Source organism: Gymnoscopelus braueri, assembly GCF_963280865.1.
Source record: "Gymnoscopelus braueri genome assembly, chromosome: 12".
In the NCBI taxonomy this organism is placed as follows: domain Eukaryota; kingdom Metazoa; phylum Chordata; class Actinopteri; order Myctophiformes; family Myctophidae; genus Gymnoscopelus; species Gymnoscopelus braueri.
Window position 1 is genome coordinate 31386638 of NC_137614.1, and position 144179 is coordinate 31530816.

General features: G+C 41.7%; 9 protein-coding genes across 20 annotated transcripts in view; 3 read left to right on the forward strand and 6 right to left on the reverse strand.

The window, feature by feature from the left end:
* Window positions 1–16586: 16586 nt before the first annotated feature.
* gpr173 (G protein-coupled receptor 173) lies at window positions 16587–17750 on the forward strand (the record flags this gene model as incomplete). Its single annotated transcript, XM_080444237.1, has 1 exon — window positions 16587–17750. One exon carries the CDS (start codon window positions 16587–16589, stop codon window positions 17748–17750), a length of 1164 nt encoding a protein of 387 aa, XP_080300363.1.
* Window positions 17751–25495: 7745 nt separating this feature from the next.
* Window positions 25496–32582, reverse strand: LOC308096918 (histone-lysine N-methyltransferase SUV39H1-like). 2 transcript variants are annotated; one of them, XM_080444437.1, is made up of 6 exons: window positions 32535–32582; window positions 30784–30929; window positions 29404–30069; window positions 28163–28309; window positions 27920–28049; window positions 25496–26904 (listed from the first exon to the last, which is right to left on the reverse strand). In XM_080444437.1, exons 1-6 carry the CDS (start codon window positions 32551–32553, stop codon window positions 26771–26773), a joined length of 1242 nt encoding a protein of 413 aa, XP_080300563.1. In that variant the 5' UTR covers window positions 32554–32582; the 3' UTR covers window positions 25496–26770. The 2 variants fall into 2 exon arrangements, with proteins under 2 accessions (XP_080300563.1, XP_080300562.1); XM_080444436.1 differs by having other exon boundaries at window positions 30784–30944; window positions 32535–32577.
* Window positions 32583–39950: 7368 nt separating this feature from the next.
* Window positions 39951–42989, reverse strand: LOC308096484 (DIS3-like exonuclease 2; the record flags this gene model as incomplete). The annotated part of the gene is made up of 1 exon (XM_080443904.1): window positions 39951–42989. The coding sequence occupies one exon, from the start codon at window positions 42987–42989 to the stop codon at window positions 39951–39953; it is 3039 nt and encodes a 1012-aa protein (XP_080300030.1).
* A 9867-nt stretch (window positions 42990–52856) lies between these two features.
* Window positions 52857–77816, reverse strand: LOC308097238 (uncharacterized protein). 2 transcript variants are annotated; one of them, XM_080444909.1, is made up of 9 exons: window positions 77703–77816; window positions 77333–77394; window positions 68234–68501; window positions 67303–67335; window positions 64669–64728; window positions 60604–60669; window positions 58366–58434; window positions 58013–58072; window positions 52857–54439 (listed from the first exon to the last, which is right to left on the reverse strand). In XM_080444909.1, the coding sequence occupies exons 3-9, from the start codon at window positions 68490–68492 to the stop codon at window positions 53898–53900; spliced, it is 1089 nt and encodes a 362-aa protein (XP_080301035.1). In that variant the 5' UTR covers window positions 68493–68501; window positions 77333–77394; window positions 77703–77816; the 3' UTR covers window positions 52857–53897. The 2 variants fall into 2 exon arrangements, with proteins under 2 accessions (XP_080301035.1, XP_080301036.1); XM_080444910.1 differs by lacking the exon at window positions 77703–77816 and having other exon boundaries at window positions 68234–68504; window positions 77333–77457.
* Window positions 77817–83726: 5910 nt separating this feature from the next.
* Window positions 83727–89515, reverse strand: LOC308096485 (organic solute transporter subunit alpha; the record flags this gene model as incomplete). Its single annotated transcript, XM_080443905.1, has 7 exons — window positions 83727–84178; window positions 85918–86170; window positions 87232–87343; window positions 87552–87707; window positions 87835–87908; window positions 88071–88222; window positions 89449–89515. 7 exons carry the CDS (start codon window positions 89513–89515, stop codon window positions 83727–83729), a joined length of 1266 nt encoding a protein of 421 aa, XP_080300031.1.
* Window positions 89516–90766: 1251 nt separating this feature from the next.
* LOC308096990 (protein-serine O-palmitoleoyltransferase porcupine-like) lies at window positions 90767–100916 on the reverse strand. Of its 3 annotated transcripts, none has more exons than XM_080444526.1 (13): window positions 100812–100916; window positions 99355–99541; window positions 97774–97966; window positions 96843–96886; window positions 96523–96704; window positions 96036–96166; window positions 95327–95452; window positions 94922–95022; window positions 94028–94104; window positions 93705–93768; window positions 93330–93415; window positions 92101–92208; window positions 90767–91854 (listed from the first exon to the last, which is right to left on the reverse strand). In XM_080444526.1, the coding sequence occupies exons 2-13, from the start codon at window positions 99488–99490 to the stop codon at window positions 91753–91755; spliced, it is 1350 nt and encodes a 449-aa protein (XP_080300652.1). In that variant the 5' UTR covers window positions 99491–99541; window positions 100812–100916; the 3' UTR covers window positions 90767–91752. The 3 variants fall into 3 exon arrangements, with proteins under 3 accessions (XP_080300652.1, XP_080300653.1, XP_080300654.1); XM_080444527.1 differs by having other exon boundaries at window positions 99355–99536; window positions 100808–100902; XM_080444528.1 differs by lacking the exons at window positions 90767–91854; window positions 92101–92208 and adding an exon at window positions 92210–92343.
* Window positions 100917–110701: 9785 nt separating this feature from the next.
* myt1a (myelin transcription factor 1a) lies at window positions 110702–127523 on the forward strand (the record flags this gene model as incomplete). Its single annotated transcript, XM_080443906.1, has 24 exons — window positions 110702–110726; window positions 114406–114494; window positions 115071–115125; window positions 115668–115707; window positions 115840–115908; window positions 116470–116609; window positions 117219–117613; window positions 117662–118499; window positions 119003–119122; window positions 119233–119323; window positions 119653–119766; window positions 120560–120777; window positions 121101–121312; window positions 121483–121698; window positions 121814–121974; window positions 122550–122612; window positions 122979–123047; window positions 123663–123725; window positions 125156–125239; window positions 125652–125873; window positions 126268–126359; window positions 126630–126733; window positions 127028–127171; window positions 127380–127523. 24 exons carry the CDS (start codon window positions 110702–110704, stop codon window positions 127521–127523), a joined length of 3768 nt encoding a protein of 1255 aa, XP_080300032.1.
* A 3419-nt stretch (window positions 127524–130942) lies between these two features.
* pcmtd2a (protein-L-isoaspartate (D-aspartate) O-methyltransferase domain containing 2a) lies at window positions 130943–143126 on the forward strand. Of its 4 annotated transcripts, none has more exons than XM_080445768.1 (7): window positions 130943–131120; window positions 131456–131527; window positions 132540–132854; window positions 132968–133070; window positions 135489–135660; window positions 136824–136947; window positions 138338–143126. In XM_080445768.1, exons 3-7 carry the CDS (start codon window positions 132548–132550, stop codon window positions 138769–138771), a joined length of 1140 nt encoding a protein of 379 aa, XP_080301894.1. In that variant the 5' UTR covers window positions 130943–131120; window positions 131456–131527; window positions 132540–132547; the 3' UTR covers window positions 138772–143126. The 4 variants fall into 4 exon arrangements, with proteins under 4 accessions (XP_080301894.1, XP_080301895.1, XP_080301893.1 ...); XM_080445769.1 differs by having other exon boundaries at window positions 131461–131527; XM_080445767.1 differs by lacking the exon at window positions 131456–131527.
* Window positions 143127–143545: 419 nt separating this feature from the next.
* The window catches only part of asxl1 (ASXL transcriptional regulator 1), a 26609-nt gene continuing 25975 nt past the window's right edge, over window positions 143546–144179 (reverse strand). For 3 of the 5 annotated variants that reach the window (XM_080445765.1, XM_080445762.1, XM_080445766.1), the window contains one exon: window positions 143546–144179. This exon is cut by the window's right edge and continues 2528 nt beyond it. In XM_080445765.1, the coding sequence (XP_080301891.1) occupies window positions 144059–144179 (121 nt within the window). In that variant the 3' untranslated portion in view covers window positions 143546–144058. The other 2 variants (XM_080445764.1, XM_080445763.1) reach the window with 2 other exon arrangements.

The following is a 144179-nucleotide window of genomic DNA, read 5'->3' on the forward strand; positions in this document are numbered from 1 at the left end:
AGAGGTTTATCATACCTGCTGTTCTACCTGTACTTTAACTTTATTTGTATCTTATCTATAATTTATTTTAGATCTTTACTTCATTACATCCAGTATTTACTTTTTTCATGCTACAAGCATCAATATTTGCTGACACGAGCCTCGGCAGTACTGTATGTCGTGACAAGTACAGTAACCTGCATATCATCAAAGTTATTACCACTCGGAAAATGTGATTCATTAATATTGTGGCAGTGATTCACTCTTCCCAAACAAATGTGTTAGAATGCATGTTGTTTAAGTGAGTGAGTGTGTGTGTGTGTGTGTGTGTGTGTGTGTGTGTGTGTGTGTGTGTGTGTGTGTGTGTGTGTGTGTGTGTGTGTGTGTGTGTGTGTGTGCGTGTGTGCGCGTGTGTGCGTGTGGGTGTGTGTGTGTGTGTGTGTGTGTGTGTGTGTGTGTGTGTGTGTGTATGTGTGTGTGTGTGTGTATTATGAAGTAAATATTATTGTAAGTATTATTGTTTTTGCATTGTTTCTTAAAAGTTTTGTTTTCCTGTTTAATATGTTGCTTTTCCCTCGTGTATGTGCTCATTGATTTGATTTGTGCCTGAACATTATTCATTATTTCCACATAAGCCACATGATATGTATGTATGATAGGTATGATACTTACAGTAGCACTTAACAGCATAGTTCGTTTCAGTATTTAAAAATATTTGTAAATGTTTCTTATACTGTCATTATTCAGTGTAATGCACCAACCTCACCTAGACAAATTTATAGTAGGCTATCTGCAAACATAAAGAAATATTGAGTTAATTTCATGATTAAAAGAAACTGGATTTCAAGTATAACAATAATAATAATTGTAATAATAATAATAATAATTGGAATTATTCTTGCATGCCAAATGTCCTCTCCCATTACCATTACCTTGATCAATACATATAGGCCTACAGCTGGTGGTGATATTAAATATTTCACTATTAATGATTCACAAACTAATTTTTTAAGAGGAAGTATATTAACATAACAATCTGCCCGCAATCTACTGTGCAGGGGAATGCCCATGTGAGGTAAAACGTATGACATTCTAACAGGTGTAAACACAGCATGTTATTTTTCACTTTGGCAAAGGTCATCTATACACGCAACTGAACGGAAGCTGGGCCCTTTCGAACCTCAATTTCCTTCCGAGAACCTTTTGTGATGAATTCTCAGGTAATTAGTGTTTTCACAGGACTTCACAAAATGTACTTTTTTCCCCCTGTTAAACTCTGTTTCCTTTTGCGCAAGACTTTTTCTCTAAATGTTACATTCTTCAGTAAGGGCACGGTCACACCGCACTTTTATTTTACCTATGAGGCGGAATCTGCCAATGCTTTGTCAATGCAAATGCGTGGATTCATGGTCTTGCGCATCTTTCACTTGAATCCAAAAATAATTGCATTGACAAAGCATTGGTAGATTCCGCCCCATAGGTAAAATAAAAGTGCGGTGTGACCGTGCCATAACGCTTTATTTGTTGGTGTCCCATAAGGTATTTTTACATATCAGAATGCTCTTAAGAATAAGTGCAAAGTGAAAAACAAAATACTGTATTTAAAACCCAAGGATTGTTCACACAATCCCTGTTTATGTTAGTATACAGTATTTTGAGAGGATGGCTTATAAACTAGTCTTAGACCCTTTCTCTCATTAACACACCCAATTTAAAAAGAATCCAGTAACATACATCCTTAAAGTTTGAAGACAGTGCATGAACACCATCAAGGATCAAATAGCGTTTTTAACAAAATTCCTTGTATTAATTACTAACATGTCCTACAGTGTATAGACAAGATTTAAAGGAGCAGTTCACCCAAAAAATGACTTATTTTCTATCAATTGCACACCCCATGAAGCCTTGAGTCCATGGATTTTTTTTTTTTTGTGGCATTCCTAAGGAAATAATTTGATTCCTGTCTCTTACCGACTAATGTATCCGGTAGGAGACACAAAGTAGATTATTTGTGTCTCCTACCGGAAATACACCCGGTCATCAAATTATTAGCTTAGGAATGCCACAAAAACTAAAATAAATCCATGAATTCAAGTCTTCATGGGGTGTGCAATTGATAGAAAATAAGTAATTTTTTGGGTGAACTCCTCCTTTAAAAACACAAATGAATCTTTTTAAAGCCAATAAGGTATTTAAGATACTATTGGTTGATGTAACAAAATACATTTTCTGGGTCTAAATGAATCAGACACAGGTTGCATGGACTTTCATGCAGTATGCTACAGTCCAGAAATTCTGCCTCCCATAGAATGTTAGTGGAGTAGCTTCACAAAGTGTACTTTTGGTAATGGTTAGTTAACATTAACCCACAGATCCATTAACAGAGGTACTGTACTATAAACCCATTTAAGATTTAGATGAGTTACAGGAGCTCACCAAGACAGTGTGAGCCATAACAGACATATAGTAAAAGATATTAGAGGTTGTCACCCACCAAAAGATTTGGGTTGATTTTGCAGTTGCATGTTACTTGATGGTTACTGGATGGACACTGAATGCTAAAGATTACAAGAAATGCTTTAATTTTCAATTGCTGGGCAGATTTCATATATTTCCCTGATCACCTATTTTTTTTTCTATTTCATTGAGTTAATTTATCCAATTATAGTGTTAGTTCCTGAATGTGTCTTGATGTAGACTAGATTAATGAGTTTTTGAGTGAACCAAAAGTGATTTGTAGGCTACTTTTGGTTCACTCAGTTCAAAATACAAAATAAACTACAATTCAGATAGCCTAGCATTCTCATGAGTCATTTTATTTTATAAAATCAACCTAAAATGGCTTCACTGTTATCCATATTTACACATTTACAGTATATACAATTACTGCACATGTTCCACATGCATTGAGTATACATTTTAATCCCTGTCCCCTGGTTATTTTATTCTAGGCCAACCTAATTGTAGATGTAGACCTACTTAAAGGTAGGGTAAGTGATTTGCAATTATTCAAATAATTGCAAAATGGGTCTATGTTCTGATAGTGCTCGTTACTATAGAGTGTCCTGTCCATATAAAAAGTCTCCATGTCTCTCCAGCTCTTTATAAAACAGAAAATGTATTTTGTAGTTTTTTTGTTTTTTTTTGTAGTTTCATTTCCAATTTTATCCAACCAGGACAGAGAACTCAATCAGGATATAGATTAAACAAGTGAAATTGGAAGTGATGACACTAAGAAATGAGCAGACAAAATTTTAACTGGAACACTTTACAAATTAAGCTTAAAAATGGGTACTTTCTCCTGATTGGCTGAGATTTTGACACCTACTGAAAAATTTATTTTCTGTTTATTAAAGAGCTGGAGAGACAGGGAGACATCTGTTACTGAACAAACACTCTATAGCAATGATTACTATCAGAATATAGTATTTTAACCTTTTAACAAAATACTTTTTGTTTTAACCAAAAAATATCACTAAGGGCGCGCTCCCACCAAGAGTTGGCTGGCCGCTGTTTGCAGAATCTGCCAATGCATTGTCAATGCAAATGCGTTGATTCACGCAAGAGCAGATTTTTCCGCCTCTCGCGCAGACCTTGCGTTTATCTGCTCTCCGCGACTAAGCATAAAACTGCTGGAGGCAGGCGCTGATTTTCTCCCTCTGTCCAATCGGGTGAGTCGAAGGCGGACCGTCTCAAGACTCAGGAAGCAACATGGTGCTCAAGGCAGCAGGCAGTGGGCAGTGCGGGCTACGGGGAGGGTCCTGAAAGTGAGTGACAGGCGCGACACTCCCGTTTTTTAGAATCCGCTGGCTGCAAAAAACTGTGGCCGCGCACAACCTGCGTTTAACAGCGGCCAGCCAACTCTTGGTGGGAGCGCGCCCTTACCCTACCTTTAAGTGACATAATTCACCAGGGCCCAAATGTGAGATTTTGTCTTTTCTGTTTTAGATTTGTTGAGACTTATGTGTAATTATATTTTGTGTTATTTTGTACTTTCCCCCTCTACTGTAACTTTATTTATCCTCTTATTGCACAAGAAAATCCTCAGTGTTAATTTATCCATTTGTACACTGGGGAACACTGGGGACTTTGAGTTGTAATAATCTAACTTGTACTTGTACTTTTACTGTACTATAATTTGTGTAGACTAGAGTTTGAGGGCATGAGTTATACTTCTGTCAGAAGAGGGCAGCATTGTTCTTTGGGAACGAAGTACATTGGAATTCAGCTCTCTCACAGTAGGATAAATGTCACTACTACAAAACCAAAAGTAATGGGACCTGCTACACCTGCATAAGAACGACTGTAGTCCTAATCTTGTAGCTAATCTACTTGTAGCCTACATTTTCATTATTTATTTGTCTAGTAATCTCCACATATATAGCCCTAATTATAATGCTCAGGTCATTTTGTCACACAGAACCACAGACTAAAATATATTTTACAAAGAATTTGGTTAATAATTTGGACAGAATCAGGGGCATCAATTGAATAATTGGAAGTCAAAATATCATACAGTCCTAGCAGCTGGCTTATTAGTATTAGCCCTAAAATGTAGACTACAAGTTAATATTTCCCAGAAATAGGCCAACAATCCCACATGATCCACTCTATCTATTCGTCTTGGTCTTGATAACTTGTCTAGCATTTTTAACCATGTTTGGAAATTGTAGGCCTACCACAAACACATATTGTTAAAAGAAAATACAGTGATAATATAAACAAGAAAACAAATAAAAAAGGTAGGTGAGTAAAGTCGGCTGGAGAGGCTATAGCACATTCACCATTTAATAGATTATAGCCTATAGGTTGCATTACATTAAAGAACACCATTGACGTATATTTTTAAATTAATGTAATTGCATAGCATGTTCAAATGTGCTGTTACATTAAGCTGTCCTCCATAGCCTAATAATGCAAGTAGGCTATACGGGACTGAAATTATTGGTAACCTCAGCAATTATTGCAAATTAATGGACGTAGTCAGCAGTGGTGTAAAGTAACGAAGTACATTTGCTCAAGTACTGTAGGCTACTGAAGTACAATTTTGAGGTATTTTTACTTTACTGGAGTATTTCCAATTGTCATTACTTTTACTTCTACTCCACTAGTCCACTACATCTCAGAGGCAAATATTATGCTTTTACTCCACTACAATTATTTAAAACTTTAGTTACTATTTACTTTGTAGATTTTGATTATTATTACAAAACATGCATTATCCACTTCAGCCCTATATACATTTTGGACATTTGAAGACAAATATGTAGCCTATATTTTTATACATTTCATACATTTCAAAACTTGTGAAATGGGACATTCTGCATAATGAGTAGGCTACTTTCTACTTTTGGTAGCCTACTTTAAGTGCATTTTGAAACCAATACTTTTGTACTTTACCCAAGTACATTTTGAATTCCGGACTTTTACTTGTCGGAGTATTTCTACATCATTGCAGTATTGATACTTTTACTTAAGTAAAAAATGTGAGTAGGCTACCTTTTCCACCACTGGAGTTTATGACACACTCAATCAGGTTGCATTTCCAGTCGGTAGCCGTGTCTTTCCCGGACGATTCCGAACGTTGCCTTCAGGATTCCGAAAACACCCGAGTGATAACAGCTGCTAGGCGCATAGCCTCCTATAGCCTACTCCTCGCTCCCAATTGCTAGGGATCGCCATCGGAAACCGTTATCTTCGTTTTGGATATTGCATTGTTGTTTTTACATGTTGTTTTTCTGTTTTTTTAAATAACCTGAAATTATTAACCCCAAGCAATGACGGGTAGCAAGACATAATATGGATTGGCCTGCAGGCAGCGACGCAAGACATTTGATTTTCAGTCTCATCACCAAGAAGCCTGAACCTGGATGGATGGTGCTTTTTTTAATAGTCTATAGTGCGCCTATTCAGCCTACATATTTGTGGATATGACAGTGTCCTGCAGCCCTGCTAGCTCGCACATTCCTGGGCATGGAAAAGGATTTCAAAAACAAAGATGCTGTTTTCCTCCCGTTGACTGGAAGACTGGAAGACTGGAGCATCCTCAGCCTTTGCAGTCAACCAAGATCAGAGGATCGCAATAAAAAGCCTCTTGTGATTTGGACATCATCCTTATTTTTATTTTTTAAATGAAATGACTTTATGAGCTTAACAGTGGGCTATGATCAATTTGATATCACCAGGAAGAAAATAAGAGACTCCATAAGAAATCGCATGACTTGGAATTAACTCATGCTCCACATTGTCACTGAAATTGGGATTTATTGCTGCCAACAGTAGGAGCTTCTATGGAAAGCCCGGAGACATGATGACATGCTCACGCAAAAAGAGGAAACGGTCCTTTTTCTTCTTTAAAATCTTGTTTTTTAAGAGCCTGCAACAGGCTTAATGGCGTGGTCGGGTTGAGGAAATATTGGCTGAGAAAGATTGTATACAGGCTACCATTTAACATAAACGACAATCCATTCGCACTCTGTTATTTATTCATTTATCCTATTGTTTTCATCTATTTATATATAGGCTATAGTACATTATGGTAACCTATATTATTCACGTCCCACTGTGGTGGTCCATACGTTTCCCGATGCCACTGTCATTTTAATCACCATTCAGGTTGGTTGGCTATAGTTTGAACATGACTCCTGAATAATTCCTACAGCCATATCCATTTAATGTGCACTGCAACCATATATTATAACTCTATGACTGCAACAGCCTTCTCAAACGGCCTACAACCAATTCTAAAGCCTTTGTCTGGGGGACAAGCCTCTAAAACATAAGGTAAGAGATTCCTGCCGCCCTTCTCCATGAATAATAATATGCATCCATCAAACCATTTTGTATCTAGTTGAACTCATGCACAGCCATATGTGTCTTCATGGGGTTATGAGACCCTTTAAAGGGGTCTCATATCCCCATGAAGAAACATATGGGCTGTTGTGATTTTTCTCTACTGTTGTGATTCTAGCCAGAAGATGCATGATGATGCCACAGACACGCAGGGTCGCAGGCCTGTAATAATCTGAGCTACTTGTTATTATAGCAGCGCGCACAAACACGCGCACGCACACACCTTATGTTCGAGGCTATTTTACTTAGACCCACGTAAGGAGAACAATGCGGGCTTGAATAGTGACAGTTTGTGAGCGTTGTGTCATATTTGATGCATAGCCTATACATCAGCAGGTGAAGGTCAGTCGACCAAATAAAACACCACCACCACCACCGATGCATTCATCTTGCAGGCCCACAAAAAGCAATAAAAAAAAACCTGCATGATATGGGGCGTTTTAACGACTCTGTTTTGGCCTGGATGAATGTGTTCATAAAGCAGTATAGGCTAATAGCCTAGTTTCTAAACGCTGTGGGTGCATTCAGTCAGTATAGCCTATGTGGCTATTGATTAATATCAGAGTGATTGTGTCTCAGCTGCTGCTGTGAGAGAAGGGGAGAGTCGTCTGTTATGACGTATACCTGTGCTGCTGACATGTAGAACACTGGTTCTCAACCTTTTCAGGCCGCGACCCCCCCCCCCCCCCCCCCCAAAATAATCATATTTGAACTGGGGAGTTAGGGGGCCCCCCCAAATAATCATACTTGAACTGGGGACCCCCCACCCTGACAAGCACTTGGAATGTAGGAGTTGAGGCATTACATTTTGTTTGACTCGGTTCCACAGATAAATATTGTGAAAATAGCAGATCTACAAGCACACATCGCCTCCCGTTGCAAAGCGATGTGAGCTTGTAGATCGCTATTTTCACAATTTCTGCCTTTTTCTTATGTAATTTGACCGATGTTTGACCAGTTTTTATAGTTTAGTTTGTTGATTACTTTTGATGCAGTAATAGTATTTTTTATTTTCTTTCTTTCTTTTTTTTGTATTATAAATGTCTTAAAGGTCCCTAAATGACATCTTCACTGTCATCTGGGGACCCCCCCTCAAAAAACAAAAACAAAAAAAAAACATGTGGGGACCCCCCTGGGGATCCCGACCCACAGGTTGAGAACCACTGATGTAGAATGCCATGTCTGAGACAACTGACTTCAATGATTCTCTCCAATGTACTTAGGTGAATTGGAGAGCATATAGCGCCATCTACTGGAATAAATTACCCCGATCGGTCTGGTTTTTCAACCGGCGAGTTATTGTAGGTAATGCACCAATGGTCGTTCTGCAACCGCAATTAAATCTCCAAAATAGAGGGAGAAAGGCAAGGGAGAAAACTGACTCCCCCTACCAACAAACGGGGTTCTATATAGGCCTATTATATGCTGAGATGGACTAATCTCTAGACTTTTAGGCTATACTCTGGTTGGTCGGTGAATTCCACGTCGCCTCCAGTGTTGCCAAGTGTTGCGAGAGAAACAAGCAACCAGGGCTATGAAAACAAGCCCAAAAGAAGCGAGCTATATTAATGTACATTGTTGGCTATTTGAAAATAGCCGATCTACAAGCTTACATCGCATAGCATCGTTTGAAGATCTGCTATTTTCAAAAAGAACCTTGGGAAAAAAGTGCAAAATGTGGAATATTTTTGAAACATCTAACAACACTATCCACAAATCTGGTATGGGTGTCCCTAGAACAAAATATTTCCAGATGGGGAGTCCGCAGACAAATACATATTAATTTGGGGCCCTTCGTATAATGTTTGAGAACCACTGGTTTCAACCATAATACAAATAAAATAAACATTGGAAACCAGTCCAAATAAGCAACAACACTTAAGGAACAAGCCCAAACAAACGCAACCCTCAACTACCAATATTTACAAGTAACTTTACAGAAAAAGAAGCCCAAAGTCGCTTATAATAAGCGGACATGGCAACTCTGGTCGCCTCCTCCCACTGAGACCCAAGACAGCGGTTGCTGGATGCTGTTGCTACCCAGTTCCTGACAATGACTACCTTACACCACCAACCAACTCTCATTGCCCAAGCCCCTCCCTTAATGGTCCATCCATCGCCAACTCGGTATTCTCATCTCGAGTCGTGGAACTGTGTGTGTGGTGTGTGTGTGTGTGTGTGTGTGTGTGTGTGTGTGTGTGTGTGTGTGTGTGTGTGTGTGTGTGTGTGTGTGTGTGTGTGTGTGTGTGTGTGTGTGTGTGTGTGTGTGTGTGTGTGTGTGTGTGTGTGTGTGTGTGTTAACATCATATCAAAATAGCCAGCCTAATCTTTCAAAAAGGTGTGGTTATGCTTTTGGATCTAATGGAAACCACTCAACATCCTGTTCAAAAGTATATTTTCTTTCTTTATTATTATATAAATGATTCCCCAATATATTAAACACTAGCCTATGTATTTGTATTCCATACAAATGTGTACACAACCAGAATGCCATTACAGAAACTATGCAAAAGTGACATGATTAGAAAAATAAGTCTGGTGCTTTTGAAAGTTCAGTCTATATAATGCTCTATCCTTGGATTTTTGTGCCTTTTATTGAAAACCAATAGTATGACCACATTTTAAACTAGAAAGGTACGCTCCTCAGAGCACTGGTCTCCGCCAGGTCGGGTTGCCTAGCAAACTTTGGAAGGCAGTCTGATAGCCGATAGACCTTTCACTAAGCTCCGCCCCTCCCCCAGGTTCAGACACACAGACACTCATTGATTTGAATGGGAATATCATGTATTTTCCACATAAAATGTTCTATCATTTTTGGAACCAGAGCTTCTCTTCCAAATCCTATCAGCACTGGAAGAATATGTGCATTCTTGACACACTATTTCAACAAACAAAATACAGATAAATGTTTGTCACAAGGAAGAAATATGGATCACTGTTGCAGATCCCCCAGCAGTGATGTTTCACCATAATGTTATTATAGTATTAATTTTCTTGATATTAATGTTTCTATTTATCTTCTGAAAGAAGGCTAGATTACTTGGAATTCAATGCTATGTGCTGACGGCTTGTCCTAGTCAATGGCTGTGTAGCAAATGTTGCTAAGCTGGCATTGGACCATTGCATATTGGGGCGAGTTTGGGAAGGGTCTATTGGAATGGAAATCTGACCGATACCCCTTGATCACATGACTCCAGAGATAAGGTGTAAGGATTTGTGAAAGTCAAAGTTTGTAGGAGTAATAGCAAAACGTGTTTTGATTAAAACGCTAAATGGCGGAAAATGTAGAACACAAACAAAGCTGTATCTGACAATATATATCATCACAAAACCCAGTAAGGCATTTGTTTTCAATAAAATATTGCTGTACTACAATGGAAGTCAATGAGGAGCACATTTTTGATTATTAATTTCTAATCAACTGCGCTATGGAGCACTCCCAGTTGGACTATAGCTACATTCCTGACAAGGTACTGCACAACCCAAACCTCTACCAGTTGCAAGTGTCTTATTGCTTGTTTTATTTGAGAACATTCAACTTATAAACAAATAGGCCTAAATAAATTAAACACAAATCTTAAGTATATACTTCAATATTTTTATGCAACGTTATCATAACATGTTGTTTCCTCGATTTGCAGAAAAGTAAAACTTGCTTGAGATAGGCAGTGCAACACAGTGAAAAGTCTATTACCATTATGTATTTTGCGTTCTTACAAGTCTAGTCAAAATTTTTCAATTTAGGTATCTAGCACAGCAGAGACACTTTCATCCACGGCAATGCTCCCCCCTACCTCAAAAACTTCTCAAACCACAATTCTCCACTCGAAACCTTTGCTCTTCCAATACCAACCTTCTCCTTGCCCCCATGACCAAGCCCGGGCACCATGGGTGACCGGGCATTCTGCTCTACTGCCCCACGCCTGTGGAATGCCCTCCCCAACCATTTAAGAGCCCCACAGTCTACCAATGCTTTTAAAAATTGACTAAAAACATACATTTTTTCCCTAGGTCTTTTACTCTATTATGCCTTAATTCGTTTTTATTCTACTTTTTACCCTAAGAAGGGTCTTATGTTATTGCTGTTTTTTGTTTTGCCTTTGCTATTTTTATGCCGTTGTTTTTAAACCCTGCAGCACTTTGTGATTTGCAAAAATGTAAAGTGCGTTATAAATAGAATGTGTTATTATTATTTTAATCAGAACTTACAAAATACAATTGGAGTAAGCTGCATGAATACTTGCCAACCAACAGTGTAAGACAAGCGGTCAAATAAATAGAGTGCAGTAAGGGCTAGAAAGTAACTATTATCTATCCAATTAACATAATGACCGGTGGATTGCACAACATCCAAAGGAGAAGTGCATGATTCTGACCAAACGGACAGAAACTCCATGAGGGTGGCATTAGTTGCCTCTAGTGGGACCTGTACTCACAGCCCAGCACTATGCTCTTTGCATTCACCAGAGAACACCAGAATTGACAGGTCTACCATTGGCACCCTGTTCTTTTCACAGATGAGAGCAGGTTCACACTGAGCACATGTGACAGCCATGAAAGAGTCTTTTGATGCAGTGGTGAACATTATTCCGCCTGTAACATCATCCAGTATGACCAGTTTTGGTAGTGAGTCAGTGGTGGTCTGGGGAGACATATCCTTGGGGGGTTGTACAGACCTCCATGACATAGCCAACAGTACCCTGACTGCTGTTAGGTACAGGGAAGACATCCTCAGAGCGATTGTCAAACCTTACATTGCAGTGGGCCCTGGGTTCCTCCTGGTGCAGGACAACACTTCTCATGTGCCTCATGTGTGAGTGTGTAGACAGTTCCTGGATGACGAAGACATTGAAGCTCTTGACTGGCCCTCTCTTTCCCCTGATTTCCCCCCTGAAGTCCAATTGAGCACCTATAGGACATCGGTGCATCTGACGCTGCCATGTGGGGGCCATACACAGTACACTGAGTCACATTCTGAGTTGCCATGATCAAATTCACGCAAGTTGGATTAGCCTGTGATTTCACGTGATTTAAGTGTTCCCTTTTCTTTTTTTCGGCAATATATATAGGTACGCCCGAGGCATGCTGGAAGACTCTCCTCAGCCAGTGTACACTGGGCCAGTGTATCGGTGGCCGTTCCGACTGCCAACGTGACCTGATTAGATGTCTGGTCATGATAACGTTATAGGGCTATTGCCTCTGTGCTTATGTAAAAGCACTCTAGAAATGTCCAACTCAGCTCCACATCACTCTAGCAGATCCCAATGATGCACTCGTCCTCAATGTTGGAGCAGTTCTTGGTCTTTCATCATCTGTGCTCAGTCCCCGCTGTGCCAGTGCGTCGTGAGCAAAGGGAAGCACTTGTGTCAATAAGGGCCTGGCACTTAATGTTATTCAACTCACATTCCAGATATAGTCAATCAGCTTGGCGTAGCTGATGAGTCAGAGTTCCAAGAGAGGGGAGAAAGGTAACTGGGCAGTGATGCACCGCATGTCCCGGTTCCCCTCATCGATATCAGCCATACTGAGCCCTCTGCCTGGTTGGCTTCTCTTGTGACTGCTGCAGGAAGATTGGGAATACCTGCTGCACTGTCTCCTCACAGCTCGTTGCATCTTACAGTCTTTATGCTTGTGTCAGCCCCACATGGGTACTCAGACGTGGTTGGTGGTACATAGTATGGGCTTGGCTCATTCTTCTTCTCATAGGGCATTGCCGAGTACGTGGGCTAGACAGACAAACATGCTCTCGAAGGCAGTTGGGCTTGTGCCCCTGCATAAAGGTGTGCAGGGCAATTCTTCATGGACAGGACACGAGAATGCAGGATTACTGCTCTGTCAGCAAACGCAGGTCAGCGGTCTCCTCTTCCTGGCAGACAGTTGTTCCCTGGCCTCATCCTGGAATGTTGGTTGCCTGAAATGCTGCTTCAAAGTAGAGGTGAAAGCGGTGCAGCTCATCCATTCATTTGGCCGGAGGTCCATCAATATTTGCAGTGCTTGTCACTCCAACACCAGGCCTACAGGTATATGACCAGCCATTAAGTTAAACCGACAAGGTATTCTGGAGGTCCATCTCCATTGAAGCAGGGTAGCTTGGCGCCTTCTCTGGATGGCATGACACCGTCAAAGCATGGTGTCGTGGAAGAGTGGCTGCTTGAGACCTGTGGAGTTGTCGATGGAGGTGGCGTACTGCTGATCATGCTTGATGGTGGCTGTCAGTGGCCCCAGGGATAGTCAGCAGCAATGGCATACTGCCAGTAATGCTGGGCAGCATGAAGCAGTGGTTGCCTGTAGGCCCAATTCAACTTCTTTATGTAAATTATTTACAATGGGAGAATAATCTCATCATGACATACTCATCTCATTGCCCAAAAATGAAAACAAAAGTCAATCAAACAACGCTAACACAAACCTTTAGGGGTTATCAAAGAGCTAGATGAGCTGCATCATGCTGGTAATCCTTGTATTAAAAGCTCAGTGAAAACATGTTTTTATTTTCAGTGGGCCTGGGCTTGCCCTTCTGTTCATGTTTGGGATTAAGGACTTGGCACAGAAATGTACTTACAACATCAATACATTGACACCTGTGGTTACTACCCCCTTTATGCTTAGTATGCTTTATATTCCTAGTTATTTAATACAAAAGTTAGCTCTGACTTAATAATAGTTATTAGACCTATTTCAGTGGGTTAAGTGTCTTGCTCAGGGACACCTTGACACATTGCCAGGGCCGGGAATCAAACATGGGATCTTTTGCTTCCCAAGAGGGCTCTCTAAATATTCAGCTATGGACACTGTCCCATCTTGTAAATGACCAAGAGGCTTTATGAGATAGCAGTGTCATCATTTCACATAGTACGCCCTATATACTTTAACCTACTAGTGTGCCATCCAGGACACAATTGAGCAACAATGACTCAAACACTTTCACTGAACATACAGTAAATGACTTGAATATGTGATTTGCTTACCATTTTCATTGTCGAGATCTTGATAAAAATCGAAATGGAAAATCTAGTAATGAATTTGTAAGAGCTGTAAGAACAATAATCCTTAAAACAAACCTTTTTATATTAGTTTCATTCTGTTCGGCAATTGGCACAAAGTCAATGTTGCTTACGTCATTAGTCATGTATGATGAGATCTTGCATGGTAAACAAAGGCATGTTCAGTAGGGTATCAGTTCATCATTTCACTTATGAAAGGCTGTTGTAATATGTAAAAATATTTAACGACCTTGTGATGCGTACCTCTCTAAATTGTAGGTATCAGAATTTGTTGGAAACTTTAGCCTGATTTCGTATTAGAACCCACATTTGCCTGCCTTTAACTAGTGTTGCTTTCTTTGAATGGAATTACTGGATAGCTTATTTATTTATGCCTTCCACCAGGTTTCATTACATTTTGTAAGTAAGCTGCTGCAAGTAAACACTAACTAGGGATTAAAGATATACAGTCACTTGTCAAGACGATTCTATATCTGAAATGTAATAATAATAATTCAAATAATGAATGGTAATAATTATGGTAAAGGCATAATACATATAAATGAATCATTATGGTAAAGGCATAATGATGGTGAATATTAAATAATATACCTAATAATTATAATGTATTTCATTTTAATGTATTATTATATATTTGTATTATTATAACATTAATTAAGGCATACCTATACAAATTCAGACAATGGGATTTGTTGTCTGACATGCACATGCCCACACATACACATAGACAAGCAAAACACAAGGCAGAGTGGTGCTGTAGCTTAGCAACAAGTTGTAATTACTGTGAATTACTGTGATAGAAATACATTAGTATGCCTGCAGTGAGACTATGGGCCTGAGCTGGTTTCTCTGGCCTGTTGCACTGTTACAAAACATAATCATCATCCATGCATTCCTGCCACCATTCCAGAAGCTCCCATCAATATAAATGAGGTCGGTGCTAAAGTCAGTACAAAAACACACACCACATGCACACACACTCTCTCTCTCTCTCTCTCTCTCTCTCTTTCTCTCTCTCTCTCTCTCTCTCTCTCTCTCTCTCTCTCTCTCTCTCTTTCTCTCGCACGCACGCACGCACACACACACACACACACACACACACACACACACACACACACACACACACACACACACACACACACACACACACACACACACACACACACACACACACACACACACACACGTAAATCTAACCTCTAAATGCCTAATCCTAATCCCAAACTTAATATGTTCCTAATTGTAAGCCTAACTCCCATAAAACAACAATTTATCTTGTGAGGACCACACACACACACACACACTTAAGGGAGCGGACCCACAGACACAAGTACATTGATGGAGTTTAAACCACTTAAACCATATATACTGTACTTAGTTGGCAGGGCTCAAACTACGTCTGCTCCTTCTTTCCCTCAACAACAATTCTTTATGTTGAAAATAGTCGATCTACAAGCTTAAAACACGCCACGTTGCAATGCATTGTGAGCTTGTAAATATGCTATTCTTCTTCAGAATGTTTGCTATTATATGACCCGCCCAGAATATGGATGCTATAGCGACCATGTGGTTAATGTTAATGATGATATCTACAGGTATGTATCACTGAATATAGATGATGTAAATCCTTTGTTTTTCCTGTGGAGTAGTGATTCCTTTTTATTTTTATGAAATGGGTTAGAATCTATACTCTCCTCACTTTCACCACACACAAACGAGAAGCTTTTCCACACCCTGACATGCACCCTCACTGTCTCTCAGACACACAGACACAGAGAGAGAGAGAAAGGAGGCAAGGTGGTGTAGCCTAGCAACAAGCGAGGTAATTATGGTGACAGACTAGCTGCTGGCATGCCATATAGCGTGTGGAGAAAACAGCTGATCCGATTGGTGCTTGGGGGGAGAGATGTTTCCGCAGCATGCTACAGCAGATGCCCGTGTGAACCCCTGTTTTGCCTGTTGGAGTGAGCCATTGATTGATTTTGTGTGGGATATTTAATATTCTCAGGCTGAATAATTCAAAGAAACATCAAAGTCTCATGCTCCCTCTCAGTCCCCCGGTCGCTGTAAAGGGAATGGGAATGCAGACTTTAACTCTCCCAGCCTAAAGTATGTGGTGTTACAATTTGATGCAACTTCTGTGCATTTACGGGGGGAAAAAATAAGCTTTTAAGTTCAACCTGGAAACATGGATATAAACTGCGATTGAACTGAGCATGAATTACTTTGGTGGTAGTTTAAAGCACAAGATCAATCAAGATATAGAATATGCACTTCACTTATGTGGCATAGTTACTAAGTAGCACACTTCTACTCTGGTGACGTCATGTTATCAGTTGTAACCTGACTCAGTGTTGAGTCAGCGGACAGACTTCATTTTACCTCCATATATAGCATTTGTGAGTTAGAGTGTGTATGTCATATCTTGAACAAAGTCTTGTCAATATTCAGATGCTTAATGAAATGCCTAATCGCAACTCTTCTGTTTGTTGGTTTTGTAAGGCACTTGGAGAAGACGTGGAAGTGAGGCGTCAGGAAAAAAAAGGACCGCCGAAAGAGGGACCCTTCTCAAAATGGGGCGATGCAGATTGAACTGTCCTGGTTCTATGTGAACTCTAACTGCAAGGCAACCACGAAGACGAAGGCAAGGGCAGCTGGAGGTGGAGGAGGAGGAGGAGGTGGTGGTGGAGGTGGAGGAGGGGTGGCTTTGGCGATAAAAGAAAGAGGAGCGCGGGAGGGGGCTCACACAAGATGGCAAACGGAAACGAGAGCAGCGAGGGGCCGGCGGGACCCATGGGTGTGGCAGTGGCCACCACAGGGGGCATGGTGGCCGGCGGCTCGTCCTCAGCCGTCTCTACCTACATCAAACTGGTACTGCTGGGCTTGATCATCTGTGTTAGCCTGATGGGCAACCTGGTGGTGTCCGTGCTGGTGCTGAGGGACCGGGCCCTTCACAAGGCACCGTACTACTTCCTGTTGGACTTGTGCCTGGCTGACACAATCCGCTCGGCCGTCTGCTTCCCCTTCGTGCTGGTGTCCATCAAGAACGGCTCTGCCTGGACCTACAGCGTGCTCAGCTGCAAGGTGGTGGCATTCATGGCCGTGCTCTTCTGCTTCCACGCCGCCTTCATGCTGTTCTGCATCAGTGTCACACGCTACATGGCCATCGCCCACCACCGATTCTATTCGAAGCGCATGACCTTCTGGACATGCGTGGCCGTGGTGTGCATGGTGTGGACGTTGTCTGTGGCGATGGCCTTCCCGCCCGTCTTCGATGTTGGCACCTACAAGTTCATCCGCGAAGAGGACCAGTGCATCTTCGAGCACCGCTACTTCAAGGCCAACGACACGCTAGGCTTCATGCTGATGCTGGCCGTGCTCATTCTGGCCACACACGTGGTCTACATGAAGCTACTTCTGTTCGAGTACAAACACCGCAAGATGAAGCCAGTCCAGATGGTGCCAGCCATCAGCCAAAACTGGACCTTCCATGGGCCTGGGGCCACAGGCCAAGCGGCGGCCAACTGGATTGCAGGCTTTGGCCGAGGCCCGATGCCGCCCACCCTGCTGGGAATCCGGCAGAACTTGCACAACCAGAACCGGCGCCTGCTGGGCATGGAGGAGTTCAAGGCTGAGAAGCAGCTCGGCCGGATGTTCTACGTGATCACCTTGCTTTTCCTGGTGCTTTGGTCTCCATACATAGTGGCTTGCTATTGGCGGGTGTTCGTCAAGGCCTGCACAATACCACACCGATACCTCTCCACCACTGTGTGGATGAGTTTTGCCCAAGCCGGAGTCAATCCCATTGTTTGCTTCTTCCTCAACAAAGACCTGAAGAAAGGGCTCCTGGCCCACCTACCAGCCTGCTGCAGGACTAAACCTCATCTGCCACGAGAGCCTTACTGTGTCATGTAAGCGGAGATGCTAGTCTGTACACTGAAAATAGTATGGGAGAATAATTAGTGGAGGGCAAGATATTTGGATGAAGGATTATTTCAGTTATTGTGGCCTTTGATTCAATGCAAGACTCATAATGAGTGTGAGTGTAAAGGTGGTAACACAAAAAAAGTAAACAGGTCATTCTCTCCATTTAGACTGTTGAAAAAATATTCTAAAAGGGAAAGAAAACATTTTGCTACTAAAAAAGGAAAACTAATGCATTTATGAGATGTTGCCATTCCCTAGCTCTTGTTAGAGGCAAAATCCATTCAGATTTACACAAACGGTCAAGCAGTAAAATAATAGTAACTATTTCTCTTCATGCAGATACAATTCTAAGGATTGGTTAATTAAAATCAGCGTGATGTCAATACAGTTGCTGCATGTTTACATACAACCAATGTCTTCAACAAGAGAGAGTTGCTGTTTATTAGTTTTGTCTGCAACACAGTGAATATTCAAATTGCCGTTCCAAAACATTTCGTTAATAAATATTAACTTATAATTTTCCAGACTGTTTTCACGGCATGCCACCTCAATTATAATATACAAACAATCTATACTTTGACAATCATACTGTATTAATAAAGAAAGAGATATTTTCAAACAGATTAGTCAATAAATCCAGTCTCTTCAAAACTGCGTGCCAGGGTCCTTAGGCAAATGGGTGGAGATTACGTTACAGTTTGTATTGCTCAACTTGTGCACTCACTTTTCCAGCTACAAACCAATAGGCAGGATGGTGCACTAGGTTAAGAGCCCCCCCCAACTGAATGAAATTCAGTTACTGTCCTATCGAAGTGTCCTTGAGCAAGCATTGAAACCCCACCACCTTCCAGAGTAAGGTGTGCTATTCTGTGCCTGTCCCTGCATTTGAACATTCACATGGAGGTGGCCAGTGAAGGTATTCCTGCAGAATACTGCAGCTTTTGACAAAACAGACTGATTCTCTGAAGGAATGGTAACACCACTACTTCCTCTGTCTGCTTGAATCAAAGGCACCAGTAATAGTGCGATTTCTTTTTCATTTCTTTATATATATATATAACATAATTCACACACATCTGGTTTCCATGAGTTGCTTGTTTTATTTACTTGTTCTGCTATTTAGTCACTTTTGTTTGTCTAATCCATATCAATATAAATATTACTCCTCGTGTTGATGGGAAAAGAAACAATGACAGTTTTTGAGATGACAGCAAAAATCACAAACTGGAAATATGAATATGTCTATGTTCCTTCTCGAATTTGGTCAAATAAGGCAACATATAAGAAGCTATAGGCCTACATGTAAACTTGATTCGTATCAATGAGAATGAGTTGGACAGAATAGAGAATGACATCAGTCAATCATCTGGACAAATATGGGTTGATACATTTACGTTTTTATGTTTTAAATATAAATTATGGAAATGTATGGTGAATTTTCATTCTACAGAAAATGGCACAACAGAGGTTCCTCAATAATTGACACTATGACACACCAAACCAAATCAGTACAATTAACCGAAAAGGCTTTACTCACAGAGGATACTTACTGTTGACTGCAACTTTACTCCCATTACGTGGGAAGATTACAAATATCAGACATTCTTAAAGCCCCACTTGATATGTATAAAAAATTGCGTAGAACAGGAGTCATCTTAAAACACACTTCCAAACCACACTAACACCCTTGTCCCATCTGGAATTTGGACTGTGCAAGAGGGGTCACAACAGGAAATAAAGAGTAGAACAGGGAAGCGTTTCTCAACAACTGGGCCAAAGACCAAACACTAGACTAGACCATGAGATGCAGACATGCAGCGTTCATGCAAAAAATGTATCCAAGTAGGATCACCAGCCAATTGATTAAAAGAAAGATCCCTATTAGGATAGAGATGATCACAACATGTGGGCTGAGTCCCTGTAACCAGCTTGGGTGCCAGATTTTGTCAAAAGTAGAGGTGGTACATAGAGAAACTGCTCCCTAACTAGAGGACATGGGTTCAAGTGTGGCCAACTGAAGTGCCCTTGGACAAGCATTACATTCCTAACGAGCTCCATTCAGTGGCTCATCATACACTCAGACAGTCATATAAAAGGTGCCAGGTGAAAAGATCATTCCTTCATGGCAACCAATACAGTATCAAAAAATCTTTTGGGGAAAATTTGGAAGAGCAAAATGTAGACAATTAGGGCAAAGACAAAGTGTATGTACCATTGGCTTGTAATTTCCATTTATTTACTGCTTTGTAAATAAATCATCAAATTATTTTAAATGGCCATACAATTGGTAAAGCTCCATACAATAGTAATTAAATAGGTATTACATATCACATCACTGTACAGTTCATTCATTCACCCAAAGTTGCATTTGGAGGAATTTTGGAATTTAGCAATCACTATTATCCAGATTGACTCACAAAGTGCAAGGTTGGAGTAAGTGGCAATGAACATTTGTCTACCAACAACAGCGTGAGTGAGTGAGTAGCAGTGAGTGACTAGCATCCGTATTTCGGGCATGTCAGTATAGGTAAAAATGTCCTAAATGTTTTTTGAAAGATTTTGAAAGTATAGGGCATAAATGGTTAAGAGTGAAAAGAAAACAAGTATGCGCTACAAAGTAACTAGGATGAGAATAACTAGGACGTGCACCATCAATACTGTTCATTATGTGGCCCTATTGTCATCCCCTGCCTTCTGTCTGACTCTCAGATTAGTTACTTAACTTTGTTGTGATCTTAACTGGTGATTGGCAGGCGATACAGTTGTAGGACACGCCATCCTGCTTTCTGAGAGCAGCCCTGACTAGATTGAAAGCAATGAAATATCTAATTTTGGGTCAATTACAGTACATAGCATTGAGATTCACGTTGAGAGCAATTTATGAAACTCTTTCACAAGGTCTGTTCATTTACAGTATTGGTCATGGACAGAAAGGTTTACGCCCGACTAAAAATGTGGGTGCCATGTTCCAGACCCTTTCCGGGATCAAATAAGTGCTTGGTGCAAATGTTTATTGAAAGCCTCCACTACATGCTGATAAGAGGCCTACAGCTCTAGATATTGACTGGCATATAATCTACAGTTATTTAGCAGAGTTATGAAGCTAAAATGGCTGCCACTGCAAACTTGCAGTGAAACCATATAGCTTATCTAAAACGTCTTACTGCACCTAATGACCTCTTTCAGCCAGTGAGTTGAGATTCAGAAATGAATCAAGTAAAGTCCATATCAACTCTTTTGAGAATGTGAGATATTCTAGTAGAATACTGCTTATTTCTAAAGAAGAACATTTGAGTATCACTTCACACAAGTCTTAGGCTATGGGGGCACAATTGGCCTCTTACTCTTTTTGCACGTCTTGATAAAAACTGACCTGTGTTTCTTCCTTCTTTCTCTCTGAAAATGAGGTTTGACTTGAAGTTGAATTCAGACTATAGGAAAAGGACAGGACATAGAGATTGTAAAACCTAAGTGAATGTCTGCAAAAATGACATAGCCCTTAAATGTTGAGGGTAAACTTTGTGGGTTTCTATGTTTCTGATTGACCCCATTCTTAAGCTGAGACAGACAGCATCCAACAACAATGGAAAACCACAGAGAATTATCTTTATTTTCAGCAATATGGCCTTAAACTCCTTAAAAGAAAAAGATAAACAAATGCAAGAGCTGAGGATTATGTCTCTTCTGTATCCATTTCAAGGTGTAAAAAAAATGGGAATGATTCCAAGTGAGGGGGGAAACACAACACTGTGTATACTACTGTACTTAAATTTGGAGGACATATCACTCTTCCCATCACAACCTTAAGAACTTTGTGTCGCGGACTGAAGCAATGATGGTTAATGGATATAAATGAAACATGCTTAAAATTGTCACACAGGAGGGTCAATGTTGCCACAGAGTACCAAGGAAACTTATCAAAAACATCTGAAGGATTTAAAAAAAGCCCTTCTTGGAATAGAGTGGACTTATTTTTTCTCATTTTATTCCCTTCCTCATATCAACTTGGAGAAGGAAAGAGAACAATGCTTGAAAAAAGAAGAAGAAAAGGTGTGGGTTTGAGGTTGATGTTGGAGAGGATGGGGGGAGACCAGGACTCATTTTTGATAAGCAGACCAGCCTGAATGCCTTTTAGTTGCTTCAGGCAGACTATCTTTTGTAAATTAAACGTGACAACTGTAACATTTAGTGTGTATTATATGGACATCAACCTAACTTTGAAATGCAATGAGACGGAGGCGGTTCCTGATCATCGTATTTTTACTATGCGTGTGTGTTTCTCTACGTAAGTATGAATGTGCGTTTGTGTAGATGATGGCTGGAGGGGTGAAACAGGGGGAAATGAGAGGGGGAAATATGGCCAGATCTACATGCATTTTGAAGCTTTCACTCCTGCAAATGCTTCCTCAGTATTTCTCATTCTACCCCTATTCCTGACCAAGAGAATTGAATGTGCTCTAAACCAATGAAGTTTACTCAACACCCCTTTATTTAAGATTGTTAACACGTTATAAATTGGGCTTGATCTGAAATTAGACTTTGCTTGTCCATATAAAAAAAAAAAAGGTATCTGAGATGTGGGTGGTGGACAAGTCAAACATGCATATTGGTTTCATTCTGAATGTATCAGTAAAGAATAAAGAAATAACAGTTTTGGTTTATGAAATTGAGATTTTGCGGATCAACTGAAAAACATTTGAATTGTATTTGACATTTTGAATACCTTGGCATTTCATTTTTACATGAAATCAGTATTCTAAATGCCTTTATTTTTAACCTCTGCCTTTTGTTTAATAATGGCTCTGACAGCCCAGAGTTAACCAAATACTAGTTTCATACATGAATGTCTAACTGACCTGTCTTACCAAATTTGATAAATACACACAAAAGTGGAAATTTACAGTCGCTATTTGTTTTCAATCTCAAAATGCAGCTTTTATGTTTCAAATTGAATTCCGTTTACTTTTAATCGTACTTAAATGTCAAAAATAAAAAAATAAATCAAAACTCAACCTGCAGTTAAATATCAAACAGTACGAAACTAGAGGCTTGAATTTACCAAAGCTTATATCTTCTGAACACTGAAAATCATGGAGGCAAGTTAGAAGGCGTGGTTTCCTTTTTTTCTGTATTATAAAACAAAAAACAAAAAAAACTGGTTGAGCTGTTACGCATGTCTCTGGCCATTTATGATTTTGTTGTTGATTTTGTTAAGAAAAATAAATCTTCTTTGAAAATATCTGGAGATTATTATGATTTACCTTGGCAGTTGTCTGATCTGCAAGCCTTGTGTAATAAAACTGAGACATTATCATATGAAAAGAAAAACTATAGTATGATTTACATATTTACTGAACAAAAACAGTACTGTAATGCATTATCATGTATCATTTGCAGGTTTATTTTCAAGAAAGGCCAATTTTCCATAAATCAAAACATAATGAAATGAGCCTTTTATTCAGCGTGAAAGGCAGTGCTTGATGGGTATTATCAGTGTGGATGGAACATACGTATATTAGACCAATGAAGATTGCTTGATTGATACTTCAATTTGTCAGATAAAATTTACAATCACAAGGACATATAGCGATGATAAATTCCTGTTGTAAACATTCTTCATTCTTTGATACATTTGAATTGTATTTTTTTGTATGGATTCCCCTATATTCATAATCTTGATGCAATGAAAGTGTTCCGTTCAGTGGAGGAACTGTTTGGTCATTCCATTTTCAGAGTGGCAAACATCTTTCAGGATAAAATGGTAATCAGAGATGACAATATATATCCTTGGCTTAAATAGGACTTGTTTAGTTAAAGGTAGGGTAAGTGATTTTCTTTGGTTAAAATAAGTGTTAAATAGCTCTATATTCTGATAGTACTCATTGCTATAGTGTTTGTTAAGTAAAAGGAGTCTCCTTGTCTCTCCAGCTCTTTATAAAACAGAAAATGCATTTTCGTTTCAGTTTCATTTCCAATTTTATCCAATCAGGATAGAGAACTCAATCAGGATATAGATTAAACAAGTTAAATTGGAAGTGATGACACTAAGAAATGAGCAGACAAAATTGGAACTGGAACACTATAAAAATGAAGCTTAAAAATGTGTACTTTCTCCTGATTGGCTGAGATTTTGACACCTACCGGAAAATGTATTTTCTGTTTATTAAAGAGCTGGAGAGACGGGGAGACTCCTGTTACTGAACAAACACTCTATAGCAATGATTACTATCAGAATATAGTGCTTTAACCTTTTAACAAAATACTTTTTGTTTTAACCCAAAAATTTCACTTACCCTACCTTTAAGTTAGTAGATTGCATAAACCTACAGATCATACATACAAGTTTGTTAAAAAATAATCAAAGACACAGGACTTATTCCCATTGTGGTCCTCTCTCAAACAAGGTAGGTGGCAACCCACATACAGTATATGCGGCCGTCATAGCTGTAATAAATAATGAAAACCAATTTTCATCTCAAAGGAATACACAAATACATTGTACAAGAAAGAATTGCCTGTGCTATTGTCCTTGGAAAGAGCTGATGATATGACATACATGCTGTACGTCTGACTGCGGTGTTGAAAAAAGAAAAGAAAGTAACGAACGTATCTTTCTGTCGGCTTGTTGGGAGAAACTATAACTGAAGGATGTCACACTGCAATACCCAGTATGGTCAAATGAGCCAGACACTGGCCTGTATTCCATTCATCCAAGTGTGTGTTTTCCTGGTACGTAGGCTTACTTAAGGAAACCCCTGATCCTCTCAATCCAATCAGAGTCCATGCAACAGCTGTCTGTATCAGCAGAGAAACTGCTAGCCTGGCATGGCCAGACTAATATATATATTTTTTGCTGTGGCAGATTTGTCAGGTTTACAGGCTAGGAAACTTCTAACCAGGCTTCCCCTAAAGTCACTTGCTAATGTACAGATGGACTAGATTCCGCATGTGGGGAATGGGACTCTGTGAACTAGAGCAGACAGTCTGGGGATTCACAGCACTGTGACCCAGAGATGACAGCACAAAAGCAGTTAACCACTTAAAAGCCTTGTTTTATAATTTGTCGTACAACAGTGTCATGTTGTAATAGTGGGGAAAAAAAGATATACTAGCTCACGTGCTGTGAACTTGTAGATATTTTATGAAAGTATTTGAAAAATAGGGATACCAGGTTGAAAGTGGTTAAGGCCTGCTTACAAGAACTTCTAATGTGAGACATATCGGTATAGAGGTTCTTATGTGGCAACAAATAAAGAGCTATACTTGATTTCCTGAGCCAATAAGCACCATCCTTGTGGTTTTATCCGTTTTAGTAAGAGACCAAAAAGTATTATAACAGAGGAATGCTAGTGCCATAGCTGCCCCCAATGGAATTATCTTAGATGATATTAACTGCTGTTTCATTAACTTTAAGTGTTCTTTAAAGCAGTTTACGAACATATGTTTTCCCCACATGATAAGAGGATTTTTCTGTAATTATTGCAATGTATGGGCGTAAATAAGTTTTCAATGATGCGGTGGATGTCATATCTATTCAACAGCTCCATCTAGTGGTACGGTGCGCTAAAAACCAAGTGTGTGCAGGATTTCTTTTTGGACACTATAAACCTATGGCATTGCCATTTCACTATATACACTGTATAAACCTTTACGTTACAGTCATGCCAGTCATTAGACTAACATAATTCTAACTTATTTGAGGGGATAATGTTGCTTAAAGAAATTACAGTTAATCTCTTGATAGCCATTTATTTACAATGTTTGCAAGGCCATAGTAATTCATAAAAATAAAAAAAACCTAGAACGCTAAGATATCATGGTCAAGCATACAGTGATATTGTACAGAGACTGTGGTATGTTAATGAGAGAAAGGAAGATTAATACCATTATTCCTTCCTTAATGATAGAAGAGGATAGAACATATCCCATCGTTTCAACAATGGGATTGTTTAATGTAGTCCCTCCCCTAATCCCCTCAATTTTTTATTGAGTGCAAACTAATGAAAAAAAAACTATGTGTTCCTATAAAACTGGTTTCAATTTCAAAGAGATAGCATGGATTTTGCACACTTTCAAAGGCATAAAACAAACCAAGTAGTATTAAAAAGAAGCATTGACAAAAAAAGGTACATTGATATTTTTCACCTATGACACATTTATAATGCAGGGTGAGCTCTCTACATACAAAGGAACCCCATTAATCTGAACATCACCGACATTCAAGCTTTTAAGTAGCAGTGGGCATTTCAGAAGTTTTTTTCTGCAATTTCAGAACATTAAAAAAAAAGGAAAACAGGACGGATGATTTAATTAAGAAGGACAAATCACTGACATCTGATGATAAACTTGTTTAAATTACAAGCCAAAACAAATGTTAGCACAAAAATTCAAATGTTGAATGTTTAGAAAATGGGTTTCCAACCCCAACAATCTTAAAATAATAGCTGGCCAACAATGGAATAAGAGTCATGATTAAAAAAATAAAAAATGCCAAAGTTGCTTATAAAAAACAAGGTGACAATTGGCGCTACCATCAAATAAACAAAAATGGACTTCCATCCAATTCCCATTTCAGGCGGTGTCTCCCCAAAAGTAAAAGAAGAGAGTCAAATCTCCCTTAATTCATCTCAACCAAATCCTAGAATGAATGAGCTGCTCAACTGACACAGTGGATGACAATGTTAACAGGCATACGTTTGGCTCAGAACAATTCAATATAATAATTGTTATGCAAATTCTCACATAAACAACCTGTGGGTGCAAACAGTTCATTTCTTGCACATTGTACAAAGAGCAACCCCCAGGTTTTGCTTGATGACATGACAGATTCATGTCTTGGTTGCTGTGGGTTTTAGTTATGAGAATGTTCACACATGTTCAACCAATACATCTAGAGTGGATTTCTGCATTCAATATTAAAAATAAAATATTTATACAAAAATGTGTAAAACTATCAACATTTACAGACAGCTAATGCTGTTCTTTTCCAGTTTTGGAGGAGTTTCTCTTTAGAACAGGTACTTCCTGCAGGTGTCCGATCCACACCTGCACTCCACTCGAATGCGCTTTTTAGGAGAGCTCGGGAGTCCCGCTAAACTGAAACTGGAGTCCATTCTGGTGCTCTCTGTGTCAACTGGATCCACTGGAAACACATCAAAATCATACTGCTCAATTTCTAGCATGTATTGTTACTATTGTGAAATCAACAAATTGTCTGAAACTGTCACCAAATTAGGACCGTTAATGACTTGTGATTTAATTACAACAAATAATTGATTGATCATTATTAACAGTCGTGTTTGGAATATCAACCAACTAAAAAATAAGGACTATGGCAGTCATTTTTGCACATCTGTGTGAATATAGTTAATAATGCAGGTTTACATGGATTTATTAACTGAATGTGACTAACTAGTCATTGATTAACTACTAGGATGTAATCTCTCAAGAACAGATTCAGCGCTGCGCTTGAATCTGTCAGTAGCCGTGTTGACAACCCGTGCACATTGGCTACAAGTGGGCGTGCCATCAGATCAGGAAGCAGAACGCGCTTTACCCAATCAAATGTAGTGGGCGGGATTTACATGTGTGCGGCTCGTTGCCCACTGGAAACAAACCGAAACTCATTTAACAATAGCGTCCTCGGAGCCGACAAAACCACGGAAAGTTAGTAACATTTTAACTTGCTCTTTCATCATAGAAACAAGTGGGCTTATAACCAAAACGATCCATGTTCTTTGGGAGAAATGGTGTTAGTGTTCCGTAGAGAAATATTGTTAGTGGGAATGAAAACATAAGTCGCACCACCGGAAGTGGAAGGCTGAAGGCAGACCAAAACCCCGGTTTCCCTGAGCACGGGTCCTCCGTACAGCTCCGCCCAGAGTCAAATGAACACGGTTACATACATGTAAATACCTGTATGTACTCTTTGCTTGCTTTGGAAAAGACTTGCCACCCAGTCACAGACCGTCGTTTAAATTAGGGATGGGTTAAAATATTTTGACTACTCCGCCAACAGCTGACACAAACACCACATTATGGCTTCAAAGAACAATTTGTGAACCTTCACCGTGTGTAGTGTGCACACCCCTTCATCAACGAGAAGTCAAGCTACAAGATATATAAGACAAATTATATTATCTTAAAAACACACTTACTTTGCATCTTGTAGTCAAAGGTGAGCTCCTCTCCTGCCCGAATTGGCCGGGTTGAAAACAACGCTATTCTTGGGATCCTCTCATCAATGTTGTCTATAAAAACATTGTATACCTGCAAGTTGGGGTTGCACTGCAAAAGAGAGAACGGAACCAGTCAATGACTTGTACATCAAAACTTTCCATCTCAAGATGGGCAAAGAAACTGCGGTAGCGCCCATTGAACATGAACTGCAGGAGACTCACACTATGGTTGACAAAATGTGAGATGTTGCCTTGATGAGCAGCGTCCACTGTGTAGACGTCTTCCACGTAGTCCAGGTCAAACAAGTACGTAGAGCCCTGGCGATCATACAGATGACCTCTCTTCTCAGCTTCATCTGTTGTGATGATCTGTCAGTGGCATGACAAGGTACAGGACTTCTTTACAGTTAACAATTTAAGGAGGGGGGGGGGCAGTTCTGCAGGATAATTTCAGGAAAGAAATGTAGCGAATTTCAAAATGGGCTTATACTCTTACGCTGTGTAATGAAAAATAAAATAAAAGATAAATTACCCCACACCAAGTTTCGAGTTAATCTATGGCTGAATGCAACAATACTCATTACTCACTGCTGCTGGAATTATTAAAAAAGGATCATACCGGTGTCACTACATGTCATATATATTTTACATACTGTACAAGTAACATTGTGAACCAAAGGTTCCCGAGCCATGTGGCTCCTTCCTAGTCCATTCATGTTGAAAAGGTGGTAGGTTAGGCATTGGTAATACTTGCTCCCTTGTGAAAATACACTGTTTATTTTCACTAAAATCCCTGTATTACTCTAGTCATTAAATTTCACTTAAATATCAAATATCTTCCGCTTTCCATGCTAGAAGCAGTTTCTGAAAGTCCCCGCTTGATGCAACTGGACCTAGACAAGTCTTCTAGCTTGCCAAAAGAAATGACTCCCCACTGTTTTTCTGTACATTTTATTTTACTGCCCCTAGTATTGATGATCTCATGTATAGTATGGTATGTCTTTATATGTCTTGATGAATTGAATACAGAGGACCACAATGGAAACAAGCCCTTCAAGACTTTCTGTGTTATCCTTTTAGCATTATTGTATAACTGTACCTCTGTACTTTTTGCAAACCGTTAATAAAGTAATCAATCAATCAATCAAGATGGAGCTAGCTGCAAAACATCTTTTTAAGAGACTCTCTGTGTATCTGTACTCAAGACTCAATAACGTATGTGCAGTGAACTGCAGTTCAAGCTGCAAACTTGAAAAATCTAAAATAGAATTTAGGAACAAAAATCAACAAATGGTCAAGATTTGTGCACAACATATGGCTGAAACCTCAAACAAACATCGACAAATACTGACACCGGAATGGTCGTTAATATTTCAAACATACCCAGGCCAAGACCCCGTCTATGAGGTACTGGTTCAATCAGAACCCCGTTTTCAAGCAGAACTTAACTGAGTAAAACTTACCTCTCCCACATACTCCATGACAAAGGCGTTCTTCCTAATATGCTGCAGGGTGCGCACGCCCCAGCCCCGTCCATTCTCAGTCTTAAAGATGCAAAGGTCGTACTGGATGCCATGCTGCACAACTCGGTTGGGACAGTCAGGGCCGCAGCAGCAACAGGAGTTACACTCGTAGATGGGCTCACCCGGCCGAATCCGCACCTGCCCCCGGTCACTGTAGGCCATGCGGTGCAGGGCGGCACCTGGGCAGCAGCCGTTAACAGGCTCCTCCAAGCAGTTCTTACATTCACAGCCTACCGCCATCTCGTTCAGCACGATGCCTGGGCCTACCTTGCAGTTGTTGATGTAGGTGAAGTCCTTGGGTGGGCCCTCAAGGTCCACCTCGTTCAGGACAAAGATCCGGCCTGGATGGTTGCGGGTCTTATTCATGTGGTCCTCCCAACGCTGGAGACTCAAGCGATGTTTGGCTTTTTGGGTGAGGACCAAAGAAATGTCCTTGCCCAGTCTTTTAGGGATGACACGTTTCTTTTGGCGTCTCAGCTCCTGCTCCAGGTCCTGGTGAAACTCCTTGATCAACTTGCCACATTTGAGGTTCCTCTTGGGTTCCCAGGAGTTATCGGATTCTGGGTAGCCCCTCCATTTTACCAGGTACAGTTCCTCATCCTGGACCTATAGCCATCAAAACGCATTGTTCAGAGCAAACATAGAAAAAGAAAAGGGACCAGTCAAACATTATTTCCACAATATAAATACTGAGTTTATTAATATTATTAAACAGTTAAGTAATTATATTAAGACAGGGTAACTTTAGAATTAAACGAATTGGTACTACTCTATTAACAAGGGCTATTTTGTGTTTTAGTTTTAATTTGTTTTTAAGTTTTTTGATTCGGTTTCATTTGAGTTCTCTTGTTAAATCTTTCAACATCGTTTTTGTTTTTTGGATAGTTTTTTTTGGATAGTGGATAGTAGGAAAAACAGCCATAAAGTGATTTGCATGAATCAAATGGTAATGTTAGAAAAGTGTACCACTTGTATGGAGAAATCTGTAGGCCAGTCTGTCCATAAATACAGTATTTCTCCATGAAGGCTTTAACAACAACAACAACAAAAAACACTCAATCAACACTTATGACCCACTACAAGTGTCTTTATCGGCAGAGACCCTTCCTTCCTCCCGCGTTCTTATTTTACTTTGTTTGGGACGTTTCTGGGCAACAAACTATGGATGGTAGGTATGCGTTTAGCCGGCGAAGAGAGACAACTGGGAATGTTGAATTTACAAACGGCAACAGACAAATCCCACTCAGTATACCTTTAAAAAAGAAAAATCACTGGTGTAAATGTATCATGTTAATGTCATTAATACACTTGACAACTCACCTTGTCCTTCTTGTAATCGCAGAGGAATTGAACTTCATAGTCGTTAAAGTTGTTCTTGTTCACCCTTAATTGTTTGCAGTTTACCCTCCGACGGCGACAGACATCCTCAAGGTCGTCCCAGGAAAGCTTGCATGGCACGACACAACCTGGCAAACTACTACCTGCAATAACACATGTGTTTAGATACAATTAATGCAAGGAACACTACTACCTGCAATAACACATGTGTTTAGATACAATTAATGCAAGGAACACTACTACCTGCAATAACACATGTATTTAGATGTTAAAACTAATGCATGGCACACTACAACCTTCAATAATAAATCAGCTTATATAATCTAAAGCACGGAACACATAAATTACAAAAAACAAGTGTGTTTAGATCATCTCTAATGCATGGAACACTACAACCTGCATAAACGTGTCTGTTTACTAGAGTGGTTCTCAAAGTGGGGTTCAGGGACCCTCAGCGTTCCTTGGGGGGGGTTCTAAATGAACCCTTAGGGTTTCTGTTAACTCTGAGTGTACACATGGGCTCTCAGGGTTATTGGGGTCCTTGAAATTCACAGGCTTGAGAACCAATGCATTAGATCACAACTACAAACCTAAAATGTTAAAATAAGCTAATGTACGGAGCACTACAACCTGCGATACCACGTTTGTTTAGAGATCAAACAATTCATGGAACAGGTCCAGAAGCAGGAACAAGACAGTTAGATCAACTGTTAAGATCAGCAACTAAAGAGCTGGGAGGTTACACCGACAGTGGTGGCCTATCAAATTCCGCGACTACACAATTTTCGTCACGAGTCCTCACCGTCAAATGAATAAACAAGTTACAAATAAAGTTTCAATCCACACCTCGTCATCTCTCAAAGCCGCGAACGCCGAGCTAAGTGCAGTAACAACGTTTTTGGACACACCGAATGTATCCCAAATGTCAAATTAGCCTTCGTGATTTTGGGGATAAACAATTACCTCAAGAACAGATATACAATTCGTGTAATATCACTTATATGCCAATATTTCATTTGGCTGACCAGTGAAACGCTTTTAAACCAATTTATCGGCTTTTTCCCCGTAGTTAATTACTGCACTTAGGCTCTGCAACAAGCTAGCGTGAATTTGAGACCCACGGGGTCACACAATTCGATGGGTAACAAAACGTAATGTAACGTCAGTTTTCACATTTGCGCTCGAATAAGAATCGCTCATAAAGAACTGGCAGGTAGTGGATATGTTAAACGACGTCTTGTATCGAGGCTAATATATGAATAGACCTGACGTTACACAAGGAAGCGCCATGTTTGCTCTGTATGGACCTGTTACAACTTGGCGCCTGAACTTAGCGGCGCAGCATTTAGCCGCAAGAACAATCCCACGACCACATATTCTAGATTAAACTAAGAACTCACACACACTAATGCAAAGGTCACCTCTTTTAAGACACGGTACCGCTATTACGGTGTAAAGGCTCACAGAACGAGTCTGAACGACTCAAACCATCAACAACAACGATCGAGTGTCTTTCTTTCTGCGCGCACTCTTGTTGTTGCTTCTTCTTCCTCCTCCATAAAGTCACCATGTTGACCCAGCCCGCCATAATGCTCCACAACTATACTACGATCACTCCAACAGAGCCGATCACCACTCCGTGTGTGATCGCGGCCTTTGCGAGGCCAAAGACAAACACACGATACGACGTTCAACCGAGTACGAATTCGATTATTGTCGCCCGAAAACTTTACCTTTCAAATTTTCCGCCATCTTCGCGCACAGCCGCCAAAACACTACGAGTTACATCGGGGCAAAGAAGGTCTTCGCAGTGTTGCCAGATTTTGGGAGACAAATAAGCAACCGGGTCTATGAAAACGAGCCCAAAAGAAGCGACTACTAGGCAACGGCTATTCTCTAGCCGATCTCTAAGCTCAAAACGCGCTGTGAGCTTGTGGATCTGCTATTTTCAACAACAGAAAAGAAAAGGAAAAAAATCTTGAAAAAGAAAATGGTAATCTTGGGATTTAAAAAAAAATAACATTTTAACAACACAAATGTTGTATGGTATTTGGGGGGGGGGGTCCTGGCACAAGCTATTTTCAGATGGGGGTCCGTGGACAAATACGAGAACCACTGGTTTAAACAACATTAGGAAATGAGCCCAAATAAGCAAATACACTTTAGAAACAAGCCCCAAAAACCGCAAGCCGCAACTTTACAGAACAACAAACCCAAAGTCGCTTATAATAAGCAGACATGGCAACACTGGGTCCTTGCAGACGCAGTGGTTCCAGGCGGCTGGTTGGATGAACGTATAGACTTACATGCCTTCCCTATTGGTGGATACGTATGCACGTCAAGAAATTAGAGACACGGCTTCCTGGTGAAAGGGACGAACAACACGTTGCTCTCTTAATCATCGTCAATGATGTGACAACCATGTCTAGACTACTAGTTGTTTCCATGTGAATACATTAACCTGGTGTGAAAGTCTAGTTTCGATTTACTGTAGTTTCTGCTGCGCGGTGACCGTATCCGGTCTACAGCCCGCCTACCTACTGTATCCTCTTCTATGCACTCCTCGTGCCTGCGCACAGTCCACAAACCATTTCCGTATCCGCCATTATAGACAAGTGACCCCCCCCCCGCCCTTTTCAAAGCAGTCTCTCGTGCCAGATGTTGGTTCACGCAATTTTCAAATGCTTCTGCCAATGTAGCATTCAGGAGCTGTTGAATAGTTGTCTGGCTTGAGGGACTAACTGCAAAGTGACAGGAAAACTGTCACTTTGGGGGCTCAAATGTAAAACCGGGGGCTCAAATGTAATGACTTTTCCCTTTGAGAGGGGGGGGGGGTCCTTTTTGTTCGACCAAAAGTCCTTCAGGATTTAACTTCCGATTTAGAACAAAGTGTGTTTTTTTTACCAGGTTGCTTGCTCAACACTGTCTCTACACTTTTTCATCATTGGCCTTCAATCCTTTAAGCCAATGGGGATACTTCCCCATACTCTGAATGACGGGCGTCCTCCCATGCTATGGGATCATAGCCCAGAACAAAGAGTGTGGTCGTCGCCACCCAATCTGGGAACCCATCGCCAAATAAAAAGGAAAAACTGCGTCCTCTGCTGTTTTTTACTTATACATTTGGCTCTGGGCGGAGCTGAACGGACGACCCGTGGTCAGGGAAACCGGGATTTTGGTCTGTTTGTTTTCATTCATTCCCACTAACAATATTTCTCCACGGAACACTAACACCATTTCTCCCAAAGAACATGGATCGTTTTGGTTATAAGCCCACTTGTTTCTATGATGAAAGAGCAATTTAAAATGTTACTAACTTTCTGTGGTTTTGTCGGCTTCGAGGACGCTATTGTTAAATGAGTTTCGGTTTGTTTCCAGTGGGGAACGAACGGCACACACGTAAATCCCGCCCACTACATTTGAGTGGGTAAAGCGCGGCCTGCTTACTGATCTGATGGCACGCCCACTTGTAGCCAATGTGCACGGGTTGTCAACACGGCTAACGACAGATTCAAACGCAGAGCAGAATCTGTTTTTGAGAGATCAGTCGCCACCAAACAAACTATTAAAAAAAAAAAGTGTGGTCGTCGCCACCAAGCAAACTATGGAAAGGCAATCTTGATTGATTGAATACTTTATTAACAGTTTGCAAAGACAAGGAAGTACAGTTCAATACAAGGTCTGTTTCCATTTTCCTTTGTACTCAATTCATCGAAACATTTAATGACGGACAAATATACACTACTATGTAAAAACATCATATAAACGGGTAGAAAAATGTATAGTAAACATTTGGGGGGGGGGGGGCTTAGGAGTAGAACAAATGTAATCCCTTGTTAGAGCCAAATCTGGGTTGAACGTGATTTGTGGAGCTCCCTCTGGTGTTATGATTGTGGACAATGGACATCATTGACGTTTTTGAAGTAGTTCGACAGGTACAGGGGTGTCTTTGTGGTGTAGTGTATCTTGCAGACCAGGCCCATTGCTAGTTGCTGTGCTCTGTCCTCTACCTTGAGCCATTCCACTCTAACAAAGTTAAATGAGTTGATGTAAGGCCAAGCAGTAGCCTTACCAGTTAGTTTTGGGATGTTTGGAGCCTTGTTTTTAAGGCCTTGGGTGCTCCTGCTAGAGTCCTTAATGTATTCTTACTGACTAGAGAGGAGATCCTGTACAAAAATCTTGTTCTTTGGTTGACTTTTTTGATTACCTTTGTTGCTATTTTTTCACTGGAAAGATTTGCCTCTAAAATGTAACCTAGGTAGGTAATTTCCTTTTTTCTTGTGATCACATTGTCACCCACTTTTACTGTGAAGCCGTTGGCCTTGCAGAGGTTTATTTTGGACCCAAAGAGAATGGATTCAGTTTTACCCAGGTGTAATGATAGTTTGTTATCAGCGAGCCAGGTGCAGATTTTACTGAGTTCAGAGCTAAGGGCTTTTCCAACCTGCAATTTGTCCTTGTCCGAGACCAGCAGAGACGAGTCATCCACGGACAAGAACAAATTGTAGTCACAAGCTGATGTCATGTCGTTTACATATATTAGGAACAGTAAAGGCCCTAGTATGCTTCCTTGTGGAACGCCACAGCTCACTGGGAGGAGGGGGACAGGGTTCCCGTTCATCCCCACCACCTGTTCTCTCTCCTCCAGATAGGATTTCATCCAATTCACTGATGTGCTATCAAAACCGATTGCTTTTAGCTTATCAATCAATATAGAGTGATTTACCTTGTCAAATGCCTTTTGGAGGTCCAGCATAACCATGCCGCAGTATTTGCGCCCACCTCATGTTTGATGTGGTCGTTCAAATAGAAAAGGCATGTGTCAGTGGAATTTGGGAACCTGTTTATTAAAAAAAAAAAATGTTTTGGGAGAAAGGTGACAAAAAGCCCATAATTTCAGAAGGCTTCCTCTCTTCATCATCAGCTGAGGTATGAACCAGGTGTCTGCCCTACATCACCAAATAGTCAGAATGTAATTCACCTAAAGACATACTGAAATGTAGTCCTGAAACAAGACAGGCAGGCGCAGTGTGCACCTTTAAAACCTTTTTATAAAATGGCTTTTAACTAGGGTTAGGAATTGTCCCTTTTTTTCTCCTCTCTTTTTAACAAAAAAATAAATAAAGAGTTTAGCGTTTAGCCAATTATCTTTTACCCCCTTTTTCTCCCCAATTTAGTCGTTATACCAATTGATTCCTCCTGTGTTGTCACTGCTCTTGTATCCTACTGACTCACCTGCCAGTGAGGAGTCCCCACCGGGAGGACGTAGAGCCCTTGTCCTACTCCTCCCGCCCAACACTCGCTGACAGCCCCAGGTTCCGCCCCCAGCCCGTAGTACGCGCAATGATCAATATCACCCTCCCCGCTCGGCTTACCTTCCCCGAACACGGGCCAATTGTGTTCGCATAGACGCCTGACATAGCCCGATGCACCACGGTGGATTTGAACTCACAACCTCTGTGTTGGTGGGCAGGGAATTGTCCCTTCTATGTTTCATTTTTCTTTCACTTTGCTTGTTTGCTGTTCTTGTATGTGAAGCACTTTGTAAACTTGTTTTTGAAAGTTGTTTTTTTACAAATAAAAGGGGTCCAAACACCAATCCCAGGGTGCTCAAGGCATGTGCCAGGCAGTTGGCAGCAGCATTCCAGCACCTATCCAACCTCTTCCTGGACCCTGACGCTGAAGAAGTTGCCCCAATTCTGACCTCCTTGCAGTGTCCTGGTGTTCAAGAGAGGACACCCGAGCGCTTTTAATGACTATATAGTGAGTGAGTCACACCGAGTGGTAATCAAACCCCAGTCTCCCACTCGGCAAACCGACGCACAACCTACCGTGCCAATAGAGCTAAGCTCGATTGGCAGAGATGTTGCAGCCGGGTTTTGTCCAGGGCACTACATCTACCCCCTCAGTTTTTGGGACTACGTCCCTGTGCTTCACACTTCAAGCATGCATCGCGACCTTCACACTGCACAACATCCTTCATGTCCCTCTCGTGAGAACCTCCTCCATGTCCTGCCGACTACACCAGATGCAGTGATTCGCACTGAGCGGGACATAAACCCCAGTCTCCCACTCGGCAAACCGACGCACAACCTACTGTGCCAATAGAGCTAAGCTCAATTGGCAGAGCTGTTGTGGCCGCGTCTTGTCTGGGGCACTACATATAGGCTGTCAAGATCTTTGAGATTCTGGTCCTGCAGCACCCGAAGCCCCTGGTGAGTGACTCCCTGGACCCCCTGCAGTTTTCATAATGAGAAAACATTGATGTGAATGATGCCATCATCTAGCTACACGCACCTGGAGAGGCAGCGTAGCACTGTCAGTCATGTTCCTCGACATAACCAGGACTTTCAACACTATCCAACCAAGTGGAATACTGCTTGGTTGCCTGGATTACGGACAACCTCACCAGCAGACCTTAAAGCAGGACAGTATCTTTATCTGCCTACCTCAACTGCCAGTGTTAAGGTACCAGTTCCTAACTGAGCACATAGGGTCCTCTGCACACATCTCTACCTTTCTATAAAGCCCTCAATGGCATCTGTGAACAATCTGGTGTTGAGGGAGAAACACACAGAGAGCAAGGTTTTTGAGTGGAATTGAATAAGGTGCTCTATCGAAATTGCCTTTAGAGGTCAACATGGATTCCATACCCCCAAAAAAACATATTTATTTTAGGCAGGGTTAGACAATGCATGGAATGCATGGAATGACAATGCATGCAATGCAGGAATTTGACATCAAAACCTTTACTTTTTGGTAAATATAAAAAAGTAAAGTGTTATTTTTTTATGGAAACTAATTCCTATAAGTATGCCTATTGTATCACTGTGTTTAGAGCCTTACAGTGCAAAAGAGAAAACAATGAACACACCTTTTGTTGGTATGTGCACTAGCTGTCTGACAACCCATATAGCTAAATCAGAGCTTGCTTGAAAAGCTAGACAGCATTATGTGGCCCTTGCACCCTCCAGCAGGACCTCTCTGCTCTTTCTGAATGTATTGGGTGCATCAATTTATCCATTGATTTAATCACTTTTGCCTTAAAATAAAGTTCCACAACAATACATTTCATGAATGGGAGACCCTGAAGATTAGGGGGAAAAAAGTTCTGTTTCGTTGTAACTCGGGTACAACAACCCGGGATAGGGGTACCTGAAAATCTGAGAGTCCCTCCTGCTAATACACACAAACTCACCCTACTGAATTACTGAATAGGTTTCACTTCTCCCCTCTCTCTTCACCACCTACAGTAGAAGTCTGTACTAACCATAATCTAACAAAAAAAAATATTTTTTCAGACAAAATCTGAAATGAGGGTCAGCTGCCTATCAATTTGGGGGCCGTGACATGACAATGTTCGAGGACCACTGCACTATACAAATCAGAACAGCCATGGAACAAAAACAGCGTATTAGCCTGCGATTGGCAATCACAAAATCCAATCATTCAAAATGTTCTTACCCACACATATTCTTAAGACAGGAATAAACATGGCCATTGCGAGATATAAATCATATATTTGACAAATTGGCAACCGTATCAAATCTGACTACCTACATCTGAAAACAAAAAGACAAATAATGAAAAAAAAATGCTTGATTCCGATTTCTGAATGTATGACCTACGGAAAGCACTGAGGACGCTTTCAAAGCAAAAACACAGATAACCAGGAGGTACCACTGGAAAATCAAAATAATAATACCACCACACCACCAGATCAACTCACTGTAATTGAGGAATCTATTGATTCAAGTAACAGGAGTCTCCCCGTCTCTGAAATACATTTTCAGGTCGGGACACTATTTTAATTTGATCCACACAGGAGAGAGAACTCATACAGGATATGCAAGTGACATTGCAAGTGATTAAACAAAAAACATGAGCATCTCCTGATTGGATATAATTGATATCCTGACCTGAAATTGTATTTTCGGTTTACTAAAGAGCTGGAGAGACGGTAGAGGACAAATACTCTCTAGTCTGTATATATATGATTATTGATTACTAATTAGAATATAGAGATTTTTAACCAAAAAAACGTATATATATTATTTACACCCCCTTTAAGCTTCTGCTCTACACAGAGGAACGTTTTAGCCAGTCCCTTTTCTCCAAGCAGTTCCTTGCTCTCCTCATACCCGCTGTGCTCCAACCAAGCTTCTACTATGCAGAGGAACCGTTCCTCAGCCCTCCAGAACCACTAGAGGGTGTAAGGCAAGGCAAGGCAAGTTTATTTGTATAGCATGTTTAAACAACAAGGCAATTCAAAGTGTTTTACATACATTAAGCATTGATACATTAAGACATAGGGCATTAAGATAGACAGTGTAAAAGAAACATTATAAAGGGACATTTGAATACATTAAAAAATAAGTTAAAATAAAATAAGATTACAGTGCAGAAATGATTTCAGAAGCCCTGATAGGAAACACCTATCTCCCTAGAATAGATAGATCAGGTGTAAGATCATTATATGGTTGTTGCTTTGGGAATTGATTGATGTTCTTCCTGCAGCTTGTTGATGGAGTGTGTGTGGTCTCCTGATGTGTTCATCTTTGACACACCTCCTCTGAAGTCTAGCCTCAAGTTTCCAGGAGAGCATCTCCTGCATAGCATTCTGGGGGCGGGCTTCTGAGGGTGGTCTGTATAGGGGGCAGGTGCTAATTGTTTGGCATTCTGGTCAGGCTTGCCACACACTCGCTGTTTGCAAAGCCCCGCTTCTTCATGGATGATTTGAAGCGGTCGACCCCAGTGCGTACGTAGATGGTTCAGCAGTGCCCATTGCCGATAGGTAGGTCTTCCTTCACCTTTGACGCCATCCATGGGTCCCAGATGTAGTGATGGACACATGTGGGCCCAGTTGTCTCCCACTCCTGCTTTCCTCCTGTAAAGCTGACTAGAGAGCAGATACATAAGCAGGCATCCCACTTCAACGACAAGAGGGCGGCATCTAAGAGAGCCCAGGACCTTGCACATCAAAGTGTACAAATTAATCTGCCCACAATCTCTCTGACAAGCGGGTATAACCATGCATTCCTAACCTGCATCGTTTCCGACTTGCATCGTTCCCGAGTAGGCCAGTGCCAAAGTTCAAATGCATCATAGGGACAAACATGGATTTGAATTATGTACCTTTGAACATTGTTCTATGATGCGTTCTCATCTGGCCTTTTAAGCACAGCACTGCATTTCATGGTAACATGGTCTGCTATGAGCTGAACCTCAACTACGGTGAAGAGTGAAATGACCTGACAAACTGAGGGTTTCTGTGGGTCCTCTTCTGATGCCCAGACCAGTGTCAGCTCTGATTTCTTTCCCACCTTGTGATGCTGGAACATCTCCAGGCCCGGCAGATTCTTGAGGTAGATCCGTTTCTGCACACCATAGCGGAGAACCATTATGTCAAAGGAATGGTCCAGTACTCCCATCACCATGGCCTCAGAGTCCAGAGGACCACACTCCTTGACTAACACACCAAAGAATAGTTCTGTGCTGAGGTCTTGGGCTCTCTTAGAGGCCGCCCTCTTGTCGTTGCAATGGGATGCCTGCTTATGTATCTGCTCTCTAGTTAGCTTTACAGGAGGGCCACAACCCAGGGATGCAGCCAGCAGCCTGTGTACAATGACATCAGCGTATCGGCGGATGGGTGAGGTGAAGTGAGTGTAGAACGGAACATTTAGGGCATAGTGCTTAAAACGAGACTCCTCCTGCTGAACACCAGTGCAGAAGTACTCTGCCATTTGCATTGGTCTGGAACACATGTTGGTGAGAACCTCTTTCCTGGCGCTGGAATACTCATCATCACTGAAGATGGCAAGGAGGCTACTATGCAGAGCTCCAGCAGAGGAGAAGTCAATGTCAAGGCCCATTTGGTCACAAAACTCCTGCAACTCTGCAACCATCTTGGCCTGGGGTGGAGGGTGGCATCTGAGCAGGGCCAGCTCTCGGAAGGAGCGGTAGATCTGGTGGGCTGTGGCTATATTGGCCAGTAACATGAACTCCTCCACCAGCTCATTGCTGTCTCTGTACTGGTAAACATGGCAGCTCTGTGGCATCATGGTGTCTTCGTCCAGGGTGAATGAGAGCTTCAGGCGGTCCAATCGGAGAGCTCCTTCTTGGAAGCGCTGAGCTCTGAGGTTCTTGGCTATGGCGTGCAAGTTGAGCACAGCATTTTGGATCTCATCAATGGTGTGCTCAGGGGCCACGGGTGGCAGCTCCTCAGGGGAGAACAGTTTGTCCGGTGCCTCGATCATGCACTGCGCGTGGTCGTAGCTCAGCTTCACGCAGGAGCGGATCACAGAGCGGTCAAAACGCTCATTCAGTATCTTCCCCTGTGGTGTGATGGTCCAGATGACTGAGAATGTAAGTCTATCGGTGAGTGGGTTCAGACTGCACAGCTCCTCACACAGCAGCCTGGGTAACATAGGAATCACCTTTTGGACCATGTATACACTGGTGGCTCTCTGGCTAGCCATGGAGTCCAGAGCATTGCTCTCTTCCACAAAATAACTCACGTCAGCAATGTGGACTCCAACCTCAAAATTACCATCTGAGAGTGGTTTACAAGACAAGGCATCATCCAGGTCTCTAGCTGTATCGGGGTCAATGGTGAATATGCACTCATTCCTCAGGTCTCTCCTCTTGCTAAACTCCTCAGATGGGATGGTCCAGGGTAGATTCTTGGGGAGGCAGTCCAGCACGTCTTCTGAGAACTCTGAGAAATCCACATCATACTCTGTCAGGATGCCCTCTGTCTCTGGTTCGATATCTCCGGCCTGCCCCAATGTATTTGCGAGACGGCCTTCAGCAAGGAAATTGTCAGCCGGCCAGTTGGTGATACGACAGATGAACAAGGTGTTGGCGTAGTCACCCGGGCGGCAGCTGAAGTCGGCGGGGCAGTCAGCAAGGGGAACATTTATCCGTGGCAACCGGTGGTCCACAGGGCGGAACATAGTGAAGACCTTGTTATTGTTGTTGTGGTTGAATTTGAGGAAACCTGTGGCGGCTCTGGAGTGTTTCTGCTCAACAATGTACACCACATTGGCGGTCCTTTGGAGTATTTCTCTATTGGGCCGTGGGGCAGAAGGGTCAAGGGTTTCGAATTCAATGTCATTATCTGACCTCACTACCTTCCACTTCTCCTGTGGAAGCACCTGCACCACTACTATGTCCCCGTTGAGTGCTCTGTTTCGAGCTAAGATTCCATCCAGGAATATATCGCGTGTGCCGTCCGGAGATGGAATGAAAGCCTCCTGGTACTTCCTGGGGTTGATCCTTAATGGTCCCTGAATTAGTTGTCCACTCTTTAGGCCCTGGTTAACTTCTTCAGAGATCATGTAAGATTCAAAGATTTGCTTTCTTGGCCATTGCCCCCCTATGCCATTATTACTATAGTCAGCATGGAAATAAGAGGCGTGGTGGGCTGCTTGCTGCTGCTGCAAGTTGTTGGCATTGACTGCAGCTCTCATCACCCCGTCCCTTCTGTTCTCCTCGTGATGCTTTTGCACGTTCTTCTTCTTCGGCTTTTTCTTCTCTTGTTCCTGGCCGCTGGAGCTGACTTTCTTGGCCCATGTGCTGCCTTGGTGACACAGGGTACCATCCCTCGTATAGTCTCTGTGGAGGTCTTTGTTCCTCCTCTGCTGCTGCCTCTGGTGCTGCTGGGAGTCTCTTGTTTTTGGAGGGCGGGATTCCCCCACATACTCCACGTCACCATATTGACGACCAGTGATGGCGGATCTCCTCTCTCCACGTCGCTGCTTGTTGCCAGACATGCCCTGATGCTTCCTGTCACAGTCTTGCAAGGCATTTCGGTCATTATTAATCTTCTCCATGCACAAAGTCAGTGAGCTGTTCTCCCCTCCTTTGCTGCAGTTCATGGAGGAGAAATCATTTGAGTCGGAGAAGTCGATGAAAGCCTGGTCGCCCTTTCGTTGAGGTATGTCGAGTTTGTCAGCGTAGGTCTCGAGTGCTGTGCTTGGTCTGTTTTCCTCCCCCTGTAATGACAACCCTTGTGCATACTGATCCACGTAGGTCTTGAACTTGATGCCGTGGTGCTTGCTTAAGAGCCTGGCATATTGGTCTTTCTGAGTGGTGGAATTATATTGGTCCTTCTGAGTAGTGGCGGAGTTATTCTGGCCACGGTTAGCCTCCCGATTACGGTTACCCCACTTAAATTTCTTAGCCATGAAGATATTCTCATTCAGTAGTGATGGTAAAACGTCCACACCACTATGGTGTGTACACGCTGTTAGTTAATCTCTCCTGGTTTTCTCTTTAGTCTGAAATCTGTCTATAATATCTATATATTCTATGCTTCTATGTACTATCCCCTACCTTTACTTTATATCTCATCATCTCACCATGTCTCTACATATATCTCTGCTTATATAGGCTGAGTTTTTGATCTGACGTCTCGTTTGTGATTTGTGGTCTGACATCACACACACGACACACAACACAAACAGAACTCAAAACTGTTGCCTATATGTATGCCAAACAATGGGGATTCTTTTTGCCTAACAATGAGTTTCCTGAATTAGGCCGATGCCCATTGCGAACGATGCCTGTTGGGAACGAATGCCCCTCTGGTTATAGAATACCTGTTGTACCCCTAATCAGAGACCCGTTGTACCCGTCTGTCTGTGTCCCTTTGATGTCAATATATGGAGCTTTTTAAATCTGTCTGTCCGTCTGTCTGTTCCCCTTTTATGCCCATATATGGAGACCTCTGCAACTCTGTATTTGTACCTTTCATGCCCATATATGGAGATCACTGTCATCAATGTGACGTCATGGTGCTGACATCGTTCGGACGGTTCACAGATTCCAACTGACTTCACTCCAGCACCTTAGCGAGATGGTGACCACACTCCCTCGGATCCTTGGCGATGTGCAGGCCGAGTTTGAAGTCGATTGGTCCGACCGTTCTCGAGATATGCAGGGGAGATACAGTACACACATGCACATACACACACAGATATTTGCGTAATTTAGCTATAGGAGGATTGTGTCCACAGCTTGCTGGCCCCAGCACCGCGGGGAAAATAAATTGAGTTTTACGTAGGCTAAATAATGTTCCCTCCTGTCAGTCTGTCATTCAAGCTGGCGTTTAAAACTTGTACGTTCATATCTGCAGACATTATTTCTCTCTTAAATGGCACTGGATCCACAGAATTTCAATGCCGCTTTCCAGACAACGGTTCTAATACTAACGGCAAGCTAGCGCAATCAAGTGGTTCTGTGTCGGGAGGATTTCTCTGTCGTTCTCTCTTCCACCGAAATAAAAAGATAATACAACCTTAAGTGAACCAGAGAAATGCATAGGTCTGTGCACATTGTAAGATATGTGCATTCTTCTGCAATAGACCAGGCCTATTATGTAATAGGCCAGACATAATAGGTCTGGTCATTTGTCAGTTACATTTTGTGATAAATTATCAGTGAACCCCCTCACATTTTCACCTTGTCAGAAACAAAACAAAAACAGCCTGCACAGTGCCTTATGCATGAGAATTGAATAAGGAAATATCTCAAAAGTTAAATATGAAGTGTTCTTTCATATATTGACAACTGGCTGACTGTATTGGCTATACTGCCCTGCCAAGGTAAAGTGCAGTAACTACGAAAAAGAAAATCACTGAAAAATGGGTTTAAAAGTGATTCAACTGGTCAACCAAATGAGATATCGGCATATAAGTGATATTACACTAATTGTACATTTGTTCTTGAGGTAATTGTTTATCCCCCAAAATCACAAAGGCTAATTTGACCTTTGGGATACACAAATAAGTCGGTGTGTCCAAAAACGTAGTTACTGCACTTTACCTTGGCAGGGCAGTATAGAAGTCCCTGGGTTAGCGCTACACCAGAATGCTACGTGCTACATGCAGTACTCAATCAAGGATGAATCTATGTAAAGCGATTTGGATAAAAGCGCTATATAAATGCACCATTTACCATTTACAAGGATGAACACATTACCAACTAGAAAAAGTGCTCCTCGGAGCAAAGGTCTCCGCCAGGTCAGGTAGGTTATTGTGGCCTCCTGGTGGCGCTATAATAGGCCAATGTGAAAAGGGTGCCATTTATTCTTAGGCCTTGCACGGCAATCGGACACTGCATTCATGATTTGAGGCATTTGATCAAAAAAAATGTTTTGCTAAATTAGACCTGCTGGTGGCGCTATAACAGGCCAATGTTTAAAGGGTGGCATTTGCTCCTCAACATAGTGTGAATGTGCGTGAAAAGAATGATTTGCAGCATTTTGTTCAAAACAAGCCACTACTGCAAACTTTAGATGTCAATCTTAGCCAATCGGGATGGAATATGAAAAATAAAACACATCCGTCTTGATCACATGACTATAGAGATCATGTGTACCGATTTGCGTGAAATTTGGATAAAATCGGAAGGAGTAATGTAAAGAAATATGTTTAACATAAGTCGGCCCCCTGGGGGCGCTATAAAAGGCAGATGTGAAAAATGCAGGGCAAAGATTTTTCCTTGACCTCTAGGGAGTGCGCTTACAAAGTTTTACACAGATCGGTGCAGTTATAGGTAAAAACACAATCGGCCTGTTATAGCGCCACCATGCGGCTGATTTGAAAATGTTCAAGTGGCATTTTTTCCTCGGCATAGGGGAAATATGCATGCAATATTTCAAGGAAATTGCATGCTGTGTTCATGATTTGAGGCATTTTGTTCAAAACGGAGCACTCCTGCAAACTTTGGAAGCCATTTTTTGCTAATCAGGATGGAATATGAAAAATCCGAAAGACCTGTTTTGTTTAATGACTATAGAGATACTGTGTACTGATTTGCGGGATTTTTTTGACAAAATCTGTAGGAGTACTGTCAAAAAATATGTTTTGCACAAATCAGCCACCTGGTGGCGCTATAAAAGGGCCATGTGAAAAATTTGGGGCAGAGGTTCTGCTGTGGCATCAAGGGAGTGTGTGTGCACAGTTTCACTGCGAGCAAGCCAACGGTGCCGGAGATTAGCTGTCCACAGACAGAATGACGGACGGACGGACGGACGGACGGACGGACGGACGGACGGACGGACGGACGGACGGACGGACGGACGGACGGACGGACGGACGGACGGACGGACGGACGGACGGACGGACGGACAGGGGGCAAAACATACTCTCTCGCAATGCCTTTCGGCCTGGAGGAGACAATAATAATCAACTTATATGATGGGAGCCTTTCTAACACAAACATATAACAGCTGATCTACAAGCCCACAACGCGTTGCTGCCTCGACACGTTGTGGGCTTGTAGATCTTCTATGTTCAGTGCGAGACACCATTGTGTGACGAAACATAAATAAAGGCATGCGTCTGGCAGCACACTTAGCAGAGAGAGAGAGAGAGAGAGAGAGAGAGAGAGAGAAGCTAATCTGATGGGACCAGGGCTGGATAAGCCATTGGGCCGTGGCTCTCAGGGGCCTTTCGGGGGAACTGGGCCGCGCGGTTAGTGACAATTACTAGAATGAAATGTATAGGTTAATCAGATATGAAATGTGTGTGGCCCCTCCTCTGTATTTACAGTAGTGGTTCTCGCTGGGTCTGAGACTCAAACCCAGGCTCCTGGGGCCCCCTCCAGGGCCCCAGGAGCTCTTGTCAGGGCCTCAAACTTTGAGGCCCCTCCAGGGCCCCACCAGGCTGGGGACCCCTCAAAGGGGGCCCTTTAAGACCCACTGCTCCACAGTACAAACAGGCTTTGTACTGTGAAGCAGTGGCCCTTTAAGGGCCCCCTTTGAGGAGGGTCCTTGAAGGCTGTAAAGTTAACAGGACCTCCATAGGGTCCTCTGACCACCAGGAGTTACAGGTATATGTCCTTGAATAGAGACACCGAACTATTAATAACACAGTTCAAGCTGCTTCCTGAAGCTAGAGACTAGAATAATGATTATGTTGATATCATTGATTATACTTTTATATTATACGTTTCAGGCAGCATTGCAATTATGTTTTTACCTCAAATATATGATGAATATTGTTATTATATGATGAAGATTGCTATTATATGATGAATATTATTATATCATGAATATTATTATTATATGATTAATTTTGCTTGTGTCACATGCAGTCTATGTTTTGTCGAATCAGATTATTGGGACTGATGGTGGCGGCCATTTTCCAAATTGTATTTTACACACAAAAATATATACAATTATACATACAAGCTTAAAGGCAGACTAGGTAACTTTGAGCCTAAATTAAAACATATATATATATATTTATTTTGCATCTTTTCCACTGTATAATTATGCTGGTGTGTTTTCCTGCAGAAAGACACATCCCTCTGGCTGTATTTTGGTTTTGTTCCACATAAATATAAATTCCACTCAAATAGTTATATTCTTGTCATCTGGACTTTACCAACCAAGTGTTGCCTAGTTATTAACAACAGCTTGAACAAAATATCTATAAGCCTGTGAGGGTCGCTTGTAAAAGCTTTGGCTTTGACGCCATCATAGACGTAGACCTATTTAACAGTGAAAACATAATTGCCTTCCTTGATGCATTAACGAGCGTCAACGAGCATCAGCTGGACACAGACACACACTCTGCAGTGCTCAACTGAAAGTGACTGGAGTCTCATTTCTCTCCAAAAGCCCAAACATGATGGAATATGATTAAGAATGACTGTGATTATGGTAAGCTCACATTTCATATCATACCTGTAACTTTCACGCCCAAACACAATGGTGGAGAGCATGACAGAGGACTGTATGTCTTCCTGGTTTCTATCACAACATGGTTTATAAAGTTTTCTTGCTATTTGAAGAACATTAAACAGCAAACTGCATGCTGTGTTGCAAGTCATTATATCTAGATATCTAAGTATGGCAAACAATAACAATCCTATATTATCCTAATTGATTTGATTAGATGCTTTTATTAACCACTTTAGCCCTAACTATCTACAAGCTCACAAGTCAGTGTCATTGTGATGTTGTGTGTCCTTGTAGATCTGCTATTTTTGCAATTAATGAACATTTCTGCCAATAATTACATGGCAAGTGTCATGCATAGTTCCTGTGTGTGTGTGTGTGTGTGTGTGTGTGTGTGTGTGTGTGTGTGTGTGTGTGTGTGTGTGTGTGTGTGTGTGTGTGTGTGTGTGTGGAGGATTGTTTTTTACTGACCTTTCAAAGTGTTCACAGTGTCATACATACAGTTGCTGTTATTAAAACACTGAATTATTCTGCTGTTACAATAACAACTTATTTGCATACAACTGCTATGTATACTGTAAGTTAGGCATATCTTGTTATGCCATCCTCATACAGCCTATAGATCCAGCCTATAACAGATGCATTCTCTAATAGCCTACCCTTGTTTTCTTTACTTTAGTAAACTAGAGTTCTGATTGCATGCACAGTAATTGTTGCATGTAATCATGTTCATACTTCACTCATTCATAATAGTCCTCTACTGCTCATGTCCAGGTTTGTAATCGGTCCAATACATCATCTCCAGACAGGGACGCGGGAAGTGGGGTGCTTTTTTTTTTTGGTATGATAACCCTTCCTGAGTCTATAGATATGTTGGTATGATAACCCTTCCTGAGTCTGTAGATATGTTGGTTTGATAACCCTTCCTGAGTCTGTAGATATGTTGGTTTGATAACCCTTCCTGAGTCTGTAGATATGTTGGTTTGATAACCCTTCCTGAGTCTGTAGATATGTTGGTTTGATAACCCTTCCTGAGTCTGTAGATATGTTGGTTTGATAACCCTTCCTGAGTCTATAGATATGTTGGTACGATAACCCTTCCTGAGTCTGTAGATATGTTGGTTTGATAACCCTTCCTGAGTCTGTAGATATGTTGGTTTGATAACCCTTCCTGAGTCTGTAGATATGTTGGTTTGATAACCCTTCCTGAGTCTGTAGATATGTTGGTTTGACAACCCTTCCTGAGTCTGTAGATATGTTGGTACGATAACCCTTCCTGAGTCTGTAGATATGTTGGTTTGATAACCCTTCCTGAGTCTGTAGATATGTTGGTTTGATAACCCTTCCTGAGTCTGTAGATATGTTGGTACGATAACCCTTCCTGAGTCTGTAGATATGTTGGTTTGATAACCCTTCCTGAGTCTGTAGATATGTTGGTTTGATAACCCTTCCTGAGTCTGTAGATATGTTGGTACGATAACCCTTCCTGAGTCTGTAGATATGTTGGTACGATAACCCTTCCTGAGTCTGTAGATGATATGTTGGTATGATAACCCTTCCTGAGTCTGTAGATGATATTTTGGTATGATAACCCTTACAGGTCTGTAACTCTGAGAGTGGGCCTCATTCATTAAGCTCAGGTCCGCTCATATTTAGTATTATCGGCATTTATGCAACTTCCCACGTTAAGGGTTTTCACGTTAAGTGTTTTTGATCAATCAGAGTCTGATTCATCAAAAAACAATATGTCCATGTATTGAGTCCTTTCTCCATATATCTATATGAATTCTATATATATCATATTCTCTGTATATTATGCACCCTTTCTCACGTCTGCTGAGGCAGACTTACATGAGACCAAAGCTTACATATATATAATATATATAACTTACTATATATATAATATATATATATGTAACACATGTCATTAGAATGACTCTTCATTGTTGTAACCAATCTGATGTGTTTTACTACAGTATGTGTACGTGAAGGTGCTGTGAAATGACTGACTGACCTGGGGATAGGCGGGATTCAGACAATTGAGGGTACAGCCTATTGGGGGGGGGGGGGGTATTTTCTTATCACAGTTAGTTGTTTAATTATCCATTAAACACGCAGCTTTGTTTATGATGTCATCATCCTGCTTCTAAATAAACATTCTAAATGCACTGAAGAGAAAAACCTGATTTACTGTCAACACCACGCTTTGGAAAAGCTTCACATCATATCCCTCACTGGCAAGTATTTGTGGTTCGGTTGCCTTTACACGTCATGATAAATCAATTACAATATTGCCAAACCTTAAATAAAATATTTATGTGCCCAACATTAGTCAACACACAGAAAAAAAGATTTCAAACCAACCTTTTAATTGTTTTATTATTTGTATAATTTTTTAATCTGGTCCCTGACCACCAATACATTACAATAAAAAACTGAAACTAATACAAACTAAATCAGAATTAAACTTTTTCACTAAATTAAAACTAAACGAGCAAAACCCGCTATAAAAATGAATGAATAACTCAAATGAAAACATGAGGTGAAAACAAAATAAAAACAATGAATGAAAGATTCTAAACTATAATAGCGGTTTGTACCGATTCTTGATTCATAAAGTATAGAACATAATACAATCTATTGTCAGTTATTTATTCTAAAACAGACGCAAACAATCCTTGATTCATAAGACATAGTGTTTAATCCAAGGACCCCTTATAGCTGAGAGAGAGATGAAGCAGGGACCCCCACTATATTATATATTGCATAACATTATGTTGCAGATTAAAAGTTCTCATAGATTTCATAGATATCTCCATAGACTAGTTTGACAGACTCTGTCATCAGTGTTGTGTAAATCAATGTTTTTTGTTTACACATATTTTTTTCTATTAATCTGATGGATTCATACAGTTTACAATGTAGGCATTTATCAGACTCTTAATCCAGTGTGATTTACAGTAAGCAGGTAAACACAAGGTAATATCAATCTATGCATCATCAAATGCATAGAAATAGTAATCTAGGATCATAGGTAAACCAAGAACCTATCATCAGTCTGACAGTAGAATCTCAAAAAGTAATCAATAACAAACTGAAACTAAACACTCTATAGGATGGCAGATCTACAATGACCTGACATCTGTCTACATAACATGATATCTATAACTATAAACTATAACTATAACTATATAAACTAAACACTCTATAGGATGGCAGATCTACAATGACCTGACATCTGTCTACATAACATGATAACTATAACTATAACTATAACTACTAGACCATACCCGGTGAAGGTTATTGCACGTCCTGTAGCGCGGTCCCCCCGCGGGTCCCCCCGCGGCACCCCCCGCGGTCACCCCTCCCCACGGGCAACCCCCCACACACCCCCCCGTCACGCACACACCCTCATGCGGCCAGAGCTGTCCCCCGTCGCGAACACACATACGCGGCCGTCGCGCGAACACAAATAATGTCCATTTTGACACGTGCCTCCCCAACGTGCATACACGGCCGCGGAGGCGAGTGTTCTGTGTGTGCAACAGTGCAACGCTGTGGGGCTGTAGATGCGACGCATGCGCACACACAGAGCCAGCGTGTGTGTCGCGACGCATGCGCAGTTTGATCGGGCACAGACGAAGACACCACAGACGAAGACCGACAGAGGTTACGCAAATTATAGGATGATAACTATAACTATATAAACTAAACACTCTATAGGATGGCAGATCTACAATGACCTGACATCTGTCGGTGGTTCTCAAACCTTTTTGTGCCAAGGACCCCCAAATTTATAAAAAAATAAATGTTCACGATTTTTCAAAAAGCTCATAGCGCAGCACTCGGTGCCGCGCTATGAGCTTGTAGATCTGCTATTTTTGAATAGCCAAAGTATAAAAGGTTAAAGTGGTTAAATTTATTGTGATGCTATATTAACACATTTTGCTGGGGACCCCCTGGAACCCCCCCAAGGACCCCTGGGGGTCCCCGGACCCCACTTTGAGAACCAATGGTCTACATAACATGACATCTACATTATATTTAACCCTTTGTATGATAAGCCTGCCTGGTGGTCAAAGCTCTAGGTCTAGTGCTACGGGCTGAAGGTGGAATCTGAAGAGCTTCAGTCTGCAGATTACGGCTGATGATTGGGAGTGAGTTATTCGATGAATTGAGTACAAAGGACCCCAATGGAAACAAGCCATAGGCTTTCTTGGGTTTTAAATCCTCTTAGCAAACCTTGTATTGAACTGTACTTTCCTGTGCTTTTTTTTTGCAAACAATCAATCAATCAATCAATCAATCAATCAATCAATCAATCAATCAATCAGTCTAGGTTGTAATTGTAATGTTTGGGAGCCAGAAGGGAGAAAAGTGTCAACATGTTGGATTCATATGAATGTGTTTTTTATCACATTTAAACCCCCCAAAACTTAGTAAACTTGACCTGTGGCTCTGTACTTGGTCTGCTCTTTTTCTCACTCTACACCAAACCTCTTTGCTGAAAATAAAATAACTGGTGAATGTTCCTCCCCAGGATAGATAGATAGATAGATATAACCCTTAGGACCCCCTAGGGGGTCCCACCCCCTGTTGAAGACCCGTGGCATAGAGCATATCATTCCTCCTATCTACATTATGTATTATTATTAACTTAATGCCCTAGTTTTACTCCAATGTCACACAAAAGTAGCACAAATAGTCGATCTACAAGCTCACAGCACGTCACAATGAGACACTCTGTGAGCTTGTAGATCGGCTATGTGCTCATTGGAACACAGGTTAATCATATTTGAACTGTCGACCCCCCAAAATAATCATATTTGAACTGTCGACCCCCCAAAATAATCATATTTGAACTGAGGACCCCCCAAAATAATCATATTTGAACTGTCGACCCCCCAAAATAATCATATTTGAACTGTGGACCCCCCAAAATAATCATATTTGAACTGTCGACCCCCCAAAATAATCATATTTGAACTGTGGACCCCCCAAAATAATCATATTTGAACTGAGGACCCCCCAAAATAATCATATTTGAACTGAGGACCCCCAAAAATAATCATATTTGAACTGAGGACCCCCCAAAATAATCATATTTGAACTGAGGACCCCCCAAAATAATCATATTTGAACTGTCGACCCCCCAAAATAATCATATTTGAACTGTCGACCCCCCAAAATAATCATATTTGAACTGTCGACCCCCCAAAATAATCATATTTGAACTGAGGACCCCCCAAAATAATCATATTTGAACTGTCGACCCCCCAAAATAATCATATTTGAACTATGGACCCCCCAAAGTAATCATATTTGAACTGTCGACCCCCCAAAATAATCATATTTGAACTGTGGACCCCCCAAAATAATCATATTTGAACTGAGGACCCCCCAAAATAATCATATTTGAACTGAGGACCCCCCAAAATAATCATATTTGAACTGAGGACCCCCCAAAATAATCATATTTGAACTGAGGACCCCCCAAAAGGGATAGTTCACCCCAAAATGACTTTTTTCCTATGGATTAGTCACCACATGGAGACTTGAATTCATGGATATTCTTTTGTTTTTTTCTCATTCCTAAGACAATAATTTGATGGTTAATTAACAATGTACTTTTTCCCTAACTAGAAATGTAGTGGAGTATCCAAAAGTACAAATACTCAAAAATATAACTAAGTAAAATACTCTGGTAAATGTACTTTGTTACTGTCCACTGTGTAGTACATGATTATTTTTTACTTTATTTCATTTTCAACTTTTTAAATTAAATGAGTTTTTGAATATCATACAGAGCTCTGCTCTATAAAGATCTATTATTTATATCCATTCATATGAGCGTAAGACGATGCAACGCATTGTGAGCTTGATCTACTATATTCCCCATTTTTTTTAAAATGTCATTTATTTATTTTTGTTTGTTTTTTATTCACTTACAGTGGTGGAAAAAGTACTCACATGTTGTACTTAAGTAAAAGTATCAATACTGAAATGTAGAAATACTCTGTTACAAGTAAAAGTCCGGAATTCAAAATTGACTTGAGTAAAAGTACAAAAGTATTGGTATCAAAATATACTTAAAGTACCAATAGTAAAATGTTTGAAAACAGATTATGTATAAAATAGGGCTAAAGTGGTTAATATATGTTTCATAATATCATAATTTATATCTGAAAAGTAACTAGTAACTAAAGTTTTCTAATAATTGTAGTGGAGTAAAAGTGCAATATTTGCCTCTGAGATGTAGGGGAGTAAAAGTAAAAGTACTGAAAATTGGAAATACTCAAGTAAAGTATATATACCTCAAAATTGTACTGTATTTCATAAGTACAGTACTTAATTAAATGTACTTAGTTACTTTCCACCACTGGAGGGTTTAAGAGTTTAAACATGTTTACCAGATCTCACACACCTCTGCTGTAGCTCTAACAGCCCATAACCCTGCATAGAGAGGTCTTCTAGTGAAGGAGGTTCTTTCTGTATGAAGAAGCTTCATTCTGTCTCCATGAATCTCATAGAAACGCAGAATACCTTTTCTCTGACTTACAAACACCCCGACCCTGCCCCTTCCTATTCCTGTGTAGCGAGCAGGTGCTGACATATCAGTATCAATGCCGTTGTGACAGAACACGTAGCGTAGCATGTAGCATAACGCCCAGGACATGTCATTCTGTCCAAAGCCTGATAGCCTCTCCTCCTCTTTGTTGATGTCTTTATAACTGACTGCTATCATAACCTTCTCTCCACTCCATTCAACTTCAAAGTAACAAGGATCAGACAGACTCTCTCTACTCAACACATTACAGTAACGGGTAAATCTCTGTGGATGATCAGCATACGGTTGGTCTTGTGGTGTATAAGTCACCTTCCTGTTGTTCTCTGACAGGATGAGTCTCTCATTCAGTGTGTTTGGGTCCAATGACAGAGGAGAGGAATCTGTGAGAAAAACACATGATAAAATATCACAACTAATGAAACACTTTCTACCTGATGACTGTATGCTGGACATGTTATTATTATATTATACACCAACATGTTTAAACACATTAAAATAATAAATCATTTAAAACATTTTCACACAAGTCCTCATGTGTGTTTTCCAGTGGTGGAAAAAGTACTCAAATGTTTTACTTAAGTAAAAGTATCAATAGTCTACTGCAGTGTAGAAGTAGGCCTACTCTGTTACAAGTAAAAGTCCGGAATAAAAATGTTACTTGAGTAAAAGTACAAAAGTGTTGGTATCAAAATGTACTTAAAGTACCAAAAGTAAAAATACTAAAATGGTTGAAAATCGCAGATCTACTGTATAAGCTCACAACTCGTTGTGATGTGACACGTTGTGAGCTTGTAGATCTGCTATTTTCAAATAGCCTAGGTATGAAATAGAGCTAAAGTGGTTAATGTATGTTTTATAATATAATAATCTAAATCTACAAAGTAACTAAAGTTTTCAAATAATTGTAGTGGAGTAAAAGTACAATATTTGTCTCTGAGATGTAGTGGAGTAGAAGTAAAAGTATAGACAATTGCAAATACTCCAGTAAAGTAAAAAAATATACCTCAAAACTGTACTCAAGTACAGTACTTGAGTAAATGTACTTAGTTACTTTCCACCACTGTTCACTTATAACGACACGTATAAACTAGGAACACCAGAGTGAACGTTTTAACCACATGAACCCTATAGCGTCTCTGTGCAAATACAGTACTTGAGTAAATGTACTTCGTTACTTTACACCACTGGTGTTTTCAGTGGTTTTACTATAGAGGGCACTGTTCTACAGTCTGAATGATCATGATGATCATCCCAGAGATCACGTGATCACAACAACATGAAGCTGCTTTAGTTTTTGTTTTATAGGATTTATTATAAAAGTTACATTTTCTCTGATTTCTGTCAAAAACATGAAATGGTAAATAAATACTATGGACTGGATTATCCCCCGATTCTCCAAGACCCCCTACACATGTTTTGCAGTGATGTAAAGTAATTAAGTACATTTAGTCAAGTACTGTACTTAAGTAAAATGTTTAGGTATTTTTACTTTACTGGAGTATTTGCATTTTGCAGTACTTTTACTTCTACTCCACTACATCTCAGAGACAAATATTATACTTTTACTCCACTACAATTATTGGATTAGAATTTTATTAGAATTAGACGCACTTTGCATGCTCCTCACCCTAAAACCGAAATAAAGAAACTAAAAACAGGAGAAAAAAAAGTAACAAAATCCGTAAAAAAAATCTGAACAATTTTCGCGTGCACGGGCTGTGCATGCGAGGGGGGCTGTGCATGCGTGGGGGGGCTGTGCATGCGAGGGGGGGCTGTGCATGCGAGGGGGGCTGTGCATGCGTGGGGGGGCTGTGCATGCGAGGGGGGGGGGCTGTGCATGCGTGGGGGGGCTGTGCATGCGAGGGGGGGGGCTGTGCATGCGTGGGGGGGCTGTGCATGCGTGCGCAGGGGGGGGGGGCTGTGCATGCGAGGGGGGGCTGTGCATGCGTGTGCAGGGGGGGGGCCCTGATCACTGTGCTGTGCCTACCGGCCCGGCTTTGAGTTGTTCCGCCACTGGCCATGCGCCAGGTACCCCTCCAGGTACCCCTCCAGGTACCCCTCCCTGCCCTATAGACACAGACCTTGACTGTTGAGGTATTATATAATGTTCTGTATTTTGAGTTGAATGTATTTTGATGTATAATTATAATGCCTTATGGAGGCTAACTGTTGTTTTATTTTATAGGCGCTCCTTTGCCCCTTTAGTTACTGTTAGACCCTTATTTCCTTTGTATTGTGTTTTTATTTCATTAACAACACAACTGCCACTTATTGTCATTTATATTGCTAATTGTTATTTCTTGTTACCCAGATAGTTGGAGGCGACCGCAGTCACACTGTGGGGGAGAACTGTCTTCTATCCACTGTGTGTGTGTGTGTGTGTGTGTGTGTGTGTGTGTGTGTGTGTGTGTGTGTGTGTGTGTGTGTGTGTGGTTTGTAGTGTGTGTGTGTGTGTGTGTGTGTGTGTGTGTGTGTGTGTGTGTGGTTTGTAGTGTGCACCTAACCCACCTATAGTGTTGTGTTTTGAAGTGTTTGAATCCTCACTCTACTAACCCCCCTCTCTCTCCTCCCCCTACAGTCTGACTGTCACTTGTGTATTTTATAATAGTGCTTTTCTACTCTTTTAACATTACATTGTGATTAACTTGTTTAATTAAATTGTAATATCAGTATGATATCATCAAGTGGCATTTAAAATAAATGTACTTGATTATCTTGAAGCACGTCTCTGCTCCATTCATTTACAGAACAAACCTGTGTTACACTTCAGCGTGGTTACTTTAGCACTTTAATTGATTCCTTGGGTGAAACTCCCAAGGTGGCGTAGTCAAGTTACTGATCTGTTATATTTCTGCCAGGGTTACATATAGCAATATAGAGCTTTAACCTTTTACAAAAAACTTTGTTTTAACCAGAAAATATCACATTCCCTACTTTTTACTATAAAATCATCTGCGTAATACATCGCTGTTGGGCAGAAACCTTGCATGTCCACAACATTGAATGAATGTAGTTATTATTTAGACCCCAAGGTCAGGTAGGTTATTGTGGCCTCCTGGTGGCGCTATAATAGGCCAATGTGAAAAGGGGCACCATTTCTTCTTAGGCCTTTCACGGCAATCAGACACTGCATTCATGATTTGAGGTATTTTGTTCCAAAAATGTGTTTTGCTAAATTGGACCTGCTGGTGGCGCTATAACAGGCCAATGGGGAAAAGAGTGGCATTTCTTCCTCAGCCTAGTGGGAATGTGCGTGCAAAATTTCATGGAAATCGCACGCTGTGTTCATGGTTTGAGGCATTTTGTTAAAAAGAAAATCGTGCAAACTTTGGAAGCGAATCTTAGAATATGGAAAATGGGACAGATCCGTGTTGATCACATGACTATAGAGATACTGTGTACTGCCCTAACCCTAACTCTGCCCCAGCGTCCCGGCGGGAATCAAACCCAAGACCTTCTAGCTGTGAGGCGACAGCGCTACCGACTGTGCCACCGTGCCCCCGTGGTTAAGTTAATATTGATGTGTTTAACCTAGACAACTGGATCGAGTGCTGCCAAAGCAAACCATTAATGAGCAACCAATGTCCACTATTCAATCACTTAGATCTAACAACTTATTTTTTTCAGTTTACAAGCTCACGACGCGTCGCATCACGTTGTGAGCTTGGAGATCAGCTGTTTTCACTGCTTTGCCGCAACACTCTTGTATGATGAATTAGGGCAGGGGTCCCCTGTTGAAGACCCTGAAGTAGGATTTTTTTAATTTTAATTTTTAGGATTTTAATTTAATTGATGTAAAGAAAAAATAAACTATATGCGCACACACACACACACACACACACACACACACACACACACACACACACACACACACACACACACACACACACACACACACACACACACACACACACACACACACACACACACACTCTAAACCACCATGTACTAACGCTTTAAAAAGTCCTGTCTGTTTGTGCTTCCAGGAGACACTGCTGGACGTGAAGCATCGACTGGAGACAAAGTAGACACAAGAAATCATTAACATGAAATTACATTTTAATCCACAGTATATCATGATATAATTGTGCCTATTGTAGTTGTGTTTCATCTCATTTTAAATATTCAGTCATTTATGATGATTGGCTCATTTTGGTTCCCCTTTAGGAACATGGTGCCTTACCCACAGTGTGTGATATGCATGTGCTTAGCGGTGGCCCTGAGTATATCTACTCTCTAAAAGACAACTATTCATCAGATTACTAATATCTAACACATGGATAAAGAAAGATTTCATCTTACTCACCTGTCTGTTGGTTTGATGATGCAATCTTTAGTTTCTCTACTTCAGCCTTCAGATCACGTATCTGCTGAGCTGCCATGACAGATATTTGTATATTTTGATGAACCATCAACAGAACAAGTAAACCATAAACAAGGATTGTATTAATCCATTTCTCACCAAGAAAGAAGTGTGTTTATATGAACCAAGAATAATATCTAATATAATATAGTCCACACTCCTTTTTGGTATTTGCCAATGAATATTTGCATATACAGTGAAATGAGGTTTAACCATCCTAACTATCAGGAGCAGTGATATTAATACATTTAACCATCCTAACTATCAGGAGCAGTGATATTAATACATTTAACCATCCGAACTATCAGGAGCAGTGATATTAATACATTTAAAGTAATACTAGGTAACGTTTTCAACAAAACTAAAGTTAAATTGTATATCTTTTGTGAGTGGCAAAAGTTTCACAACACCCACTCCATGAATTTCACCCCCGGAAGCCTTTTATTTATATATTTTCTATTGAACGTGGACGGGGGGGACTTTCCTGGGAAAATGACGTTCCTGGCCAACGTCATGACGTCGTGGCCGACGTCCTGGCCGACGTCATGACGTCGGCCAGGAACTACCGCAACGGTTTCCTGTTTGGCCAGGAACTACCGCGCTAATAACAAAAAGGAACCTCACGCTGATTTTAAGAGAATGTAGGATTGGAAGATCGAAAAAGAACAGAAAAAGAAAGCACAGCTCATGGTAACTAATGCTCCACTGGCTAAGAGAAACGATCCGTAGATAGTATAAAACAATTAAAAGATCGCTTTTTGAAACGCTTCCGGCTTCCGGTGAAAACGAATGGAACTCTGGGTAATCGAGGACTACGGAAATTGTATGCAGTGACGGTAGTGACCAGCAGAGGTTGCTAAAAATCGTTATTTGTGATTCTGCATTGTACAACTTTAACCATCCTGATTATCAGGAGCAGTGATATTAATACATTTAACCATCCTGATTATCAGGAGCAGAGGGTGCTATTAATACATTTAACCATCCTAACTATCGGGAGCAGTGGGTGATATTAATACATTTAACCGTCTGTCTACCAGAATGGAGGAGGACACCCATGGAGTGCGGAGAGTCAGTGTTCGCTAGGGTCTCACAGCAAATGCATGCTCCAAATAACTCCACAATTTGCACAAATATTACTCAGTATTCTGGCTATAACAAGCTTTCCACACTGTTACTGTACTTGCACGATGTACAGTTTGTATAAAACTCTGTTATTGCTTAAGCGTTTTGTGGTCTGGCACAATTTACGTCACCATTTTGGAGAACAGATCTACAAGCTAACAACACGTTGCGACTCGACATGTTGTTAGCTTGATCTGTTCTTTTCCCTCAAGCTTCCAATGGCCCCTCCCCTTCTTAGCAGTTTTGCAACTACTATTTGCGGTAACTAATAACGTAACTAGTTACCCTTTCCCATTCAGTAACGCCGTCATAGTTACTGTGATTTAAATGGGTGCGTTACCTGCATTACATTATGTCATTGAACTGAACTGTTTACCCCTGCAGAGCTGCCTGTCATCTAACTTACAGGCCGTGTGTTCTCACAGTAACATGGGAAAGTGAAAGTGATGATTGGTTAACATAGGGTAAAATGTCAGGGTAAGCCAATCAGAGTCAGGGTCTTGCCTTATGGGGGAAATAAACACACACACACACACACACACACACACACACACACACACACACACACACACACACACACACACACACACACACACACACACACACACACACAGGCAAATGCAAGCCTCATCAACAGCGCAGCTTTAGTTTGCAGCTTGGAAATAATAGAACCATTATTTTTTTATTTGTGGAGATAAAGGACGTTAAAAATATTGTGGTCAAATGTAAACCGTGTGCAGGACAGAAAACATTGTCCACATCGAGTAACAGCAATGCTAATCTCCTGAAGCACCAAGAAAAGTACATGGGGCTATACAACTAGTCGCCAAAGACCCCATCGTCTCTACCACCGGCAGTGACCCAGATGGAGCTACTCCATCTAAACAGCCAAAAAACGTGTTTTTTAATCGCCACAGCATGTCATCCAGACTCAACTAAACAGATTGATTGCCAGGTATGTTGTTGAAGACATGCTTCCCATCACAACGGTTGAGTCTGTTGCCTTCAGAGAACTAGTGTGTAACACATGGATTAAAAACATTTCATATCACTCACCTGTCTGTTGGTTTGGTGCAATCTTTAGTTGCTCTAATTCAGCCTTCAAATCACGTATCTGCTGAGCTGCAATGACAGATATATGTGGTATTTGCCAATTAATATTTGCATACACAGTGAAATGAGGTTTAAACATCCTAAGTAACAGGAGCAGTGATATTAACACATGCCATGCCATCCACGGTTATACTCGTGAATCAAAATCTACCCCTTTACCTGCCACCCACGGTTATAACCATGGATGGGTCTTTTCATTGATTTACTGTATATTACACTGTTGCGCAGCTTGTGCGTTAATATCATTCATCTAGATGACGGAGAAGTTGAAAAATCACGTGTTTCGGTCACATGATCACACAAAACACGCTATTACAAAACACTAAAGTCGAGATAACGTCAGAGATAACGCCAGACCGCCACTCCGCTCGGATCAAACTTGGAGAATTTGATCCGAGGCGAGCACGCTCTGACTCTCTAGACTAGGCTGTGAGCAGAGCATGAAGGGGCAAGTGCGTGCTCGCGAAATTCTCGCGCTCGTACGTGCACACATGCGCCCGGGGATGAACTGTTCCTGACCCTATACACCCAAGCCGAAAGTTTACGCATCTTGGCTCTTATGTACCCGTGATTGAGAGACGACGTAAGCGTGTTCACGTGACATTCTCACGCTCGTGCTCGTATGTGCACACACGCCGACCAGGTAGTTACACAGGCAGGACAGACGGTAAGCCGTCCACGTGCATGTTACCGCTCGGGTCTGCTCTGATCGCTCCGCCATCATTGTTGTTTGAAAACAAATAAAGAACTCACCAAGAAGAGCGCGCCTCAACGTCGCTGTGACTCCACGGATGAAGGTTTATTTATTTTGGATAGATCCGTGCTATTGGAGAGGACTACGGTACTACTACGCTCGCGCGCGCGTGTGTGTGTGTGTGTGTGTGTGTGTGTGTGTGTGTGTGCGCGCGCGCGCGACACGCACACACACACACACAGAGTGTTTGCCGTGAAAATAGCCGATCTACAAGCTCGCTTACAACCTCTGAGCTTGTAGATCATCTATTTTCCTAATATTATGTTTTATAATATTATATAATAAACTGCTGTGTGGACTATTAGTCAATTTCAGATTGACGCACACACACACACAGAGTGTTTGGAGAGGACTACGGTACTACGCTTGCGTGTGTCTGTCTGTGTGTGCGTGTGTGTGCGTGTGTGTACACACACACGCACACACACACACACACACACACATAATAGTGTGTGTGTGTGTTTGCCGTGAAAATAGACGAGTGTTTGCCGTGAAAATAGACGATCTACAAGCTCGCTCACAACCTCTGAGCTTGTAGATCGGCTATTTTCCTAATATGTTTTATAATATCATATAATAAACTGCTGTGTGGACTATTAGTCAATTTCAGATCGACATAGTCGTAGTACACAACACATATCTTACTTTGTTTTCATAGACCTGGTTGCTTGTTTCTCAAGCAAAGTACCTAGCACCCTTTCGAGGGTTCTGGCGTCACTCTGTGTTTCTCAACCTGTTGATCGGGACCGTTGTGGTCCCGATCCACAGGTTGAGAACCACTGAAGAGCTCACTTTCAACTTTGAATTATTATTATTATTTATTATTTGATGTATATAACTTGAGTTGATTTTTTGTGTTTGAAATGAGCTAAAATAAGCTTGCACTTTTGAGTGAAACAGAGCTATTAATGTACACTCAAAAGCAGTTTATTTTTGGGCGGTGAAACCGCCCCTATAAGTGAGATTTGGAAAAATTTACAAATATCTTGGGCAGTGAAACCGCCCCTAAAAGTGAGGTTTGGAAATTTGTACAATTATCCTGCGCTGTGATTGGCCAATCACAATCTATTCAGGACTGTGATTGGCCAGTGTCACATGACACATGTGCATAGCCCTATATAAGCAACCATAACTTGAAAAAAACCATAAATTGGTTTTTTTCAAGTTATGGTTTCGTCCATCATAAAGAGTGTTTCAATAAATGTATTTATCTTTTGTACATGATTGATCGACTCCATTCAGAATTGTGATTAGCTAGCAAGACACCGCCCACTTCACACAGGGTGTGATTTTTTTATAAACAAGTATTGTTTACATGACTGATGTCAATGAAGGCGCAAAATAAATGTCAAACACTTTTGAAATCATTTTTATGTCTCTAAACGTGTTTCTTTCACTAAAATGCTCATAACTCTGAATCTGAAAGAAAAAGGGCCGTTTTTGGTAAAAAAAAAACAAGCTGTATTCAACTACCTCTAGCTAAAAAACAGAACATGCTATCAACTCACTTTCTTTTCCAGATGAAAGAAGAGATTCTAATCTTTGTTTTGCGATATGTGTGTTCATAGTCATAGCACAAAATATTCTGTGGGTCCTCAAAGATGAGTCAGAATGGTCAAAATGGCTGGCACAGGCAACAGCCTTTTCTAGAAACACCTCTGGCGGTGAATGTGTTAATACTTTTAACCATCCTTAGTAACAGGAGCAGTGGGTGATATCAATACATTTAACCATCCTAAGTATTAGTAGCAGTGATATTAATACATTTAACACATCCTAAGTAACAGGAGCAGTGGGCGCTATGGGGGCAACACTAATTGTGCCTATTGTAGTTGTTCTTCATCTCATTTTAAATATTCAATTTATAATTAAGATGATTGGATCATTTTGGTTCCCCGTTGGGAACATGGGGCCCTATCTTGGGTGAAGCCTTACCCGGTAGCCCGCTACCTGTGAATTACGCACAAGGCAGCTGGCACTGTCCCTAAACGGTATCTTACGGCCACACTATCTGTATCCGCTCTACATTATGCCGACTCCGTTATTTGTGCCTGGAGGTGTGATTCTAAAACCACCCGCTATGCCAAATTTGTTATGTAGAGCGTGACTGCAATGGACATGTTGGGAGACGGCCAGGGCACACAACGGCACAACATTCAGAGTCTCCCTCTCCTAATTGTCAACGAATCTTTGTGATACTAAGTTTCCTATAATCAGCAGAAGTGAAAGTGTCAATTGTGTTTATATAAGATGATAGTCTATTCAAAGAAGACAATGATTTGTGGCGTGATGCCATTCGCTCCGTTCCATTAATCTATTGCTCAGGACATAATGAACGGATTACAATAATATAACATTCTCTACAATCAGCAACATGTGGGTGATAATTATGTCTATCAAATATGATTTGATTCAAAGACATTCAAAGGCTAGAGCATATCGGGTATAGTCGGGTATAGTGTATAAGGTATCGGGTATAGTGTCCAACGTTATAAGTGCCTTAGTGTGGCCGCAGAGTTCACTTCTGAATTAAGTGATTGTGAATGTGATTGTCATTACAATTTTACTGTAATCCACAAAAGTGTGATTGTTAAATTATTGTGTCAATAAATTGTGTTTTTATCAGCATTTGCCAGTTAAGCTTATCAAAGACAAATACAATGTTGTTTGATCTGCGTTCACTATAACCACACCAGAACACAATCGATTGCAGTAATTTAAAGTTCTCTATAACCAGCAATGTGTGAGTAATAATTCTGTGTATCAAATATAAATGTATTCAAGGCAACGTCACTCTTCCATGGGCAGAGAGAGAGGGAGAGAGCATAAGATTGCATGGGGATACTGGCTTGCGCAGTCTTCTCTTAAAGGCAATGGCATCTGGCACGGTGATTGGTTTTATGAATGTAAAGCCCAAACCACACCTACGCATAATGTAACGGGTAGCGCAGGTGTTTTAGGGATAAGGCTGGTGTCCGAAGATAGCAACTTTTGCACGGGAACGCCCCTTGCGCCATGCTAAATCCCAAAATAGTGGGTTTAGCCACTCTTGGCCAAGTTAGGGCCCATGGGCCCATGGTGCCTTACCCACAGTGTGTGATGTGCATGTGCTTAGCGGTGGCCCTGGGTATATCTGCTCTCTAAAAGACAACTATTCATCAGATTACTAATATCTGACTCATGGATTAAAAAACTACTATTAATCAGATTACGAATGTCTGACACATGCATTTAAAACATTTCATCTTACTCACCTGTCTCTTGGTTCGATGCAGTTTTTAGTTTCTCTAATTCAGCCTTCAGATCACGCATCTCTGCAATGACATATATTTATACATTTTGATGAACCATCGACAAAACAAGCAAACTATAGACTTATGGGTCGCAGCACAATTTACGGTACACTAATTTGACATAATAAGCCGTTATTACAAATAATGTGTTTCTTATTAGCAATAATGTTTTGTTATTAGAAAGAAACAAACGTTGTTATACCCTTATTTTCCACTATTATCCCTTAATTATGTTCTAATTAGAAATTGAATGAAACGTAACAAAAGGCGTTATTTGAAATGGTGTTCTCCGCTATTCGACAGATTCCTATAGGAGGCTAACAAAGCCTAATAAGACCTAACAAAGCCCAATAAGACCTAACAAAGCCTAATAAGAAATACAAGTTCTTTATAATGCCTAATGTTAATGTTATTTCCACTTACTTGACCGTCACATTACAACCCCGCAACTACTAACTACACGATGTGACGTTAGGCTACCATTAGTCTACTGTAAGGGTTTCGTTAGAACAAATGGGTTCTTTATTAGGCCTTTATTTAATGTTATTTCCACTTACTTCAAGTTACTTTACATATAATTACAACAGAACTGTACCGTAAATTGTACATCAGCCATTCCGGGCTAACTTCATGACACATTATATTCTTCCTACCTTTTTGCTTAATAAAAAATATTTTGTTGTTATTAGGAACAAATTACCTCTCATTAATACAGAACTGTACCGTAAATTGTACATCAGTATTCTGTGCCAACATCAGGACACATACCTTATTGCTTCTTAACACATAATATGTACTTATTAGAAACAAATTACCTGTCATTACTACAGAACTGTACCGTAAATTGTACATCAGCTATTCTGTGCCAACATCAGGACACATACCTTATTGCTTCTTAACAAATAATATGTACTTATTAGAAACAAATTAACTCTCATTACTACAGAACTGTACCGTAAATTGTACATCAGCCATTTCGGGCTAACTTCATGACACATTATACTTCTGCCTACCTTTTTGCTTAATACAAATTATTATGTTGTTATTAGGAACAAATTACTTCTCATTACTACTACAGAACTGTACCGTAAATTGCACACCAGCCAGTCCATGCTAACGTCATGAAAGGAGAATGCATGCTCGTTATATATCAATATTAGCTGATTATTAGTCTAATTTCTGACAAACTGTAGGCCTACTTCCAAATGACTTACCTGCTCCAGAAATGTTATGGAAGCCCATTGCACATGACTGCTATACTGCTCACTATTACATATTATAAAACATGAGGCACATTAGCTTAGGCTACTTTCTCAATACATTTGGCTAGGTGAAGACAAAATAGCCTAAACACACCCTAGTGGCTGGTTGCTGTATAGGTCATAACATCAACTCGGAAAGCTTAATAAATTGAAACAATTGCTGCAGCTTATTTTATTTTCACTCACTGCAAAATAAGCCATTTTGACAATGAAATCCAGTATTATGGACACATTTCTTTTAAGCTTTGCCACTCCAAGCACTTTATGAAAAACGTTGAATAAAATATATAAAACAAGTGTCCGAAAGTCTTTATATTCCAAAACGATCCCGGTGTTGCTTCTCACACTGGACGTTAGCTCAGCTAGCATGAGAGGCTAACAACAGTGTAACTCGAGACGCCTGCTTACTACAGTAACGTTAAACCAGGACTCGTCTTGACTCCAAACAGGATAAATATTAAACACTATCAATACAGATGAGTAAACTCATTCATCACTTATGCACTAAGTGTTACGATTGTCACGTAATGATCCCGTTTAAATACACTATGTGAGTCCTTCAGACACACTAAAAACTCTCCGTCTAAAATTGGCTAAGCACACACACATCCCAGCTCGTCCCGCCCCCCAACCAATGATATGCTTGGAAAAGTGATGGACCGTCATAAAGACCAATCAGTCAACAAGTTAGATAGCCCCTACAGGAGCTACAAGTTAGACTGATCTCTTAAAGTGATACTAGCTTCTAAAGACCTGTTGACTTATTAAATTGCCTGCCTACTACTAAGGTTTTGAAATAGGCACATATTAACGCTGGGGAAATTACCCAGGGGTTACAAACATAATCATTTTTATTAAGCAAAAAAGGTAGGAAGAATTTAATGTGTCATGAAGTTAGCCCGGAATGGCTGATGTACAATTTACGGTACAGTTCTGTTGTAATTATATGTAAAGTAACTTGAAGTAAGTGGAAATAACATTAAATAAAGGCCTAATAAAGAACACATTTGTTCTAACGAAACCCTTACAGTAGACTAATAGTAGCCTAACGTCACATCGTGTAGTTAGTAGTTGCGGGGTTCTTATTAGGCTTTGTTAGGTCTTATTAGGCTTTGTTAGGTCTTTGTTACGTTTCATTCAATTTCTAATTAGAACATAATTAAGGGATAATAGTGGAAAATAAGGGTATAACAACGTTTGTTTCTTTCTAATAAAAAACATTATTGCTAATAAGAAACACATTATTTGTAATAACGGATTATTATGTCAAATTAGTGTACCGTAAATTGTGCTGCGACCGACTTGTGTAGGTCTTTAATAATCAATTACTTACCAAGAAGTGTGTTTTCAGTGATGGCACCTTTTTCTGGTCAGAACATACAGATAGAACATAATGTAAGTTTAGATGAACCACAGACAGTCAAAGACTCATATCATCTCTATATCTTTATCTTGTATTCATTGTAATATTGTTGTGTTGAAGTAACTATACATATTTACATCTACACATAAACTCTCTACACATATATATATTACTAATAATATATTAGTATTATTAGGCACAGGCAGACATTTTGATAACACATCCTATGCATCCCATGTTAGTTCTCATGGTTGTAAAACAGAATCATTTCATAGGGTTAAGCCATGTATACATAACTGAATGTCACAATACAGGTAATCACAGGATTACACACAGGAACTATTCATTACTCTGGTAAAGACCATTTATGTTTCATTTCCGCTATTCAGTTGAGGATTCTATATTTGGCACTATAATTGCAGGATCTGATATGATGCTGTTGTGAAAGAAAATATGATGTAGTCTGATCCCAGTTTAAAACATCACTGTTGAATTTCTTTTTTCTGTAATATTTTTCAGGTTTTTGTAACCATTAAAACAATACAGAATAAACACATCAAATAAATCAAACCTCTTTATATAATAATCTATTATTTGGCACTGATGATGGTCGCATGACTGAAACGATTGCTGCACTTTACACTTGGAGCACTTTATTGAGCATGGAAAATAAACATACATACAGTATGTTTTATTAGTCGCTAAGGAGACCTTAAACTTTTGGTGGAGTGCAAGACTTTTTTCCACCCTTTTTCCTTTATGTTTTTGACACTATACCACACCTGCAATCAACCCTGAACTAAGGACAGAGAAGGGCGACTAAAATGTATTATAGACATGGGATGCATAGCAAGTGTTACCACATTAACTTATAAACATTATCTAACCTCTCTTCACCTACCTGTTGGTGTGTTTCCAAACATCCCCACTAGATCAAACCTGTTGACCTTCTCCAGGAGATTCGTCATAAGCTCTGCTTCTTTTCCGGGATAGTTCTGCACGATCTGGTCGACGACGGCCGTGTTCTGAGCATTCTCCAGAGCTCTCTTTGTCAGCGGCTGGAGACCTTCGACATTGCCAGGCTTCAGAAGATACCACTTGAACCTGATGAGCTCCTCGTCATTCAGCATGTCCAGAGCCTTCAGGATACGTGTCTCCATGGTGGATTCCTACTAACACATGATGTCAACATGTCAGCTATATATATATATATATATATATATATATATATATATATATATATATATATATATATATATATATATACCAGTGTACCACACCTGATTGGCTGTGTGAAACTGACTGAGAATGAATTGGTGAATGACCATGAGGTTCAAATGTTTGTTCTGATTTGATTGTTATTTTGGTTGGAATGTAGATTTATTTTCGATGTAATGCTTGTAGATCAGCCATTTGTAAGTTAATTATCGGTGATCTTGTAGATCAGCTGTTTTTGTTTTAATGTATTAATTTGGCTTTTTTTACATCCAGGCCAGGTTCTTCTCATGCCATGAAAGAAGATGAGCATGATGGCGAGCTAACCACGACCCAGAGATACTTGAATGGTCTACAACACTTTTGTCCTGCCAGGGCGGGTAGGCTTGCGCCCGTAACCGGGACGGTGACGAGCACAGGTGTGCCCCCTGCAGCAGCTTCTCTGAGGCCCAGCTGGAGCGACGCCTGGCCAGGGCCACATCGCTAGCTGCCTCAGCTAACGGCTATGCTAGCCCCGAGGCGCCGCCCGCCAAAGCACCAAGGGCGCCAGCGGCTAGCACTAGCCTGGGGGCCATGGGGCCTCCTCTCCACTCGGCCCCACGTTCCAGTGGAGCCATCAGCAAGGTCCGGAGTGAGGAGGCCTTAAGGGCTAACTCCTCATCTCCGGACCCCGACGCTGCTGTCGAGGCCATCGGGCCGTCCCAGGACAGCGACAACGTCGTCTTCTCCCCCACCACCTCCATCGCCGCCTGGGGAGACACTGCTATTCCGGACTGCAGTGACTTCGAAGGCGACGACGACGAGGACGACAGCCCTCTCATCGTGGTGGCGGACGAGGAGGAGGATGTGGGCCTCAAATCCTACCAAGAGACACAGGAGGTAACGATGACCAGCCCGGGTCCTCCTGTGCTCTCACAAGAGGCGGCGGTAACCCCGGAGATTCCTAGCCAGGCGAGGATACCCGAGGAGGCCGTCTCCGTTGTGCTCAAGAGGGCTATCGCCAGATGCGGCCTGGCGCAGCCCATGGAGCCAGCAAAGCTGTACGTCGGGGTCCCCATACCGGGGTTCCAGGGTCTGGCACCCCTCACCCCTCGAGTAATCGAGTCCAAGTTGCTTCCAGAAGCCTGCGGCGTCAGGGACGCGGTGCAGTTCTCCTGGAAGGAAAGGAAGGAGCCAAACAGCCTAGGCTTCGTCTCCAACATCCTAACGGGGGCCGACCTGGGGGTCGCGGGCCTCCCGCCGATGGACAGAGACCTCGCCACTGCCATCGAGAGGGCCATATCGGGGTCGGTGAGACTGAGCCACGGGAGTGGCCCTGTCTTCGTCAACCACGGTAAGAGGTCCACCACCGCCACACACGCTGCTCTCTACAAGGCCTCTGCATCGGCTGTCAAGGCCTTGAACGTGGGGTCGCTGCTCCAGGGCTCGTCCGCGGCGAAGCTTAAAGAGCTGATAGCTGGACACAGACACAGCGGCGGATGTGCACTCCGCCTCATTCGACGATGCAGTGGAGCTCGCGAGGCTGGTCCAGCTCGCGATTCTCACCTCCTGCAACGCGCTGATGTGGACGGGCCGAGCCATGGCTCTCACAGCGGACCTGGAGAGACTCCAGTGGCTCGACCTAGCCGCTGGGTGCAAGGCCATCTTGACTACGGGTCTCAAAAGCCTTCCACTCAAAGCCGGTAACCTGTTTGACACCGCAGCCGACCTGATCACCAGGACCAAGGCAGCGGAGAAACAGCTTGAGGAGACAGCCGCAGGCCTCCTCTCACCAACCACCGCTCCCACTGTGGCTAGGCCGCAACAGCAGGGAGCTGTGGGTGGCAGACGCACCTCTGGGCGCAAACGTGGCGCGTCCAAGGCATCCAGCACCAGAGCCAGCTCCTGGGAGCGTCCTCACGGCTCCTACGGTGCTCAGGATGTCAGGCGCAAGGATGAGAAACGCGCCCCACCTCCTCCCCCCTCGCCTAAGCCCCAACGTAAGGACAGTGGGCCTAGTCGCAAGGGGAGGCAGACGAAGTGACACTCATCGCCCGGTTCTATCGGGCCCCCAGCTGATTACCCCGATTACCACGATTACCACGGCCACGGCTTCTTGCCCAACCGGACGGAGTCAAGGACCAGTCCACCGGTGCAAAGAGACTAAAAGACACGCTAAAGACAATGAATACGGTTCAAAGTCATGTGTGTCCTTTCTGAAGTGATGACAATGAGTGTACAAAATGTGCTTCCTGTGTGTGGAATAAATCTATTGCCAAAAACACAAATGCCCATTTTTTCCCATGCCATGAGAAGTCAAGACAGCATGTTTCCCGGTGGGAAACACTGTCCTCTGCAAACTTTCATGAGCCCTCAGTGTTCGCTATGTCATCTGGCGACATCCCAAACACTGTAGGGACAGATACTGTGCATGCTGTAAACATGATGTCTCAAACGCAGGTAGAGAAACCTATGCTAATGAATCAAATGTCTCAAATGCTTTGTGTAAAAAGGGTGTTCTCTGCAGACAAAACTTTAATTCCATCTGCGTCACTGCAGTACCTTCTTCCGTCCGGCAGAGTGCGACAAAAAGCCTCTGGGGCTCGAAAGAAGCACAAAATGGCCGCCTCTCTCAGCTGCCCCAAAATGGCGGAGGAGAGGCGGAAGTTTACGTCTCAGAGAACCCCGGTGTTACACCAGCGAAGCTCCCCAGGGGGAACAATAGTTTCGCTCCGGGTAGAAACACTACACAAAAGGTCCGTTCCCCTCGACCTCTCCAACATGGCGGACGAGGCGCGACGGAACTCACATCAGCGAACCCCGGTGTTACTCCATCAACACTCCCCGAGGGGAGTTACGATCCGGGTAGGTACAACACCGCGACATGGTTCCGATGTTACGTCACGCAGAGCGACAGCGTCTCACGTTCCCAGGGAAATGGACGCTCGCTCTGTGACGAGACCGACATTAGCCCTGCTAGCGCTAACGAGTAATGCTACAGGGCGGATGTCGACGGTGTGTGGGATTCCCCATCTACGTCACAGGCTTTCCCCACTGTCGAACGGTCAGAACCCGAGGGGCAAGTGACGTCAGCAGCCCCCACCTTCCCCTTGAATCCTCTCGCTCGATGTTTTTCCAAATGGAGAGCTTGCAGACCAAATCCTTGGGTACTGCGTACCGTGCTAAAAGGATACAGGTTGCAATTCTCGAGCATACCTCCACTAACAACCAAAGTAGTGTTCTCCCGAGCGTCAGGCCAAGCGGCCATGACGCTGGGGGACGAGGTTCTGGCTCTCCTGAGCAAGGGTGCAATCAGAGAATTATCTCCGGATCAGAACCGACTGGGTTTTTATTTGGAGTACTTTCTGGTGAAAAAGAAAGGGGGGGGGGCGTAAGACCTATTCTGAACCTCAAGGGTTTGAACAGATTTCTGAAGGTCTTCAACTTTCGAATGCTCACAACGGCGACGTTGTTGCAAACGATACGTCATGGAGATTGGTGGACGAGTATAGACCTCAAGGATGCCTATTTTCACGTCCCAATCTACCCACCGCACCGCAAGTTCCTGCGCTTCGGCTACGAAGGCAAAGTGTACGAGTACACGGTGCTCCCCTTTGGCATGTCACTGAGCCCCCGGGTGTTCGTGAAATGCACAGAGGCGATAGCTCCGCTGCGACAGCAGGGTCTGTGTCTGGCGAGGTACATAGACGATTGGCTGCTGGCAGCGGAGTCGAGGGAAGAGGTAGCGCGGCACACAGAGGTGGCCATTGCGCACCTGCAGTCCCTGGGGTTCACAATCAACGCTCAGAAGAGCGTTTTGATTCCATCCCAACAAACCACCTTCGTGGGGATATCCTTGGATTCCACCACGATGGTGGCGCGCCTGTCCCAGAACAGGATAACGAGCTTCTTGGCATGTGTGCGCTCCATGCGCCTAGGGCGCAAAGTCACGTACAGGACATGCATGCATGCTGCGGGTCTCATGGCCTCGGCCATACACCTGATCCAGCTGGGCAGATTCTACATGAGACCTTTCCAGAGATGGATGCGGTCTCTGAGGATACCGCACTCCATGGGCTCTCGGAAAGTGGTAGTGTCACCACGCTGTAGTGTCACTCCAACCGTGGACACAGGAAGGGGTCAAGATAGGCGTTGTAGTGTCCTGGAAGGTGATCACCACGGACGCCAGCCTCTCAGGTTGGGGGGCTGTCCACGAAGGCTACTCAGCCCGGGGGTTGTGGGACTCCTCCCAGAGGAGAGCCCACATCAACTACCTGGAGCTGCTGGGGGTCTTCCTCGCTCTCAAACATTTCGAGAGCCGCATCGTGGGGTGTCATGTCCTGGTCAGAACGGACAATACCACAACGATGTGTTATGTCAACTAACAAGGAGGCTTGGGTTCCCTTGTGTTGGACAGGCTAGCACGCGAGCTGACGCTCTGGAGCGTGCAACGCTTGGCGCGGCTGCGTGCCACTCATATGCCGGGCCACCTGAACAGCGGGGCGGACCTGCTGTCCAGAGGGGGGCTCCGGTACGAGGACTGGTCGCTGTGCCAGAGGGCCGTGGATCTGATCTGAGCCCGGTTCGGCCGGGCTCAGGTCGATCTGTTTGCGTCCAGAGAGAACGCGAAGTGCTCGCGGTTCTTCTCGATCAGGGCCAAGGACCAGTCCTTGGGAGTAGACGCTCTAGCGCACGAGTGGCCGAGTGGTCTACTTTTTGCCTTTCCACCCCTGGGTCTGATCCGTCCGACGCTGGAGAGGATCAGGACCCGGGGTGGGATGGTTCTGCTGGTAGCACCAGCATGGGGCACGTGGAGGACAGAGATCTCTCCCCTCCTCTACGACGAGCCGTGGCCTCTCCCCCTGCTCAGAGACCTTCTGAGGCAAGGCGGGGACGAGGTTTGGCACGAGAACCCCCAGGCTCTGGATCTGTGGGTTTACCCCGTGAGAGGTGGAGTCTAAACTCGCAAGGCCTGCCCCCTGCAGTGGTGGCCACTATACAGGGGGCTAGGGCAGATTCTACCAGACGTCAGTACGACGTTAGGTGGAATATGTTTGAGACCTGGTGCCTGGAGCAATCACCTCCGGTGGTGGCTTTTCAGGCCCCTGTGAGAAGCATTCTGATCTACCTGCAGGACAGGTTGGATCATGATTTGGCCTTCTCCACCATCAAGGTGTACCTGGCAGCCATCACCGCCTGCCACGATGGGTTCGATGGCCAGTCGGTGGGCCAGCACTCGCTGGTGCGACGGTTTATGGCCGGCGCCAAGCGTGCTAGGCCAGTGAACAGACCTTTGTTCCCTAAGTGGGACCTGACTGTGGTGCTGGACGCACTGTGTCTGCCCCCCTTTGAGCCTCTTGAAACATTGGATCTGAAGATCGTGAGTTTCAAGACAGTGCTCCTGGTGGCCCTTTGCACGGCGAAACGCGTCAGTGACATGCAAGCGCTCTCTGTGAGCGAGGACTGCATGTGGTTTTCAGACGACGGCAAGAGGGTTTTGTTGAAACCCAACTCGACGTTTGTGTCTAAGACCGGCGTGGTTGCCCAGGCCCCAGTGGAACTGGGGGCCTTCCATCCTCCACCGTTCACTTCGGCGGAGGACAGATGGTTGCACTGTCTCTGTCCAGTGAGGGCCTTGAGGCTCTACTGTCAGAGGACGGCGGCCGATCGTGAGTCATCTCAGCTTTTCGTCTCCTTTGGCCGGGGTCAGAGGAAGGCGGTGGCTAGACCGACTCTGTCCAGATGGATCGTGGAGGCAATTCGGTTGGCATATGTGAGTAGTGGTTCCGCTGTCCCGCTGGGACTGAGGGCCCAATCTACTCGGAGTGTAGCTGCATCTTGGGCCCTTTACAAAGGGGTGTCAATGCAGGAGATATGCTCTGCCGCTGACTGGTCGTCTCCTTTGACCTTTGCATCTTTCTACAGCCTGGACGTGGCGGCATCTGAGATGGCACGCACGATCTTGGGTGTAGGAGCTGGCTCAAGCTAGGTGAACACTGTCATGCCTAAGGGCATGTGGTTTCTTCCTACTTGTGGGCAGCAGCCGGATCAGGTCAGGGAATGCGAGGCATGCCTGGGGGCATGTTCTCTCTCCCTGCCTGGCTGGCCCTTCAAGCCCTCTCTGGACCTGCTAGGCATGGTCTGGGAGGACGAGGCCTTGGTTTCTCTGTCACGGGCCGGTCAGACCAGGGTCTGTCTGGGCTGGTGACTAGGGACAGGACTTATGTCTGTCAAGGTCTTACCATACATCCTTTTGCTTCCTGACCCACAGGGTCTGGGTTGCCTGGGGGCCATGGTCCTGCCGAGGGCAGGACCTGCGGCCTTGGGCAAGCATTTGGGTAGGGTTGGTTAAACTTGGGCTCCCCCGGGGGACATTTATGTGTCCCATAGTAAGTACCGTACGAAGCTATGCTATAATAACCTTAGGTTACGTATGTAACCCAGGTTTTATTAATAGCGTAAGTAAGGTACTTACGTTTTAACCCCCTCTGTGCGCAGTGTGGCGTGCAGAGTGGAAGGTTTCAGAGGGCGAGTCCATATGACGCAATGGTATTTATACCACCACCGGTCGCCAGTGTTTTGCTTCACACGACCCTATCCAATAGGAATTGGAATTCGGGAGTCCAGTGTGTGCTCTGTGTGATCGCCAGGGGGCGATGATATCCCATAGTAAGTACCTTACTTACGCTATTAATAAAACCTGGGTTACATACAATATAATTTGCCTCCCTTTCCACCCCTACTTCTGAATACAGTACTAGTCCAATACTAGAAATTATACTTTTATACTGACTAAGCATTATGCAACACTTTACATTAATGGTTCTATGTCTATACATACAGTAATGTATAGACATAGAACATAATGTAGGCCTATCTATACCTTGTTATAGTAAATGCTCCACAACACAACAAGGGTTCCACTGCTCCAGTGAACGTGGTTTGTATGAGCAGATAGATGCTCTTATATCATTATTATTGGTGGTGGTGGCAATACTAATAGTTTGAGCCTGGAATGATGAGGGTCTCACAAGAATAACATGCACTTATTAAAGAAAATAAGACCAGAACCAGACAATTAATTAAAAGGTTAGATTAGTCTGCAGTAATGCAGCTTTAAACATAAAGCAGTCAGTGGTACAAATAAACAGTAGACCTCTTCCCATGTTCCATATCACTGGTTGCACGCACGCATGCACGCTCTCCCTGTCTCTGTCTCTCTCACACATACACACACACACACACACACACACACACACACACTCACGCAGTCACCAACGTGAATGAAGCAAGTGAAAACAAACAAACGCGTCACACAAGCACTCACGCTCACACACCGACACGAATTAAACACACACGCAAGCAAGCAGCACTGACACAAATGAAATAAACACGCAAGCACACACACACACACACACACACACACACACACACACACACACACACACACACACACACACACACACACACACACACACACACACACGGCACACACGGCACAACACAAATCAAAACACACACGCAGGCCAGGGCCTTGCTTTGCTGTAGGCAAGGTTCGGTGGCCGCCTGGGGCCCCATACAGTCAGGGGGCCTCATGAGAGGTTTTCTGTTTTTAAATAAATATAAATAAACAGCTTTCCAATCATTCAAGGCCCTTTAAAAAATCCCACATAGGGCCTCAAACAGTCAGGGGGCCTCATGAGATCTCCTCAAAGTTTTAAAATGCCACAACAAGACGCTTCACTTGAGGCTCATGTATGAAACAGGCTGGAGGGTTGACATGATGCAAACTGTTCTGGAACGCTGCCAGCCTCTGTCCCTGCCGTAGCTCCACGTCATTCACAGTGGTGTAAAGTAACTAAGTACATTTACTTAAGTACTGTACTTAAGTACAATTTTTTTGGTACTTTTACTTTACTGGAGTATTTCCAATTGTCTATACTTTTACTTCTACTCCACTACATCTCTGAGGCAAATATTGTACTTTTAATCCACTACTATTATTTGAAAACTTTAGTTACTAGTTACTTTGTAGATATAAATTATGACATTATAAAAAATACATTAACCACTTTAGCCTTATTTTAGGCTATTTGAAAATAGCAGATCTACAAGCTCACAACGCGTCGCATCGCGACACGTTGTGAGCTTGTAGATCTGCTATTTTCAAACATTTTACTACTTTTACTTTTGGTACTTTAAGTACATTTTGATACCAATACTTTTGTACTTTTACTCAAGTAAATGTAGAATTCTGGACTTTTACTTGTAACAGAGTACTTCTACATTGCAGTATTGATACTTTTACTTAAGTAAAAGTATCTTTTTCCACCTCCGCACAATGGTGTAAAGTAACTAAGTATACATTTACTCTGTACTGTAGCCTACTTGACGCACTTTTACTCGAGTATTTCATTTTATTTATTTTCTTGATAACTTTGTACTTACTTCTACTTCACTACATCTCAGATGCAAATAGTTTAACTTTTTACAATATTATTAAAAAAGTTAATACAATGTATTTTACAATATAACACCATCACGTGTTGGAGGAAAAAAAAGAAAGAAAAAGGAGCGTCTTTTTGGCAAAGAGTAAAATTCCAAACCAAGGTGTTCTTTGGTACAATTGGGTGATAAAGTTACACAGCAAAAATAAAAAGCCTTTATTGTATTGGCTAATGCATACGTTTAGTCGGTGCAAGGCGTTCTTGCCTCTGCATTAGCCAATACAATAAAGACCTTTTAATTGGTCTTTCCCCTCTTTTTTTACCATCACATGTGTTTGGTTTGTGGCTTCAGCCCTTACCGGTCCCACGTCCTGATGAGTCCACCGTCCTCGTCTGTAGAAGTGTTAATGTTGAACCTCGTCTGTAGAAGTGTTAATGTTGAATGTGTTGCACAACGTCAGGTATGAACTAGGCTGCCCTAGCGCGTCTGATATCTGGTCTAGAGGGGCGGGTTCAAAATCTCGGGAGAGAGAATCCGTGGGCCGTGAGCCCTGACGTCACAACATTTGGAGTGACGCCCACTGCACTCTGGTTGGTTGGGGAAATTAAAGGTTGACTCCCACTTCCTATGCCAGGAACGTCAACACCCTGGTCCAGGCTCGTATTTTTTTGCAAAACGCAAAGGAAAATAAAAGCCTGGAGATCGAGGCTAGGTATGAACCAGCAGACACACAGAGTCAGGTATGAACCAGCAGACACACAGAGTCAGGTATGAACCAGCAGACACACAGAGTCAGGTATGAACCAGCAGACACACAGAGTCAGGTATGAACCAGCAGACACAAAGCGTCAGGTATGAACCGATACCAGATAATAATCAGGTTTCTATAAGGTGATGATCTGGGAAGAGAGACAGAGAGACATGTTGTTATACTGGATTCCTAAACACATCAACCTGATGCTTCATCAGTAGAAAAGAATGTAGAAGATTAAGAGCCTAACTCACCTCACCTCACCTGACTATAGGATCCTATTTAAGGATGCACCCAAAACTCAGCCAACGAAAATATTCGTCCGAAAAGGCAAAATAAATCATTTTGGGTCAAAAGAATATCACAGAAGGAGGATGTTGTGATGATGTCATCAAAACGCAGTGACAAGCATAGCGTGTGCACATGTCTGTCTGACTGGCTGGCTCACCGCCAACATGTCTGCTGTGTGGAGATATTTACACATACCAGAGGAAGACAGACAGACAGACAGACAGACAGACAGACAGACAGACAGACAGACAGGCAGGCAGGCAGGCAGGCAGTCAGTCAGTCAGTCAGTCAGTCAGTCAGTCAGTAAGTCAGTCAGTCAGCTGTGTGAGGATATTTCCAGATATCAGAGGAACACTAGCCATGCATCCCATGTCTATGATGCATTATGAACATACTTATGATGTATTATAATCTGCTTACAACACTGTATAACTAGACCTGGCGGAGACCTGTGCTCCTCAGAGCACAGGTCTCCGCCAGGTCACTTGACTATAGAGATAATGTGTACCACGATTTGCGTGATGAAATAAAAGAATAGTTTTGAGCGAAAAAAAACGGCGGCCTGGTGGCGCCATAATAGGGCAATGCTAAAAAGGTGGCATTTGCTCCTCAACGTAGTGCGAATGTGCGTGCAAAGAGATCATGTCTACCGATTTGCGTGAAATTTGGATAAGATCTGAAGGAGTAATATCCAAAAATGTGTTTGACATAAGTCGGCCTACTGGTGGCGCTATAAAAGGCAGATGTGAAAAATGCAGGACAAAAGTTTTTCTTTGGCCTCTAGGGAGTGCACATACAAAGTTTTACACAGATCAGTGCAGCTATAGGTAAAAACACGAATCGGCCTGTTATAGCGCCACCATGAGGCTGTATTTCGGGCACCATTTTAGAGAAGGCAAGCATCCGCGTGCGTGACAGAAGGGGACGTTCGGTAGGCCAATCAGAGGCAGGTGGGGGCGGGCCTTAACCCTTTAAGAGGCAGCCGTGCAGCAACTAGTCAGTTAGACGTGCTGTGATTGGCCAGTAGTCAACACGCTGTGATTGGCCAGTCACTTTGAGTGGCATGCAGCTTGCCTTCTATGGCGGCCGCCAGAGCCTTGTATTGTGATACAGGTCACTCCAATGCCCTGCAGAGGACAATGAGGGAGCTAGGTTTCTATATCTATGTTCTCAACTGGGTGGTTCAGGAGGTGAAGCTCCTCCCACTGGGTGGTTCTCGAGGTGCAGCTCCTGCCACTGGGTGGTTCAAGAGGTGGAGCTCCTCCCACTGGGTGGTTCAGGAGATGGAGCTCCTCCCACTTGGGGAAACGATGGAAGGTTTCTGGTTGGATCCCCGCCTCCTTACTAACCCAGTTTAGTGTGGAAGTGTCCTTGAGCAAGACACTGAACCCCCAACCGCTCCTGATGAGCTGTGTGTGTGTGTGTGTGTGTGTGTGTGTGTGTGTGTGTGTGTGTGTGTGTGTGTGTGTGTGTGTGTGTGTGTGTGTGTGTGTGTGTGTGTGTGTGTGTGTGTGTGTGTGTGTGTGTGTGTGTATTGTTTGTTTATAAATAAATCAGTGAACAGCCACATCTCTGACCTTCTGACCCCAGATATCCCTCCCTCAGTCTCAGATGGACAGATCAGCTGTCACTCTTTGAAGAATATTTAGAGGTCAATACTGTTGATAATGTGTTCATGTTTGATAAGGGACTTTTACTTGTAACAGAGTATTTCTATCTAGTGATATTGTAAATAAATTAATAAATAAATGGACTACTTTGTGCTTTGTCCACCACATTCAGAGATATAAATAAAACTAAAGGATGGAGGTGTTACAGTTGTGAACCCTTCACCTCCACCTTCCACGTCTGGAGTTCCTGTACACAATCCAGAGCCGTTCTCACTCTGTCACCTACAGACAAATCCACAGACGCGCTTGCCTGTAGCTGCCTGTAGGCAGCCATTGCTGCGGTGTCGCGGTGCGGAGCGTTGACACCGCAGCAATGGCTGCCTACAGGCAGCGCGTCTGTGGATTCGTCTATAGACACTCAGGCTCACCTCTTCATTCTCCTCCCGGTGGCAAGCTGACTGGGTGTGGCACTGCACACCTATTTCCATTTTCCCATCAACACCAGAGTCTTCAAGAACCCTGTACACTACTGGGTACTTTTCTCAATACTGCTTCCTCTTGCATTGCATCATCTGGGAGCTTCCTCTTGCTAGGCACTACATGTGCTGTTTGTTTAGGCACAATGCTTGATGGGGGTCCACTGGTGGCAGTGGGTCCTCTCAGAGGAGGGTCTCGACTGATGCAGACCTCACCCTCAGCCAGACAATTTTGAATATCGTATTTTTACTTCAGAGTAAAATTAACAATGTAGGCATTTAACAGACACTCTTTAACCAGAGTGACTGACAGTAAACAAGGTGTAGTAACTGGTACTACATTTCCTGATACTATCCTGTTAAAACGCACCGTTAGAGTATTCACAATGTGTAACGTGACCCACACTATTTCTCCCCTGAACAGGAACAATGTACAAGAGACATTCTCGTGCAAAAATAGGACATACTTTATTATTTCAGATCAAAAGTAGAGCTACAGCATACATTCATTTCAATAGATAAAATGGCTATAAAGTAAGGTAGATTACTTTAGGGTTACAATAAAGTGTAAATGTGTACATTTTAATAAAGTGTACATTTTACCTATTGTGGCTAGTGGATATGGTAATAACTTTCCCTGATTAACACTGCCAGTTGGATACAGACTGAACGCAACTATACTGTGGATGCTGTGACAGAATTCTGTGAAGACACACCAGGGGTGTGGTAATGTGATGTATGTGGTAGTGTATGTGTGGTGTGTATGTGTTGTGTAGTGTAGGTGTGGTAGTGTGTAGTGTGGTAGTGTGTAGTGTGGTAGTGTGGTAGTGGTAGTGTGCCCAAAATTAGAAAACATACATCGTCATTGCAAGTCAGCTGGATGGAGAAAGAAAGATATAGATATATTAATTTCCAGTAAACATCACTCCCATAAGGGGACGGAGTAATATCAAGATAGGTTATAGAGCATAGTGGGATTGATTGATTGATTGATTGAAAATGTTATTAGGCAAAAGAATGTAAAACAACACAGTTACATTTATAATGCTTTTGTCTAAAAGGTCCGGACAAAAAAGTCCTTGCGGACTTGTTTCCGTTGGGGTCCTTGAATTAATTTCCTAGACATATATAGTAGCAACCAAACAGTTCAAAAATCAACATGAAAATACAGATAATACAGAAAAAAATACCACTATGTACAAAAAAAAAGCATGAAAAAATAAAACAAATATGTACAAAAAAGGGGGGGGGGGGGAGCATGGAAAAATAAAAATTATATACAAAAAAAGCATGAGGAAAAATAAAAAATATGTACAAAAAAGAAAAAGTGCTCCTCGGAGCACAAGTCTCCGCCATGTCAGGTAGGTTATTATGGCCTCCTGGTGGCGCTATAATAGGCCAATGTGAAAAGGGTGCCATTTATTCCTAGGCTGTGCACGGCAATCGGACACTGCATGCATGATTTGAGGCATTTTGTTCTAAAAATGTGTTTTGCTAATTTTGACCTGCTGGTGGCGCTATAACATGCCAATGTTAAAAGGTTCCTAAACGTATTGCAAATGTGCATTCAAAGTTTCACCACAATCGGACGCTGCGTTCATGATTTGCGGCATTTTGTTCAAAACGGGCCACTCCTGCAAACATTACATGTCAATGTTAGCCAATCAGGATGGAATATGAAAAATCAAACAGATCCGTCTTGATCACATGACTTTAGAGATCATGTGTACCTATTTGCGTGAAATTTGGATGAAATCTGAAGGCTTAATATCAAAAAATGTGTTTTACATAAGTCTGCCTCCTGGTGGCGCTATAAAAGGCAAATGTGAAAAATGCAGGGCAAAGGTTTTTCCTTGGCCTCTAGAGAGTGTGCATACAAAGTTTTACACTGATCAGTGTAGTTATAGGTAAAAACACGAATCGGCCTGTTACAGCGCCACCATGAGGCTGATTTGAACATTTTCAAATGGCATTTCTTCCTCGGCCTAATGGGAATGTGTGAGCAACATTTCACGGAAATTGCATGCTGTGTTCATGATTTGAGGCATTTTGTTCGAAACGGAGTACTCCTGCAAACTTTGAAAGCCAATTTTTGCCAATCAGGATGGAATATGAAAAATCTGAAATTAGCCGTTTCTTTTAATGACTATAGAGATACTGTGTACCGATTTGGGGGATTTTTGGCCAAAATCTGTAGGAGTAGTGTCCAAAAATGTGTTTTGCAAAAAGCGGCCTCCTGGTGGCGCTATAACAGGCCCATGTGAAAAATTTGGGGCAGAGGTTCTGCTCTGGCATCCAGGGAGTGTGTGTGCACAGTTTCTCTGCGATCAAGCCAACGGTGCCAGAGATTAGCTGTACACAAAATGACAGAATGACGGACACACGGACACACACACGGACGGATGGACGGACGGACGGACAGGGGCGAAAACATACTCTCGCCATGCCTTTCGGCCTGGCGGAGACAACAAGTATCGGGGGTCTACAGAAGGCAAGTGAGAAGATAGCTAGCAGCCAGGAGAATGAGGCTGGCCGGTCATTACCTTCTACACTAGGAGGCGGGAGATCCCAGACAGCAAATTGTGGTATGGGAACCACAAGGGCATCATCCCACACCTTGGATAGCATTTTGCTTGTACAGATGGTTTGATGTTTGGTAGTTTCTTTGAAGCACTACATTATTCTCTTTGTACTCTATTTATGTGACAATTGACCCTGTCGTTCGTGAACTAAGGCTCATGCTTACTCTGATTCACACTTGTAAGTCGCTCTGGATAAAAGCATCTGCTAAATGCCTAAGTTGTAAATATTATACAATTAGCCTGGAAAAACAAATGTTTGTCTGTTAGTAATACTAAGGATACTAAGGTAATAATAAGGTTTTTGAGTGGTTCCAGCCACTCCTACACTTGACCGTGTGTGTATGTCTGTCTGTCCGTCCGTCCGTATGTTTGAGCACGGCCTCAACAGCTGCAGCTGATTACAACACAAAGATGTAACCAGTTACACTAATTAACTCATCACAGGCAGGGCACCACTCTCTTCACACTGGTGTGATTTTTTAAATGTGTATGACTAAAGACTATTGCATTGTTCTGATAGTTAGACACATTCTGTGTGTGTGTGTGTGTGTGTGTGTGTGTGTGTGTGTGTGTGTGTGTGTGTGTGTGTGTGTGTGTGTGTGTGCGTGCGTGCGTGCGTGCGTGCGTGCGTGCGTGCGTGCGTGCGTGCGTGCGTGCGTGCGTGTTTACCGTCACGATTGATTTCAATAAATCAGTGCACAGGTGATTAGTGTGTTTTCTTTAGAAATTGGATCTTTGGGGGAGTTGATTCCCTGCACCCCAGAAAAGACAAAACAAGTGGTGTGTGTTGCCTTCTACTAATCCTAGCAGACAAATGTATTCATGTTTTATTACACTTGTTACTTTTTCACAGACATTGTTGAAGTTTCTCTTCCTTTCCTCTACTTGTTTACAAGCAAGTCAGTCATTTTAACAACTCCTAAATGGCACTATGGTGAGGCTAGCACGGCGAGTTCAGTACCCAAAGAAAGGAGAAACTCCATATTACAACCAAACATGTAGAACATGACATTGTCTTTTGACAAATGCCACCCAAAAGAGGTCAAACAACTGTGACATCATTAGGGTCCACATAGTTAATATCAGCTACGACAGTCACCTTGGCCAGATCCAGGCGATTATTTTCCTCTGAAAGATTGTGAAGCACCGCCGATGTCCCGGGCTTGCGTCGGTCGCGGTGTGTGGGCTGCAGAGGGAATGGGAAGCGATCAAGAGGGGCATGCTCAATTTTGCACAGGCTATCTTCACTGTCACTGTTGTAACCTGGATTGTTGTGACCAGGCCAGGGCTCTTCTGGTGGTGGGGTAGGGCTGTGGCATGGTCCCACGGTTAAAACAAAGTCTGTTTGAACTGCCTTCTCCAACAAATGGGTTTTGATCTTCCTCTCCTCCAGGGCCAAGCCGTCCTCCATGCTCGGCTCCACCTGACGGAACGTATGGCGGGCGTAGAGGCCGATGCAGAACATCTCCACAATAACACAGTAGTGATAGATTACTGAAGTAGGACAGAGGAAATCATTAATTTAAAATGCTGAGAATTCTAATGATGTGAAAATGAAAATAATAATAAAAACGTTAAAATGTTATAATTTGACATTCTCAACGATAAATATGTTATATACAGTTTGGAAATCTGTGTTTGAACAGCTAAATGCACCCCAACATTTCCCATATTCATTCAAGGTTGTTTTGTCGGGAGTGAAATACGTGTACCTCCAACCTGGCAAACTCACCCAAGCTCCATATAGTCAAATACAAGGATACTTACTGTACATCATCAATTTACCTTTAATGTGATATTGAACAGTAGAAATGGTTCCAGATCATTGCCATTAGAGCTAGTTTTGCTAGACATATACAATGTACATTTATAGGCCTACCACATTTCTCCACTTGTGATGTCCTGATCTTTTCCATTCTGCTACCAGTACAGCCGCATTTTCAGAACTTTATTTTGGATGGACAATTTATATTATGCTGCTAGTAGCAACTAAAGAGCTAGTGTCTTTATTGGCTTCACTAATCTACTGTAATTAAGCATAAATGCCATCAACAACGTTTTCTTTAAAAACTGGGCTGCAATTGTTAAGATTGGGCTTATCTATAAAATGAACAAAACTCTTGTCAGTCAGTCCGTCTGATCAGCATTTCTTTCCCTTAATGGGTTGAGCAATTCATCTGAACTTCCACTCGGGCATTGACCATTAGCGTATAAAGACAGTGAGGAAGCCCGTTTTTCACTTTCCCCAAATTTAAGCTGTTTATTAGCGTTTTTGTGTACACAAGTCCCTGTGCATGCACGGCCACAGGCAGTGTTGCATTGCTGATTTGGTTTGCACTCTACACTACAGGTCACACAATGGACAATTGATATGCATCTAGGCCCAATCCTATGTTAATCCTATGTTAATTCATGCTGGTGTGACAACCGGCGGTCGGCAGCCTTTGTTAACTTTGTTGAGGTGTGAATTTAAAGTTGTTTTAAATCTATGCATGTGCGTGCGCATGCTCCTGTTCAAATAGGTTCCTTCACGGCATGCAGGGCCGTCCCATGAGCAATGCAACCCTGGCCACAGGCTATGGGCTCTGTTGTCATGGTTACGCAGGATATGGGATCAGTAGGCGCTGGCTGCACTTAGCTTCAGGGCTAACAGCATACACACACAACGGCAACAGACAGCGCTACAAAGTTATAAAGGACTTTGATTTAGCGGTCGTGTCCACAGACATCATTTTATGACCTGAGGGCTGCTTTGGATATCATGTTCAGAACACACGCACACAGATTGACACGATTCGACACCGGGTCGTAAATGACCGGGTTGTCACACTGTCACACCATACACCAAGCAGCGCTCCTCTAGCCTGGCTCCAGCCCCTGAAATCGCTAGCCTCGCATTCAGGGTCTGGTGACGCTGTAGAAGGCGGGGTTTTCTCGGTTGAAAATCTAACCGGCGGCCCGGCCCAATCGGGATCGGTTTAATCCAGTATAAATCAATCGCTAAAGAGTCCCACTTTGGCCACGCCCCCATCTCAGAAATCGTCTCCACTGAGAGGGCTTCAGACTGAATAATGGAGTGAAACAAAATGAAAGTTCAGGCTGCGTGTCAGGCTAGCGCTCCTCTCCAAAAGTGTAACTATGCATACTGAGCGTATAACCCAAAGGTTTTGGGTGTGCACAATCCCCGGGTATGGACTAGTTATCTGTATTCTCTTTTCTGTTTGGGTACTTACACTGGGACCTGGCGATAACAGAGAAAGGGGGGGCGCAGGGTATGACTTCCAGAGACCCCATAGTCTCCAGGATGCCACTCTGTAGGCCACACAGCACTAATACTGCAATGGTGCAGACAAATTTGGCCCTTAGTCCATAGCCGTGCAATGCCCTCCTGGTGGCCTTGTAGAACAGCAGGTGGCCATAGAACGACAGGATGGTTGATACGCCAATGATTCCATTCACATACAAATTGGGATTAACCGAATCCACCTGCAGAAATATATAAGAATGCCATCAATGACTAGGGGAGATGATTGGAAATCTGGGACACATGACAACACATCACAACGGACCTTCAATATAATAGTAACTACTTCCAGGTGGGTTACCAATGTATCAGCTTCAATTCTATAGTGATTTAATTCCAATTGCATCTGCTCATTGTTTATCCTGTATCCTGTATGTGTCTCCTGATTGGATGGACATTTTATCCAGAACTGAAAATGTATTTATTGTTTAGTAAGGTGTTGGACAGACGGGGAGATCCCTGTTACTAAAGAAATACTATATAGCAGGGGTCTTCAACAGGGGGTCCTCAAGAGTTACTGCAGGAGGGCCACCAAATGTTTGTGTGATAGAACTTTTTTTTTTTTACATTAACCGCTTGAACCCTAGAATTCCTTTTCTGAGGGGAACATTAGCAGATCATTAGCAGATCTACAAGCTCACAACGCTGTGGGCTGCGAGGCGTTGTGAGCTTGTAGATAGGCTATTTTCGGCAAAGGGGTTTGGTGTAGGGGGGAAATGAGCAGGTCAAGTACAAGTTTTAGTAAAGTATTGAGGGTTTAAGTGGTTAACTGTCTGAAAATACACATTAACATGAATCCAACACTGATGATAGTTCTGTCAAACAAGTCTATGAAGCCATCTATGAAATCTATGAAAAGGTTTAATCTGTAACATAATTTTATACAATATGTAGTGGGGGGTTCCTGCTTCATCTCTCTCTCAGCAAAGGGGTCCTTGGCCTGAAAAACATTGAAAACCCCTGCTCTAGTAATGATTACCCTTTAAGCCCTTAACGACAAAGTGTTAAATAGATCTACATTCCCATAGTAATCATTGCTATGTAGTATTTGTTAGTAACAGGGATCTCCCCATCTCTCCAGCTCTTTGAGAATCCCTCTTTCCAGGGTGTTTCCACAATGAACATAGTTACACGTGGCAAATGCATTTTATTTTGTCACAAAATATTATGATTTGTTTTGTAATAATTTCATTAATGATTAGGAAATAGAGACAGCGTAGCTGGAACTGAGGTGTGCACATACATCTCCATAGTCGTACTGCTCGTCTGTCCAGAGGACCAGAGTGATGAAAAACAGGATGCTTCGAACCACAGAGAGCTGGAGAACAGCAGCCATCATCCACCCCCGACTGCTCCTGAGTAGTGAGTAGAAGAGGATAGACATGGTCTACTCCAGAACATAATTCTTGTTAATAGTTCGATTACTTTGACTTTGGCGGCGCCAAGTGGCAGTGAGAGGTAACTGTTATGCCACTGACCACACCAGACCACTGAAGCTCATTCTGGTAAATAAATGCAAATCCCTGAAGACTTCCCAGAATAACAGAAAGAGGTCGTCTGTACCTGTTGATGGCTATCATGGGGAGACAGCAACAGCAGCAACAAGGGAAAGGGTCTGGACTAAATTGTTCCCCTGCCAAGATGTCCAGCATGCGTGCCTTCCCGCCAAAGAAGTCCGTGATGAGCCCCATAAACTTCAGCAGTGAGATGGAATGGTATCTGCACAGAAATATACATACTTCCATGTTTTTGGCCCGTAATGTCACCATGACCAATGTACAGTTGCTGCCTTTCATATAAAGTATGTGTGGTGAGGAAGATTTGAGAATCTCCAATGTGAACTCACAATGAAGCAATGAAATTACACACCGACGATGAGCGGGGAATATACAGTGCTATGAGGGAGGTCAATGCAAAGACCTAAGAAAAAATAAATCCAAGATAAAGTTATTTTAAGTATAATGCAACCCACGCTTTAGAACAAAAAATATGTTACAAAGGTATGAAAGCTTTAGATTGAAAATGTCATTCATTTTGATCAGTGGTGTTTGCATGAAGGGAGGAGGGTAGAGGTCACGTTACCGGGTACATCCCTAGTATCCACAAGTACAGCCACTTCCGTCTGGAGGAAGTGACGTGGCGTAGGAGGAATCCCACCTCCTCCAAGAACACAGCCAGCAAAATGACAGCCAAGCCAGCGGGGATTAGGAAGAGCCACAGTTCATCCTTGATGGCTGACACAAACCAATAAAGAACACACACACACACACACACACACACACACACACACACACACACACACACACACACACACACACACACACACACACACACACACACACACACACACACACACACACACACACACACACACACACAGTTTTCTCAAAGTACGCTCCAAGCTCCTCCAATGCTTGTTGATCTAATCTGCAGTGTCTGTGTCCTAGAACAAATTCTGATGCTATTATTGTCCCATGTCAAATGGGATACAGTACTTTGTATAGCTTCACCTAGGGGAGTGGTAGGCAACAGGTTTGGCATATTAGTTTGTAAATAATGTATTTAATGTCCAAATAGAAAATGCAGTCCACCCACACCTGAAGAAGGCTTATTATACTTTTATCCACGTTGAGAGTAAATGACAAGCACATGAATTTGGCAGTGGGGTGCACTATGGTGCTTAACCACTCATAGCGGAATCAGCAGACCGGGTAGGATGAATGCATAGTTATTTTTCGCCTTTTAATTCTGTTTCTCTGTGAAATTTTGGATGAAAATTCTCTCTTCCATAAAAACAATACCTTGGCTTAAACAAGACTGTTTCTCTCTGAAGAGACCTTAAACAATGGAACAGCTCCTGTGTATCTCTGTTCGAAAAGGAGTATGACTGTCTGTGACCAGATAAAACTTTTACGTTTCAATTAACTTAAGGTCCTCACATTCAAGGATTAAAATGATTACACTTGTCTTTCTATCTGAACCAGTAACATTTGATTACACACACGCAGTTCTATCAGCATGCAGTTATACCAATATGCAGACACACATCTTTATTTATTAACTTTTATAACACACTGTATGCTATCCACATTTCCAAGCAGTACACAAATGTAACCAAATGAACCCGTAAGGGTCCTTTAGGTTACATTTCTACACACTGAGTTACAAATACTGTAGAATGTATAGATGAATGAACACTGAGGCCCCTATTTTTGCCGGTGCCGTACCCATTATCCCTAAACTTCTTTGCTATTTTTTTTACTATTTTTAAAAACATTTTCAAATAGTTCAACTAGCCAATCTACATCAACACGTTGTGAACTTGTAGATTGGCTATTTGAATTATTTAAAAATGTTTTTAAAAATAGTAAGAAATGGCAAAGAAGTTTAGGAATTATGGGTAAGGCACTGGCGAAAATAGGGCCCTGAGGATTTGACTGTATAGTGTAGTCAAAATTACCACTGAAGATCTCTGATGAGAGTGGGAGCTCACGCCCCATCCAACTGCAGTTGCCCCCTCTAGCCATCTTTTCAGCTCACTCTCACCACTATCAGTACGGTGATCACAGCAAGGCCGCACAGTAACCGCTGTGGTCTTCAGAAGAGAAAGCAAAGATATCAGGAAAACATCTCTTGGCAACAAAAAGACGACAGCTTCATTCAAGGGCTAATCAAATGAAGTGAACAAAATAACCTTTTAAATTCATGTTATCAAAGAGGCACCATATTGTTTTTAAAGAAGCGTCTTGTCCTGTCAGTTCCGTATTGACATGGTTTTTCCCTTGCATGACCAATACCCTTCTCATAGAGGGCATTAATGATTGACTAGACAGGTAAGTACACAGGTGGGGATCCAAGTCCATTCTGAAAGAGTGATTATGATTGCCTTTATCAATCTTGTAATCAAGTCTGGTAAAAATGCATTTCGATAACATTCACACCATTATGATATTAGAGGAATGAGGCATTTAATACATTGTGGATTATTTCACTGTTCCATTTCCTCTACATAAAGTTAAATTGAGTCTCTCCGCTTACACTCTAATTACTCTAGAAATTGCGATATTTTTTTTTTCTGTTCTCCTAATAGTTGGGATGAGTAAATGCAGGACAAATTTCATGTATGCGCAAATGTACAGTGACAAATGCTCCTAAACCTAAATTATTGTGTAATATTTTGTAGATATTTTTTTGTCCTTCAACCCCCTCAATTTATTTGTTATGCCAATTCCCCATTTCCCCCCTTGTAGCCCCGTCACTGCTAACCCCTGCAGTTGGTCATGTGGGAGGATGATGACAACCATTTATTTGTCTCCTCTGATACACATGAAGTCGCTGGCTGTTTCTTTTCACCTGACAGTGAAGAGGGAGTGCATAACACTGGGAAAGCGTAACGCATGGTGAGGAACACGTTATCTCTCCTGGCACTCCACACCCCGCTGGACAGGCACTCTGATCAACCTGTAGGAGTCACTAGTCTAGCGACAGAGACTGGCCTTTGCCGCCGGCATGATCATTTTAAAGCAGCTTAATCCAGAATACCAAGCAAGAAGGTTCATGTGTGCGGTCTAGTTCTACACTGTGTATATTGTTTAAAGATAAATGCAGGGTACAAGGTGGGTTTGTAGGCTGTGTGAGACACACAAGCAAAATATTCTAGTCATCCGTTTTTACCTGGCTAGCTAGTGATTTTTGTAGATGTGAATATCTGGTGTGCAATTGACACTAAACTATATTAACTGTTAACAGCATGATAGACACTTTTTTTTTTAATATAGAAAAATATATTTAATATAAAAAAACATTGAAAATGAAAACAAGTACACTACCATGAATCACAAAAATCAAACACTGAACATCATATGCAAGGCTTGAACATTTGCAGTCATGCTTTTATAAAGGTGCAAACTGTTTAAATATTTTTGGACATGGACAATGATCTATGCAAGCCAAATATCAGTGGAGTATCATTTCACCTGACTGGCAAGCTTCAGTATTTGTGACACATTACAATATTATACTAAATGTAGATACTGATGACTACTAAATACTGGGTATGTGCAACCCTTTCCACCAACAAGCAATCCACAGGTTAAAATCATCAAATGCTTCCATTTAGTCTTGAACAAAAGAGGTAACTGTTGCGAGGTCCTTTGAGCTAAAGAAGACATTTCAAAACGTTCTTCTTAGGTGTATCTCAGGTTTCCAAATATACTTATTCAGAAAATGTGTCCATGAGCATCAGAGCCGATGTATACACAAGCCAAATAGGAATGAAGATGACAATGGCTGACATCCCTATTATGGGCATGTCATTATAGTTGAAAAGTTTCAAAAATGTATAAAAATGGCAAGAAAAGCCTATCTACAGGCTCACAACGTGTCACAATGCAACGTGTTGTGAGATTGTAGATCGACTACTTTCGCTGTGCAACACCGTCATGGGGGTTAAGCAGTTAAATTATATCAGTTGAAGCAGCACTTTCCTCTGTATGGAAACATGTCTAGATGTGGGGTCATGATAACAGCATGCCCATTAGTTCTGGGCTTACTTCTGTTCCAGTTTAACACACCCCCCATTTCTTTAACCGAGGTTTCTGGTGACAATTCCCTGACTGCAAAAAAAGGAAGTCCCAGTTCCCATTAGGGGCAGGAAACAAGGTCACCCGAATACAGAACAGCCCCCCTTTCTCCGCTATGTAACAAATACCAGTCAGGTCGATTTGCCTCTGCGTCTGCCAGTCTGATCTCTAAGTCGATGAGGTCACTGGATGAGGCGGTAGAAGATCCAGCAGGCAAAGGCCACCCAATGGCTGGCCCAGTTCAGTTCAGACCACTTCTGGATAGTGTGGCTGGCTACATAACCCTGCAAAGGATAACAAAATAAAAAGGAAAACGCTGTCAAAAACATAATTGACATTTTAACCATGGAAAAACAGACTCATGAGTCTATTCTTTGCTCATTCAGAGTCTACCACTTTTAACCTGGTGTCTCTATTTTGGGCATGTCATCATTATAGGTGATCTTGTAGATAAGCTATTTTTGCAATGAGGCTTAAATGGTTGAATTAACACTGCAGATTTGACTGTGCAGATGGCCTGTGGGTCTCACCTCCTCTGCCTGGTCGTCCACATCTGAGTCAAACATGGAGCCCAGGTAGGCAAGGTGGAAGACCGCTAGGAAGCTGAACATCAGGTTGAGCCCCGTCACCCAGTACACCTAAACCCCAGACAGACTGCCATGAGAAGTTGATAGTGATGTTTTTTTTGGTAGAACCTTGGGTTGTATGGCATTGGCTACTTGGACATGATATTAGTCCAAATGTCAATCATCCTTATCAGTTGCTTCTGTGCTCTGTGAGTGAGGAAACGGAAGTAGTTATTCCGCTGGGTGTCATTGTAAGGAGAAACGGGTCTCAAAGTCAAACTTTTATCACACCAACAAACGCAAAAATATAATAATATAATCTAAAACTAATTATAGTACTTGTTTTTCGCCTATTTAGATCCATTTCCATTTTTGCTGACCTAGAGAACTTCTGTCAAGGGTAATATAATATAACATGAATGACCCCAAACATAAGTAACAGGACTATAAGTGGGAACATCTTTTTAAATGATACACCACCTCAGGACACTCAACCCATCTGTTTCTACTAGTAGAAACAGATGGTACAGATAGTAGTAGTGAGTTTTATTTTGATGTATCACCCTGTGTTGGAAACAGTATATATATATCCAGACTGGTGACAAATGAAAGGAAAAACCTGAAGCTTTCATACAGGTGGACTGCATGATACAATTGCGAAATTACTGTAACATCCTATGCTCTGTGGCATATATGTACATCAATGCTGAACAGGTCCAGTCGATCTTGATTTTGGATCAAGATGGCAAGAATAAAAGATCTAAGGGACTATGAAAGAGGGTTAATTGAGGCACGGATGGCAAGAGCTTCAGCCACAAAGATTGCTCAACTGGCTGGTGTATCAATAGGAACAGTGACTAAAGTGATTTCTGCATGACGATCTATGAGAAAGACATCAGTAAATACGGTCGGAAACAGTGGTTGAAATGCCACATCTAATGACATCCGATGTACAGTATGCAGGACGTGGTCGTGATGGCTATCTTCTTTATATGTTATCTTTGTGTGTATATATACTGTGAGACAGACAGACAGACAGATAGAGTTACAGCCAAAGAATATGTCCTGTACTTGATGATGTATTGCTTATGATATTCGGGACAAAATGAACCATTTAAAAAATGTTTGCTGCTGCTGACCCCTCAGAACAACAAATACATATCTGTCAAATCAAACAAGAGTTGGATCTGTACCTTCTTGTGCTGATGAGCGCAGTCGGAGGGACAGCGCTTGGAGAGGACACACGCACTGAAAATGCTTGCCAGCCTCTTTCTCAGAACTAAAAGGTATGAGACAGAAGAACATTATGGACATGAGAGCTGGAGACTTTACATCAATACACCTCTGTACAGTTTCATATAGACCACATAATATGTACATGCAAATTAAGCTTGATAACTAGATAAGAAATGTCATTTTTGAAGTTTCAAATACGTATATTTTGAGGATTAGAGACAATACAAAAACGACAAAAAGAGGTACCAGGGGGTTCCCCAGCTAAATTACAGAAGCAACCAAATCACTGCCATAAGGCAAAAGATGGATTATTAGCCAACTATCAGTCCTACCATGTTCAACATAGGTGATGAACCCCAAGGAGAGCAGGACAGCCCCAAGATGGAAACTCAGACCCTGCAGGGAACAAAACATCACATTAAACAGGAAATGGATGGGCTGCATTTATATAGCGCCTTTCTTTGGTTGATTCATTGATTGACGTTTTTATTGACATGAAATGCATGAACATATATTTGTACATATCTGTCAAAAGGATAAAACCCCAAAACTTGTGGTCCTTTGAGTGAAAATGTGTGTGTAAAATGTGGCTGTAACCCTGTGCCACCAGAACGTGAAGTGTACATGGGATGGGGGCGATTTGTTTTTTACTTACATGAAGTAAGGCACTGGCTGTGTATGTCACTAGGATCGCATGGAAAGTCCCGAGTTTCATGGCATTTTTGAAAACATCTGAGAAATTAAAACAGCCAATAGGCAAGACAATTAAAGTTAAAGCATAAAAGATTGGTAGTAATCTCATTATCTCATCTCCCCTCATGTCATTATACGTTTTCAATATTAGCAAAAGTAGCAAATCTGTAGACATCACAACTATTTTTGCCGTGCAACACCATCATAGAGCAAAGTAAAAAAATAGGGTTGAAGTGGTTAAGTGTTGGGAGTCTGCATGCAAAAATCCAAAACAAAATACAGTAAATAATAAATACTCAAATACATGAAACAGCTACCAATCTTCTCGTCATAGAATAATTAATATTAAGAGCTGATTTACAAAAAGCCCAAATATTTGATCTTCTTCAAATATAAAATGGCATAACTATTGGCAATATTTCAGCAATTCTGATATAGAACAAAGCTATTATCGCTTATGTAACTAAGGGACGGTGAGTAACTCACCCGGTTTATGGTGCTAGAGCTAAAACAAAAACACTAATAGACTGAAAAAGGAGCAGCTGTGGCACACACTTATATCTGTGCTTTTGTTTGCTTTTGGTCAGTGACCTTCTTCAAAAGGTCAAAAAGCTTGCATTAACCACGTTCAACCTGGCATCCCTATTTTGGGCACAGGTGAACATTTTCAAAAATGTTAAAAAGAAAAAGAAAATGTTCAAGTTCTCACATATTTTCGAAAATAACACTGTCTGTCATACAACAAAGTATGAAATTACGCTTACAAGGTTTTAAAATCACCTGTGCACCGATCTGAATGTGCGGGATGCTCTTTTTCATTTAACAAGTATAACAGGTAGGCATTAAAAGTATTTACATGTATTGAGCCAGCGAGACATAGGGATGTTCCAGGAAGTCACCACAAGCACCATTGAGCGGGGAAACTCCACATTCAGGGGCTTCACTACCGTCATATCCCTGCAGAACCAAACACAAACGCACATACAGTATGAGAGAGGGGATGTACTGCAACCACATTGCACCTGCTAATGCCACTTCAAAGTACCTCGAATCGTTGCACTCAGTAGATTGCATACTTCCGCCTACTGTGCAATTGTTAAGATATGCTATTTCCACCGTAGATATGAGGGAGTCATTTCGCCCTTGCCCTCGATTATGGCCTTGTCCTTTTGACCTTTGCGACTCAAACGTTATTACCATCTCTTTGGCAGCCAACTACGTTGTCCTTTAGACATACATGCACAGCAATAACAGAACTCACCACTTGATGTTGTCTTTCTCATCAGTGAAGCCTGCTCCTGCAAGTACGGCGGTGCTTTCACTGAGATATCCCACAAAGTAGTTACTGAAGTGGAAGGACACTGCATTCATATAGGCATGGAGCCACCTGCACAGGGACAAATCACACATGACTAAATACACGTTACTTTATATTATATATACACACACACTTTATGCCTATTTCGTGGTGATCAATCGATTTCTGCGGCCAAGTCATGTTTGAAGTCGGTTGGGCGGTTCTCGATATATGCAGGGAACACACACACACACACACACACACACACACACACACAGATTACTTGCGTTTATAGATAGATGGCAGAATCAGCTTTTGCATTCGTTTATTTGCTAAACGTGTGATTTTAAGACCGGTTTCGCTAAAGAATGACAGGGACTGTAGTGTAGAGACAAGGGAATAGAATCCTTGTTACTCACTCAGGGTGCACAGAAGCAACAGATAAAGATCATGAACATTATTTGGACTTCGATCATGACCAGGCAGTTATACAACTCAAGGTTCTACCAAAGTTGCCCGTGGCTTTGAAGCAAAGCTTACCTAGCGTCTCAGATGCCTCTTAGAAGCAGGGGAAGAAAAAGACACAAAGCTTACACAAATGATTGTACTGTACAAACTCTTGACTGAACAAACTGATGGGACTAGAATGGAAATGTGTCATACATGGACTTACTTGAATGTGACACTGTTGCCCTCGATTGGGATGAAGAACGGGAAGAGATAAGGAGCAATACAAGTGGAGACCACCAAGCAGAGCTGGCTCTTCAGAAGACCAAGGGAGGACTTCTGCAGCCATGACCAGCTCTGAGGGGAGACAACACATATCAACATCCAACTTGCGCACAAAAATCCCGTAATGAACTTAAAAGTACAGACATATGCAACGCGTTAAACAATATACCTTCCAACATTTTGACACTCAAGAGCTGTACACTGTATCAACCACTTAAGCGCTACTATATGTTATATGCTCAATGTAAAGCACATATAATTGCCTTGTTGTTTATGTGCTATAGTACAAATAAATGTGCCTTGCCTATTAACTTCATTGTACGATTAATAGCGACAACAATGTACAAGTGTGAAATACAAGTCACCATTTCCCCCCAAAAAAACACATTTCTGCAACTGGTAGAAGGCTTGACACTGCAATCACTCACCAGCTTCCTGCTTTCAATGGCGTCCTTATAGCTAGAGAAGCTGATCCAGGGGCCAAAGATGACTGTACCCACAAATAGAACATAACCCAGGAACTCCGCTGGTGAGGGAAAGGTGGCCACCACACCTCTGTCCATGTCAAAGGCTAAAGAAATCGCCTTCATGGCCACAACCATCTGGGAGCCTGCAGAACAAACATAGGTCTGAAACACTCACAACTCACAGCCCACATACAGTACGTACATCAGAGTCAAATGTGAGCTAATTTGAATGCTGTGGTGAAAACATTATTTTATGTCCAGACACATGGAACAACCTTTACCTCTCATTTTTTGCCAGGTGACAGGATCAATCAAATGCAGCTCACTGAAAAAGAGTCAAATCTAATTTATGAAGCATAAATTAGGCGTAAAGCAGCACAATGGAACTTTTCTTTAATGAATAAAATTTAATTTTGTCCAAGCTGTAGTAGAGTATGTTAATACAATATAACTTACTGTTTGTAAAACTAAACAATTGAGGTGGTTGTATTTTGTCTCCCTGCTCTTCTATTCAGACATTTAGATCATGTCTCACATAGACACAGGATCTGACACAAATTTTTATCTGATGGTCAAGATTCAATGTATCCCACCGAGCAAGCTCTATTAGCTCATTGGTAATCATTTCAGCATTTGCGCAGGAAACCGGGTTCAAATCCGGAGTAGAAGAGGAAAGTTTCATAGTGCAGATTTAAGGGGGATGGGAATGTTAGAAGGCTGAAATTCTAGACATGAGTGGTGGACAGTAACTAAGTACATTTACTTAAGTAAAAAAACTACTTTCACTACATTTCAAATAGAAATATTATACCGTCTTTTGACTCCATTACATTTCTATGAATTGACTCTTGGGACCCAAACTTACAAAAATATATTATGAATTAACCACTTCAGCCCTATTTCAAATAGTGAGAATAGCAGATCTACAAGCCCACGAGTCAAGGTGAGGGGTTGTGAGCTTGTAGATCTGCTATTTTCACTATAGTTGAAAATGTATTTGGAAATGTTCTACATTTCAATACAGCAACGCATTGATATTAAAAAAGAAATTTGTACTTTTGAATACTTGAGTGAGCATTTACTTGAGTATATACTTTGTCCATTCAGATTACACAATACTGCTCCCGGCAAACGCATAAAAACACACTTAATACATATCTACGTATGCAGGTTCTTCACTTTGACAGGGGGAGGGTCTTGCTTACTCCTCACCCCAAGAGGAGGAAGATGAGGATGACTCCAGAGAGGAAGAGCCCTCTCCTGCTGGAATGGCGGTTGAGAAGCAAGACGAGGTAGCAGAGGGCACTGAGCGCCATCACCCACAACATATGCAGCTGAAAAAACTGGAAGAGGGCATACGTCCCGACCACCGCTGACACCACGTGCTTCACAGTGGACGAGGAACCTGAGAAGGAGAGCGATGTTAAGACTATTATCTATTATGTTATGTTGCGTTTATTTATTTGACATGGACATCACAATCACATCGGACGAACCAGATGCACTGTTTAAAGTGTATATAGCACTGCACGAGTGATCATTTTCGACACCTGTTAAGGAGGCTTTTATACAAACAATGAATAATTGATCACCATTATTAGGGCATGTACTTTACAGCCTCAGTTTCAAAACATTTCAAAAATAGCTAAAACAGCTACAAGCTCACAATTCTCACTATTTTTAAGAATATAATAACAGAACAAGTGTTTAATCGATTCATTGATATATATAAATGTATATATACAATATATATAAATATAATAAATATGTAAAACACTAGTCTTAATTATTCACCAATAATAATCACTAAGAAAATAATCGATAGTTGCAGCCCTAAAACGGTCTGTGTGTGTGACACGCCCAGGATTGGAACCATGGTCTCCCACATGGGACGGGATGCTACAGCCAAACATCTTATCTACTAGCCTAAAGGGGAATCGCCCTTGGACTAGGGATGGGTATTGGCAAGAATCTCACGATACGATACGTATCACGATACTTGGGTCACGATACGATTATATCACGATATATTGCGATACGATACATATTGCCATATATTACGATATTATTGCGATATTATTGCGATATATTGCGATATCAGGATATATTGCGATACGATACATATTGCAATATATTGCGATACGATACATATTGCGTACATATATCACAACTACATATTGTATATATACACTACATATTGAGTAGCTGCAGATCAGTGACAGGTTTTTCGAATGTTTTTTCATAAAGCCTTTATCTGAAAAAGAAAAAAAAAGTATCGATACAGTATCGATACAGTATCGCGAAATCGATAATATTGCCCATCCCTACCTTGGACGGGGGAGATATTAGGCTTTTGGTCTTCAGGCAGCCCCTCTGCAACAGTTGAATGTATTGTGTGTGTGTGGAAATGACTGGATCTAGACTAGAACAGTAAACCAGGCTTTCCACGGCCTGGTGACATGAGCTTTTGGAAGTGATGCAACACAGTGTGACATGCTGTTTGCGAGTATATCCGTTCTTGACAGCAAGCAACTATATGGAGTATGAAGTAGTGCTGTGCAGTGGTTTTAAAGCATTTTAATTTCAAGGACCCCCAGATTGGTATAATTAGGACACAGACCCCCATAACTCTCAGATTTACAGACCCCGCAAGGGTCCATTTGGTTCCTAGCAATCAATCATTTAGCTGGGGATGCCCTGGGACCACACTTTGAGAACCACTGAATTAGTGTGGCTGCCTGCCACTCATCGTGAGTCGCAACTTCGGGACAAAGTTTCTCACACGTCACTCACATTGCCTGAAACAAAGTCGACAGAACAGACAGAGTAATATGAGTTCCCAGATCTGCTCCACTCCTTGCTGCGCGGTGGGGAAGATGCAGTTCTCTGTCAGGTGATACCACAGGTCCAGCCTACTGAAGTCCTCCATTGGTGGAACTTCAGCAGCACGGCCTTTGTTCAGACCCTCTTTTTTTCTCCACTGGAAAAACAAAACAAAAACAATAGATCCATAAACCAGAGGTTTGCAAACATTTTCATGTCAAGGACACCTAAATTGATATTATGTATGTCTTTTATTTTTAGATGTACAGGATAGGTGGGCACCTCAATGTAAAATTGGCAATTTTGTCCAAAATGAAAAATGGTTATTATACACGGTAGGACTACATCATTATCAGACTTAACTTTATCCTTCAACTTATTATTTAATTATGCCCCAAAATGACTGGATATACAGGTTTTATGTGTAGTCAAATGTTTAAGCATGTTCTAATAATGTATACATTACTTATAAACATTTTACAAATATTTTATTTTCTGTAACATTCTGGAAAAAATAGCCAATGTAACACCAAGGTGCCCTCTCTTCTTTGCTTCTCTTCCTCTATCCTGTTACCTTAATTTTAACCCCCTCAAGGACCCCTGAGGGTCCCCGGACCCCTCTAACAAACCATAAATGTTATTGCACTGACTCTCCAAGCAGACAACGTTGTCCAGTCACCTTTGTTTGTCAGCTGGGACATGTTTGCACCCTGTTATTGAGAGTTCAAGCACCATGCCTTCAGATAGGAATGTTGCAGTCTAAGTTATGAACCCATAATATAGAGGTGCATTAGAACTTTGGGAGTCAGTCAACCTCAGAGTGGATGAGCTAACTCTCTGTTAGCTGCTAATGTTAGCTGTGTTGCTAAGTAACGCAGAGTATAGGTGAAGCTAGCAGTGGCGTAAAGTAACTATAAGTACATTTACTCAAGTACTGCACTTAAGTACGATTTTGAGGTATTTTTAACTTTACTGGAGTATTTCCAGTTTTCAGTACTTTTACTTCTCTCAGAGGCAAATATTGTACTTTTTACTCCACTACAATTATCATACAGCTTTAGTTACTAGTTACTTTGCAGATTTAGATTATTATTACAAAACAATAAACATAAATTAACCACTTCAGCCTTATTTTATACTTTGACTTTCAATAATTCTGACACACAGACACAGTGAAGGCCATTTGAAAAAAGAAATAAATTCCGGACTTTTACTTGTAACAGAGAATTTCTACGTTGCAGTATTGCTACTTTTACTTAAGTAAAACATGAGAGTACTTCTTCCACCACTGGAAGCTAGTTAGCAACCAGGGCTAACGTTGAGCTGCGGCTTGGCAGTGCGGGCTAATTATAAACTACAGTGTTTTCTGTCAGCATGACACACTGTGACTCTGTGCTGCTACTAGTTAACCAATGGAGGTGACATACCTGAAAGTGGGGTGTTTGATTTAAAAAAAAAACGCGAACTTGCGCCCTTTGTCAAAGTTTGGTCTCAAGTAGTATGTTTCACATCATAACCTCAAAGAAAAAGTCAGGACATCATGGTTGTCGTGTTCAACAATGGCCACTAGAGGGCATAAAATGACAGATTTACAAAACGGCCAGCAGCCAGGTCTATGCCTACGGTGTGCGACTTGCAGTGGTGGAAGAAGTAAGTAAAAGATATTAAGTAAAAGTAGCAATGCCACAATATAAAAAGTTAAAGTAAAAGGTAAAGTAAAAGGCCTGTGTTCAAAATGTTACTTGAGTAAAAGTGCAAAGGTATTGGCATTAAAATATTACCAAAAGTAAAAGTACTAAAAATGTAATGTTTGAAAATAGCAGATCTACAAGCTCACAATGCATCGCATGGTGATGCGTTGTGACTTGTGAGCTTGTAGGTCGGCTATTTTCAAATAACATTGGTATAAAATAGGGAGGTTAAAAGTGGTTAATGTTTGTTTTATAATATAAAAATTTAAATCTGCAAAGTATCTAGTAACTAAAGTTTTCAAATAATTATAGTGGAGTAAAAATACAATATTTGCCTCTGAGATGTCGTGTAGTAGAAGTAAAAGTACAGAAAATTGAAAATACTCCAGTTAAGTAAAAATACCAAAAATATTTACTTAAGTACAGTACTTGAGTAAATGTACTTAATTACTTTCCACCACTGCTAATAGTCTTGATTTATTCTCCTAGAAATGTATCACATGGAGACTTCTTCACCTTAAATGTAGTCGTATTAAGGAGACTTTGTACAATGTACACCCACTGCATGTCCTGGATAGTGAGTGAATCAGATGATTCTATAGCACCACCTACTGTCTGTATCCTATTCATAACTGTATCCAAAAGTTATTTATATCAGTTATGAATATATGGTATGAATTTGATGGAATAAAAGTGTGTGTGTGTGTGTGTGTGTGGGGGGGCTTTTGCATTGCAGCATTTTTTTGTTGTTCCATCACACAGTTCCCAAAGGACCCAAACACTCCTTGCACACAGTATTTGGAAGGGAATGCAATACAACAGTTAACTTAGTTCTTTAAACACTTAAGCCCTATTTTACACCTTGTCATACAACAGTGCATTACAAAAATAACTAAAATAGGTGATCTAAAAGCTCGCTATGCCATACACTGTGAGCTTGTAAATATGTTATTTCGGCCATTTTGAAACAAAATGTCATTATTTTCTTGAAAATCGAATTAAAATCAGTTAGCGATTATTTTTTATAATCGATTGAATCGATGAGTTCGATTAACTGTTGCACCCCTAGTGGATTAAAAAAAAACAATAAATAAACAATCAAACTGAACGTTATAGAGACAACGTAACAAAAAGCTTCAAGAAGCTACAGAATTTTGCAGGAAATGTTTCTAAACTGTAACACGTCAGTCTCTCAAGTAAACCCACATCAGTTATCTGCAAGTGTCATGTGACAAGAAGGAGATCTTCCTCCTTCAGACCTTGAGGCAGTCTCAGCCTGGCTTTCTCCTTTTGTGTTTCTGTTTTATGACTCTCAAGTCAGCCCTTCTGTTACAGTGCCTAGAGGCCAAACCTTCTGCTTCACCCTTACCCCTTCTCTATGTGTCCCTCTATCTCTCTCTCTCTCTCTATCTCTTTCTCTCCCTCTCTCTCTCTCTCCCCCTCTCTCTCACACACACACACACACACACACACACACACACACACACACACACACACACACACACACACACACACACACACACACACACACACACACACACACACACACACACACACACACACACACACACACACACACACACAGCCTACTCATCAAAAGCATAAAGAGAAGCAGGGGGGGAGGGAGGGGGAGGGCAAGAGAGACAGAGAGACAGAGAGAGAAAGGATAGATACAGAGAGAAGAAGCACAGTCCCTTCCTGTGCTCTGTCTGTCTGTCTGTCTGTCTGTCTGTCTGTCTGTCTGTCTGTCTGTCTGTCTGTCTGTCTGTCTGTCTGTCTGTCTGTCTGTCTGTCTGTCTGTCTGTCTGTCTGTCTGTCTGTCTGTCTGTCTGTCTCTCTCTCTCTCTCTCTCTCTCTCTCTCTCTCTCTCTCTCTCTCTCTCCCTCTCTCTCTCTCCCTCTCTCTCTCTCTCTCTCTCTCTCTCTCTCTCTCTCTCTCTCTCTCTCTCTCTCTCTGAGGAGCATATGTCAGTGAAACCAGGCAGTGCACTTGCTAATTAGACACATCTTTTGTGGCAGGTCACCCCCCTTGTAGCGTTGACGGTTTTTATTGGGCCCTTAATGAGCCCAGCCCAGGGATGCTCCTGTCTCTGGTTTCATCTCTTTTCACACATTTTGTCATCAGGCTAAAGCCAGGAAGGCCTCAAATGGATCCTGATTTCAGCTCTTTATCTCCGTCTGTCCAAGATGAGGTCCCTCTGCAAGAGGGCTTCATTGTGATGGTATCTGGGAAAGTCACAGCTGGCACCCTGGAGGCATAACCAGCATGCATATTACATAATCGTAAACATCCCGGCTTCAAATCTGGCTCAAAACTTGTGCTGTATGTTACACTAGAAAAATACAGTGTTAACACCTATTTTGAAAATGGAATCATGTGGATCTTGGGATCCACATGGGAACAGCATGGCTCCAATGTGGATGACTGACTTGGCTTTGATGTGGAACTCGGACTTCATGTGGCCAGCCTGTGACGTCAGTCATCTATGACATCAGGACATGAAGTTTTAGCCAGATCAGACCATTGACTAAAACACTTAAAAAAGTATAAAACAAACAATTAGTGGCCTATTGGCACAGTGCATACAAACTTTGGCACTTAAAAAAAAAGGCGTGCCAGTTTTAAAGTGATTAAATTAATTAATTCAGGATCTTACTGTGGGTCCTCTCTCCTTTTTGTCTCAGTACTCTAAATAATGAAGACATGTCTCAGATGTAATGTCACAGGATGTCGATTTAGTTTCATTGTTGAGTTTTAGAATCGACTCCATTGGAACTGGCTTCCTTCGCTGAAGTCACAGACGCTGTCTTCTTGTCCCCACATGGCTTCAATAGCATACGCAGGAGGTCTTTTGGACTTGGAGCCAAGAGAAGCAGAGATCACACAAGGGCCTCCTCTGTGCAGTGCAATGGTCAATTCATGGCAGTCATGAATGAAAGCTCATGGAGTTCTCTGCACATATATACACACAAAAAGGAGAAGAAACGGGAAGCCCCTCTCGATTATTGCTGTGCAAGTTGAAGCTAAAGGATCAGTGGTTTTAAAAATTTGTCAAGGGAAATAAGTCACGGCACACCTGTGTTTGTATTGAAAATAGCCGATCTCTAAGTTCACAACGTCGTTATGAAACGTTTTGTGAGCTATTTATATTTAACTTTTCTGTCCAAAATAAGGACACCAGATTGAAAGTGAGAATTTGCCGTATTGTGAAATAAGTGTGCGCAGAGTAGCCTCCTGATATAGTAAATTAAAAGATAATGCATAACTTTTTGTATAGTTGGAATAGTATATTGTAATAATGATGTGTGGCACTGGTTATCACAAAATGCACATCTGGACTTGTCTCATGGCACACTAGTGCCTCAGGCTCAGCACACCGTTTGAATCACTGTTCTACATTAACCATGCAGATATGCCATTGTGGAGGGGGTTGCTTAATTAAGCTGTCGTTTTTTGAACCCCCCCCCCCCCACACACACACACACACACCCTTTGGGAACGAGGCACGTGGTGTATTCAGACCCAGTAAATAAGGCAGCATCCCCTGCTATTGTTTTTCAAGAGGTCAGTCCCCTTCCAGCACCTGCTTCTACAGCAATGCAAAGAGAGGGGCTTCACCAGGGCGGTGACCTCTCCCTACAGGGCACCTAGGTGGGGTCAGGGGGTCAAACGAGTGAGCGGTGGGCCAGAACTTCTACACAGTAAAATTCTCAGTGTTAATTTAACTCTGAGAGGGTACAAATGGAACCAAATGGAACCGTAAGGGTCCATTTGGTTGCATTTGTACACTCCACAGTTACAAATGGATCAATTAAGACCGAGGATTTTACTGTGTACCCTGCTCTTGAGTGCAGCGTGCACCAGAACCCTTCCCTGTGGGCAGGGTATCTCCTTTCCTTGAGGCCATTAAGTCTAATTGATGCTTCGTCGCACAACGGTGTCGCTTGTTGAAAATAATAGATTTTTGGTGTTAGCTTGAAAATCTGTTCTTTTCGTCGTGCGACGTAGCATTAGTCAGGCTTTAGTCTTGCAGGCTCTTAACTGTCCCTGGTCTCTCATTTATCAAAGTTGATTAACAACATCCAACCCAATTGGGTTGAGTTGCAGGATAAAGAAGTAACGACAAAAAGGAGGGATATCTGCACAATTAATGAGTGCATTAAAGAGTGGGAGCTGTTCAGATATCACTACTTTTTGTGGTATTTCACTCCATGGGTGATTTAGAAATATCTCCAAAACGGCTTATACTTAAAACTTAACAATAATACAATTTTCTGAGATTTTTACAACTAGCAACTCTGCTGGGTTGGTCTCTTTCAGACTGGCAGACAGCTGCCTGTAATTTTAGACTATTTCCGTCTTAATGAAAAAGAAGGGGAGGGGTAATTCTCTGTATCATTGGGCTGATTTACATACAGATGCCAACTCAGGCCTGCTGGGTAGAAAATGAGGGGTGGGAGGGCTCTGCAGCTCCACAACTCCTGCAAGCCTGCTGGCCCTCTGCTGGCCTTGCGCCATGGTGATAGGAATGTGCACCTCGAATGACTATGGATTCTTCGGAGGATGGGCACAGGGACTTCATCAATCTATTGGAGAGGACCTTCCATGAATAGCTGCAGCACTGCAATGGCTGACACGCACATGCACATGCACATGCACATGCACATGCACATGCACATGCACATGCACATGCACATGCACATGCACATGCACATGCACATGCACATGCACATGCACATGCACATGCACATGCACATGCCAGTGGCAAGGGATGATGAAAGAAAGGTTTGTCCTGAAGGAAGTTAGTGAGTAATAATAATAATGATATGTCACGTTTCAAAAAACTGTTTGGACCCCTGTTTCCCAAACAGAGGGTCGGGGACCAATTTCTATGGGTCGCGAGTAAATATCCCTTTTTTTGTGTTTCCTAAATCCTGTTATAAATTATTATTATTCTAAAAGATTTTCAAAAAATGTCCAAACAAATTCACACATTTTCATGATATGGAAACAAATTCAAACATTTTTCTAAAAATAATTTAATAAATAAAATAAATGGCAGATCTGCAAGCTCACAACGTGATGCGAAGCAAACGTGGGTCCTGGGCAAATTTCTCTTTTGGGTCTTGAGCTAAATGTTTGGGAACTAGTGGTTAGTGAGTGAGTGAGTGAGTGAGTGAGTGACTGACTGACTGACTGACTGACTGACTGACTTGATTTATTTGATTTGATTTATTTACAAAAACAGAACAAAAGTAACATCATTAAAACAACACAGAAATAAGTGCAGGTGAGAAAAGGAAACCCATAAAGGGCTTATAAAGGTTCTCACCTAAAAATAATAAACAAGTAGTTAAACAAAAATAATCAAGTTAAACATAATAATCAAACATAAGACATGACAAACACAAATACCTTGAGTGCAGTTCAATGTGTGGGTGCGAGTGTCTGTGTATTGTGTGTGTCTGTGTAGTGAAGATGAGGAGTTGGCAATAAGTATGTGTGTATTCCAGAGTAAAGAACCTCTGACTTTAATGGAGAACTGGCTATGTGTGGTACGGCTGAAGGGAGGATGGAGATTATCGGATTGTCTAGTATTATGATTATGAACTTGTGAGTTGGTCTTAAAATATTCTTTAAAAGGTGTAGGAAGCGTATTTGAAAGGAAGAACTGACTGACTGACTGATTGACTGACTGACTGACTGACTGACTGACTGACTGACTGACTGACTGACTGATTGAGTATATGATTGAGTGTATGATGGAGGGAGGGAGTGTAGTGAGAGAGGGAGGGATGGAGTGATTGAGTGGGTGTGCTTAATTGGGGAGGTGTCAGTAGGCATGGTGTTGATAAAGACGATGGGGGTGCACAAGGGCAGGTGGCAAGAAATGGTGTGCTTGTGTGTGTGTGTGTGTGTGTGTGTGTGTGTGTGTGTGTGTGTGTGTGTGTGTGTGTGTGTGTGTGTGTGTGTGTGTGTGTGTGTGTGTGTGTGTGTGTGTGTGTGTGTGTGTGTGTGTGTGTGTGTGTGTGTGTGTGTGTGTGTGTGTGTGTGTGTGTGTGTGTGTGTGTGTGTGTGTGTGTGTGTGTGTGTGTGTTAAAGAGACTGTGGGGTGAATGTCTGTAAGAGTGATGCTGGCACATTACCACACCCACACACACACACACACGCACACGCACACGCACACACGCACACGCACACGCACACGCACACGCACACGCACACATTTAAAAAAGAGCTATGTTATTTTTTCCCAAATCAACTAAGTGATTAAAGTGATCAACTTGTGATCAACTGATGAAAATGATGTACTGAAAAATAATGTAATTTTTTACACATTGTATGCGTTCAGTTTGCATAGTTAATTGCTGTGCATGGTTTCCTTTGTTTCGGAAGCAAATGACAAATTATATACAGTTCAGTACTGTAAATTTACAGTATATAGGCCTACTGAAAGTTAACTGAGTTATCTGAAAAATAATTTTCAGCTTGTCATGTATGCTACTATTTAAATGTAGTGGTGGAAAGTAACTAAGTACATTTACTTGAGTACTGTACTTTTTTGAGTATCTGTATTTTACTTGAGTATTTGTATTTTTGGATCAAAGAGAAGTATTGTACTTTTGACTACATACATTTCTAGGAAGGGAAAAAGAACATTATGAATTATGAACCGCTTAAGCTTTATTTCTAATATAGCGAAATTAGCAGATCTACAAGCTTACAACACTGCTTGTAGTTCGGCTGTTTTTACTTTTAGATTTTCTTTTGACCATTTTTTTTTTAATCTTTAAATTTTTGGGTTCAATAGCCCACAGCAATATATTGATATTAAAAATATATTTGTATTTGTAATTTGTACCTTTAATTTTTTTTTTTTTAAAGCATTTAAAGTATTTTTAAAATGACTCCAGTACTTTAACTCAAGTATAAATTTGACAGAGCAACTTTCGCTAGAAGTTGAGTAATATTTGACTTGGAGTATCTATACTTTGAAGTACTGAGGTTGAGTAGATATTTTGTCCACCACTATTTAAATGTGAATGATAAAAGACAGCTGTACTGAGAAAATGTTTTCTCATTACACACTGCACAAGAATGAACATGCTTTCACACCCCACACACACACAACGCACGCACGCAGTTACACACGCGTGCGCGCGCGCACACACACACACACACACACACACACACACACACACACACACACACACACACACACACACACACACACACACACACACACACACACACACACTCAAGCACAAGCACACTCCTAAGCGGCTTCTTGTTCAATGGCCTGGAAATCATTGTGATAACTCCGCCCCAAAGTGTGAGCAGCTTTTGTTATTGTAATCAGGCTTTGACAGGAACGTGTGTGCCAGGGTCAGGACTGGAGTGTGTGTGTGTGTGTGTGCGTGTGTGTGTGTGTGTGTGTGTGTGTGTGTGTGTGTGTGTGTGTGTGTGTGTGTGTGTGTGTGTGTGTGTGTGTGTGTGTGTGTGTGTGTGTGTGTGTGTGTGTGTGTGTGTGTGTGTGTGTGTGTGTGTGTTTTGAGCTTAATGTATGTACTTTGCCAGAACTTTGGGCTTTTCTTTTTTTTCTTCTTTCTTATCTGGTCCCTTCCAGTAATGAGACACCACTTGTATTCTGTGCAGTTGAACACCCTTTAAGACTTCTGGTGCATGATATTACTAAAATGTTTTCAAACAGTTGATGTTGCATCAAATGACATCACTTTGTCTTCAGCCATGGAGTCAACTGGTTCCTGCAGCAGGAGCCTCATGCATTTTCAACTCTTGTTTCTTGGTCTAGAAAATGTAGTTATATTAACCACTCTAGCCTGATTTATATTTCATTGTATGTCAGGAGCTTGTAGATCGGTTAAAAAATAGATAAATACAAATTAGAATGACATGCCCAAAATAGGAACGCCAGGTTGAAAGTAGTTAATGCAGGCTGTATAACAAAGGGGAAATGATGCTCTAAAACAAAATTATTGCTTTAGCAATAATAATTATTATTATTGCTAAAGCAATAATTTTGTATTCTGTATTACATTCTGTATGTATTCTATAATAATAATTATTATTACATTGATTATTTACCACTATTGTTGCCTTTATTGGTGCTTTCAATACATTTGTTCTTGGTAAAAATAATTTAAAAAAAAAGTTTGCCAGAAAAGTTTAAGTGAAATGTCCTCTCTCACCTCTGTCCCTCCCTCCACTTCCACCCGTCCTCCTCAGAGCCTGCAGATGCCCTGGACTACAATCAGAGGCCCCCTTGGGCCGGGGGTGGGGGGGGGGGACGGGGGGTGCTGCAGTCATCATTATCTGCACTGCCATCTGTCATCCGGGTATACAGAGGCACCCCAGTCCCGGCTGGTAGAGTGAGAGCGAGTATTAAATCAGAACATATGCTGCCCTCAGTGCCCTCTTCACAAACTTTGTAAAGTACCACTTTAGATTTCAGACCAGGGAGAAGATGGACCCATGGCAGACACAAAAACTCACAAAGCATTTCAGTTGTCTGTTCTGTTATTAGACATAACAAATTGCAACTGGTCAACGCACAAGCAAAATTATTTTTGTTTATAGGATCATTGTGAAAAAGAAGAAATAAGCCGCACGGCACTTAGCCTATAGCACCAGCTGTCATTTTCTTAACAATGAATGAACGACCCCAAACAAAAATAAAACTACAAAACATATTTTATAGTAGCCTATTATTAAGCTTATATAGTTGATGCTGCATGATGGGGTGTGAGTGAGAGTGCATGCAAGTGAGTGAGAGACACTGATTCAGATTAATCATGTCCAACTTGAAGCACGGTGAAAAGTTAAAACCTAGATTCTAGAACACTGTTTCCCAAACAGTGGGTCGGGAATTGGGACCCATCTTTGGGCCGTGGACCAATTTTTATGGGTGATAAATATCTTATTTTTTCCATTTCCTACATATATATATATATATATATATATATATATATATATATATATATATATATATATATATATATATATATATATATATATATATATATATATATTATATTATATATATATATTTCAAAGGATTTTAAAAAGTTTAAACAAAAATAAATTACAACTTTAAGATGAAAAACTCTTTCTATGAATAAATTCCATAATAAACACATAGCATGGCATGTGTTGTGTGCTTGTAGATCTGCTATTTTCACTAGTTTGGGTCCCCTGCAAATGTCTAATTTCTCTCTTGGGTCTTGAGCTAAAAAGTTTGGGAAACACTGTTGTAGTAGACACCGGCCGAAAAGTTGGAGTTCGGTGTGATGTGCTGGGGCAACACCATAGACATATCATATGTATCTATGGGGGACACCACACCGTCACTGCGACTTCTTTGTGCTCACTTTCAATGGCCATTGTTTTGGGAAGCTGGCAGCGTACGCCGCTCCCATTGGCTGCCTTCGGAGACATGGGAACAAAAGTGGCGGCATCTGATTGGTTGAACTGCACAGCAGCTGTCTCCCCCCTCCCTTTGCCCAGTGAGAAGTTCTCTTCAAAAGTTTCTCTCAAGTTGCCACAGTTTTAGATTAGAACTTAGAAGCGGTGTGTGTGTACTGAGAGAAAACCCACCCACCGCAAACATGAAGCTCTGTAAAACTTTCTTGGGTAAGTGTTATTTCATTTAGCTATTTTATTCCTATTTGTCGGTTACTTAGTTTAGCTATTAACTGAACTGGGGGGACAGCTGTTATCAGAAGAGCATCTGGCTACCCTGTTGTTGTGTTGTATGTGGTTTAGGTTTGATTTCTTTTCAACAAGATGTATTTGTTTGATACACACTTTTCATGCCTATTTTGACTATTTTGTCAAAATAGCCTACTGTTGATATATGACTACTGGCAAATGTGTAAATTGTATCCACGTTGAGTCTATATGTGATGTTGAAAAAACAACAAAATATCAACAAAACATTTAAATGTAGAAGAGCGAAGGTCTGTAGGATACGTTATGTTATTGGTTTACCTAAATGGACGAACTTTCAAAAAAAGTTTAATGTAAAAAGTTAACCCGATCCTGTTCTGTTTTAAACTCTGCTTGTAGGAGCTGCAGACAGTTTGTTTTAGACAAAGGAAAGTTTTGTGTCCGCAGGGATTAGTGGCTCTTAGCGCAGTGGACGTCAGGGTTCAGGAATATTAAAAAAGTTTTGTGCCAAGAGGAAGGAGGAGGGAGGGAGGGAGGGAATGGGGGGACGGGGGGTGTGGGGTGTCTGTCAGACGGGTCCATCTGTTTATGTGCAGTGCTCCTGAGTGCCTTTTCTCGCAGCCTATGTAATATTTATACAGCCAAGCCCGTCAGACCACATCCATCTGCACAAGTGAGGGACTGGGATGAAAAGCATGAGCTCCAGCTGGTCGCCGGCCAAGTGTATAGTGGGGCTCTTTAAATATGCAAAACCGACCCGTTGCCCTTTAAGTTTATGTCACACCATTTGCGTATCCTACACTTTGGTTGTTGCATAGGAATTATGGACTCAATATTACACCAAATAATATGGTAAAACATAATATTACTTTACAAATGGGATGGGCACAGCACATTTGACTGGGATAACTTGGATCCAAATATAGGACAGATGGTCGTGGATGGATATCATTAGAACTTTTAATATGATTCAAATAAATAAATCTGTTGTTTAATCAGTAGCCTAACCTCCTGGTTATTGACAAATGGCCTATTGTAGGCAGTAAGAGATAACGTTGGCAGTCAATTGTTTTATTGATTCTGTGTTGAATTGCCACTGTAAGCCTTTGTATGAGTCCTTGGTTATCATATTTTTTAGGTCTAACAATGTGCAAAATTGACTAATAATAAGTTAACCACTTAAACCTTCTAGATCGTCTATTTTAGGCTAGTTACTATGTAGATTTTGTTTAATATTTCCAAACATACATTAACCACTTCAGCCATATATACATTTCGGCCATTTGAAAATATTCGATCTACAGCTTGTAGATCTGCTATTTTCCAAATATTTGTATACATTTTATAAATTGTATAACTTCTTCATTTGATAGACATTCTGCATATGAGTACTTTCTACTTTTGGTGCTTTAAGTAGGCCTACATTTTCTTACCAACTTACTGAAGTATAACATTTTAGTACTTTTTCCACCACTGGTTGTGTGATATTATGGACCAGTCTTGTCCTGCAGGAGCGCAGTAGAGCCAGGACACTGTCCATGGTCCTGAAAGTCCTGTCGCACATATCACTGTCCCTGGTGCTGAACCAAGCGATGTCCGTTTGCTGTCACGTTTGGGCCAATTTTTTTTGTGTGGCATTTAGTGGTTGAAATAGTAGGAATTAACTACTGTCAAAAATGACAAGAAAGCCCTGCCCCTTAATATGGTGAGCTTGGTTTGTTCTGGTGATGTCACATCATTGGGGGAGGGGTGAACAATAGTCTGTGAACGAAAGGTAAGGTAATATTTCTCTTTGACAAAGGCAAATGGGGACGCGTTAATTTCTTTGAGGTGCCGGTGTACATTTATACCATCCGGACTATATAACGTGTGGACCCGTGCATCGTTTGTAAAGAGCCGGCATAACGCTTTACCGGGGATTTTTTTTTTAACGGTCAATGGAGGAGGTAGGCTATATACGTGCAGCCTTTATAACGCTCAGCAGAAGTTCGGATGTGATCGGGCCCATCTTACTTAAAAAGAACCCAGTGAAATCATTTGTTATGATAGGCAGTTAATCGTCTTGATGTTTTTTTTTAATCACTTAAAAGGACATTTTAAACAATTCCTATTATTTTCGTGAGGTCTGTTTTTCAAACGGGTTTCTTTTTTTCTTTCGGTGAGCATTGTGTTGGTTTCTACAATGGACGGCCGGTGTTTGTATAACTCTCACAAAAACAGTCCGAGCATTTAATCATAATATGATAGCTAGATTATAGATGAATTTGTACAACCTCTACTACATTCTTAAATGATGGTCGCCTGATGGGTAAACTACAGTAGCGCCTCTTATGTAAAAGGGATCAGAAGTCCATTCTAGCGTCGTCCTAGCAGCTCATTGGACGGATAGTCGTTCATAGTAATGCTTGCTTAGGAAAAAGAGAAGGGCCTTGTCCTGTTTATTTGTAGGAGCTTTAGGCCTCGCAGCCAAGCCTACATTTTGCGCTGCGTTTCGCACTGTATACTTTATATTGTTGGATCAGACTGACATGTCGTCTTCTTTTCGGTCTACTTTTACACAAATAATCCTGTTCAAGTTGTAGACGGGTTATTAGGTTACAGCCTCTAAAGGAATGTTGAGTGAAAAAGGGGGTATTGACTGTTTTATTGGAACACTAATATTCTTGCATGGTACTTTATCAAATCCACCACTGTCTAAAACTCTCGAAAATGGGATATGGATGGACTGAGTGACATTTGTCTGTCACCTCTCAAACCATCGTTGCCCTGTCACTCTCTCTACACTGTAAAATCCTGGGTTTAATTTAAGTCTGAGAGTGTCCAATGGAACCAAATGTACTGCAAGGGTCCAGTTGGTTCCATTTGTACACTCTCGGAGTAGAGAAGAGTTACAAATGGATACATAAACACTGAGGATTGTTATTGTTTGTTCTATTGTGTTCAGAGTATTTGGAGTCCAGGCTTTAGAAACCACATAGTGCTGCTGAAGCACATATAGCACCTTATTAGCAATATACTGCATGTATGTTTTGACATCACCATTTTTGCATTGTTTGCATGAATATGTGTCAGGAACAAAGCAAATGGGAAATTATGTTTAGGCCTGTAATAAGCAAAAAAAAAAGCAAAAAAAAGCAGACTCTATGCCTTTTTCTTGGTTTGTAGCTAGTCATGATATCAGATTTCCACACCATAAACTGTCCAGAGTGTATTGTCTCTGTGTTTTGGAAGCACACAGCATTTAGGGTGGCACAGAAATGCGACGCAGAAATATCTCCAAACGCACTTTTACTGGAAGCCTATGAATGTAGACATATGAATTCAAACAATGTTGTTTTAAAGTTAACACTTCCAATACACAAACTGGTGTGCATGCGTGTGTGTGTGTGTGTGTGTGTGTGTGTGTGCGTGTGTGTGCGTGTGTGTGTGTGTGTGTGTGTGTGTGTGTGTGTGTGTGTGTGTGTGTGTGTGTGTGTGTGTGTGTGTGTGTGTGTGTGTGTGTGTGTGTGTGTGTGTGTGTGTGTGTGTGTGTGTGTGTGTGTGTGTGTGTGTGTGTGCCTGCCTGCCTGCCTGCCAATGATGAGTAGCCCTGATTGATACCTACAAGGCTAATATGTGTGTGCCTGCTTTTCTCATTAAACAGAAAATGAGTTCAGAGGTCAGCTGCTGAACCAGAGGTGGACCAAGGGTGACACAGTCAGCAGCTGGTTGAAGAGGAGCCATCGAATCAAAGTAAGAGTCTCTCTCTCTCTCTCTCTCTCTCTCTCTCTCTCTCTCTCTCTCTCTCTCTCTCTCTCTCTCTCTCTCTCTCTCTCTCTCTCTCTCTCTCTCTCTCTCTCTCTCTCTCTCTCCTCATATGTGAACATGGAAGGTCTAGATTTGATTTGATTTTATTTGATTTTGGTAAAAGAAATACGAGTAAAGAATATTCCACCAGCATCCTGGCGACAGGCCCATTGAATGTTGTACAAGGTACATTCATCACAGCGTAGGGCCAGGATTCATTTTCAATCCACTTCTATCAAATTGTGGCTCTCAGCTGGTTTCGCACACCGATTCCTCCCATTGAAGTTGTTTGTCCATGTCAGAACATTTCAAAACCCAACTCTGGACCCCAATCCACTGATACAGTGTTAATTTGCAAACCTAATAGGCCCTTAGGGGTCCATTTGGATACATTTATACACTCTCAGAGTTAAATTAACATAGAAGATTTTACAGTGGACCAACTCTGTGTAAGATGTTATTGTGTCATTTATTTATAGTTATTTGTGTAATTAAGCCTTTTGTTTTCCCTCTGTTGTGCAGATGAGCCAAGACGCAGCTGAAACACGAACACGGACTCGCTCTAAAGGCATCCGAGGTGATTGGTTATGTTTAACCACTTAATCCCTCTATTCTTTGTAAAACGGACCTGAGTTTTTTCAAAATCTCTTTGCAAATAAAGCAGATGAAGATACACACACACCACACACACACACACACACGCACACGCACACACGCACACACACACACACACACACACACACACACACACACACACACACACACACACACACACACACACACACACATACACACACATACACATAGATAGACACACACACACACACACACACACACACACACACACACACACACACACACACACACACACACACACACACACACACACACACACACACACACACACACACACACACACACACACACACACACACACACACACACACACACACACACACACACACACACACACACACCAGCAAGAACACAAACACACCCATATACAGCAGCAATTGATTGCTTGATTGAATACTGATTCAACTGATATTAATGGCAATCATTAGTTCTCAGTTTAATGACATTGACATTAATGACATTGACCCCATTTTTTGCCCACAGCTGCTTTAGAATTGGTGGGGCAAGAGATAAAGCAAGTGGGGCAAGAGATAAAGCAAGAGTTAAGGTGAGTGGCAAACATATGGATAATGCTTGACAATATTTCTCAAGCATGTATGGATGGAAAACATTGGATCAAAAACACTGACATTTACCTTCCCCCCTTTGTGTCCAGTAACAGCTGCCCCACTCCTGGATGCAATGGCAAAGGTCACGTCAGTGGAAGATACTCACGTCACAGAAGGTAGGACTCTCAGCGCCTCCCCTAATCTATCTGGATAGATGAAAGTCTGATTGGTCCAGTGATTTGCGGGATTATCTCTGGACAAACACACACAGACACACAACAACACACCATTAAAAGAGCAATCGTAGAGTATGTTTTAGTTCTCCCATAGTAAGTAGCCCATAGTAAGAAGTTGAAGGATAAGAGCCATAAAGCTTGGTTAAAGTTGTCATGATCCCTGAAGATTACATATTGGAAAATGTGTATTTATATCTTAACCACGTAAACCATATATACTTTGTTGACCGGAGTCCCCTAGGGTTTTGTATTGACCCCTCCCCTTTTCCCTCTACACCAAACCCCTCCTGACGAATGTTTGCATATTTTCACCGAATGTTCGCCTATTTTCGCAGAATGTTCACCTATTATGACATGCCCAGAATAGGGATACTAGGTTTCACGTGGTTAAGATAAGGGGTCAAGAAGAGTGAGGAAATCTGAAAGATATTGGAAAGAGGGGCCAGGTTTAAGGGGGAGACAACTGAAAGTCAACTTGTGTTTGGTTTCTACCTTCCTCAGTGTACTGGGATGTCCTATCGTGAAGAAGAGGAAGCTGGAGGAGGCAGAGGCGGAGGAAAACCAGTCTGCCCCAAAGAGGAGCAGGAGCCAGCCTCTTAAACTTGCGATGGATGAGGGCTTCAACGCAGACAGCGATGGGGGTAGTGAGGCTGAGCAAAAAGAGGAAGAGGAGGTGGAAGAGGACATAAAGGAGAAGAAAAAGAACAAAGTGAAAAGCATGCACGAGTCAGTGAAAGGTGAGTGAAGGACACCTATCATATTAACATTATGTCTTGTGTGAAATCTGTGGAGATTATAAGAAGGGTTAAGTCAAAGCTGGCAATGATTATTAAACATTTTAATACTGGCATCCATAATTTGGGCAAATGTTCAAAATCTTTCAACATTTTTCAAATGTTTCCAAATAACGTAATAGTTGATCTATAAGCTCATAGCATGTTGCGATACAACACGTTGTTAGTTTGTAGATTGGCTACGCGGGCAATCTAGAGTTTGGCTACGCGGCCCTCACACCTACCCATGTTTACTATCTCCTCAACTTCATTAAAATAGGATTTGGGTGCAAAATCGGCAAAGTTGCTGGAAGGGTTCACAACAGAGAACAACATAAATAAATGCCTGTTTTACAAGGCGTTTAACAACTGCAACTGCTAAAATGCGATTCATATGCCATTTGTTGTCCATTAGATGGGTGATGATGTGGCACTATTGTTTGTCACTAACCAGCTAATTGCATTCTGAATCCTTAGCGGACTGTCCATCAGTGGAGACAAAAGAGACTGAACCATCGCCAGCCGAGTCCACCGCAGATGCTATCGAACACAACAGCCAGGAAGAGGTGGAGAAGACTGAAAGCAACGCCTCTCAGTCCGACCCCACAGGGGCTGAGATCCCAGAGGACACAGAACCGGAGGCGGAGTCCCAGAGGACAGAGGAGACGGCGGAGACGGTTTCAGAACCGCAGTTCACCGATGTCCACGAGGAGGAAACAGTAAAAGACATGGAGCCGGAGGAAGAGGAGTCGGCCACCGAGGAGGGACCATTAGACGGACCGTTGGACGGACTGTCAGGCGCACCCTCGGACAGACCGTTGGACGGACTGCTGGACAATGTTGTGGTGGCGGAGGAAACCGAAGTAGAGGAGGTGAAAGAGGTGGCACAGGAGGAGGTGGAGGAGGAGGAGGTAGAGGAGGTAGAGGAGGAGGAGGAAGTAGAGGAGGTAGAGGAAAAGGGTAAAGTCGAGGACAAAGCAGAAGTAGAGAGACAGCGCGTGAGCAGCCAGGAGAACTCCGATCACCAGTACTCGAGTGGGGATTACAACAGCCTTCCGGCTAAAGAGGCACTGGAGGGAGAGAGGAGGACGGAGCAGGAGGAAGAGGAGGAGGAAGAAGAGGAGGAGGAGGAGGAAGAAGAGGAAGAGGAGGAGGAAGAAGAAGAAGAAGAAGAAGAGAAGGAGACCCACCAAGAGATTGACACTTTTCTCACCTCCAGTCCTCCCACTCAGGGATCCGAAGCCGAGGCGTCACTCAGGGAAGAAAGACTCTGCACACCGATGACCGAGGAAGAGGAGGAAGAGGAGGAGGAGGAGGTGGAGGAAGAGGAGGAGGAGGAGGAGGAGGTGGCGGAAGAAGAAGAGAGGCAGGAAAGGGCAGTGGGCGAGGTGGTTGAAGAAGAGGAGGAAGAGGACGAGGAGGAAGATAGGGACTCAAACAAAGCCTCTCCCGCCACAGTGGTCATAGAAGTCCACTCTGAGGAGGAGGAGGATGATGAAGAAGAGGAGGAGGATGGAGAAGAGCAGGATCGTGTCTCAGAAGGGTCCGGGGTGACGGATGACTCAGAGGACTGGGACATGACGAGGGGGAACCTGGGGCTGCTGGAGCAGGCCATTGCCATGAAGGCGGAGGAGGTGAGGGAGCCGCAGGATGTGCGCCGTTCGCCCGACTACCAGCCCTACCACAGTCCCAGCGAGAGGACTTCCAGCAAGACCGTCGATGGCATCACAGTCTCACGCCGCAGTGGACACTACAGAGGTTGGGCTGCATTAATTAGTTAAATTGCCTTACAGTATTATAGACAAATCCATTGCCAGTATGGCAGCTTTTCCACTGACCATGATGTTAAATGATAAATTGTGTTAATAACACAGTAAAATGTGTAGGTACCTCCCCATTGTCGTGTATAGTATGAATTTAGGATACTGGTAACTGATGCAGTGAAATGAGGTAGTGGTACTTGAGGTTGAGTAACCATCAGACAAATGACGGTGCAAAACATACCGTAGTCTCTGCCACGCCTTCGGCCTGGCGGAGACAATAATATTATTATTGTTATTATTAAATTAATAATACTTTGTATAAAACTGCACTAGCAGAGCTAATACCAGTGTTATTCTCACGCGGTGGCATGATGCTCTCATCATGCCGTTGTGTGAAAAGAACATTGACGCTTTCCTGTCCCAAAATTCAGTGTGTGACTTACAGTATAGTACAGTATATGCTGGTAGCTGTCTAAAGCCTTGCCCTTCTTTATCCAGAGAAGAAAGAAATCAAGTGCCCGACACCAGGCTGTGATGGGACAGGTCACGTGACTGGACTGTACCCCCACCACCGGAGTCTCTCTGGATGTCCGCACAAAGATCGGATCCCACCTGAGAGTGAGTGACACACCTGACACACAAAGCACATGAACCAACTTAACAGAGATGTCAAAAGATCTCACCACCCCCTTCTCTCTCTCTCTCTCTCTCTCTCTCTCTCTCTCTAGTCTTGGCCATGCATGAGAACGTGTTGAAGTGTCCTACTCCTGGATGCACGGGGCAAGGCCATGTCAACAGTAACCGAAACACACACCGCAGGTGAGTCAACATTCACAAGGGACGTAGCCTACTGTATTAAATCAGTGGAGAGTGATAAGAAAGAAGCGAAAGATGAGGTCGTTGTCTTGATTGAATGTGCAACATTATGAATGTAGAAACAAAACTCAATTAAATGAAACACACATTCATCTCTCTCACGCACGCACGCACGCACGCACGCACGCACGCACGCACGCACGCACACACATGCCACCGATCAAATAACTATGAAACACATAATAGCAGGGGATGAGGCATGTTGGGTTTCAAGTGTATCATTTGATTCAGTAATGGAAGATGACATGTTTATGTCTCTCGTGTCCTGTCAGTCTGTCAGGCTGTCCCATTGCAGCAGCAGCCAAACTGAACAAGACCTTGGTTCTCCCTCAATCATCAGCCAGTGAGCCGGGACCCCCTAGTGGCAACTCTGACCGAGTGCTCAGGTGAGACAGTTATTATATATTTTGTTACAATTATATTGATATAGATACAAAACCTTCTATATTTCAAATTATTTTATTTTCTCCAATTAATGCCCTAATTCATCATACTACAGTGTGACACAAAAGTAGCAAAGCCGGCCGATCTACAAGCTCACAATTATTATTTTGTTCTAGTAAAAGTGTCTGTGGATTTTATAAATATTCAACCAATGAAAAGTATTTACAAGAGCTTGTGACCAGTAATAACTACATTGGATCAATTAGAACACAGGTTCTTTTTCCCATTTCCATAATCCCACATTGTCCGACAGCGACGATAATTCACTTTCAAATTCGATTTAAAATAGTGCTTCGCTCAACAGGGCTTGAAGTAAGAACCTACCTTTTAGGATGCCACCACCACTTTTATCATACTTGAATCTGTTTCTCTTTGCCGCCTTGTGCCACTTGAACCCTTGCATCCCCAGAATTCTGGGCTGAACATTTGGCAAAAACATTTGAGCATGTAGATCAGCTATGGAGGAGGGGGCCTAGTACAGAGCCACGGGGGACTCCGGTCAACTAAGTATAATGTTATGTCTTCTACACCAGCACTTCAATAGGAGTCTTTTTCAAGGATAACTAGTTTCAGTGCCTTATTTAATGTCTTTGAGGCAGGTACTGAAGAGAAAATACTCTCTTTAAAATCCATTTCTGTTTTGAAAACGTGAATTCTCTCCCTTACTTTCAATTCAATTCAGTTGCAGTTTCCACGAGCAGGAAGAATTCAGAACATCTTTCTTTCTCTCCCCAGGCCAATGTGTTTTGTGAAGCAGTTGGAGATTCCCCAGTATGGCAGCTACGGGCCCAACATGATGCCAGCCACACCACGTGCCAACCTGGCCAAGGAACTGGAGAAGTACTCCAAGGTGTCCTTTGACTATGCAAGCTTTGACGTCCAGGTGTTTGGCAAGCCCATGCTTGTTCCGAAGACACCCAGCACCAGTGAAACCTCACCCAAAGCCTTCAAATGTAAGAATGGGGCTTAGAGTGATCTCTCAGATTCACAGCTCATTTGTCATTTGAAGTAACAGTCTGGATTTTACTGTGTATAATGTTGGCATGTAATTAAAGTGCTGCACTTCCTTTAGTGGGACATCGGATTAATGTGTCCTTAAAGAAATTATGCCATCATCATTCAAAATATGACCAATGTGCCATGATACTTAAATGCCCATTTCATGATAAACAAATAATGATAACAAGTAATAATAACAAGTCAAAGCATCTTTCGCGAAGTATAATCTGATGAAAGTCTCTCCCTTCTGCTCTCTCATTCTTGTTGACCACTCTAGCCAAACCATTCCCAAAGGCCTCATCCCCCAGCCACAGTCTGTCTGGGGGTTACGAAAAAAGCAGCTCCTCCACCTCGTCCTCTAGTGGTTACGACTACAGCCACGATGCAGAGGCGGCTCACATGGCTGCCACCGCCATCCTCAACCTGTCCACACGCTGCTGGGAAAGACCTGAGAACCTCAGCACCAAGCAAAGAGAACCCAGCACCAAGGTAAAAACTCTAGCCCTGGATTTACCCAGCCAGTAGCATAGCAGCTAGCTTAGCTTAAAGTGCCAATGCAGAGTTTATTTTACACCTTTAAAGTTATACCTTTACTGTATGACTTATGGTAAGACATATTACATTTACACATGAAACTATTGTGTTGATTGCAGCAGCCGGAATCAGATATCGAAGTGGACGAGAACGGCACCTTGGACCTGAGCATGAAGAGGACTAAGCAAGAGGGTATGCAGTCTCCGGAGCCTTCGTCATCCTCCTCCACCTCCTCCCAGCACGTTGAAGGAACATCTTCTCAGGGCCACGCCCCGGTAGAGTGGGAGGAGCCTCTGGACTTCACCAAGCCCAGCGGAGCCCAGGAGGAATACCAGCATGAGGTAAACATCAATTCAACTAAAGTATATTGATATGTGTGTTTGCTTGGGTTAACAAACGAACAAGCAAAGGCAGGATGGAGGGATGGGTCATAAAGGTGCTTCTTTTGTTCCCCAGATGGAGTATACAGTCCCCTCCTATAGTCCTACGTCATCTGATGTGGAAGATGAGGATCCAGCTCAGGACAACCTAGAGGACAGGAAGTACCCTGGTGAGGTCACGACCAGCAGCTTCAAGGTCAAGTTCCTGCCCAAAGACTGCAAGAAAGAGATTATTATGTAAGTCACAATTTGCATGGCTGGATCATGCCTGATATCATAGTTGCCTTGCAAATGTATTGGGTTGCAATACAGCTGAGAAATCATTTGGAGTTTATCTGCAAATGTTTAGTTTAGTTTTTACCTCATTTTGTGTTCATCAGTGAATCAAAATTGTAGAGACAATTTACGTTGTTATGTTAAAGTAAATAAACCCCTTAGTGTCAATGTATTGGAGTCAAGAGCAGGGGTGCCTATTTATGTCTGCGCTACTCGTTTTTTCCGGGTTTGTTACCTTTTAGGGGGGGTTTTGTTACTTTAATGCGGTTAATTCGATTAATTTTGTACCAAAAATGTACTCCATGAAGTGTAGATGTCGGAGGTTTTTTCTTTTTCATTTTTTTGTGATGAGTTTGTGATGGGTGCTCGTCATTTCTCCTGGGTGCTTTAGCCCCGAGGCACCCACAGTATCGGCGCCCTTGGTCAAGCGGTGCTCAAAAACTCTCAAAAACTAATAAGACCACTTTTCAGCAATGTTTATAAACCCTGCTGAATGACTGGGGATGTATGTTAATCTCACAAATGTCTTTTTCCAGATGTCCCACACCAGGCTGTGATGGCAGCGGACACATCACAGGCAACTACGCATCCCATCGCAGGTATTGCATATTAAAAGATTTACTGAAACGATGACGATCTACCTCTGAACTGCACCTGCCATTCGTTGTTCTTGTGTGCTTTTCTTTGTTTGCATGGCAACTGTTATGCAAATCTGTACACAGAAATAATTGAATCCCTGCACTGACACAGCCTTCTTCTGCACTGTATTTACTATTAATCTTGGATTAATAGTAATATTCTAATCTAATCTAATATTCATGATTTAGATTTTTCTTTTTAAATGCTGGCCTTTCTTAATTCAAAATCTGAATCTTTCCTTATTTTCCGTCTTCTTCTTTTCTCTCTCTCCTTAATTCTCCTCTTTCTTTCCTTTTCAATCTGCTCTTCTTTTCGATATCTTGTAGCCTGTCTGGCTGTCCTCTCGCTGACAAATCACTTCGGACTCTCATGGCTGCCCACACTGCTGAACTTAAGTATGTGTGTTCATCTTCTATTTCCCCTACTGTACACTGTCACTGCCCCCTGCTGGGGAGATGAACTACAGCTCTTCTGTCTCCCCTTCCCCTTTATTTGTCCTACTTGTGTCTGGATTACTAAATGGCTTTGATTTACCCCCAAGATTGAAATGTATGTTCCATGAGACGAAATTAAGATTATGAATATTTATTCGATTAGGACTTCATTAATAGTTTAACTGGTATGCTACTTTTTGCAATGCACAGTGCACATAATAGCAATTCACTGTTTAATACAGTTATTCAAGGACTGGGGGCTGCTTCATACCTCTAAGTTGTGCACATTTAAAGGGGTCAAATACGGACATAGACATGGGTTGTGGGTGTCTGTGGACTGTAGACGCTCTCTAAAACATCTTAGCTACAATGGACATCAGGACCTTTTGTATTAGTGTACAGTATGGTTGGTTAGAACTCTTAGGTTAGAATTCTAACATGTATTATGTTCCAAACCAAAAAAAAACATGTTAATTTAATAACATGGAAGATGCACAGGTATATTTAGAGCTATACCTACCTACTGCATCATATATCATGTACTCATAAGGTGTGTTTTTCGGATTGTTGTCCTAGGTGTCCGACTCCAGGCTGTGATGGTTCCGGTCACATTACTGGGAACTACGCCTCCCACAGAAGGTACGCACACCACAAGGCAGTCACCTATCACCTGTCACATTCATCTAAGTATTGTGTACTAACCACTAATGGTCGTGGGGAAAAGTTTTTAAATGTTTCAAATACTGTGGATGCAATGTTGTTTTTATTATTTGTTTTCATGAAAATCTTCTCTAAATACCCTTTAAGATCGAACAATACACAGTAAAAATCTCATTTTCAATTAATTAAGTACAAATGTAATCAAATGGACCAGTGTTACACAGTGCACACTCTTGCACACATGATAAATGGATAAATGAACACTAAGGATTTTACTGTGAATTCCAATTTGCACAGTCCACTAGATAATTAAACCATTCTGATAGACTATGAGGAACGGCCATAGTTATTGTCGTTATTAGCAGTATATTTTCTGATGTTATTATTGGAACATTTGGCAGGCTACCATTTGCTAAGCAAGGGATACTTGACGGTGCGCCGGTCGTTGTTCAGAAATAACCTTTTTTTTTTTTTTTCAACAATATGTTTATTTATTTTTCCTTTCTTTTCACAAAATATTTCAACATTATATTACAAACACAACAGAAAACAAAAATGGACAAGTACATTAAACCATACAAGACAATCAATGAAAAAAGAAAAACATACATTGGCATCAGCACTACTCCTCTCCAGATTCGTCCATTAAATGCGGCAGATTATTGTTTTCCATATACTGTATAAAACGACCCCACACCTCCTGAAACATCTCTTGTCTGTCCTTAAGTATATATGTGATTTTTTCTAGAGGTAAGCATAAAGACAGTTCCCTGAACCACTGTGCAATGCTTGGTCTATCCGGCCTCTTCCAGGTCAATGCAATTACTCTTTTAGCTTGTAAAAGACAAATGTCTATGAATAGAAATAACCTGTTTAATGATCCTGAAGGGGGTTATAATTATGCTGCTTATTACACGGCTACTTAATAAATAAATAAATTGACACAAAAGTAACAACAAAACAAAGTATATCCTTACTTAAGGTAATGAAAGTAGGCCTATTCCATAAAGTTATGCCCAGGTGCGGCAGTCCTTCCAGCGCAACACGGTCGCCTCGGAAAACAAGGACGTGTTGATCAAATAGACAATTTTCGGTTACTGCATTGTCTATTTATCGCTTCAAATGTTTTCAAAAACATTCTTGAGAGCAATGTTTAGTTGTAAATGACATTGTTTACATGGCTGCCGTATTGGATACAGCATAAAATCAAGCAGAGCAGCAGGTGCTCTGAGCCTTTGATTAGACAGCGGTCTGTCATAGAGCTCATCGGCCATTATTCAGAAATAACACACCGCTGCATTCAGTGATTGACCAATCAGAATCAAGCATTCAACCAAGCCGTGTAATAAGTACTTCTAACATGCTTGGTCTAGTCGTCACCAACATTGCTTTGTGTTTCTCCATGGCAGTCTTTCTGGATGTCCGCGAGCCAAGAAGGGAGGGATCAAAACTACTCCCTGCAAGGACGACAAAGAAGACTCTGAAGTGCTGAGGTCAGCACTCTTGTATGTACACGTATAACTTCAAAAGACACAAGTACACACATCCACGCACGCACGTGCGCACACACATGCATGTGCGTGCGTGTACACATGCATGTACGTGTGCGCTCACACACACCTGTTTACTTTTGGGGACATTGCATTGACTTACATTCCATATCTCCATTCCCCAATCCCAACACTAACTGTCTGTAACCCTATGAAATTCAGTTCATATGTGGGGAAAATTTCGCCCTCAAACAAACACACATACATACACACACACACAGATTATACACACGCGCGCAGACACACATATATTCCCATTTTTACTACCCTGTTGCTTGTCTATGTTTCTATTACTAAGATCATTGCAATTCGCTTGCTTTAATAGCTTCACTCTTTCTTTGTGTGTCTTCACCAGGTGCCCGGTGCCAGGCTGCGACAGCCTGGGTCACATCAGCGGGAAATACGCCACCCACCGCAGTGCCTACGGCTGTCCACTGGCTGCCCGCAGGCAGAAGGAGGGCCTTCTGAACGGCACGCCTTTCTCCTGGAAAGCCTTCAAGACGGAGGGGCCTATCTGTCCCACGCCAGGCTGTGACGGCTCAGGTCACGCCAACGGAAGCTTCCTCACACACCGCAGGTACCACCCTCAGCCCAGCAATAATAGACCTATAGCCTAATTCAAACTTGAGGATGCTGCATCCCGGTCAGTGTCTATATGTTATGTGTACACATTAGAATCCTCAGTGTTAAAAATGGATAACACTGAGGATTTTACCATGCAGTGACTTGTGAGTGTCTCAATGATAGTTATTCACTTTGTACATTCAGTTTAGCATATGTTTAGCATATACTAATGAGTTGTATTGGAGATGCTTCCTTGATAATGATGTTGACACACTGTATCAGCCACACTCGCACACCACCAAACATCCAAGCAAGGGTTCAGAACGGAGAGGAGGAGTTATGCATTTTGGCAAATATTGTTTGAATGTGGGTCTGATATTGATGTTCTCTCTTTCTTTCTCCACCAGTCTTTCAGGTTGTCCCAGAACGACAGCCAACAAGAAGAGAGCCAAGCTCCCCGGAGACGAGTACCTCACAGCGAAATTCCGGGCTAGTGATGGTAAGAGATTGAAACAGATGTCCTCTGTTTATCCACTCGAATCAATATGATAGGATACGTCACCAGATAGATAAGAAAAATGTATAACCATTATACAGGCTAGTGTTGATGGAAATCAGAACATGTTGATTAACACGTTGTTAATCATTTGTATTTGGAGGTTAAATGAATAATTGCACTCTTGTCTCAGTGGGAGACCTTTTAGTCATGAAGGAGGGTTGGGTACTTCAGTAATGTCTGTTCTCTAACTTGTTAATGGTTCTTGTTCAGTTCTGGACAATGATGAGGACATCCAGCAGCTCAACAGGGAGATCAATGACCTCAGTGAGTCTAACTCAGAGATGGAGTCTGATATGATGAACCTGCACACCCAGGTGAGTCAACAACTGAATTCACACCATCACTGTTGTTAACATGCTGTTAGAGAGTTACATTTATTTCAGAAAAACGTACAGGTCCAAATGGACCCATAAGTAGGCGTACACGTTCAGAATTCAATGAACACTGGTACCACTTAGTGGAATTGTACATAAAATGTGCATTTTTATTTCGTCTCATGTCTCATCATTAGCAAAGGCGAATTCTTTCCTTTCTTCCTCACTGTGTCTTATTGCCACATATTATGATGGCTGACTGCTTACTGATTGGTTTGTGTGTCTGTGCTTCAGATCTCATCCATGGAAAAGAATCTGAAGAGCATGGAGGAGGAGAACAAGCAGATTGAGGAGAGGAATGAGGCCTTGTTCGTGGAACTGTCTGGTTTGAGCCATGCTCTGATCCGTAGTCTGGCCAACATCCGTCTCCCCTCCATGGTGAGTTACAATTCAGTACCTACAACCTACACTGGTAGACATAAACACACACAAAGGAATATGGGCATAGTGGGACACACTCAAACGCATACACACACACGCGCACACATGCGCACACAGCCACACACATGTAATAGTAGTAATAGCAGTAGTAGCAGTAGTGGTATTGGTATTAGAATTTTAAAAGTGTTCCTCATCCTCTTCTCAGCAGGAGCCTATGTCGGAGCAGAACTTTGACAGTTACGTGGACACACTGACCCACATGTTCACCAATAAAGACTGCTATCAGAACCCAGAGAACCGCGCTCTGCTGGAGTCAATCAACCAGGCCGTCAAAGGCATTGAAGTGTGAGTGTACAGCAGTGGTTCTCAACGTGAGGTCCGGGGACCCCCAGGGGTCCTTGAGGGCGTTCCAGTGGGTCCCCAACTAAATGATTGATAGTTAGGAACCAAATTCAGAGAGAGTACTGTACGAATCCATTTGTACACACTCAGAGTTAAATGATCACTGAGGATTTGACAGTGTAGATTGCGGTCCCAGAGATTTAAAACATTGTATCAAACTGGGGGTCCTTGAAATGATAAAGGTTGAGAATCACTGTTCTACAGCATTAGGAAGGGAACGGAGGGAACAGCATTCAGGAGAAGAGGAAAAAGAAGAGGCGAGAGAGGCTGTGGAGTGAAATGCCTACTCACTACTCCACCTATATTCATCCTTTTTCAACCCGCCCCCCCCCTCCCCCACCCCCCAGCGCTTTGAATACTTGATTATTATTATTTTCGGAACAAAATCATTGTCTTTTTTCCTCACCTTTGTTCCCTCTTTGCATGTTGCTTTGATGATGATATGACTGTGAACAGGTGTGAGTACAGTATGGGTGAATTATGTAACTTGGCAATGCACAAGGCAAGCACGCCGGAGTGATAACTGTGTTGAGGTGAGCGCGGCTGTCTACAGGTACACAACAACGCGCCACTGAAGCCTAATTTGTACTTCGCTGCACGAAGGTGTCACCCGCCGTAAATAACTGATTATCGAAGTATAAATTAGGCCTTGATATGGGTACAAAACAATCTTAGAATGCAGTATAATGACTCGTATAGCCCGAGCTGACCGGAAACTTAGCTAGTGAAAGTATTCCATCTCCATCCAGTAATGTCTTTAGTATATATGAGCATAGTGGTGTTGCACTTCCAGAACTAGTTTGTAGAAACATTCTTAATATTGATGTGTAACTATTTGAGCCATTTGGGAAAAAAACAAAATGTTCGTTATTTAATATGTTATTTATTCATTGTCTGTTGTAATGTTTTTTCTTTTTTTTCTTTTTGGCCTATTTATTATTTATTTATCATGATCTATTTATTGACCTTTCTTATTATTATTTACAAACAAGATGCTACTTAAGAGGTTTTTAAACAGCAAAACAGGAGAAGGGATTTGTTTCCTCTGTGCTGTTGAATAAAGAGGAAATATTTTAAGATATCAACTATAAATTGTTTTATATATCTTATTATTTATTTGAAATATGAGGATCTTTTTATGTGCAAATATTTTGTAACTGACAATTTTTGATAATTTTCTAAAGATTTTTTCTTTTCTTTTTTCTTTTTTCCCTTTTGTTTATATGATTTCTTTACTTTTTATTTTCACAATCTATTTTGAGATGTCTGCGATGAACTGGGAATAATTTTATTCTGTATATATTTAATATTTATTTGGTGATGAAGAACAAAGTGATGGTGTATATTTATTTTGTATTGTCTATGTGTTAATGATGGCTGTGTATGGTTTAGTCTTTAAGTTGCTCTTGAAATAAAGGAAAACCCATAGTGACGGTAATTTAGTTCTCTGTGATTTATATATTCAAATCTACTTTTACTCACCTACATTTTATTTTCAGGCATTTAATACTCTGAAAATTCAAAACAAATCAGTCATATGCTAGTACTTTGCAACTTTCACCAAAATATAGGCTTAAGTGAGAAGAGATATTCACATGCTTGGGCTGCCAGGAATTATGAAGTCCATCCTCTATTTTTTCTCAGAAACAGTTAAACCAATTAAATCTCCTTCCACATTTTGCTCAATTGACACCAAACTGGCAACACAACATTTTTTGAGTTTTTTCCAAAAGTCATTGGCCACATTTCTGAATTATTGAAAATGGAGCCCACAGGACATCAAAATGTTTCAGTATAAACAGAGCTGTAATCATCTAGCCCACTAAGCCCAGTGGTTCTCAACCAGTGGTCCGGGGACCACCAGTGGTCCTTGGGGGGGTTCCAGGGGGTCCCCAGCAAAATGTTTTAATATAGCATCACACACATTTTAAGCACTTTAACCTTTTATACTTTGGCTATTCAAAAATAGCAGCTATACAAGCTCATAGCGTGGCACCGAGTGCCGCGCTATGAGCTTGTAGATCTACTATTTTTGAAAAATCGTGAACATTTGTGCAATTCTTTGTATATATATATTTTTAAAGCGAACATTTTAAACTCAAATCTTTGCTTATGGGGGGTCCCTGGAACAACATATTTTGAGATGGGGGTCCGCAGCCAAATACATATCATTTTGGGGGTCCTTGACATGAAAAAGTTTGAGAAACACTGATCTGGCCTACTACAAATTCTCACTAAATAAAGTTCCTATGTTCATGAAAAATAAACATTCTGATGGTACAGTAGATTGCAGAATTCTCAAAATCTGACTTTGTTACAGCATTTTGAATTAAATCCTCACGTCAGTGCAGCATGAACATCAGTTTTCTCACTTATGGAGAAAAAAATACATTATATACATCTTTATGTTGTCTATATGAAGTATTTTAAAATGTTATGACAATTCTTGATTTTTGACACTAGTTTGAAAAATGCCAGTCCACACCAATGCAACTCCTTGCAACATAACCATTTTAGAGACCGTTGCAGTGGTCTGGACTGACCAGTTGCCAGTGGTGGAAAGTTACTAAGTACATTTACTTAAGTAGGCTACAGTACTTAAGTACAATTTTGAGGTATTTGTACTTTACTTGAGTATTGCCAATTCCCAATACTTTTACTTCTACTCCACTACATCTTGGATCCAAATATTGTACTTTTACTCCACTACATTTATTTGAAAACTTTTAGTTACTAGTTACTTTGTAGATATTGAATTGATAAGACAATGACATACATTAACCACTTCAGCCCTACTGCGAAGCACTGTGAGCTTGTAGATCGGCTATTTTCAAAAGATTTTTATACATTTGAAAAAATGTATATGGGATGGGACATTCTGCACAATGAGTACTTTTACTTTTGGTACTTTATGTACATTTTGATGCCAATACTTTTGCACTTTTACTCAAGTACATTTTGAATTCCGGAACTTTTACTTGTAACAGAGTATTTCTTTATTGCAGTATTGCTACTTTTACTTAAGTAAAAAAAAAAGAGTAATTCTTTTCCACCACTGCCAGTTGCAGACTGGTGTCATTTGGGGATAACGGTTGCAAGAGTTGCAAGGAGTTGCATTATTGGTGCAGACTGGCCTTTATACAGATAGAGTCAGAGGGAGACTTTTTCTAGTTTGTTGACACGGACAGCCAATCACGTGTTCAGTTGACATCCAGTCAATGGTTGTCAGGCAAAAAGTGAAGTACAATTGTTTATTTATTTTTCGCTGCGCTGTCCCTCCCCCCTCCCCCTCACCCCCTCCAGCCTCCACCACCGAAGTGCACTTTTTGTTTGAGTGAGTGACGTCACGTCACTTGGTCAGCTGGTCGTGTTTACATCCAGAACTGAGGTGATAGATCCATGTATGAAGTGTGTTCCTGGGTAGATCATTATTTACAGTTAAAAAAAAAGCAGAATCACCTAAAGCGGTTGTTTCGGCAGATCATCTGCGAAATAATACAACACATCGGGAGAAAGCGATTAAACGGCGGCGCCCGTTTTAAAGGTATTGTTATGCCCGTGAATGACGAAGTTTCTTTGTTTGCACCTTTATGCCAATGTTTCTATTCTCCTGCGGCTGTAACTGTACTGCAGTGAGCAGGGGATCCACCGACGATCCAAAGCTTTGTAGCGCGATCTGGTGTTGTTATAACGACACGTTTCATCCGTGACGCATTTGTAATGTTAATTTATTTTATTTTATTTGTATTCTGTCTGTATTCTTATTATTTCAATAGGACGAACAAAAAGCAAGTGCATGGATGTCTATCTGCAGTGGTTGTGGGATTTGGATAAACATGCCTGTGTATCATGTAATGTAACTACAGTGCTTTGTTACAGTAGAGTGTGGCGCAGCTGCTTTTCGGTGTGCAGTGACTGACTGACTGGTTGGAACTGAACAACACATCTCTGGTAAACAGGCCTAACCAAAGAATGTATTCACTAGAGATGTGTGGTCCGTCACGAAAGTGCACTTAATCTGTATCTGTTGTGAAAAAAATACTTGACCATTGATAATGATAAGTAATAATTCTTATTATGAATATTATTATCTATAATAGGAATTATGTCAACTGTCTGTCCAAAACTACAGTTGCTTCCTACCCAAGGCAGGGACTCTCAACTTCTTTTTAATTTCAAGGACCCCCAGTTTGATATGCATTTGGCCATAGATTATTATAATTTGTTTAATCTCTGTGACCTCAACTACACAAAAAAATCAACTACACAAAAAATCCTCAATATTATTAATTTAACTCCTAAGGGTGTAGAAATGGAACCCAACAACAAATCATTTACCTTCCCTGGAAACCCCTTAAAGACCCCATGGGGGTCCCCAGACCACACTGTGAGAACCAGTGACCTAAGATATTTCTCCTTGAAATGCCCGGCTACCACATAAGGTCAGAAGTAGTCTACTTGGCTGGATGTAGACATTGTGTGGTAATTATAGACAAGGGACAGGCTGTAGTGGTTTGTCAATGTGCCAGCCCAACAGATAAATATATCAATCAGAAAAGATTGGCGTTCCTGGCTCAATGATAACATAGATAGGTTTCTTGACAATAATTGTTGAACAATAACATCTATAAACTATGGAATCTCAAAGGGTCCATGTCCATATATGCTGCTAGTGGAAGAGTAGGAAGACCACCTCCAACCACTGCAGATGTACTTGTTATATTGTATTAACATACTCATACACATTGGTTAAAATCATGTTTTATTCATTCAAATAAGTTCTAGATTGCAGCTATAAAGCTTGAAACTTTATGCAATTCTGCAAGTCCAGCCACAAACGCTTCAAGTGATCAAAATTAAGTTATTGATGCATTTACCTCCTGCCACTGTACGAGAATTTGGAGAACAGCCTCAAGTCATACCTCAACCTCATCTCTCCTTCTCTCTCGTTGTGTTGGTTGAGGTGGGACGATGGGCGGAGCCGTCAGCGCGGGCGAAGACAACGACGAGTTGATCGACAACCTGAAGGAGGCCCAGTACATCCGCTCTGAGCTGGTGGAGCAGGCGTTCAGGGCCATCGACAGGGCTGACTACTACCTTGATGAGTTCAGGGACAGCGCCTACAAGGACCTGGCCTGGCGTCATGGTAACATCCACCTGTCGGCTCCCTGCATCTACTCTGAGGTGATGGAGGCCTTGGACCTCCACCCCGGCCTCTCCTTCCTCAACCTGGGCAGTGGGACTGGCTACCTCAGCACCATGGTGGGCCTCATACTGGGTGAGAGGGGTCTGCACTCCCAAAGATACATTGGAGAGACCAATGCGAAGGACCCTCCTACAGAATAGAATGGATATGTCCGTTTGGCTTGATATTTCTTCTGTTCCCTACAGGTCCATTTGGGGTGAACCATGGAGTTGAGCTGCATGCTGACGTGATTGAATATGCATATCAGAAACTGGACTTCTTCATTAAGACCAGTGACAGCTTTGACAGGTATCAATGTGCCACATTTTCACATTTCATTGGCTGTAAGGAAAAGGAGACAGAGGGGAATTGACAGTTCTGCTTAATTTGTACTCCGACGTACAACAGTGTTGCATGCTGATAATTAGGCGATCTACAAGGTCACAACACGCCACGATGCGGTGCTTTGTGAGCTTGTAGATTGGCTATTTTTAGCAGGCGACACCGTCATACAACGAAATATAAATATAAATCAAGACACAAGACAAGGGATTATCAGGTATCTTTTTTTCTCCATCTGAATCTGTATTCTGCTATGCTTCACAATAAAATCCTGAGTGTTAATTAACAATCCCTTGCAAAATAGATTTCAGTCTGACTTCACGGTTAACCACTTGAATTCTAGCATCCCTATTCAGGGAGAAAAAATTTGGCGAGAACATCAGATCTACAAGCTCACAACGTATCAATGGCTGCGGGTACATGGACAGTTTCATTCGGAATGAATACACTTCTATTCGGAATGAATGAATGGATGAATTCATTCAGAATAGAAATGCTCATGTAAACACCTCAATTGGAATAGAATATTTCATTCCAGTCTGACCCGAATGAATTTTCATTCGGGTTAGGAGGGGTGGTATAGACCGTTTGAATCGGGATATACCAATCGGAATTGACCATGTAAACACTTTATTCCGAACGCTCCTCTCTGTTTGGAATACATGCATTCCTTTGCGCATGTCCGTGCTTATAGTGCTGTCAGAATTGTCCAAAAATGACCTATCAAATCTCTAATTCGGCCACGGTCGCTCCTGCGGGATAAAATGAATGATTCTATTCTATAGCGTCATTTAATAAGCCATGGTTAAGCCCAGACTTGTCCAGGAGAACGGACGCTCCAAGGATTGCTGGCCTAGGCTACACTTATATGGATCTTTTTCTAAACGGGTATTTTAGTCCTCAGTTTTTAAAAAGAATCCCTGGCCACATGACAAAGATTTTTTTTTTTTTATCCCTGTCCACACGTAAACGCAGAAACGCATTGATCAGCTGCAAGTTTCAATTTTAAATCAGATTTTACATTTATTTTATATATGAGGGGCCAAATACGTATACATTTTTAATCACATGTTAAGGCCCAATACTGCAATAGCTGCATTGTTTTAATAGCATACGTGAACAAAAATAAATAAACTACATTATTAGGGCGCAGCTGCAGCGAAAACAGATGAGTTTTACTTAATCAATTCATTACATGGGCAGCCGGAACGGTCGTCCCAAAACACTACGCCCCACGCACCTTTTGAGCGGGCCATCCACGGCCGCTCCATGGTCGCTGGATTTTGACCCGGGGCGATTGTGTTTTAGGGCGACAGACTCCGCATTCTCCGTGTGCGCACCGCGCGCTACTCGGCGCAGAAAGAGGGTTTTCGTCACAGTGAATGAGTTACAGCATGTTTCAAAGCTTTTTCATAATAATACAAGAAAAACGTGACACTCGGCATAATGAGTAGCTTATACTTTCTACTTAAGTATATTTTGATGCCAATACTTTTGTACTTTTGCCATAAATGAGCGTGCCTTGTTTCATAGACTGTAGTGTTGCTCTCTCTCTCTCTCCATTTATTATTATAATGACCATGAGCGGTCCGGTGTTTATGTATTATTATTTATTATTATAATGACCATGTGCAAATGCGATTCGTACCTACATGAGAAATGTGACAAATCGTATAGGCTAGCCTACGTTTTACCGTGTCTGGTACCAATACAAAAAAATAAACTGGTCTGAACTTGTAGATATGCTACTTTTGCATTAAAACGGCGATAACAAAGGAACACAGGCTTGTACCGCATACAACGCTGCCTGGCCAGGAGTCGGTGCGTTGCTTACCGGCCTGTCTACGACCGACAGACCTCCGCCGCGGAGGCACAAGGGGGCTATTGCCTCCTCCCATGCCCACCAGGGGAAGCTCTGCTCCGGATAGTGGCCCCTGGTCCATGCCCGGGCGTAGGCGGGAACCACTTTGCGCATGTCAAAAGTTATATTCCGAATGAATGCTTTGGTCATGTAAACGAGGAATACTTTTATTCAGGTCCCATGTAAACAGGTGAGTGGATCAGATTACTCTATTCGGAATGAGTTCATTCGGAATGAATTCATTCTGAATGAATACATGATGGTCCATGTACCCGCAGCCATTGTGAGCTTGGGTCTTAACCCATTAAAACTGGGAAAGCATCAGTGTCATTTTAGATTTTAACCACTTTAACCATTATTTTATACTTTGGCTATTTATATAGATCTACAAGCTCATAGCGCTTCACTTCGTGCCGCGCTATGAGCTTGTAGATCTGCAATTTTTTTTTTTATCGTTTTAAATATTGTGCAAACCTTAGAATATATATAGTTTTTAAAGCGAACATTTTTAACTCAAATCTTAGGTTTGAGTTCTGCGAGCCTTGCTTTGTGGCAGGCAACTGTCTGGATATGGCCCCAGAGGAGCGACGGTACGACAGGGTGTACTGTGGGGCTGGCGTGCAGCGTGAGCACGAGGACTACATGAAGAACCTGCTGAAAGTGGGAGGAATCCTGGTTCTTCCACTGGAGGAGAAGGTCAGTGGCACACAGTAACTAATTACATTTAACTTAAGTACAATTCTGGGGTACTTTTACTTTACCAGAGTATTTACATATTTTTATACAATTACAATCGATCTTGTTACTAGTTACGTAGTTTGCAGATTTGTATTATTACAAAACGTAAATTAACCACTTACGGTAAGCCCTATTTTATACTTTGGCTATTTTCAATAAAGTCGGACACACTTCGAACATTTTTTGCACTTTTACTTTAGTACAGTAAGTGTATTTTGATGCCAATACTTTTGTACTTTAACTCAAGTAACAGTTTGAATACAGGCCTTTTACATACTTTAAAATATGAGTACTTCTTCCACCACTGGAGAAGATCTTTACAGGGCACACATCCCAGCAAAATCCTGAGTGTTAAAACTGCAATCCGCAACTTATTTGAATGAATAAAATATTATTGATTTTAACCAACTTCAACATCAGCAGTGGTTTGAGGTGGTCTCTCTACTCTTCCATTGAGAAATGTAGACCCTGGTGTCGGGTAGGACACCTACTGGTTGACAAGTAGTACTGCCTGAAGCTCACCTTCCCTGGCCAATCTTGGCAGAGCGGTAGGATTTTGGTAGACCTGGGTTCAAATCCAGGGTAGGACAAGAAAACGTATGGATTGCAGCTTTAATTTTTAACTCTGAGAGTGTAAAAATGGTTCCACTTCAATTCATTCACTTACTGAATTGGTCATATGAATTGCAATGAAGTTTTATTATCTTTTCTCTTTTTTCTTTCTTTCTTTTTTTTTTTACAAAAGGTCTTAAGAGTTGGAAATGTGAGTTTGTAATGTTTAAGATATTTCAAAGTTTGCTTCCATACAATGATTGGTAAAATGATTGGAATGATTGGAATGATTGCATTTTTTTTTTAATGATTCATTTCAGATAGCATTTTAATTATTATTTTGTAGTTTATTGCTTAAAATATTTCAGTTGCTCCCATGATTAGAAAATTACACTGTAAAATCCTCTGGTAATTTATCCATTTGTAACTGAGGGTGTACAAATGTTGGTTTGTTCCCATTTTTACCATTTGTACACTCTCACAGTCAAATTAACACTAAGGATTTTACCGTATACACTACTAGTCAATTTAGCGATTTGTGATTTAGTTTTTCTTTGCCATGTTCTCAGTTGACAAAGATCACACGGACAGGTTCCAACAGCTGGGAGACAAAGAAGATCATTGCGGTGTCCTTTGCCCCCCTGGTGCTGCCTAAACACAGAGGGACCATCAAATCACAAGCAGTACCGCTACGTAAGTAGCATGTTTACCATCTTAACCCATTAACTGCCAGAGGTATTTTCATATTTTTTTAGCCAGTGCCAGAGTTTTTCATTGGAAAAAAAAAAGTACTCAGGAGCCGAAATACAGAATTTTTAAGTTAACAAGGAAGTGGATAGGAGTCTAGATCTTCAACAAATCATATCTCCTTGGTCTTTGGGTCAAATTTTTTTTTTCCAGTTCACGTAGATCTACGCGATTGGCACGTGGTGGCTTTAAATCGGTTCGCGTAGATCTACGTGATTGGCAGTGAATCAGTTAAAGGCGAGAGACACTTTTAGTCTCTAAAATCCAGAGTGTTCAATTGAAAGTTAAGTTAACGCTCTGGGACTTCAAACAAGGGACTTATTTCTGTGTTTCTGTAACTGGCAAGTCAATCATTTTTTTAATAACTGAACTGACTGCAGAATGATCCTTTAACAGGAGGTGAGTCGTATTGGAGAGTATTGCTTCAGTTATTCTAAGAATTCCTTAAGATTTGGCTCAATTATTAATGAATTATGCAGCAGTGCAATTGTACCCTGCTATTTCAAGTGAATTTGGGTAAATTGGCTCTCTGACAATATTTGGGTGACAAAGGTAATTTGGTACTGTATTATCCAATAAGTATGCTTTGGTCACAAATCATTGGGTTGAAAGAGACTTTCTCATAGCACATTATTTCCACAAATATGGTTTGATTCCATGAAGATAAAAATGTTTCAAGCCCTCACAGGCTTTCCTCAGGTTTGTGTGAGGGAATTCCAAAAAAACATTGGAACATAATGAGATGAATCCAAACGGAACAATAAATAAACCTAGTCGTAACAATTATGGACAAACAAACTGAAGCTTTCAAAACTAATTGCAATTAAATAAAAAGCAACATGACCTTGTACTTTTTTCTTCTTTGAATGTTGCCATAATTTGCAGATATTATCTGAGGAATGAACAGGTCTCAGTTAACTGCAGTATGAATACAATGACACTTATTAGGCCCCTTCAGTGTCTGTAATCTATTAAATGTGAGCAAAGAAAAAAATTTGTGAGCAAAGGTAACTTTACTGTGGCATTACTGCATGAGAACGTTTCACATTTTGCACTTTGGTGGCCCCAAATGGCAGTGAGATTTAACTGTTTTGATACTCACTTTTGATACACCACTTGTCGTATCAGACCACCTTAGGTCATTCATTATGGTAAATGTACAATATTTTAATCGGGGGCGATGGGCTGATGTTTTGAGTTTTCAATCCCTTACTTGATTTAGATAAAACACATGCATAGGGAAACTTTAATAACTGCAATGCCTATCAATTGTTTTCTTAGAAAGAGTAATGTTTCATTGTTGGATTTGTTTCAATCCGGGTGTCTGGTACCCCAGCGTCCATGTTTGAGGTGCGGACTCTTCAGGATCTGGCCCGGATCGCCATTCGCCACGCCTTGAAGAAGACTTTGACGGGGACCGCGTTCGGACTCCTGCCGAGGAGGCGACTGGTCACGGGCAGCCAGGCACAGGTCAGACAGAGGCGGGCCCACCAGAGAGGCTTCATGAGTCGGCTCATCCCTGAATCCATGGACAGCAACGCCTCCTCCAACAGTGAGGAGGAGGATGATGAGGACAGGGAGGGAGAGAAAGACTGCATGGGCATGAAACAACCAAAGGAGGAGGAGGAGGAGGAAGAAGGGGAGGAGGAGAGAAGAGAGGCTGGAGCTCTGCTTCAGGAGCCTCCTGTCAACCAGTTGAGAGAAAAGATCCTGGGTCTGCCTCTCCCGGAACCTCTCAAGATGTACCTCCTCCATTACAGAGAGAAATAGGTGGGAACTGCAATCTTCAACACTCCGGGGTCCTCCATGAACTCCTACACAGCTAAATCCAGAGCGAACCACCGGACCCTATTTAATACTTTGTCGTAGTGAAAATAGCTGCTCTACAAGCTCACGTGTTCAACTTCTGATGCACAGCGTTGTGTGTAGATCGGCTGTTTTTCGCCTATAATGACATGCCCAAATTAGGAACACCAGGTTGAAAGTGGTTTATATTACACCGCACGGTGGTGTCACTTGCCGGCAATAACTAAAGTGTAGTTACCTTTAAAATCTGTTATTGTTGCCAAGCCACACCGTCGTACTTTGGATAACAAATCACGCTTTACTCCGGATTTTGCTGCCTTTATGGAATGTACAGTAGTTGAGAACAGCATTTGACATAAGAATTTGGTCTATGTGACCTGTCAGGATTCTCTTGCATTCTTTGACTGGGAGAGAGACACAAATCAAGTTTCACCTACTAAAGCCTAATTTATGCTCCGTTGCACAATGGTGTCGCATGCTCAAAATGGCAGACCTACAGCTTGCAAAGCGCTGCATCCGCTACGTGTTGTGAGCCTTTAGCTCTGCTACTTTCAGCATGCGACACAGTCGTGCAATGAAGTATGAATTGGGCTTAAGTAACACTCTGCCCTGCAGGTCTCATCTCAAGTGTAAGGGGAAAAAAACATCCATTACTTTGTTTTGTAAGGTGTGTACACTTGAAAAAGGAGACGTATATACCAGTCATCCAGCATGTGAATTTTTGTTGTATTATTTTTTTTCTCTCTCCTTTTTTCGGTTGCCAACTTGTGTAGCCAATGTATCGACACGGGAGTGTAAATAAGAGGCAACTTTTTTTTTGGTCTATTCTAACAGATGTTTTGTCTGTGAATTTGTAGCCTGCACTTGTTTATTAATGGGGGGGAAAAAAGAGTGAAATAGGGTTTGTTCATCTATTGCTATAAAGCAGTAGGCTATACGGCGGCATCGCTGAAAATAGCAGATCTACAATCTCACAACGTGTCACATCAAGCTTCTAGATCAGCTAAATGTGTCTTGCAACAATCAAGTATAAATTAGGCTTTAGATGAGTTACGCGTTTCTGAGACAATGTTCTGCTGATCACATCATGGACAACTTTGATTTCTTCATCAAAATGTCCTGCTTTAATTTGATTTAAAAAAAAATTATAATTGTTTTTAGTTTTGCTTTATTGAATAGTGAAGTGGAGAGCGCAGAATATAAGAGGGAATATTGTGCAACACAGGTTCTGAGCTGGATTCGGACCGAGGAGGACTTTGCAAACCCTGGACACAATATTCCACAGAATCACATTTTGTCTTGTACGGAAGTTTTACCCGCTAATATCAAGACGTTTTAGTAAAAAACTATCAAAGGGACAGAGAAGAATTAAAGCAAACACAGAGCACCGGATATTCCCAAGTGACCTCATTAAAGTGTGGACTTGTGCAAGGATAGAGACTGGTCAACCCAGTGACATCTGCTTTGAGTGACTGTCGACATCGAAGCTAGTGAAGACCCTCTGTTAGCTAAAGCTCAATCGCACGATGGTGTTGCTTACCGACACGAATCGATCATCCAATGGGACACGTTAGCTTGAGATCGATTCTCATGAGCAAGAGACATAAATTAGACATTAGTCAAGATTTATGATACATATTGCTCCACAATTAGAGCACTCTTGATGTTCTGTATCCGTTACAAATTATGTAATTGTCACTGACAATCAAGAACTTGACTGATGCTCAGCAGGCCATTGACCAGCTAGGAATCAACATTTTCACCCATTGTGAATCACTTTGGTTTCTCAGCAGATTAAGCATTTATTTCACTAACAATGATGAGGTAGACCAGCCAAAGCCCAACCGTAAGTGGGACTTAAGTTCAGGGGTCTTTAAAAAAAAACTGATTCGAAATTAAGCCCACTCTTAAGACATTCTGAAAGTGAACATTTTAATGTGAATAATTTCAGTTGAGCAAAAGACAAGACACACATCCCAGACCTACTAGGCTGGGTACTGGATCTAAAGTTCATCATATGGTGAAAATGAATGAAATCATCACACCAATATAACATAAAATAAATAATGCACATTATATTGGTGTGCAGCATTATAATTCTTTCACCCAATAATTTCAGTTCACATCTCTTACTGTACTGTAAATACTGACTTTTAAATTTTTACTTTTGAAAATGTTCCTTGGGGGATCTTGCCCCGATGACCTGTAAGTGCTAAATTGTAGCAAACATCCCTGAAGGCTGAGCCCAGCTTTAGTTAAAATCCTCAGTGTTCATTTGTGGGTCAATTTTTACACACAGAAACAGTTTTTGCCTATCAATCCAGAATTAATCGGAAAATAAAGAACATATGGGAGCACCCAAGGAACTTTCACTTGACCAGCACAGACGGTGCTTATATACCTACTGTAATGTGAAGCTCATTTGAATGGAAGAGAAATTGATGAACCATAATCCATCTGATCCAATGAGCCTCACAGCACCAAGCATCGACTCTTTAAAGTCAAGTCAGAAATGTTACTTTCAACATCATTAGACTGGGCTTTAAATAATTTGAGTGTCAATTCAACAATGATATTGGGCATGTTCCATTTTGTTTTAATTTGTCCCTCAGCAACCACGCTGGAGATCATTGTTAAAAGAACAAGAAACTGGTTATCTATGCCCTTGGTTGTAGTTTCTTTTCCCCACAACTTGAAAAGCAAATAAGATGGTGACATCAAGTTTCTTTAAAAAGTAGTGGTTGTTGGAGCCAAATAAGTAATTTAATTCATGTTATTGAAAGCAATGCCTTGGGGGGAAAAACAAGACACATCTTGTGGAAGATTATTTATGGCATAAGTCATTATATTACAAATATGGGTTTACTGTGCACCTGTTTTCTACTATTGCAAATTACTGAATAGCTCAGACATATTTGATATTAGTTAAGCTATGAAGCAAATTTATTTTATTTTATTTATTTGTAATGAGGGTGTCTGTGTTTATGTATGTAGGCCTATGCATGTCACTCATACAGGATCATCAAATCACAACACAAGGCTATTGAGCTTTAACTAAGCTCTAACTTAATATCCGATACTGTATATGTTGCGACTCTGTGGTCAAAGAGGTCAATTATTAACCTGACCTCGGAGCAATTCATTGTAGGGTGAGACGGATTGAATTTGAGCTTGTTTGGAACCAAACGATGGGCAGTGTGGCTCAACTATGCACACCTCTAGGTTGCACTTGTTATCAAAGCTTTTTTTTTTTTTTTTTTACCTCAATCATAGCCTGGTAAATCAACAGTGAGAAAAGGTCAGCGATTTGGTCAGTTATGCCTGATTTATACTTGGTTACTACTAGTAGCTGGTGTCACAAACCGTTAACAGCTGATCTACAAGCTCACAATGCGTCATGGATGGCGCCATTTGAGCTTGTAGATCAGTTATTTTCAGTGCACAACACTGGCACGCAACAAACTAAAAGGTCCTTTACTCACCGGGAGGGTGATGAATAAACAGTCTGAAAATGCATCACGAATATTTCACATCCAACAATTTTTATGTATTTATTTTAGTCTTTTCTGCCTTTGATACTAGTATATAGTAGAGAATGACAGAAAATAGGGAGAGAGACGAGGAGTGACACGCAGCAAAGGTCGTCGAGAACGGGATTCGAACCCCTGACACGCTATATGTGGTATGTGCCTGGACAGCGGGTGCCCCCACATCGAATTATTAATTTTGTGATGCCTCATTCATACAGGGTGAAGCTTTTATTTGCGGTGAAAAGTTGCTTTGATATTTGCATTCTGTGCGCGCATTACACAACAGTTTTAATTAATGCTTATTAATTTGGTAACCCATCTGAATTTTTTCCCCCCATTAATTAAAGAGCTGGAGAGACAGGCAGACCTCTGTTACAGAACAATATATAGCAATGATTACCATTACAATATAGAGCATTATTTGATTTTTTTAACATCTTTTTGTTTTAACCAAAAAGACAAACATTGATCGAAGTCCCCCAGGCCAGGGGTCTATGGTACTAGACACCATTGTTTCCCTACACCAAATCTCTCGCCAAAATAGCCAGTCTACAAGCTCACAACGCGTTGCGCTGATTAAACCATGACTTGCAAAGGTTAGGGGGTTTGACTTAAAGAAATTAGACAGTACAGAATGAATCTCCTGCTTAGTCATTTATGTTGCATCTTCATGACCACCACAAAAGGTGTGGTTTAGGCTGTTCACACCGGCACATCAAGCTAGAAGACAGTGAGGAACCGTGTTCACTGGATGCTAGATGTGCTGAGGAACGTTTTGCGTTATGTTGCACAGAAATACAAAAATGTTCATGTTGAATTCTTATCGATGTTAAGACAATAAATACCTGTGATGTGAACCATAATAATTGAAATTCTTTCTTTCAGGGGAACCTTCCAAAACTTGTTCACAAGCACTCGCAACCGCATCCCAGTGCAGCATCTCTGGGAGTTCACTCCTATTCAGGAGTAATTGCAGAAAGCAGACTGAAATATTTAAAAACGTGTGTTTTGGCATCTGTATCTGGATACCCAGCCCTAAATTACAACTACATAAAAAATAAAATGCAAATAAAAATGTCATTCCTGGAAAAAGAAAAGTAGTGCTCAGTCATGACTTTATTTTGTTCAGAATACTGTGCTTAACTTCAGAGTACAGACTTATCTTTAGGAGGCAAATGAAATGAGCAAAAAATACACAACCAAAAGGAAACAATGTCATTTACTTACTTTTAATGATTAAAAAAATATTTCTTTGCGCAAAGAGACAAGACCAACAAGTCCCTCCGTGCCGAGCAGGAGAGGAACCAAAAACAATAATGTCCACCATTTTCACACTCAGATGATGACAGGTGGGTCAAGATAAGATGAGGTAAATGTTTCTGAGGAGAGAAAACAAAACAAAGGCACAATTTACAATCAACCATGCCCCAAATTCACAATAATAATAATCATAATAATACAATAACATTAACATAACACCAGAACGTCTTTTTAAAAATAGGCAACAACAAAAAGAACAAAAACAGACCAATTGTATAATACAAGGCAACATTGTGCCCGTCATGTGTCTCATGTCTGCTCTACCCTAATAGAGGGTTCTGTACACCTCAGAGCACCGTGTCCCAATTCATATTCTCCCCAAGTTCCACTGGCTAATACTTTACATGTCGAAAAATTCTACAGGAGGCGGTGTGGTGTGACCTACAATGGTTTGAACATAACTATCTGACCACCAGACAAGACACGCACAGTTTGGATGGGCCGATGCAGTCGTCGTGGCAGAAGGCGCCGCAGCCCTGGCACATGATCATGGCCTTGAGGCGGCACGAGCACTTGAGTGCC

Excerpts from the sequence above, each read along its gene's own strand:
- LOC308096918 (XM_080444436.1), bottom strand. Across the intron at positions 30,070-30,783 it reads GCGATTACAAGAAGGACAAG|GTCCAGGATGAGGAACTGTA; the intron begins GTGAGTTGTCAA and ends TGATGGCTATAG. Across the intron at positions 28,050-28,162 it reads CACATTTTGTCAACCATAGT|TGCAACCCCAACTTGCAGGT; the intron begins GTGAGTCTCCTG and ends TCTCTTTTGCAG.
- LOC308097238 (XM_080444909.1), bottom strand. The coding sequence starts at position 68,492 with ATGGAGACACGTATCCTGAAGGCTCTGGACATGCTGAATGACGAGGAG. Across the intron at positions 67,336-68,233 it reads GTTTGGAAACACACCAACAG|AAAAAGGTGCCATCACTGAA; the intron begins GTAGGTGAAGAG and ends TGTTCTGACCAG. Across the intron at positions 58,073-58,365 it reads ATCATCAAACCAACAGACAG|TCGATGCTTCACGTCCAGCA; the intron begins GTGAGTAAGATG and ends CTTTGTCTCCAG.
- LOC308096990 (XM_080444526.1), bottom strand. The coding sequence starts at position 99,490 with ATGGAGGACTTCAGTAGGCTGGACCTGTGGTATCACCTGACAGAGAAC. Across the intron at positions 93,416-93,704 it reads CATCACCTATGTTGAACATG|TTCTGAGAAAGAGGCTGGCA; the intron begins GTAGGACTGATA and ends CATACCTTTTAG. Across the intron at positions 92,209-93,329 it reads GCGCTCATCAGCACAAGAAG|GTGTACTGGGTGACGGGGCT; the intron begins GTACAGATCCAA and ends TCTGGGGTTTAG.
- pcmtd2a (XM_080445767.1), top strand. The coding sequence starts at position 130,976 with ATGTATGAAGTGTGTTCCTGGGTAGATCATTATTTACAGTTAAAAAAA. Across the intron at positions 133,071-135,488 it reads ACCAGTGACAGCTTTGACAG|GTTTGAGTTCTGCGAGCCTT; the intron begins GTATCAATGTGC and ends CTCAAATCTTAG. Across the intron at positions 135,661-136,823 it reads TTCTTCCACTGGAGGAGAAG|TTGACAAAGATCACACGGAC; the intron begins GTCAGTGGCACA and ends CCATGTTCTCAG.